This window comes from Apodemus sylvaticus, chromosome 2 (assembly GCF_947179515.1).
Source record: "Apodemus sylvaticus chromosome 2, mApoSyl1.1, whole genome shotgun sequence".
NCBI lineage: Eukaryota > Metazoa > Chordata > Mammalia > Rodentia > Muridae > Apodemus > Apodemus sylvaticus.
Genome location: NC_067473.1, coordinates 91,948,171 through 92,092,349, shown reverse-complemented (window position 1 = coordinate 92,092,349; position 144,179 = coordinate 91,948,171). Strand labels below are relative to the sequence as shown.

The window sequence follows — 144,179 nt, the reverse complement described above, 5'->3', positions numbered from 1 at the left end:
AATAATGTTTGTGGTTTCCATTCACGGAATGAATAGTAGGTACTGGAATCTTTAAATACCCCATTTGAAGAAATGTTTTTCTTATAACATGTTTTGTTTTCAGTTGAAAAATAAAAAGAGAGAAATAATTCCTGATGTTAAGCTGCGAGTTCCACCTACTGTCTGTGACCCTCATTTCCTTGATCTTCAGATCTTAATTTCAAAGTATTGTGGAGGTCATGCACTGTGGAATAGACAGGAACCTTAGAAGTGTGCAGATGGCTTATGGATAGGTTTATGGATATTTTGAAGTAAATCTATTTACTAAGCAGAAGTTAGAAGAGGGCTTCAGTGTTTTATCCCAAAGGACTCAAAAAAATTATATTGTAAATGTAAAAATTTCCCTCCAGCACTTTGAAACTCATAAAATAATATTAAAACTTATGTTGGAAGTTATTTTATATGCCAAGGAGAAAAGTCTATTAATAGAAGTTTAACTTAAACCGCATTGTTCTTAGTGGCATATGATCTAACCACTTCACTGTATAGTAGGCCTGTTTAAACACTTGTTGTTTCCATCGCTTTCTCTCCAAATGAAATTGGCATAGACTATGCCTGGCTATCCCTCTAGGCCAACTAATATACCAGTTGGTATTGCAAATATCATATGACGCATGTCTATGTAGCTTAGTATCATGCTATAAAAATCAATATTCTGTTCTTTTTAAGCTGAGTGTTCTTTTTAAAAGATTTATTTATTTTTATTTTATGTAGTGTTTTTTGAAAGATTTGTCTATTTTTATTTTATGTATGGGTGTTCGCCAGCATGTACATATATGTGGTTCATATGCATGCTGTACCCACAGAGGCCAGCAGAGGGTAACCCACCTGAAAATGTGGTAACATGTGTGTGTGCTCTCGTTTGGGGGCTGGGGCACCCACAGCTATTCCTGTAGAATAGCTGTGGGTACCCTTAAGTGCTGGGCCATATCTCTGGGACCCTGATGATCTATTTTAATGACTTGTATAACTGAGGGGTAGTGCCTCCAAATGAAACTCTTACACTGTTTTACTATGCCTTGGTTTTGCTCCGATATAATTTTATTCATAGATTTTAAGCTTTGTCAAATATGAAGCTAGAGTATCAAAGACCTAGTGTTCGATGCCCAGCACATTTAAAAAGTTACACATGGGAATAATATGGTAAATTGGTCTTGGGAAAAGTGAGATTGTATATTTTATTATTATATAAAAATATTTGATATTTTTGAAAAATTCAATGCAAAACTTTTTTCCTCTATTTTATAAATATGCTAGGGTTCCAGAGAATCAGGAGTAGCCAAAGACCTAAAATACATTCTTTCTTTAACTTTTAAATTATCCATATCAATCTTAAGAACAATGTAAAATACAAACAGTCTAAAATCATAGAACATAGAGAAATAAAAAAGCAACTTATTTTTCTGTTTTTAAATATGGTGACCAGCTCAGAAATTTAAAGCATTCTTTATTCATTTACACAATAGCTGCTGTCAGAGTAGTCATGTTTGGTTGTTTACTGAACATAACAAGTAATTGGGTGCCAGGAAAACCATACACAGCCCAACATTCTCTCTTTTACTGCCCATGTGGGTTCCAGGAGGAAAGCATGAGCACCTACTGGAATCCTTGCTGCAAGGAGAAGCAGACCAGGGAGCATCCACCTGATACTAGAGGAATCAGAACACACGGGCCTTAGTCTTCTTTTTTTTTTTTTTAATTTTTTTTATTCGATATAATTTATTTACATTTCAAATGATTTCCCCTTTTCTAGCCCCCCACCCCTCGAAAGTTCTGTAAGCCCCCTTCTCTTCCCCTGTCCTCCCACCCACCCCTTCCCACTTCCCTGTTCTGGTTTTGCCGAATACTGCTTCACTGAGTCTTTCCAGAACCAGGGGCCACTCTTCCTTTCTTCTTGTACCTCATTTGATGTATGGGTTATGTTTTGGGTATTCCAGTTTTCTAGGTTAATATCTACTTATTAGTGAGTGCATACCATGATTCACCTTTTGAGTCTGGGTTACCTCACTTAGTATGATGTTCTCCAGCTCCATCCATTTGCCTAAGAATTTCATGAATTCATTGTTTCTAATGGCTGAATAGTACTCCATTGTGTAGATATACAGTCAGAATGGCTAAGATTAAAAATTCAGGAGACAGCAGGTGTTGGAGAGGGTGAGGAGAAAGAGGAACACTCCTCCACTGCTGGTGGAGTTGCAAATTGGTACAACCACTCTGGAAAGAAGTCTGGCAGTTCCTCAGAAAACTGGGCACCTCACTTCCAGAAGATCCTGCTATACCACTCCTGGGCATATACCCAGAGGATTCCCCACCATGTAATAAGGATACATGCTCTACTATGTTCATAGCAGCCCTATTTATAATTGCCAGATGCTGGAAAGAACCCAGGTATCCCTCAACAGAAGAGTGGATGCAAAAAATGTGGGCCTTAGTCTTTTAAACTCCATTAGCCATTAGTAGATCTTCCGGGTTGCCCAGGAGGGCCTGTTCAGAGATTGAGGGTTCCTCCAACCTGTCTGGAACATAGATTGTAGCTGCATATGGTAGATTATGCCTGTAATTTCAAGATAGGAGGATACTTGTAAGTTCAAGGTCCCCACAGCATATAGAGTGATACCTTATCTCAAACAACAAACATCCCACAAACCAAAACAAACTCAAAATAAGACATGAGTGGCTGTTATCCTTAGGTGGCTCAATGCTTGCTGTCTCTGATGACTGCCTGAAGAACCATTAGATATTTCACTGTTGTGCCTCTGGAGTTATTACTCTGCAATGTCAGACTCATTGCACTGGACTCCTGATGCATCCTAGGAGGCTGGGAGTTTCGCATTTCACCCTGGCTTTGTGACTTCAGCCGAAAGAACTTTATAAGCTCTTTGGACAATTTGAGAAGTTTATTTTCCTCCTCTTCCAAGATTATTGCTGTTCTTGTAGGGTGCTTGTGCAAACTGAGAACAACAGAAACAATGCACAAGAGTCCATCATGTATTCTGTCAACATGTACAACCGGATGTAGCTTGAATCCTAGGGTGTGTCAGGGAAATAGGCATTGAGCTGACCTCAAGAACAAACCACTCAGATCTGTCACCGACCACGCCAAAGTTTGAGAAGCATCTGTATGCTGCATTCCAAGCCATGCCTCTGTGAATTCTAACTCTTTAGGAAACTCTTCATGAAAATTATAGCTTGGTTTGTATTGCTGCAGAAAGACTGCCTTGATTTTGACACCATGAAGGGAGTCACCCTGGAGGTCTGATGTTCCCAGAGCACAGCTTTGTGGAATCCCTACTCTGTCTCTGCTGCAGGGCAAGTTTGCCAGCCTCTCAAGACCCAAGGCCCCTGTCTTGAGGGAAGTGGAAATATGTGGTACAATTCTACTGAGTTCTCAGAAACGACTTTAGTGGTGTATTGAAAGAAACTAAGCTCTAGAAATGAAGGCCAAAGAAGCTTGTGCCAAAACTGTGGGTAAGTAGACAGTTCAAGGGGCTCATGTTGTGCTGATGAATAATTGAGCTTGAAGAACAGCAGTGCCCCAAGTTTAATTACCCTGCACTAATGAGGAACAACAGCAAAACAACAAACAAACAAAACAAACAAAAAACAAAAGAAAACAAACAAAAACCAGAAAAGGGTCCCATCTTCTCAAAACTCCATGGGGAAGTTCTGGTGCTTGGGGTCAGATTTGGAGCTAAGCTTTGGGTGTCCACGAAATCAAAAAAAAACACAAACAGGAAGGGCTGGGCTTTCTTCCAATGTATTTATGTATTTATGTATTTATGTATTTATGTATTTATTTACTTCACCTTCTTACATGAGTGTACATATTTATATACACAGAGAGAGAAAATACATGTAACATGCTGAAAGTTTGAAATTATTTGTTTTTAAATCAACGTGTGTGTGTGTGTGTGTGTGTGTGTGTCTGAAGGTGAATTTACTTAACTTTAAGAAGAAACTCAGAATAAAAATTTCCCTTTGGTGCTTTATTTGGCTGAGGAGTACATTGTTGTCTAAGATAATTCTGAGACACAGTCTTCAACTAACAATGAAATATAGGTCATATTTTCTTGGCAATAGCTGTGGACACTGTGGCCCAAAATCTTAGGGAGTTTCCAGTGAAATGTTGAATTTATTGTATTGAATGATGGCACCTTTATTTTAAATGGAACAACGCAACAACATATTTAAACATAGACATGCATTCTGAATACTAAAAATATATGAGTGGTTTATAATTTATCCCCTGTATTGGTACAAGTTGATATAAATGCCAAAGTTTTCATTTAAAAGCAAGACTGGTCTTTGAAAGTGTAGGGCAAATTTAAGAGAGGCAGGAACACAGGGAATAAGAAGCCCAAGCAGTAGGTCTAGCCTGGGACTGTGAATTATCCCAGCAGCCTACAGCTCCCCACACAGCCCGTAACCACCTCCGCCAACACTCCCACTGCCTTTCTGTGTAGGAGTTTATCTTTTCTAGCTGTCACCACTGGTTGGGTAAAAAGTACTTTCATGGTTACTGAAAGCTGAAGAGAAATACTTGACTGATCATGACCCATGACTCATAGTTTAAAGACTTTGGTAGTAAGCATTCGTAAGATTTATTCTGGGTGAACTTTTCCCATTGTACAGATTGCTTTCAGTTCTTTTCGTCCACTTCCCCGTGGTACTTTCCAGACAAAGTACTTTCGCTTAACCTTGGGATTCAATACATCCAGGAGAAACAGAATTTCAATGATTATTTTATTAAATTCCCCTTAAAGGCTTGTTCCTCAATAGTCACAAAACTGGTGGCTGTACAAAAATACTTAAAAGCGTTTGAAAATGTTTCAATGTGACAAGACACCCTGTGCCCCTTGAACGTCATCCACACTTATTCTAGGTATGGTTCCCTCTGTGTGAGCCAGTGACACGGAGCAGAATCACCGAGTCATGAATCCAGAACCTTCTATAAACATACATGCTTGAAAACCTTCATTCAGATGCCCCCAATCCTTTCATCAGCTATATGATCAAAACTTGTACTTCAAAACAGACTTAGTAAAACACCAATTTCTACAATTTCCTTGAAACTGGAGGAATAGTCAAAGGAAAAATAGGGGCAGAAATATCAACAAAATTTGTAAGATGAGAGAATTTCAAAGCCACAGAAAAATAATTTCATATAACATTTTACAACAATTCATAATCTATCATTATGGTCATATTACTTCAATGATTTGGTACTAGAAACTTTTATATTTAAAATTCAGTGTTGGTTTAGCATTTTATTATTTAGTTCCTAGTTTACAGTTACAAACAGGTTTACTGGTATTTCTAATTATAGAACCACCATGTGTAAATGCACTTTCAAACGTGGTACATAAGAATCTGTTAGGATATAAGAGTGAGTGCACATTCACATTTATGTGCATGTAGAAAAGACTGTATATGCAAAGTACTCACGTGTATATCAGGGCTTCTGGAAAGATTTTGCATAGAGTGAAGACAAGAGGAGAATAAGCCAAGGTTGGCACGAAAAGTGAAATGGCAGTACCGGACTTGTACTTTCAAATCCTCTCCATGTGTGCTGAGCTGGCAGGCCCGGGCTTCGCAGGCAGGGAGGGATGAAATGTGTGTAAGGAAGGCTACCTGAGGATGCTTGCCGTCCCGTTTATTTGGCATCCTCCATGGGTGTTCCTGCTCAGCATCAGCATCTCTGAATCTCTAGGGAACCAATTCAGCTTCTGAGATGCCCAGCAGCATCACTAACCTAGAACGCCTGTCCTCTGAGGTTAGCCTTACAGGATCCTCTGCTGAAGATGCTTTTACGGAAAAACACATTTGAAAATCACAGTGACTTTACTCACCTTGAAATTTCATATTGAAAGCAATGTATAGGCCAGTGTGTGTGTGTGTGTGTGTGTTACATAAGATACCCTATCTCCTAGGATGGAAATGATATTTTACTAGACTTTTCCCATTAACACTGTACCTCCTCTGTACTCTGTGTGTGTGTGTGTGTCTGTGTGTGTGTGTGTGTGTCTCTGTGTGTGTGTGTGTGTGTGTACATATGTGTATGCATGAGAGAGGCAGGGGAGGGGGAATATTGAAGCTTTAGAAGAGCAGAGGAAGACCAGTCACATCCTTTTAAGGTTAATAAATATGCAATAATAAAGTCACAAAAGAGACTGTTGAATGGCACTTTGATTTTCTCAGAACTTGCTAATCATCGGTATGTGAAGGAGACCCCATGGGAAGCAAAGCCCCTCTTAACTTCAGGTCACTACTTTTTCTCAAATCTAATAGTACACAGCAAGTAAGTAACAAGAAGGAAAGGTTGTTCTCTGGCTTCAGCTTTTAAAAGTTTATATTTACCTATTCATATTTCCAAAATATTCACCCTGACTTATAAATCCTCCAAAAAAAATCTCTCCCCAAATCCTTCTCAAATATTATGTCATTTTAAGCTTTTATGCACATATAATTTTTCTGGAGAATTTAGCTTCCAGTAGTATTTTTTCCCTCACCTAATTTAGTTTTAATAATTGAAACACACATATTAAAACAAGTAGGAGAGGAAAACTATCTTTAAAATGACCTGTAGACAGTAGTAACTGACACGGTCTCTTTGAGAGCGTAGGGATGGCTCTGTATTCCGATAAGAATATCTACATCGTTGTTGTTCACATCCTCAACTAATTCCTACTGAAGGAAGCCGTCTGTGTGCAGAGCATCGTTCTTGCTGGGACCACACGTAGCAGGCCTCCATGGCAGGACATGAGGTGAACTGGAAGGGGCCAAGCATCAGGAAACACAGCATGTCACTGGTCAATGGTGAGGTGCAGAAGCATGGAACTGAGTGATGTCTGCTGTGAAGGGGAGGCAGGGAAACAATGAGCACCTAGGCTTCTGGGGAACACAGTGTTCCACACAGAGGGAACAATGCCAGTCAAAACCTCGGGGAAGGACTGTGTTGAGAAGAGGCAGTTAGAGGATCATTACTTAAAAGTTCCCTTCTAGATTGGAGCCTTCCATCTCCCAGGGAAGCTCCTTAATACAGAAGGCAAACAATTCAGAACAGCATCATGAAGACCCTGAAACTGACCTGACTCACTAGATCTCTCTCTCCAAGACTAGAGGAAGATGGCTAAGGGTCACTCTTAGTCAAGCCAAGCTGCAAAGAAGACAGACCAGACCAGCTTCTTGGGAGAAGGAGAACCCCACTGAATCACTTGGAAAGGACACCACCAATCTATTGAGCTGTCTGTAGGCCGTGCTGTGTGAACCATGCTCCCAACCTTTAGTGAGCTGTCCCCATGCCACCCTATGCTGGCATAGGCTATGATGATGCAGCTGTCGTTGAGTCACTTCTGCTTCTGTGAGTAACATTCCCCACCTCCACCCCTGAGCCCTATTCCTGTAAAGTAATTACCATACAATCCTTCGGTTCACCAAGTTGGACTTCGGTTGGATTTGTACTTGGTTCTGTCATGGGCTCTATGTGGAGTGAGCATGTATTTCACGTCTCCAGGAAAGCGAGTGCATTACACAGGACCTAGGAGCCTTCATGTATCTTTGTTACCTTGACAGATCTTGGGCCAGGAAGGATCTGAATGTGATAGCATTGCAGTATAATTTTGTTTCAGAAGAATCCTTCTACATTAAGGATTTAAAGGAACAGAGATACAAAGATGGGCCCAGGCTACTTCAGACTCATGGATTTGATGGCCCGATGGCACAGGAGAGTATTATCTGAAGTCAGAGCACTGTGACAGGAGGACTGGAGGATGAGCAGCAAGGCTTTCCTCATGCCAATGGGAGAGTGTGTCGTCCCTCACTGATGCGTCCCTCACTGATGAGGAACCCTTGCTGGGAGGCATGGAAGGGTTAAAGAGGAAGATCATATAGCAAAGCGTGTATGAGACACACAGAGCACCAGGTGGGAGGTCGAGTACACGTTGGCTGGAAGCTGGTGATCTGAAAGTCCTGAGGTCAGGGTGGAGATGGTGGAGATCACCGTGCAGGAAGACAACACTATGAAGTGAGCTCTGGCTTGCTTCAGAGTTAAAAGGAAAATAAAAGTCAGGAAGCAATCACTAAACAAATAAAACTCTAGAATGGAGCATGTACTTAGCTATGGGGAAAAAAAAAAACCAAAACTGGTGTCACAGAAACTATACAAAAAGGAGGAGGATCTGTGTAAATACTCCACATGTGTAAATACTCCAGATGTGTAAGGGACATGAAAATTGCCCTCTAGTTTCAAAGATGGGAACCTCATCTGGGATCGCAATAAAAGTGGTGTTGTTGGAGAGCTAAGGTGAAGGACACAGTGGAGAGAGCTAGGAGAGAAAAATAATTTAGGCATCAATATCAGGATTAATATTATTCTGGTAACTTGCTGGTCATGAAACCTCTGACTGAAGGCCTCATGCACTCACTCAAAGCCCCAAGACTAGTAGAAGCCAGTGTGTCAGCTCACGGAAGCACAGGTGAGTCATGACCGTATTGGAAGACAGAAGAAAGCACAACAGAAGGGTTACATGAAGATGAACAACAGGAACACGAATTACGAGAGATGGCCCCATACTCTTGCATGAGGTGTCTTCTTGTCATTAGACTTTCTTTCAGTCTCCCATAGGAGACATTCGGATGAAGTTAAGGAAAAATGTATTCTTTGTCATTAAATCTTAATATTGTTATCCACAGGCCAATCTTCAAATAGTATGTTTTTATTTCTCCAGACAAAACCAGGTATGGCTATTTATGTTCAGAGCTATGGTTTCAGAGGAGAGTGGTTCCCACAGCCAGTTATGATGATACTACCACCCTTCAATGGGCAGGAGTGCTTGAGAGGCTGAAGAGATGGCTCAGTAGTTAAGTGTTTGTGCCTCTACTCCCAGCACCCAGCTCACAGCTACAGCTCCAACTTTAAAGAACACAGAGAGGCCTTCGAAGCCTTTTCAGGTACACACGGCATACGTATACATAAAATTAGAAATAAAACCTAAAGACCAAAATAGTCTCTGAGACAGGCCCACTCTGAAACAGGAGCCATAAGGGAATTCACACTAGAAGAGTTTTCTACAGCTTCTTGAGGAACAAAGAAAGCATGAGATGGAAAATGGGGTTTCATAATTAAATTTTAGGATGACTTTAAAAATAATTAATTGGGATAGAAGACAAATATGTATGGTTTAGTATTTTTAAAAAAAAATGCAGCGCCACACTTAGTTAAGAAAAATGGCAAGGAACAGAACAAGAGGGAGACTTCACCACAAGAGAAAGGGGAAATATGTTACACAGATTGACTGTTATCGTTTACTTTTAAATCCAGTTTTATAGAGAAAAGTTGAGAGTCTATAGTGGAATGAAGTGGTCTCCACAGAACTTGAAGCTACAGGTTGTGTTCTCTGCCTGGCAATGGTGTTTTTAAGCACATTTAGTTTTATGCTTGCTATGTCCAGTGAGTTCTGATTGGAAAGGCACATGCTGTTTGTCCACTGTAGGGCACAGCTAAGAACCCAGCAGGAGACACCAGACCTGAGGAGACACAGCTTCTCTCAGAGAACGTCTGGCTTTTTAAACCAGTGAGGATTAGTTTATTTTGTTTCTTACATTATCAACACTATTTAAGTTAGTCTTTGGCTGTTTCCCTTGTATTAACAAGATTTTGATCTAATTTCATGTTTATATATGCTATAAATGAAATTAAACCAAGGGTGTGAATTATGTTTGGAGGAAGGGAATGTGATGCTTTAGAATAGGTATTAATCAATTTACTGACTTGATATTAATATTGTGTATGTTCAGACAGTAGTACTGATTGTGTTGTGAGACTTCCTAATGTTCCAGAATATCAGAATGGATGTATAGCAACGCTCAGAGGCCAGAGCATTCTACAGGTGCAATGGATTACGTACATATTACTTTACCGGCAAGATGGACCATGTGTAAAACAGTGAGAAATTAGCGGGCAGCGTTGACTTTATAAAACTTTACCTTCTTCTCTTGAAAACTGATTTTTAAGAATACATTTAGCATCTGGCCCAAATCCTCTCTTCTTTATATCAATAGTCTAATGGGATTGGCAAGTCAAATACTTTATAGAAATAATAAATTTGGATCCGGTGTTAATGTGTTAGCATTAGTGAGAAATCAGTCGTCTGTGAGAGTTACCTGAGAACTAGGACAGTAACGGCTTTCCATAAGCATACAGGTCTGGTTTTGAAAGTCAACGTGAAGATGAAGTGGCCTTCTTCCAGGTTAGTGAACTGACCTTCACGTCTAGAAACCTGTGCATACACAGAATCTATCCTGTTTCCCAACTGCAATTTGGTGCCACCTAGTGGCTGCCATCTCCAACACCTTAACAGCGTCTTCTGGTTATGTGGACTCCCATCTTGCTGTATCTTACTCAGAGAAAGGGGTATTTATGCTGAAAACCTTCTCTTCATTTATCATCTGGTTCATCAATGTTTCTTTTTATTTTCAAGACAAGAGGGTTTTGGTTTGGTTTGGTTTGTCTGTACTGTCAGGAAGATCATAAGAACTGTTTCCCAATTGCTTTATGTCAGAACTCAGATTATCTCAGAAGTATGCTTCCTGGCTATTTCTAGGTATCTAGCTTTAATACGGTGTCTAGAGAATGGATTCACAGACAGAACCACGAGTCTCCAGAAGTTTGTTGTGTTGGGGAGCATGGGTGCCTATTTCTACATTTCCTTTCTGTGCCTCCCTTTGTATGAAGTAATTACCTTAATTCTGCATCGCCCACCTGGAGAGATAGAATACCATACTGTCTTGATTTAGGATAACTTTTTATTATTGTTTTGTTTTCTTTTTAATGTCCTCAATTCTTTCTGGTGGAAGATAATTTTGACTGGTTCATTTATTTTTTGAAGTACTCTGAGATTTTCCAGGCAGAAAATTATAGAGAAAATAAAAATTGCCACAGTATCATTACCTCTCAAATCAAATTGAATTGTTTTTTAAAGGAACATGGAATTTGTTTTAAAAACTCAAGTAGTACTTACATGAAAATCATAAACATAAACTCATCTTCTTCCCTGAAATTATTACTAGTATATATCATTAGTTTTCTTTAGTCTGTCAGTCTTATGACTTGCTAAAATAGAAACATTTTGCAGCTTGCTTTTGGGTTATTATTTATTATTTATATAATAATATAATATATTAATATATATTAATTATATTATTATATATTAATTATATATTAATAATATATTTTAATATATAATAGCATATAATATAATAATATATAAATATAATAATATATTTTAGAACTTATTCCATATCAATACCTACAAGCATTCATTTGCCTCATTAAAAGTATTAGAGAATCACTCAACTTGCCCAGCACAGTTTAAACTCAAGGAAGGGTCTTGTGATGGAACACTATGCTAAATCAGCTTAGCCTGCTGTTGCAAAAAGAGAATTCTGGGACTTAGCAGAACGAACATTCTCATAGTCTGGAGGCTGGATGTTCAAGGGGGAGATGCAGGGAGCCATTCTTGCTTCCTGGGAGGTTGACTTCTCGCCGTGTGAAGAGAGAGGGGGTCTCTCCTTGCCAGGACTCTAAGAGGTCATGAAGGTTTATCACGATTTATTAACAGTCCCAATTCCAACATGGTTTTGGTTGGAGAGTCACTGTATGAATTCACAGGAGAGGCAAAACTCTTCCATCCAGCAAAGTTGATTTTTGGAAGTGAGCCCAAGGATTCAGAAAAAAGTGCTTTGGAAACATGGTGACTAATCTCCAAAATGGTCCCATAGACCTTGCTTCCTGGCATCCGTACTCCTAGCAACTCCCAGCTCTCTTCCTTTGAAATAATAACTGGATCATCATAGATATAATGAGCGAAGGCAACAACTGAGTGTAAGTCGTGCTTCAATCTGAGACGCAATGGCCTGAGAAGACGGTAGGTTAACACTCGCTTTGGGAAACCTCCTTCCATTGGGATGGGGAACCAAGGCTTCATCTTTCTTCTACTCTAAAGCAATCAGCCAAATTCTCAGATGTGTGATATCTGTGTCTCTCTTTTTTTCTACCTATTGAATTCTTCCCTAGTCTCTGGATGTCTGAACTCAGGTACTTCTTGGGATACTGAGCCCACTGTCTACTGGTATCAACTATATATTTCTCTAGAGCCCTCCATGCTGAAGATTTAAGTCAGAAGAAGCCATTAACAATGTGAATGTGCTATGCTATAGCACATATAGTATCATATGCACATTAATACCTTTTACAATATAGAATATAAAATTGCCCTTGCAACATCAAATATGAAAGTGCTTTATCCATCCTCCTGCTCCATCAAAACTGGGTAATAAAAGACCATTCCATCCAAGTTTAGTAATGCAAGCCTATAGTCCCCACATTAAGGTAAAGACTGAAGGGTCAGGAGTTCAAGGTCATACTTGACTATGTAAGGTATTAAAGGATATTCTGGGGCAATAGATCAATAGACAAACAGTAGACCATGCAGAGCAAAAAATGAGTGTTTCAGTTTCAACACTCATAAGCAATTTTTGCTAGGTGGTAACAACTTGATGTTGTATTTCCAAGTCTCAAAACTAACAAATGAATTTATTGTCTTTAAAAATGGAAGAGGGCTGGACAGATGGCTTAGCAGTTAAGAGCACTGACTTCTAGAGGTCCTGAGTTCCCAGCAACTACATGGTGGCTCACAACCATCTATAATGGTATCCGATGCCCTCTTCTAGTGTGTCTGAAGACAGCTACAGTGTAGTTATATAAATAAAAATTGAAGAGTCCTCAAGAAGTTATACTCCAGAGAATCAAATAACCCTATTAAAATTGGGGTACAGAGCTAAACATAGAATTCTCAACTGAGGAGTATCAAATGGCCAAGAAACACCTAGAGAAATGTTCGACATCCTTAGTCATCAAGGAAATGCAAATCAAAACAACCCTGAGATTCCACCTCACACCAGTCAGAATGGCTAAGATAAAGACCTCAGGTAACAGCAGATGCTGGCAAGGATGTGAAGAGGAACATTCCTCCATTGCCGGTGGGATTGCAAGATGATACAACCACTCTGGAAATCAGTCTGGCCATTCCTCAGAAAATTGGACATAGTATTACCTGAGGACCAAGCTATACCACTCCTGGGTATATACCAAAAAGATGCTCCAACATATAAGAAGGACACATGTTCCACTATGTTTAGAGCAGCCATATTTATAATAGCCAGAAGCTGGCAAAAACCCAGATATCCTTCAACAGAGGAATGGATACAGAAAATGTGGTACATTTACACAATGGAGTACTACTCAGCTATTAAAAACAATGAATTCATGAAATTCTTAGGTAAGTGGATAGAACTAGAAAATATCATCCTGAGTGAGATAACCCAGTCACAAAAGACCACACATGGTATGCACTCACTGATAAGTGAATATTAACCCACAAGCTCAGAATACCAAAGATACAATTCACATTCCACATGAAGCTCAAGTACAAGGAAGACCAAAGTGTGGATGCTTCAGTCCTTCTTAGAAAGGGGAACAAAATACTCATGGGAGGAAATATGGAGACAAAATGTGGAGCAGAGATGGAAAGAAAGGCCATTCAGAGACTGTCCCACCTGAGGATTCATCCTATATGCAGTCACTATTGCTAAGAAGTGCTTGCTGACAGGAGAGGAGCCTGAAATAGCTGTCTCCTGAGAGGCTCTGACAGAACCTGAAAACTACTGAGGTGGATGCTCGTAGCCAACCATTGAACTGAGCTCAGGGTCCCCAATGGAGGGGTTAGAGAAAGGACCTAAGGTGCTGAAGGAGTTTGCCACCCCATAGGAAGAACAACAATATCAACCAACCAGACCCCCCAGAGCTCCCAGGGATTAAACCACCAAACAAAGAGAACACATGGAGGGATCCATGACTCCAGCTACATATGTAGCAGAAGATGGTCTTGTCGGGCATCAATGAGAGGAGAGGTCCTTGGTCCTGTGAAGGATCGATGGCAGGGTGGAGAGGCAGGAGTGGGTAGCTGGGTGGAGGAGCATTCTTATAGAAACAGGGGGAGGGGATGGAATATGGGGTTTGTGGAGGAGAAAGGAAAAGGGGATAACATTTGAAATGTAAATAAAAATATTCAATAAAAGAAAAAAAATTTTGAAGAGCCTGTGGTAGCTACTCTGTCCTAGTAACACACACACACACACACACACACACACACACACACACACACACACACACATGCAAACCAAGATAACTAATGAAAGTCCCATCAGGGAGGAAGAAATGCCCACACAAGCATTAACTGGTTATTGCTTTGGTCAATGGATGCTCCTTGGGGTAGGACTGCATGTTGAATCTATGTTGTGCATAAGAACTGACCAACATGTAAGGGATGAGAAGAGGAAGTATCCTATTGTATCCAACTTAGTCCCAGAATGATTTCTCCATGGTCTATAACTTGTGTATCTTCAGCAATAGGGTTTAACTGAGACATGTGAGACTCTTTTCTATTATCTGGATGTCTGGACTCAGGCACCTCTTAGAATACTAAGATGGTAAGTTCTGGAGGATAACATACTACTGGAGAATCTTTTTAAAATAAACACACACACACACACACAAAGACACACAGAGAGAGAGAGACAGACAGACAGAGACAGAGACACACAGAGAGAGACACACACAGAGAGAGACAGAGACACAGGGTATTCTCTGTCTATTTCTTAGCCTGGGGTATTCCTATTAGATACCTCAGGCTAAGAAATAAAAAGCCCAATGCCAAAAATGTATCACTTCTTTTGGAATTGCTCAATTGACCACTGAGCCATTGTCCCCCAAACATTATGGACTGTTGCAGTTGCCAAAGCTCTTAGTTATCTTTTCCCCTGAGATTGGATCAAGAAATCTGTTGTAGAAAGGAAAGCAGTGAGTCAACTTCTAAAATGGAAGCAGGTTCTCAGGCTTCAGGGTACTGGGTGGGCAGAGAGAGAACTCATTTCGGTAGACTACAGGAAGTCACTAACGCTGTTTATGAGTCAGAACGAGCAAAGCCAGTTGTGGCTGAGCCCTGTGACAGCTGCACTGTATGCAGATGCTGTAGGATGTGTGCATGTGCATACGTGTATGCACTTTTATTCATCTGCACTCTGCTCTGCTCTGATGGGGATTCTCCACCCCTGCATAATTTCTGCCTTTTGAGTCCCATAGTAATCATTCATAGCCACCTAAGGTTTTGAGAGCTTTCTAGGTCAAAGAAAAATTTTAAATATTACAATACATTTTCCCTTTTTAGTTTCTTTAATGGGTCCCAATGTAAGAATCTGTAGTTCACAAAAAGTTTGATTGGAAGGAAGGAAGGAAAGAAGGAAGGAAGGAAGGAAGGAAGGAAGGAAGGAAGGAAGGAAGGAAGGAAGGAAGGAAGAAAGGAAAGAAGGAAGGAAGGAAAGAAGGAAGGAAGGAAGGAAGACTATTCTCACAACATACTTATGAACTAGGTGTTGTATTTAACTTATAAACAGATATGGTACGTTGGGTTGAAAAGTATGAACACAGTAGTGGTCTTATTTCTGTTGCTACTCCCTTTTGGAATGGCAGAGTTATGCGTCTCCACATAACCTCTGACCTTCCTGCCACACCGCTCCTCATGCCCACAGGTCTAACACTGTGGCATTATCCAAGCCATCCACTCTTTGTATCATGTTTTAACCCATGGGAGTAGGAGTGGAAACCCAGTTTCAGCGTTCTGAATCTTTCAGGGGCTGGACAGATGTACTGGCTATCTTCCCAGGACTGCCCCATTCACAGGCGCACTACTGTTCCAGTTTTCAGGGACCCATTCATGTGTCTCGGAGTTTAGAAACACCCACTAGAAGCCCTGGGAGGTCTTGATCATCTGCATTCAATGGGGACAGAATGTGAGGTCTTTCCATGTGCCTGAAGGCCTTTCTTCAATCAGTTCAGAATGTTTTGGGGATTTTTATCCCCTGAATTATTCCATAGTGAGGAAAGGACTTGAAATCTCTATTCTCTTCTTTTTGACTCTGGGAGAATAAAGAATCAGCAGGGCACCATCTCACACCTTATTGTAATTATAAATTCTTCCATTTTATCCTATAAAAAGTGCTTTTATAGCAGAAATTGAAAGATAGTTCTGGAAGTTTTAAAATAAGGTTCTTGTTTGTTTGTTGTTTGTTTGTTGTTGCTGTTTTTAAAGAATACAAAATACAGTAGTTAATAAAGCAAATAGTAATGAAATGAAAACTGACAGAAGACAACTGAACATAAAAACCGATTAAAGGGCTTTGATGTTCCCCAACATGGCCCTGAACTCCTTGGCTTGAATGATCCTGCTGAGATGACCTCATGCTAGAACTACAGGCTTGTGCCTGCATGAACACGAAAGATGATAAACTAAGAGACTATTAATAATATTGTGGAAATTCTGTATTTGAAATAAAACTGTCTGTGTAGTTAACACTCTTTGAAATCAAAAGCAAAGATTCAGTGTTCAAACTATATAGACTTGTCTCAAAATATAAAAGAATTTGAAATCTTTTTCTATTGGATATCTTATTTATTTACATTTTAAATGTTATCCCCTTTCCCAGTTTCACCTCTGAAACCCCCTATCCCATCCTCCCTCTCCCTGCTTCTATGAGGGTGCTCCTCCACCCACCCACCCACACATTCCCACCTTACTGGACTAGCATACCCCTACACTGGAGCATAGAGCCTTCACAGGACCAAGGGCCTCCCCTTCCACTGATGCCTGACCAGGCCATCCTCTGCTACATATGCAGCTGGAGTCATGGGTCCCTCCATGTACACTCTTTGGTTGGTAGTTTAGTCCCTGGGAGCTCTGGGGGTGGGGTCTGGTTGGTTGATATTGATGTTCTTCCTATGGGGTTGCAAACCCCTTTAGCTCCTTCAGTCCTTTCTCTAACTCGTCCATTGGGGTTCCCATGTTCAGTCCAATGATTGGCTGCTTGCAGACTTCTGGCTCTTTCAGACTCAGACTAGTTTCCTCATATGACCTGGAAATACCTACTGAGGAATGTTGCCTAGGAATTGTGCTGCCCACAGCGGAAGGCTGAGTCACGAAACTTGTTCATCAAGACAATCTTTTGTAGATATGCCCACAGACCAATCTGATAAAGACAATTACTCAATTTCAACTCTTTTTCACTACTCTTGAATCATCTCTGGAGAGAGGCTGAAAAAATTGTAAGAACCAGTGGTACTAACTGTCTGGTGCAAGACAGTGTTTGCCAGGCATTATGATGCCACTGCTGCCAGTGATGGGAAAGGAGTGGAGAGGAGGAAGTGAAAATAGATTTAATGAGAAATGCATGCATGAAATTCTCAAAAGATATTTTAAGTGATTATTTTTAGGTGATTTTAGATTGTGTTCAGTTGAGAGTTAATGCTAACTAGGTCTTGTGTAAAAGGATTACTTCCTGTGGTGGTTTGAATATGCTTGCCCCATATGAAGAGGTATGGCCTTGTTGGTGGAATATGTAGAACTCTCAGCTCCTCCAGCACCATGTCTGCCTGCACACTGCCTTGCTTCCTGCCAAATTGATAATGGATTAACCCTCCACTGAGGCTGTAAGCCAGCCTCAGTTAAATCTTTACCTATCTACGAGTTACCTTGGTCATGACTGTCTCTTCAATAAAACCCTAACAAGACAATTGTTTTTTATTGTTGGTGTGTAGTTAATAAAATCATGCTACCACCTTGCCCAGGAGCTGCTGTGCTCTGGCCCCTCCCAGCTCCCTTTTGTAACTGACTTTGCTCAGGCTTGATTCTAGGATCTGCTCCTGGCAGCCCCAAACAGGCCTCTCTCTCTACCCACCTTTGCTCCAGGAGGGGTAGAGTTACCAGCCCACTCCTGAGACCCTTGAATCTGCAGATAAAAGACACACACTCAGCTTGTCACTTTACAGCTTGCCTTTCCTGGCACAATTGGTGGGTGCAGATACCTCCCACCTGGAAATGCATGTCCTTATCAATTTATTATCTCTGTCTCTCCCTCCACCCTAAACTTAGTGGCTTGTCTCCACTAGCCCCTGCCAATACCCCAAGCCCTTAAAAGATTGCAGTATCCTCTTTCCTCCAAAGCATGGCAGAAAAAGCCCCCCCCCCCCTTTTCCCCTGCATCTCCTTTTCCTCTTGGGAAATGGAAGTCCCTGCTGTAGCTTCTGTCCAGCAATTGCTCCTCGCCCTCCCCCCCCCCACCTTCTTTATTAACAAGTCAAGAACCAAGCTGGGGAGCAAGAGCTTAGCTACAGAACCTCCCCTTACACTTTATATTGGCAGTTAAATGAATATTGAATTCTAAAAGTGAAGAAACTTCTTAGTAAAAGAAATCTAATTAAAATGTTATTATAGCTAACTTCTTTATGTGAATGTTTAACATTATTTTTCATTTGAGTTCTCATATTTATATATGTGCACATATGTGTGAGATTGTGCATGTATATAGAAGGCAGAATTTCACATTGGTGTCTTCCTCATTTGACTTTCTATATTATTATTTGTGCATGTATGAGTTTGTGTATATACATGTATGTGTGTATATTTATGTGAATATGTGCATTATATGTACAGAGATGTGTACTTACATGTATATGCTAGTATAAAGAGGCCACATATCAATACTGGGAGTCTTCCTCAGTCATTTTCAATTTTAAAAAATATGTATATGGGGGTTTTGCCTGCATGTATGCTTGTGTACCATATGTATTTGGTACACAATACTTTCATTGTGTGCTTTCAAATGCCAGAAGATGGCATCAGATCCCCTGGACCTGGAATTACAGATAGTTGTGAGCAGCTACATGGATGCTAGGAACTGAGCACTATTCCCTTAGCAGAGCAGGAAACACTCTCACCGATTGAGTCTTCTCATCTCTCCATCTCCCCTTCTTCGCCTTACTTTTTAGAATATTTATTTATTTATTTATTTATTTATTTATTTATTTATTTATTTATTTAACGTATATGAGTACACAGTCGCTGTCTTCAGAAACACCAGAAAAGAGCATCAGATCTCATTAGAATGGTTGTGCGCCACCATGTGGTTTCTGGGAATTAAACTCAGAACCTCTGGAAAAGCAGTCAGTGCTCTTAACTGCTGAGCCATCTCGCCAGCTCCCCTTCATCTTATTTTATTTTTTGTATTTTTTTTATTTTTATATTCTTTGTTTACATTCCAAATAATTTTCCCTTTCCTGGTTCCCCCCTCCCCATAAGTCCCATAAGCCCTCTTCCCTCCATCCATTCCCCAATCAACCCCCTCCTACTTCTCTGTCCTGATACTCCCCTACAATGTTGGAATAAAGCCTTTCCAGGACCAGGGCCCTCTCCTTCCTTGTTCTTGGGAATCATTTGATATGTGAATTGTGTCTTGGGTATTCAGAGCTTCTTGGCTAATATCCACTTATCAGTGACTGCATTCCATGTGTATTCTTTTATGATTGGGTTACCTCACTTAGGATGATATTTTCCAGTTCTACCCATTTGCCTAAGAATTTCATGAATTCATTGTTTTTAATTGCTGAGTAGTATTCCATTGTGTAAATATACCACATTTTCTGTATCCATTGCTCCATTGAGGGACATCTGGATACTTTCCAGCTTCTGGCTATTACAAAAAAGGCTGCTATGAACATAGTGAAGCACGTGTCCTTATTGCATGCCAGGGAATCCTCTGGGGATATGCCCAGGAGTGGTATAGAAGAGTCCTCTGGAAGTGTCATGTCCAGTTTTCTGCAGAGCCACCAGACTGATTTCCAGAGTGGTTGTACCAACTTGCATTCCCACCAGCAATGGAGGAGTGTTCCTCTTTCTCCACATCCTCGCCAACACCTTCTGTCTCCTGAGTTTTTAATATTAGCAATTCTGACTAGCCAACACCTGCTGTCTCCTGAGTTTTTAATATTAGCAATTCTGACTAGTGTAAGGTGAAATCTCAGGGTTGTTTTGATTTGCAGTTCCCTAATCACTAATGATGCTGAACATTTCTCTTTTTTTTGTTTTTTTATTTATTTTCTATATTCTTTGTTTACATTCTAAAAGCTTTCCCCCTTCCCAGTCCCCCCCCCCCCATATGTCCCATAAGTCCTCTTCTCTTCATCCATTCTCCTATCTTTCCCCCTCCCTTTTCTCTGTCCTGGAACTCCTCTACAATGCTAGATCAAGCCTTTCCAGGATTAGGGCCCTCTTCTTCCTTCTTCATGGGAATCATTTGATATGCTAATTGTATCTTCAGTATTCAGAGCTTCAGGGCTAATTAATATCCACTTATCAATGATTGCATTCCATGTGTATTCTTTTGTGATTGTGTTACCTCACTTAGGATGATATTTTCCAGTTCCATCCATTTGCCTAAAATGTTCATGAATTCATTGTTTTTAATTGCTGAATAGTACTCCATTGTGTATATATACCACATTTTCTGTATCCATTCCTCCATTGAGGGATATCTGGGTTCTTTCTAGCTTCTGGCTATTATAAATAAGGCTGCTATGAACATAGTGGAGCATGTGTCCTTATTGCATGCTGTAGAATCCTCTGGGTATATGCCCAGGAGAGGTATAGCAGGGTCCTCCGGAAGTGTCATGTCCAGTTTTCTTAGGAACTGCCAGACTGATTTCCAGAGTGGTTTGTACCATATTACAATCCCACCAGCAGTGAAGGAGTATCCTTCTTTCTCCACATCCTCGCCAACACCTGCTGTCTCCTGAGTTTTTAACATTAGCCATTCTGACTGGTGTGAGGTGAAATCTCAGGGTTGTTTTGATTCGCATTTCCCTAATGGCTAATGATGTTGAGCATTTCTTAAGGTGCTTCTCGGCCATCTGAATTTCTTCAGGTGAAAATTCTTTGTTTAGGTCTGTACCCCATTTTTTAATAGGGTTATTTGGTTCCCTGGGGTCTAACTAGAGTTCTTTGTATATATTGGATATTAGCCCTCTATCAGATGTAGGGTTGGTGAAGATCTTTTCCCAATTTGTTGGTTGCCATTTTGTCCTTTTGACAGTGTCCTTTGCCTTACAGAAACTTTGTAATTTTATGAGATCCCATTTGTCAATTCTTGATCTTAGAGCATAAACTATTGGTGTTCTGTTCAGGAACATTTCCCCTGTGCCTATGTCCTCAAGGGTTTTCCCCAGTTTCTTTCTATTAGTTTCAGATACCAAAACCACACAAATATCCAACAAAGAAAGAGAACTTCAGGCCAATTTCCCTTATGAATATTGATGCAAAAATACTCAATAAAATTCTTGCCAACCGAATCCAAGAACACATCAAAACAATCATCCACCACAATCAAGTGGGCTTCATCCCAGGGATGCAGGGATGGTTCAATATATGTAAATCCATCAATGCAATCCACTACATAAACAAACTCAAAGAAAAAAAAACATATGATCATTTCATTAGATGCTGAAAAAACATTTGACAAAATTCAGCATCCTTTCATGCTAAAAGTCTTGGAAACAACAGGAATTCAAGACCCATACCTAAACATAATTAAAGCAATATACAGCAAACCAGTAGCCAACATCAAACTAAATGGAGAGAAACTTAAAGCAATCCCACTAAAATCAGGGACTAGACAAGGTTTCCCCTCTCTCTCCAAATCTTTTCCATATAGTACTTGAATTTTTGCTAGAGCAATTAGACAACATAAGGAAGTCAAAGGTACAAATTGGAAAGGAAGAAGTCAAATTATCACTATTTGCAGATGACATGTTAGTATACTTAAGTGACCCAAAAAACTCCACCAGAGAAGTCTTACAGCTGATAAACAACTTCAGCAAAGTGGCAGGTTATAAAATCAACTCAAGCAAATCAGTTGCCTTCCTATACTCAAAGGATAAGCAGACTGAGAAAGAAGTTAGGGAAATGACACCCTTCACAATAGCCACAAACAATATAAAGTATCTTGGTGTGACTCTAACCAAACAAGTGAAAGATCTTTACGACAAGAACTTCAGGTCTCTGAAGAAGGAAATTGAAGAAGACCTCAGAAAATGGAAAAACCTAACATGCTTATGGATTGGCAGGATTAATATAGTTAAAATGGCTATCTTTCCAAAAGCAATATACAGATTCAATGCAATCCCCATCAAAATCCCAACTCAGTTCTTCACAGAGTTAGAAAAAGCAATTCTCAAATTTGTCTGGAATAACAAAAAACCCAGGATAGCTAAAACTATTCTCAACAGTAAAAGAACTCTGGGGCAATTAGTATCCCAGACCTCAGGCAATACTACAGAGCAATAGTGTTAAAAACTGCATGGTATTGGCACAGGGACAGGCAAGTGGGCCCATGGAATAGAACTGAAGATCCAGAAATGAATCCACACACCTATGGTCACTTGATCTTCGACAAAGGAGTGGAAAACATCCAGTGGAAAAAAGATAGCCTTTTCAACAAATGGTGCTGGTTCAACTGGAGGTCAGCATGCAGAAGAATGCAAATTGATTCATTCTTTTCTCCTTGTACTAAAATGCTGAACATTTCTTAAGGTGCTTCTCAGCCATTCAAAGTTCTTCAGGTGAAAATTTTTTGTTTAGCTCTGTACCCCATTTTTAATAGGGTTATTTGGCTCTCGGGAGCCTAACTTCTTGAGTTCTTTGTATATATTGGATATTAGCCCTCTGTTGGTGGTGGGGGTTGGTGAAGATCTTTTCCCAATATGTTGGTTGCTGTTTTGCCCTTTTGACAGTGTCCTTTGCCTTATAGAAACTTTGTAATTTTATGAGGTCCCATTTGTCAATTCTTGATCTTAGAGCATAAGCTATTGGTGTTCTGTTCAGGAATTTTTCTCCTGTGCCCATGTGCTCAAGGCTCTTCCCCAGTTTCTTTTCTATTAGTTTCACTGTGTCTGGTTTTATGTGGAGGTCCTTGATCCATGTGTAGTTGAGCTTAGTACAAGGAGATAAGAACGGTTCAATTCGCATTCTTCTGCATCCTGACCTCCAGTTGAACCAGCACCATTTGTTGAAAAGGCTATCTTTTTTCCACTGGATGGTTTCAGCTCCTTTGTCAAAGATCAGGTGACCATAGGTGTGTGGGTTCATTTCTGGGTCTTCAATCCTATTCCATTGATATGCCTGCCTGTCACTGTACCAATACCATGCAGGTTTTTTTTAAACACTATTGCTCTGTAGTACTGCTTGAAGTCCGGGATACTGATTCCCCCTGAAGTTCTTTTGCTGTTGAGAATAGTTTTAGCTATCCTGGTTTTTTGTTATTTGACGAATAACAAAATTTTGACGAATTTTGTTTGACGAATTGTTTCAAAACGAATTTGAGAATTGCTCTTTCTAACTCTATGAAGAACTGAGTTGGGATTTTGACGGGGATTGCAAGCAATATACAGATTCAATGCAATCCCCATCAATACACAGATTCAAAACTATATACATATTTTTTAATGCAGCTTCTCATTGAACCTGGAGCTCATCAGCTGGTCTAAACTGGCTGGCCAGTAGGCTCCAGAGATCTGCTTGTTTCTGTTCATCTTTCATCAGTTGGGTTAGAGATGTGTGCAGTCATGCCAATATATTTTATTTTTTATTTCATCATTACTGTGAATCTAAACTTAAATAATTCATGCTTCTGAGACTAGCCCTTCAATTGCTGAGCCATCTGCTCAGCCATGTTTGACATTTTCATACTGTAGTTTATATCTGTGTCAAGAGCCATTAAGAGCAGAAGTGACAGCTTATCTTACAAACATGAAGACCAAAACTCAATCTTCAGAAGTTAGGTAAAATAAGCCAGGCCTAGTTATTTAGGCTTTGATCTCAGTGCCAAGGAGGGAAGCAGAGACAGGCACTCCTTGAGGTCACTGGCTAGCCAGCCTCACCTATGCTGTAGCTTCTGAAGCCAGTGTAAGAATCTGTCAAAAAGAAGTTTCTTCATTGCCTGCACCAACCCACTCCATACCCAGAATTCCCACATTACCCACCAATGCCTATCTTCCCTGGTGGGTACCGAGGTCCACATCCTCCTTGTTTTTCTTACAGTCGGTCAGAACTAGCCCAGATCCAATATCCCTTGCCCAAGCTTAGCCTGACTACCTCTGTCTGTGCTGCAGCCAAATTCTACACTTTCACCAACATCTATTCTGCCTGAGAATACCACAGGTTCCTCTGGGCTGCCTCCACAATCCTCCTAAGCACCTCAACTTCCTATGTATTTCTTCCTATATAATTTTATGTATTTCTTCAGGGTCTAACCTAATGAGTAGACCTGACCTCCTCATCCACACTTTTTCCTCACCTCACCAGATTTAGCCTGGTTTCCACAACTAATGAATCAGGCTTCTCTGACCTTCACTGCCTTCACTAAAAAGGAGCTCTAGGCTTGAGAAAGTAGCCTATCTCCCAAACCACAGAATCTTTCTTGTCACATCCAAAATTTCTACTATCACGCTCCACACTTGGAACAGTAAGAACCTTCTGCACACCAGAGAGTCCCCTCTGTCAATTCACTCTGAATTCACTCCACCCAAGACATTTCCAACCTCTAGATCTCCTATGCAATTCCTTCTTTCCCAACTGTTCAATTCATAACAAACTTAGAACTAATGAAGGAAGTCCACATGACCAAACCTCCTTGTAGAAATATCAACAATATGAATATCAAGCCAGAATCTTCTCTTTAAAAACTACCAGTCCTTCTGGAAAGACTCAGTACAGCAGTGTAGGGGAATACCAGAACATGGAAGTGGGAAAGGGTGGATGGGGGAACAGGGGGAGGGAAGAGGGCTTATGGGACTTTCTGGAAGGGGGAATCCAGAAAAGGGGTAATCATTTGAAATGTAACTAAAGAATATATTGAATAAAAAAATAAATAAAAACTACCAGTCCTGCCAGGAGGTGATAGAGCACACCTGTAATCCCAGCACTCTGGGAGGTAGAGGCAGGCTGATTTCTGAGTTCGAGGCCAGCCTGGTCTACAGAGTGATATCCAGGACAGCTAGGGCTATACAGAGAAACAGTGGCCCCCCAAAAAAATCATCTGAAAAACAAAAAAACAACAAACAAACAAGCATACAAAAAAACGTACTAGTCCTGGAGATATGCTTGTCAATGAGAACTATCTAGATAAACTCCAGGACACAGAAACTAAACAGACATCACAAACTTCATTGGAGAATTCAATGAGGTTAAAGAAGATACAAGAAACAGCTCGGTGAAATCAATGAGGTAGAGCTTAAAAAGAATAAAATATCTGAGTGGTGCCCAAGAAAACACCAGCATCAGGGCCAATGGCAATAACAAAGATAACTGAAGACATGAGAGTGAATTCAGTCGGGAAAAAGAATCAGAGCAGAAATCAATGAAATAAAAACAAAGAAAACAAGACAAAGAGTCAGTAAATATAAGAGCTAGTTCTTTAAGAAGACAAAATTGAAAGATCATTGCTCAACTAAGGAAAGGAAAAGAGGACTCAAATCAATAGTGACAAATGAAAATGGAAGTATTACAACAAGCATGAAAGAAATTCAGAATGTTATAGGGATATATGTATTTTAAATATCTTTAATTTTTTAATATTTAAAAAGCCTATACTCCATTAAGCTGGAAAACCTTAAAGAACTAAATGAATTTCAAGGTTCAATGGAAGCACCAAAATTAAACCAAGAAGAACTTAAACAGACCCATAACAGATGAGAAGAGTGAAATACAAATTTCTTTCAACTAAAAAATTTCAGGACTATGTAGATTCATGGCAGAATTCCACCAGACCTTCAAAAAAGATCTACAGATAGTCCTTCTCAAACTATTCAAAAAATAGAGAAGGGGGGATGACACACTCCCATACTCCTATGAAGCCAGTATCAATCTAATATCAAAAACATGTAAAGACATAAAAAAACAAATAAGTAAATAAACAAACGGACCACAAACCAATATCTCCAATGCACATATACTCAGAAATACTAAATAAAATACTTGCAAATAGAATAAAGACATGTTGAAAAAAGTATACACCATGATCAGGGTGGATTTATCTCTGAAATGCAGATATAGTTCAATGTATGGAAGTCAGTATGTATGACAAGCCACTTAAAGACAAAAAAATCACAAGATTATCTCAATAGATGTGGAAAAGCCATTGACAAAAATCCAACATATCTTCATGAGTAATAACACAAGAGAAGCAAGTTAATAGGGTACAAATAAAGAAAAAATTAAATTATCCCTATGCATATGATATAGTATTATACATTAGCTGTCTCCAAAACTCTACCAGAAAACTTCTAGAAATTATAAAAAAAAAATTAGCAATTTGGTAAAATACAAAAGCAACTTGCATAAGTCAATAGTTTTTATATACCAACAACAAACATATAGAGGAGATCATAGACATACTCCAATTGACATTAGCCTCAAAAAGAAAAGAAAATATCTAACCAAAACTGAAGAATCTCTACAATGAAAACGTTAAGCCCCTGAAGAAAGCAATAAAGAAAGATTCTAGAAAATAGAGACATCCCATGCTCATAGATTGTTGGAATTAACACTGTAAAAATGACCATTCTGCCAAAACCTATTTACAGGTTTGATGTAACTACAATTAAAATTCTCACTTAATTCTTCACAGAAAAAGAAAAAAATCACCCTTATATTCATACGTAAGCACAGAAGACTCCAGATTGCCCAAAGACATTTGAGCAAAAGAAAGAATGCTTGGAGGAATTAACCATTTCAGATCTTCAGATATATTACAGAGCAATAGGAATAAAAAACAATGTGGTGCAAGCACAAAAACAAATATGAAGACCAGTGGAACAAAATTAAAGATTCAAACAGGATCACATATAACTTAAGCCACTTGGTAGTTGGAAAAGATGACAAAATGATGGAAAAAAAGAAAGCATCTTCAACAAATAGTCCCAGGAAAATTGAATATCCATGTACAGAACTAAATTAGAGACTTATCTATCACCTTGCACAGAAACTAACTCCAAATGGATCAAAGATCTAATGTGAAACCTGAAACACTGAGACTTCTAGAAAAAGGCATAGGTATCAGAAAGAACTTCCTGATTAGGACTCTACTTGCCCAAATATTATGATCAACAATTGACAAATTGGACTTCATAAACCTAAAACACATTTGTCAACCAAGAAACAATTCATAGGTTGAAGCAGGAGCAAAAGGTATGGAAAACATTCACCAGCTGAAAATCTGACCAAAAATTAATATCCAAAATACACAAAAAATAACTTGAACAACAAGTCAAAAACAAATGATACATACGAAAATGAGCCTAGGAATTGTACAAAGAATTCTGGATAGAAGAAAAATATATGGCTAAGAAATTAAAAAATCAATTAAAAATCCTTCCCCCAGAATGTTCATTGTCTCTAGTGATTAGCAAAGTGCAAATCAGAATAACTGAGATTTTTAGCTTCCCCTTGTCAGAATGTTACAGATCAATAGATCAACTGACAACAGAACTGCAGAAGGAACAGGAAAAGGAAGCACTCATTCACTGTTGGTAGAATCACAAACTAGTACAGCCATTATGAAATCCAGTGTACAGTACTCTCAAATGGCTAAAAATAAATGTACAACATGACCCAGCTATTCCATGCCAAAAGGCATCAATATTTTACTCTACTGACATTTGTCATGTTTGTTGCTACTGCAGTCGCAAGAGCTAGAAAGTGAAAACAACTTAGAAGTCCTTCACCTGAGAACTGGATAATGAAGAGATGGCGCATGCACACTGCGGAATGCTATTCAGATGTAAAATAAATAAAATCATCAACTTTGTGGGTAAACAGATGGAGCATACTGAGTGAGAGAACCCAGACCCAGAGAGACAAACACTGCATGCTCTGTCTTCAGAGGCTCCTAGCTCCAAATCTCTGGGAATAAATACATATAGTCTGTGATAACTAGGAAAAGAAACAGGACCATTTCCAGAATGGGGTAGGGGCAGAGGGATAAGAAAGGAGAAGAATATGATTAGGGAAAAGGAAGAAAAGGAGGGCTTTTTAGGGAAGGGGAGGAAGGTAAATACGGAAGAAAGTGGGGAGAGGGTAAAGGAGACTGGGAGGATATAGTGACCTGATACAGAAAATGGAAAGGGTAGATCTCCTCAAGGGAGGGAGGGACATACAGCAGAAGGGGGAGGGGGACACAGGGAAAACAACAATATTGATGTCTGAAAATGCACATGGAATCATACTATGATTTACTATAGTGCATGTAATTCAGCATATAAATACACATATATAATTTTAATGAACTTTTCTCATCTGGGGTGATGGTGCTCCTTCCAAAAGCCAAAGACCACACCCAAAAAAATGAGCATAAAAAAATAGATGCAGGATCTGAATATCACACAGGATCTTTAGTTTACTGATTAGGCAATAGAAGGCTTTTCTTCCTCCCTCTCCATCTGCTCCTTCTCTTCCTTTTCCCTTCAATCTCATTAGATACGATTCTTTCCTTCCTTTCCGGGAGAAATGGACAATGCACACTGAGCAGCTTGGAATCAGTTAGTGTGAACAATGTTGCCCAGTCCAGGCTATAGAATGCTTGCTAGTCATTAGGTTCTTGGTCCTGTAGTGGCTTAGTGTTTGAAAATAGTGAGTTAATTTACAAGAGTCAAAGAAAGGAAATAGTAGAAGGAATAAGTCAAAGAAAGAGATGTGTGAGGGAGTAGCATTTTGGATTTGTTGCTGATATGGGAATAATGATTTTTCTTATCTCTAGAAATTAGGTACCAGGGAGGCAGGCAGATTTTCTAGAGCTTCAGGTCCTCAAAATGGGTTACTACATAGGAAGTTCATAAAGGACAGGAGCCTTGTAGCAAGCCTGGACTCAGAGTCTTACCAGATATGTCGTCTTTTATAAGTGACTTTTACCACACAAATTTCAACCTCTTTATATACACACTAACAATAATGCACACCCTATTCCCGACAGCAGTTTATTGTGCCAGCAAAAGAAATTCATGTTTATGAACAAATTGTGTAAAACTTAAAAATAATTTGAAATACAGAATGTGCAACATAGAGTTTTGCTTTAAAAATATCTCTTTCCAATTTGATTGATTTATTCTCAATAAACAGTGAAGACCCCCACAAGCAGCTCTGATTGTATCTCTACACAACACAACCTGCACTAAATCGATAACAAGCTATTTCCCCCGAAGGCTGTTTGATTTTAATTCTGTATGTCACTGACAACTCATGGCTCATGGCTCATGGCTCAGTGTTCTTTGGAAAACACAGTTGAAAGTTTAGACATCAGATGAAATTATTTCAGGACAACAGTAACATCATTCATGTCATGATTTAATGATGTCTTAAAACTTCAGAAATAAACCCCGTGGTCACAACTTTCTCTGTGTGTCTGTCTCTGTTTCTGACTGTCTCTGTCTCTGTCTGTCTCTGTCTCTGTCTCTGTCTCTCTCTGTCTCTCTCTCTCTCTCTCTGACTTCACAAGACAAAGCCTACAAGACAAATAAGTAGGCCAATGGATAAAGGAGATCACTCATACTTCTGCCTATGCTGCCTACACTCTGTTTCCCTTGGACCTGAAGTCTCTTTCACCCAAGAGAAAATAAAAGTGTTCTAACCTAAACAGAAGAAAACTAAAGAAAAGGTGGGTCTTCATTTCACTGTTTGACTAAGAAAAACAAGACAAAACACCGTGTCAGTATACAAATCTAGCTTATTGTAGCTCTTGTAGGTGAAGTACTTCAAAGGAATAAACATTATGGTCCATTGTCAGTGTAGGATGCCTCGTTTCTGTCTCCTGAGAACAAGTGTGTCTCTGTTAGGGCTGGAGTCAGTAATCATGGGTGCAGGCTCATGGACTCTAAGAGCAGCAGTCATTTTGACTATGGGGATGTTGACTAGCTCAGGCTCGGCAGGACCTAAAATCTTCATCAGATAAATGTTCATGGCGTCCTTCACAATAGAGTAAACATAACCACAGCAGTGCAGTTCTCTCACAGGAATGAAGCTCTGTTTTTAATTTCGCCTTCAACAGATTGTCATAACAAATTTATGAATAAGTCCACCTAGAGATACTGCTATTGAAAATGAGATAACCTAATCTAAAGTCTTCAGAAGCAAGCATTATTGCAAGTGTCACTGGGTCACAATGACTCAACTGGAGAGTTTTGTTGTAACGACATCACGGAGCTGTCCATATTTAGTAGAAACCATACTTTGAACTTTGAGTCTTGACCTTTTGAACACTTTTCACAAAGATATTTAAAGCTGATTATAAAATAGGTTTTGTGCCAGATGGTTTTGTTTAACATTAGAGTAATGCAAAGTTCTGAGAGCGTGGAAGCTAGTCGGGGCTGAGCTGTCAGCTGTGCTAAATGCATTATTTGGACTTATAATGTTTTCAGCTTACAAGAGAATGCAACTTCATTGTTAGTTTAGAAACATATGTAAGATTAGCAATTAAGTTCTCTGATGAAAGCATTAAAATGCTCTTTGTTCCATAGGGAAATCTAAATTTAGTAAGAGTTGGAGATATTATATTTTTTTAGTAAAAATCAATAAAACTATTATGTCACTTGAAGTTCCTTTTCACCTTCATAATTTCTCGTCTTTGAGACTTCAAACCTAATTCCTTTTCTAATAAGGACATTATAAAATAGTAACATCGACCATAGATTTCCTTGGGAACTTTTCTAACTCAATAATAAAAGTTGGTTGTTATTTACCGATGCTGAAATAATATCTAATCTCTGTTTGTCCACTGCTTCAGTAAGTTACATAACATAAAGCTGTAGCTCCTCATGACATTCAACCATAAGCATCCCAGCTTCTAAGGATAGAACTGAAGGGCAATTGGCTAGTTGACTCCTTGGGTCCTGGCTTGATAGCCAGCTTCAGTTGCTACAAAGAGAGTGACCAAAAGCAACTTGGTGAGGAAAGGGTTATCTAGCTTATAGGTTACAGTCCATCACTGAGGGAAGACAAGGAAGGAACTTGAAGCAGAGACCACAGAGGAATACTTCTTACTGGCTTGCTCCCAAGAGCTTGCTCAGCCTTACTTTTTTATACTCAGGACCACCTACCTGTACAGGGGTGGCACCACTCACAATGGACTGTGCCCTTCTGCATCAAGAAAATGCATTAATCAAAAAAAAAAAATGCCCATAGGCTTTGCCTAGAGGCAATCTGATGGAAGCACTTCTCAATTGACATTTCTTCTTTCCAGATGACCCTACCTTTTGTCAAACAGACAAATACATAACCACTATAAATGGCTAAGCTCAAAGTCAAAATGTAGGTCTCTGAAAAGGTACATGGCAAAGACAATATAGTTAAGAATGAAACTGGGGCAATTTTGAACACCCCATAAATAATATGATAAAAGTATAAACACTTACAGGGTAATGAAAGACTATGCCATGAAAAATTACACCAAAAGGTGCTACATGTATATATTAAGCAAAAATGTAATAAAATTATGCTGATTTTCTTTATAACATTAACGATCTTTTAAAATATGCAGAATTTATAATTTCTCATGTAAACGAACAATTATACCTGCATTTGCTGTTGTATTCTTTTTCCTCAAGCAGTAATCGAATAATACTGGGAATTGCAACACAGCAAAGCAAAGAGCTCATCCGCCTGTGTTATACAGCAGTCTTGAGGGTGAAGAGAACATCACCCTAAAGCATGTAATTCATGAAACCTGCCTCACTGAAGATGCTGAACAAAACTCACCACATCACTGAGATTTCTTCCTGCCTTATTCCCCTTCTGCATCAGGTTAGAGATACAAGTCTCAGGATCAGATATCTGAGAACATGATGGGTCAGATGAGAGCATAAGGTCAGGTGCTCAGAGGTGAAGCAATGTATCCGTGTCAATTAAAAACTGCTCGCATTTCCAGCTGACTTGAAAAGCTCTACTCTGCTCTGGCTTTCTAGGTTGCTTGTAGCATTTGAAACTCTTGACCACATCTGACATCCTTTAACTGAGCACTAAGTAATTTACATGTTTAATTTTAAGCACTCCGGGAGACTAATTATCATAAGCTGTTCCATATGCATATTAAGTGCTAGCAACTGATTTCCCTTGCAGTGTGTAACCTAGCCCATGGGCTTTTATTTCCTTCTGTGTTTTGCAATGAAGGAAGGGCTGCAATGTCAGTGGGTGCCTAGTTTCTATGCATTTATTGAGAGGAACTCAACAGATAACTATTAGTTACTATAGTCACTAAATTGCCTAGTCTGTTTCTGAAAATCTGATTGGCTTTACAGGGAATAATCATGTCTACTTCCAGTGCCCACCATTCCTGAAGAGCTCACCCTCCAGCAGCACTGTACATGGTCAGAGACTGGCAGCTGTTCAGAAGGAACCAGGTGTTGTGATCTCTGTTTGTCCCATAAGTAGTGATCATGAAACAAACAGGGCAATTATTTTTCACTTCTCTTCCAAGACAGTTAGCATAATTAAATGAAAGGCAGGGTGAGAAAGTGAGATGTTGAGTCAGTCAGATGGGTTCTGGAGGGAGGGTGTCTTGTTTGTTTGTTATTTGTTTTGTTTTGTTTTTCAACTTTGTACAAACTAAAGCACCTGAGAAAATGCCTCCATTAGATCAGTCAGTAAGCAACCCTGTGGGTGCATTTTGCTTCTTAGTTGTATAAGAAAGTGAGTTGATCAGGTATTGGGTGGGGGGGAACAGTACTGAAGCCCTGAGGGCCAGCAGAAAGAATGGAAACAGGCAACTTCGGGAGGTAGGTGGTACAAGAGTCCAGGAAGTGAGAGACTTTCAGGACTGAAAGGGAGGGACCTTAGATGAAATGCCCTACAGTGGAATTAGCTAACTTGTAGAGCCCATCTCCAGTAGAAAGACAGAGCATCAAGTGGAGGGATGGGGTTGACATCCCACAGTCAAAAAACTGACCCAGAATTGTTCCTGTCTGAAAGAACTGCAGGGACAAAAATGGAGAAAAGATTGAGGGAAACCCAACTGGAACCCATCTCAAGGGGAGGATCCAAGGCGGGACACTGTGACTGATGCTATGGTGTGCTCACAAAAGGGGGCCTGTCATGACTGCCTTCCAAAAGACCCAACAAGGAGCTGACAGAGTCAGATGCAGATATTTACACTCAACTAATGGTCAGAAGATCCTAACCCCTGTGGTTGAATTAGGAAAAGGCTGAAAGAAGATACGGAGGAGGACAATCCTATAGGAAGACCAGCAGTCTCAACTAATCTGGATCCCTGAGATCTCTCAGACAATGAGCCACCAACCAGGCAGCACACATCAGCTGATATGAGGCCCCCAACACATGTATAGCAGAGGACTGCTGGATCTGAACTTAGTCAGAGAAGATGCACCTAACCCTCAAGACACTTGAGGCCCCAGGGAATGGGGAGGTCTGGTGGGGTACGGATGGGGACTTGGGACATCCTCTTGGTGATGGGGTGGAGGGTGGTGGGGAGGAGGTATGGGATATGGAATAGTCAGAGGGTAGACCTGGAGGAGGATAAAGTCTGGCCTGCAAAAAAAGATAAAAGAATAAATAAATAAAAAGAAAGGAAGGAAGGAAGGAAGGAAGGAAGGAAGGAAGGAAGGAAGGAAGGAAGAAAGAAAGAAAGAAAGAAAGAAAGAAAGAAAGAAAGAAAGAAAGAAAGAAAGAAAGAAAGAAAGAAAGAAAGAAAGAAAGAAAGAAAGAAAGAATAAGACAGCGAGTTGAGCAAGCCATAAGGAGTAAGCAAGCAAGCAGCATTTCTCCATGGATTCTGCTTCAGGTCCTGCCTCCAGGTTCCTTTCTTGAATTTCTGTCCTGCCTTTTCAATGATGGACTGTGGTGTGGAATTGTAAGCTGAAATAAATCATAAACCTTTTCCTCCCCAAGTAGCTTTTAGTCTGATGTTTTATCTCAGCAATAGAAACCCTAATTAAGATATGGGGGAAAGATGTTGGCCCTACAGACTAACACAATGCATGTGATGCCACTGGATACACATGAATGGGAAAATAAGAGCCACCATCACCATAATCCAGGACATGAGGGAGGATTGGCACTGAGAGAGTTACTGGGGTATTTCTGCACTTTAGTAGCTCTCAGCAACAGCTTTGCTCATTTGATCCTCTCCTAATGTAGTTTCTCTAGTGCTTTGCTAAAGCATAAATGTGGCCATATTGTTTCCTTCAATGGTCTCCATTCTCACATCTCAGTCTTAGTATACCTCTCCATTCCATTACTAACACAAAAATAAAAATAAATAAACGTTTAGAATCCAGTCAATCAAATACAGAAAAACAGCTGTGTGGAACTACATCCTCTGGCCTACCCCTATCTTTGCCTACACAGCCTACACTCAATTTCTGTGCCTCTCTCCTAGTCTTCCCTCCTGTCTGAATTCTGATTTCATAATCTGCAGAAAGCCTTCATAAAAACCAGCACTTGTCAAGTGGTTTAGAAACCTTTTCTTACTGTAGTCTTTATCGTCCATGTGGAATTGTGTGTCTCTTCCTGTGTCCTCTTCCAGGCAGTCACTCAGATACCTATGACAGTGCTCAGCAAAGAAGGGGAGTCAACCACGTATTACTAAAGTGGGGACCATCAGATAAAAATGGTTTAACTAAAGGTTAATATCATCATATTGGGCCATGTGAATACTGCCGTAAGAGTGATTGCTATTTGCCAATCTTCATGCTTAGCCACCTGTTCTTTAGATGTTTCAGTATATGGACAAAATGTCTCTGATATTTAAAGGTGAAGGAACTGTCCAAAGACACAGTGAGTCATAGCAAGATACTAATGATTGCCGGAAATGGCATCTCTTGGTCCTGTCAAGCCTGCCACCAAGTATAATCAGCTGTGTCATCTCCAGATGATATCTCCAGACTATGGCTCTTAGTCATCAGCCTGAAGCTGAGACTGGGACTGCTTAGTACTGAAACAGATCATATGAAGGGAATGACTTTTTGGCTGATCTCAAATACAAACCTTCGAAGCTGTGCGTGTGTGCATATAAATGAGTGTTTGTAAAAAAAAAAAAAAAAAAAGAGCTATGTACTTTTTCACACAGGGGAAAATGGACAAAACCCTATGTCTTCCGTGATAGTAACAGCAAAATGAAATTCACCACGTTGGATTGGGAGTTGGGTGATAGATACACTGTTATTTTCTACTGCTATCTAGTAAACCACACCATTCTTGAAAACAAAAAATGGGTGTTTTATTCACCTGTTTGCCCAAGGAGACTTCTATTTGATTCACTGCCAGGATGACTTCAAGGCTGGGGCTGAGTCATCCGACATCCACTATGCAATTGCCCGAATGGATGACTATTCAACTAGCAAAGCTTTTACATATCCTCTGCTAGTGGTAACTTGACTTCCAAGTAGACTAGTGGCTATATTTTGGGGGAAAGGATGAAAAAAATTAAAAGGGGTGCCATTTTCAAAATTCGTTCTTCCATGACCAGCCATGTCTGACTAGGTCAGAGGCCTCCTCCATAGGAGAGAATACATGCCTGGTGCACACTGGTCAAAGGTTTATAGATACGAGGTCTTGAGCTGTAGGGAGGAGTTTAGGAATTCTCATCCTTGCTGTTTCAAAAATCAGCAGAACATCTTGGGAACTTCCAGGGATTCATGGGCAAAACACATCATTCCTAAAGTGAGTCTTTAAATATCACTTCTGCTCATTGTCATTGGTGATTTCCTGGGTATGAACTAATGATAGAGGATAAACATTAAGAATTTTCCTTATTATTGAAGCAATTTACTTTTTACTTCTATATCAAATGTGGACAATGTTCATGTATTATATATATATATTAAAGCTATAATTATTAGCATACATTTATTATATTAAGTATACCCACAAATTGTCTAACTGGTCATCTATTGGAGAACACTTCCATTGGGTCCAGGTCTAAACTATTTTTTTATTTATTCTCTATATTCTTTGTTTACATTCCAAATGATTTCCCCTTTCCCGGTTTCCCCCTCCCCATAAGTCCCATAAGCCCTCTTCCCTCTGCTCATTCCCCAATCAAACCCCTCCCACTTCTCTGTCCTGGTAATCCCCTACATTGCTGCACCAAGTCTTTCCAGGCCAGGTCTAAACTATTGCTAGTGAAGTATCCTTCAATATTTGCATGCTATGTTTCATTTGAGCACAAGTTTTCAATTTTTCTTATATAAGCATCCAAGAATGGGGTTGCTCAGTCATAAGATCATTGCAGGTTTAGATTTTTTGTTATATTTTATTTATTTGCTGTGTGCATGTGCCTGTGTGTATGATGTACATGTAGGTGGAGTAGGGACATATATGTGTCACAGTACATCTATGGAGGACAGAGAACAGTTTAGAGGCAGTCGATTCTCTGTCCCTACCATGTAGGCCACGTGGAACAAACTTGAGTTGTCAGGTAAGTGCATCCCCACACTGAGTCATCTCACAGATGCAGCCTGTTTAGTTTTTGCCTTGATTTAATGTATACAGCTAAATATATGTGATAAAATTCACCACTTTGGCCATTTTATGTATGTGATTAAACTGCATCAAGCACACTCATATTATGGAGTGCTCATCGTCACTGTCCATCTCCAGAGTTTAATCATTCTGCAGCACCTCCACCCTTGCAACTCTGATTCTTATTTCAGACCCTGCCTTGTCATATTCTAGGGACCGTGTGTTAGAGGAGTCAATGATATAAACCCAGTCATGTAGCTAAGTGGTACAGCATTTTCTCGCATTTGATTCCCAGCATGAAAGAGAAATAGGAATGGAGAATGGGTAGGAGGGAAGAAGGAAAGGAGGCAGGAGGGAGGAAGAAAGGAAGAGAAGGAGGGAGGAGGGAAGAGAAAGAAGGAGAGAAGGGGGAAAGAAGCATGCTATAGTGTTTCTTCTTTGGATCCTTTTATTCAGTATATTCTAAGGTTCATTCACTCACAGCATGGACAGGAGTTCATTCTTCCCTAATTTTGAGCAACACACCACTGTAAGTGTGTGTGAGAGTTGTTCATTTGCCCATTGTGGGACAGCTAGGCTGCTCTCCCCTTTTGGTTGTGGATATAACATGAGTGTGGTGCACAGCATCTGTCAGAGCCACTCCTTTCACGTCTTTGTGGCATGTGCTCAGGAGTGGAATTAGTTCATCATAAGATTACCACATGGTAGTTTGACAGTTTGGTTTTTTTGGAGGAAACACCAGAAATACAAAACTTCCAAATTCTCCATGTCTGATCCAATATTTGCTATTTTCTGAATGATTATTTTAAATGGCCACACCAGTGAATACATATCAAACATGGTTTTGATAGACACAGTCAGGTTGCTTCCCCAAGAGGCTGTGCAGCCCTGTGCATCCCAGAGCACTGGACCCATGGTGTCTTTCTCAGCATCTTCTTTGGCATCCAGCATTGCCCTGTTACCATGTTTTATTTAACCATTGAGATGCATGTGTAGAAAAGCTGCTCACTTTGCTTTTAAATTGTAAGGTCCTGACGACTCAGGACATTAAACATCTTTTCCATCTGTGAGCCCCCATCCTCTTTAATGAAATCTTCCTCTATCTTGTCAATTTTCCTGTTTTCCGTTTAAAGATGTGCTTGCTTCTGGGGGGGGGGGGTAAGTTCAAAGAACTCCTGCATTGTGTATGTGTATTTTTTTTAGTGTTATATCATTGTAAATTTAAATTAGCCCCATAATTCCTTTTAAGTTAAATTCTTCATACATTTCAGGGTTCAGTTTGAGGCTCTGTGTTTTGCAAGTGGCTTGCCAGCTGTTTCTCTGCTCCTGCTGAAGTGCTTCTCCTGGACTTGAATTATCATCTCACCTTTGTCAAAATTGCCTGAGCAGCTGTGTGTCCATCTTTATGTAAAAATGCAAGTGGGTCTCGTGTTTAGTTGAAAGCCTGACCCTCTCCAAGCACAGGGTGTTTCTCTAGTAGACTGGGTTTGGATTTAATCTACTAACCAGCTTCTCCCAGGCTTCCAGAAGATGGCCTTTGGATTTGGCTTAAAAAGCCTCTCCATCTTATGAGTTTTCTTAAGTAATTCTCTTTCTGTGTGTATGCATCTGTTTCTCTCATTAGCACAAAATATAAAATTGAATGTTAACCTGCTATTTCATAACTGTGTATTTACTTGATTGTAGGTGTGTGTGTGTGTGTGTGTTGTGTACATACTTGAGAATATTTTATAGATGGAAACATTCATTTATTTTTCTCTTTCTACACTGTTTTTACTATAATCTCACTGCACGGCTAACACAATGCTGTGTTGAGAGTGAGGGGAACTGCTTGTAACCTTAGAAAACTTTCCTTTTGCCAGGCAGTGGTGGCACATGCCTTTAATCCTAGTACTTGGGGGCAGAGGCAGGTGGATTTATGAGTTTGAGGCCAGCCTGGTCTACAGAGTGAGTTCCAGGACAGCCAGGGCTACACAGAGAAACCCTGTCTCAGAAAAGAAAAAAAGAAAGAAAAAAAGAGAAAAAAAGAAAACTTTCCTTTTTGAGATTTTAGTAATAATGATTTATCATTTCTCTACTTTTTTCCAATGTATTTCACATACTTGTTTTGGTTTTCTTTTGGTGGTGCTGAGGGTCTGACACAGACTCTTTGTACATCCTAGGCAAGAGTTAAGACACTGAGAACAGAATAAAGCTCAACTCCTGCTAAAGCTCCACAAAAGGTGATGACTCAGAGGGAAAGTCAAATAACCTTAAGGTCTCCCTGCCAGACCTACCATGGCCTGTCTCTGTCCCTGAGAAAAATATATCCTAATGAGTAGACACTTTGATCAAAGGATATGGCTCTGAACCATTGGTAGAAGAGACTATGAAGCACAAACTTGGTAGGGCATCATTGCCCATCTGGGAAGCACAGAACAGTGCTGGTGACCAAGCAAAGGACCAGCTGAAGGCTTTCATGGTTAGGCGTTTCTCCAGTTGGGATAGTGTGGTTAGCCATAGCACCAAATTATGTAAATAAAGCCATTGTTCATATTGGTATGTAGTGTGAGGTGAATCTATAGCAGCGGTTTTTCTTCCTAGTAGTTATACTAACTCCTAAAATTATTCTTCTCTCGCAGACATAGTGTCACACTCCATTAAAAAGACAGAAGACAATGTCAGGGCCCTGAGTTTCATGGTAGTGTTTCTCTCTGTGATAGGAACAGCACCATCTATCAGAGTTGTTTTCAGTGGCTTGTGGACCACCCACTCCTAGACCCATTTGCTGTTTTGATTCAAGCATCATTGCTATCAGTTCCAGATTATTATTTCAAATAATGTTTCCATTGAATCATGCCTTTCTACCAGCTGAAAAAATTACCTTGTCTGTTCGTTCTAATAATAGCTTAGAGTTTCTCAAATAAATTTGTAACCTGAAAGAAAACATTTATCCTGTTAGGTGAACGACACAGTCAATCTCATTTGTTTCGCTGCTGCAGGCCCGTAGGATTGCTCAGCAGCTAAGGCAATTGCTGTGGAGCCTGAAGTCCTGAGAGTGGTCCCTGGTGCTCATATGGTGAAAGGAGAGAAGTCCCCTGATTATCTACATGTGTGCCCTCTCTCTATCACAAAAATCAGTGAGAAAAGAAAACTGTTTTCGACACACATGAATTTGTCTTACCCATTAGAGTGTGAATCCACACTCATTACTCTTTTATGCTTTGAAAAGCTTGGAATTTTCTCTCCTGCAATCATGATTTAAAGCCATAATGACATATAGAAAAATCAAGGTAAACCAATCACCAAATCTTCTCTTATAATCCAGATATAGGTTTTGTGGTGGTTAGAACATGTGTGTCTCATAGGGAGTGGTAGTGTTAGGAGGTATGACCTTGTTGGAGGACATGTCACTTTGAGACCCTCCTCCTAGCTTACTGTGATAGAATCTGTGCCAGGCTTCCTTTGGATGAAGATGTAGAACTCCCAGTTCCTCCAGTGCCATGCCTGCCTGAACACCGCCATGCTTACTGTCATGATGATAATAGACTAAACCTCAGAACCTGTAAGCTAGCCCTAATTAAATGCTGTCCTTTGTGAGTTGCTTTGGTCATGGCATCTCTTCCCAGCAATGGAAACCCTAACTAAGACAGGCATAATTTGCAAGCACCGCACAAACAGATTTTAATAAACATTGTGATATAATCCCTTGCATCAATAATGATGCATGATGTCGTTAAAGAAGAAACAAATCCAGAAAGGTTAATTCACCTAAAAAGCAAGCAAACAAACAAATACACTTTCCCGTATCTGAAAATCACCTCAGAGAAGAGAATATATCAGAATTCACTGTGAACTTATGCTGATTCTGAGTCCCCGCCAACTTGACTTACTTAGATATTACGTTGTAGAGATCAAACTTGACTGTTATTCTTAGTAATGCTTTCATGCATTTGTCACCCTTTGAGCATGGTGGCTCTTGTGAACACTCTGTGACATTTTATTAAAGATGCACAAGCTAAATGTTCTTAGCCATTAAAATGAATGGGAAATGATCAGTTTCTGTCGTGCTGATGGAGACAGAATGTGGGTTTTACCTCCCAGAAGCCCCACAATGTTTCACAATAAAGAGACAGGGAAAAAAACCCTCATGGAGAAAGAAAAGAAAAAACACCATTTTGAAATATGCAAAACAGCATGCTTTCTAAGAAGTTTGGGTCCCCGTGAGAAAATCCATCACTAGATGTGCATTGCACATAGGGAGTAGGTCACAGGTCAGCTGTTGTTCCTTTACTCTGCTCTAACTAATGGTCATTCTCTAAAGAGGGAAGCACATCTCAGCCCACAGCACAAGCATGCTGAGAGGTTGACATGCAACCATAAGGTCACAGGAATCATATCCATCTCAGTATCTCACACATACAGCTCAAAGGCTGATGGCTCTGAATCTTTTTTGCAAAAGGTGTCTAGGGACACCAAAGGCAGCCAGGACACTATGTGTTTCAATCCAGTGCATCTAAAATTGCAGAAGCACCAAGCAGAGCACACACTGGCTAATTTGCAAGCTGCTCAGCCAAGACCATCAGCTCACTTGTTACTGCTTCATACATCAAGTTCATCTTGAGCTAATGGGTAAAGGCATTCTGAAAAACAAGGACGAACAGTCTGTAGAAGGAAAATACTTATCAGAAGCAGACTGGAAGATGACACAGGTACCAGTCCCATGCCTGGTTCCAGGGAAAAACTGATATCACTCAGAAAGAGAGTAAGAATAGAAGAGAGTTGAAGACCATGAGAAGATCCAAAAGGGAATCAGCTATTTTGGCAGCACACCTATTAAAAGTTCCCAAACTAACACTATACACTAAACATCAGAAATGCATGCAATTATACATTTATGAGAAAAATGCTGAAATTGATAATAAACCCAGCACTATATAGACTTCCCATAATCTATGTGCTGTCAGACTCCTAGCAAACAATTGTTTCACTTCTGTCACCTGTACTGTTAGAGGGTGACATGAAAAACAACAAGAAAATAAATAAACTCAAAGTGCATCACTTGTAAGCCTGTCTCCTTAAACAAGCCCTTAGCATTCCTTCGCCTGAGGAAATGCAAGGAGTCAGGAACATATGAAGGGAATGAGGGTGCTCGGGCAGGAGAAGGGAGAGCGAGAAGACAATCAGTCATGGTTTTGTAAGCTGGAAGAACACAAGTTTGTATTTCGTAGATTTTGCCATTGGAAAGGAGGAACCTCCAGAAAAAAAAATTAAACCAGGATAGTAAGTGAATAGCAGAAGGAAGAAATATCCTAAACGTTTCAGAGCACGGAAACTTGAAACTTAATACCCCATAAACCACCTTCTAAGGATGCTTAGTACTTCAAGAGCATCCCTGTATCTCTCATGCTTTTTGCCTTCTGGTTTGTGGTCACCTGCTGTTATTTTCTTCCTTACTCAGGACTCCCATTCTTCATCATCTCCAACACTCCCCATTCCAAGGCGACGATTCTCTGAAGCCGCAGATTAATTTCTTTAACGTGTCCATTTTGTCTGAACATTTTTCTCTTTCTCATGACTCAGACTTCAATTTCGGGGCAGGCATTTATTTTTGTTCAGTTCCCCGTGTTTTAGCCAAAAGAGATTTCATGTTTCACCTCTTAAATCTCCATTCAACAAAGGGTCTATTTTCTCTTTGAAAATTATGCTCCCAGAACAAAATAATTAATGTATTTTAATCTATATTTAAATTAAACATGTAAATAAAGAAAAATTAAGCAAAATTTAGAGGAGCGTTTCTAGGAGTGGAGAGTCCACAAAATCTATTAATTTTCCACCACTTTGATCAAATGACATTAATATGCTGAGTTTATGATGGTCTTCCCAAATTAAACATCCCTAATAATTCAATAAATAAATGAACTAAAGGTTAAATAGATAGTTGTAGAGGGAAGAAATACAGATACCTAGTCAGTGAACATCTGAAGAAGCATTTTGCACTCTTAGGCATCAGACACTTTCATAGGATTGTGACAATTTTAAATATTAGGATAGCCACAATTTTAAATATCCACTATTTTCTAGTGTCTAAATAGTTTAGCTCTGTACTACTTGAGAATTTTTTAATGTTCAATAATATAGAGGTTTTATCAGCTGACTTACATGATTTCTGTTATCATATTTGGAATAGAAGAAGTCATATAGGTATGGCCAGCAAACAAAGGTAACCAAAGTCAGTGATTTGGATTTATTTTAATGTCTGGTGTTTAAGAAACCACTGCTTTACAGCAGGATAGTTAGGCACAACAGGCACACAGTTTACACTATGATCTAAACAATCCATTTCCAAACACATAAACTAGCCTTCTTCTCTTTTATTTGTTAATTTTCCTGTCATCTTGGCATTTCCCCTCCCCTAATACCACACATTATTTCATCTTCATCTTTTCTGTGCATGCTTCGTTGACACACCTACAGTCTGTACTGAGAAGTTAATAGCCTGAAATTTTTTGGTTCCCAGGTCCTAAAGCTTAAACCACAAAGCAGCCTGAGTGTTCTTGACATTTTTGTTATCGGCTAAGAAGAATCAAGCCTAGAAACTGGAGGCAGAAGAAACATTTAGACTACAAGGCTATGACTAGGCTTTGAAAGTGTTTGATGCTGGAAGGAAAAGGCCCACGTGTTCTGATGGTGACCTCTAGGCCTGTGACATGTGGGAGTTAGAAGACCAAAGGGTTTGAGGGAAGAAAACTGGGTAGATAAATCTATTGAGTGCCCTTACCCATCTCCCATCTCTTGTGTCAGCCATGGAACAGCAAATTTTCACAGGTAGAGTTCAGTCATACACTCATCAACGTATTATATAAAGAAAGATCTTTTATACCATTAGTTTATCTCAAATATTTATATTTTAACCCTATATATAACCCTAAATATATATTATATTGACCCTGTCAATACATGAAGTCCCTCAAACTATTATTTTTAGTAGAGAAAACAGATATGTATATGAGGGAAAAGTTGGACAGACTCAAGAATAAACTCAGAGCAGGGAGAGGGAAGGCTAGAGATACGAGCAAGACAATGCTTCAGAATGCAAGACTGCTCTAGACTGAAAATGCTTTTCTACGTGTGTCTCGTTTAGTGTCATGATGATTTCATGAAGTAGAGCAGGTATCAATGTCAGTTCGCACAGAAGCAGAGATTGTTTTTAAAGAGGTGAGAGACCTGCCAGTCACCACAGAAATGGTCCCTCGGGTTCCAAGAAGCTCCAATCAATACACTGCTGAGCTGCACTCATGGTTGGCTGCTTTTCCATTTTCTTGGACTTACTGACTTTGGTTCATGCTTTCTTTTCAAAAGAATGAGGCATAACTTCAGCAGTTACATGTGATGCTCAACTACTAAATTAATATTCTAGGAAGAAAATGAATTCTTATTGTTTTCATTAAATTTAGCAATACATAGAAAACTTATCATATTGACCACACAGAAGAAAATTACTTAGCTAGGACCACTGACTTTTATACAAGATATTGAAAACTCAAAGCAGGAGAGATGGCTGCTCTTACAGAGGACCTATATTTGATTCCCAGGATCCATCCAACAGCTCACAACCATCTGAAACTCTAGTTCCGAGGAACTAGGTGTCTTCTTCTTGCCTTTGTGGGAACCCAGGCGTGCATTAGTAGACAGACACACACACAGGTAAATCACCCGTATACATACAATAAAAACTCATTTAAATTTTTAAAACTCGACCTATTAATCATAAGAGTGATCCAATAATTTTTCAAAATTTCTGCTCATATGTATTTGCAATGGAAAAATACTTTGCCATTAGTAAGTATGGTTGTTTTAATTATTACAGCTTCTTGAGACAGGGTCTCTTGTAGTACAGGTTGTTCTCAAAATCATGCAGCTGAGGATGACTTTAAATTCTTGAATCCCCTGCCCCTACCTTCCAAGTGCTTGTCAACATTTTTAATATGAAAGCGCTCTGACTTTTTCTCAAAATGATTTTCTTTAGATTACAGTACAACAGGTACTCATTCTGAAGACACTATTACAATCAATGTTCATGTCTACAGCAGAGTTCTCAGAAACTAAGAACTAAAGAGGATAAGATGCCACTTTTGATTTCTTCTTCTTCTTCTTTTCTGGATGTTCACACCACTTGATATCGATGTTGCTGCCCCCAAATGCTTCTCCTTTGATCTCTACAGGATTCTCTCCCACAGCTAACTTTGCTCTCCTGTACATCGCCATAGCTCCTGAACTTCCATGCTTCTGTGATGGAGAGGGGGTTTCTTTTACTATGCAATAGCAAACAGCAGAGACAAAGTTCTTTTTGAAGTTTTCATTCATAAGTGCATAAACAATGGGATTACAGATGGAGTTGAAAAATCCAATTATTTGCACTATAGCAAAAATCATCTTGATTGTGACTTCATCATATTCCTTTTCAAAATTACCTGAAATAAAGTAATACTTTAGCATGCTTACTGACTTCATTAAGAAATAACTGTAAAGTTGTATCATGTGTCTTTATAAAGATTTGTAGTTGTGCAAGTGGCTAATGGTATGAAACATTCTCATAACTAAAAAGAATCTGGTATCTGGATAAAAGTTCCTTTGTAATATGTACTCATTCATCTATACATTGCCTAGTCCCTGGTATATGATTTAGAACTCAAAAATTTTCAACTTAATGATACCAATTGTAGTGGTTTGAGAAGGTATCACTACCATAGACCCATGTATTTGAATTCTTGTCCCATAGAGAGTGACACTATTAGGAGGTATGGCCTTGTTGGAGTATGTGTGACCTCGTTGGAGGAAGTGTGTCATTGAGCATGTGGGTTTTGAGGCCTGGTATATGCTCAAGTTACTCCTAGAATGTTACACAGTCTCCTTCTGCTGCCTGCAGATTAAAAAGTAGAACTCTGGGCTCCTCCAGGATCATATGTGACTGCAAGCTACCATGCTTCCCACCATGATGATATCTAAAACTGTAAATTAACCCCAATTAAATGTATGCTTTTGTAAGAGTTGCCCTGATAACGGTGTCTCTTCCCAGCAATAAAACCGTAACTAAGACACCAAGCTTCACATACCCTGAAAGCTCAGCTACCCTTCAAATTCTCTCCTGTGCTCCAGTAACACAATCATGTTGAGTCCCCGAGAACACGTGAAGAGTAACTGCTTCTAGGCATCTAACTTGAATCCAAGATACATTAAATTCACTAAGCACAAGGCAAGGTTCTAAACAGAGAAGACTGTCAAGGTGTCTCCCTGTGCTAAACAGCTTAGGGAAAGGAGGGAGAAGATCTGAGAAACTTGCAGAGCTTTTCTTTCTCTTCTGTAATTATTAATAACTTAGTCCTAGTCATGCCCAGCCACCTATCACATGATGACCTGATCCAAAAGCAATGGTCAGTATTTGACATTTGATTATCCAAGTGGACAGCAACCAGAAAGAAATCAATGACTTCTCATATGTTCTAGTGGGAAAAAAAAGAACTACGCATGAGACAGAGACAGACAGACAGACAGACAGATAGACAGACAGACAGAGACTTACTGTATTCAATCATCATGTGAACAGTGTGGAAAGGTGCCCAGCACACAGCAAAGAGAACCACCACTGTCACCATCATGATCACAGCTCGCTTCTTCTTCCTAGACCCGCAAACAAACATTGGTTAACGTTGTGTTAGCAGACACGTCAGTGTGATAGCAAATGCATTACTGCTTGAGCCTAACTCACTTAACCACATGTTTTCACCCACTGGTGGAGCTCCTGAGGCTATGGGAAGATTATCAGTGTTCCTCCATCTTTACAGTGTTCATACCTTACACATCTCTGTGATGTGTTCATCATGGGTCTGGAACACTACTAAAGCATAGACACACAGTATATCAATTTCCCAATAAGCCTGTGGCCACAGGTAAAAACTGGGAGAGACGTTTAATTTACAGCAGGATGGCTAATAAATGATGCCCTCTCGGTTTAAATTTAGGAGTGTCTCTTCAGAGACATGGATTTCATACGCTCAGCATGTGTATATAGCAGTTCATACCTCTGATAGCTAAACATCAGTACTTATAAAATGTGATGAGCCTCAAGTATAGAACTAAAACTTTATAATACAATAAACCATAGATTCTATTTTCTTCATCCCTCAAAAACTAGATTTACATCTGTACAGATCTACGTATTTGCTTGGTGTTTTTCTGTCATTTCAGCTTGGTCACTTTCTCCCCTGTGAGGTTCTAGTGTATATTCAGAGCCAAGTTTCCTTTATACGAACCGGGCACTAGAGGGCACTGTACACTTGAAGAATTAATGAACTATCAACTTACTAATCTAGGTAAAGTACTACTTGTTTTTTTGACAGTCATTAGACATAGATTATGTCATGGGAACTACGAATACAGCAATGAAGTGTTCTTTAAATGTATGCTAATAAATAAAATGAGATAGCAGTGCTTTTGAGTTAAAATACAAAGCATCAGTCATAACCATTTAGAATAAGTAGCATTCTAGGGTTTCAAAGACTTTTCAGGCCATCTCAGTATTTTAACATTATCCTCAAGTAGGAGGGACTAGGGACAGATGTAATCATGTGGCCTTGTAAATGTGAGTTCTCTCAGGGTCCTCTGAAGCAAGGCTTTCTGCATATTGCTGATATTGCTGGCAGTGAGGGAGAAGGGCAGGGGGTCTTGACAGCACCCCCCAGAATCATGGGTTCAAGTGAGCCCTTGCTCTCAAATTGAAATATAAATGATGCTAAGGCTGAATTACCCAGGCAACTTCCCTTCCAGGACAACTAATAAAACATATTTTAAACATTGGTGAATATGTCAATAAACAGACCTGGCTATTTTGAACATTTCCTTCCCGTGAATAGTTCGGAGTACTGAGCCATCCCCGACTCTTTTCTTGATCCAAAGCTCATAACCGATTTTCCCGTAGAGGACAGACAGCAGCAACAGAGGCAGCAGGAAGAGGGTAACAAGGATTAAGGTGGTGTAGATTTTCTGGTGCACCGGGTTGCTCCACTCTTCCAAGCAGCAGATGTGCTCTTTTTCATAGAGGAAGTCATACTTAATCTTTACGATAAGAACAATTCAGTTACAAACCCCAGGAATCAGCATTCAAAGGGCAGATGCAGCCCAAAGTCAATCCGCTGAGACATCTTTAAGACCTCCCAGACACTAGCTGCTGCTGAATTTTCAAATTTGAATCAACTTCTATAGTTATCTTGCTGTAAATTATAGATTTTCCCTGTGCCACTAAGGTTTTTGTACTTTGTGATCTTAAATGGAATGCAGGGCTGTGTCTACTACATTCATTTTTTTTTAACCTTTCTCAACTTTTATTTCCACTGGTCACCAATTTTCAGTTTGCTCAGAGGGTATGCAAGAAAAATATTGTGCATTATATACTAGACAGTTGACTATTAATTCAACTGATACATTTGCTTTCTTATTTTCTGATGAAATGTCCTTGGCACGTATCAATCTGCTTTAGAGTGGGAGGAACCTAGCTGTATTTATTTTTTTTGTATGACATTTCATGTCAGTACCACCATATTGTCCTTACAATGGAACCTTTTAAATACTGAAGGTGAATGAGATGCTGATTTAGCCTATTACAAACATTTTAATTGCATTTGTTTAATAAATTGCTTTCCTGAGTCTTCCAGTGGACTCATCTTCCAAGTTCTAAATTTACTATTTGCTACAATGATAGACAGCACCAAATGCTAATGGATCCTTCTGGAGGCAAAGTAAGCATTTAAAATATATGCCAAGTCCTATCTCTAGGATAGGAATAAAAAGGAGAGAACACATTGAATCTCAGCCACTGTGGAGTTCTAAATGATAGATTTCTGCCTATCATCCCAGCAAACTTAATCACGAGTCTTTAGCATCAAGTCAAAAGTTAAGATGATTTGAGTTGATTTTGTTCATGAGTGCAACTAGAAATGATAATACTTAATGGCCAATAAGCTTAATGAAAACCGATGTGAAAATAAAATCATTTCTGATTCAATGTGGGTAGAGCCCACAAGGACCAGTGACCACAGCAGCCATGCACAGGCACCACCTAGGGTTAGTGATGTAGTAGCCATGCACGAACACATCCTAAATGCTGAGTCTCTACATGAGTTCATAACATGCCAGTGACAAGCAAAGGCTCCCCAAACACATCTTAAGATAGATTCATGGCATCCAGTTTGATATTCTCTTTTTAATTTTTTATGGCCATAGGGATCAAACACATGCAAGACACATACACACCCAGTGAGTTGCTGCTGCCCATGACCCTGATTTTGCTATTTCTAAGTGGAGGATTCTGTAATCCTCCACTGTTTACAACTGTGGCTAAGCTTAAGATCTATCCATATTCCCACTTTCTCCACCACACACTCCAACTCAGACAGCCATATCCCTTGTCCAAGCTAAAAAGCCTTGCTGCTGAGGACAATTTGAATGACGCATGTCCTAATCCAGCATCATACATCCATTGAGCAAGCTTTCTGCTTTTCCCTATCCTGAGTAAACTTCTCTCCAAAGCAGACCAGAATTAGGGAGTCATGACATTTTGGTGAGATCTGGAGTGTTGTGAATTCATATTTTTATTCACTGAGGAGAAAACTGAGGACAAGTTTAGTTGAATTCTCTCATTTACCTCCCTGAAGATTGTGAGTCAACTCACTGCTGACAGAGCCCATGGAAACCAGAGTAAGAGAGCATCATCAAGAGTGGCTGGCTTCGATGCTGCCTGTCATCGGGAGCAGGCTTTGGCTCCCACACTCAATTCCATTCTCGCTAATGGAGTTTCAGAATGAGCATGGTTCTGGCATGCACATTAATATATCTATTTCAAAACAGAAATCTGACTTTTTTCCTGACAAGAAGCAAATCAGATCTGACTAGTGTTTAGCAATGAGCGTGGCTTTGCCTATTAGATCAGGCAGACACATTTTCTACAAATTAAATGATTTATATGTGTAGAATATATGACAAAACGTGTATTAAAATGATAAGTCTGCTTGATTTATGTGGGCAGGAAATGAGGTCCAGGATTGGAAACTAGATTTTTTTTTTCATTTGTAAAACATGCTGCTGGTGTGGGGGTGGGGCAGCTACCAGCAGAAGGAACCAGCCACAGTGACTGCTGAGATAAGTAATGGGCTAGAGAATGGAGGCACATTCAGAATCTCAAAGATGTTATCAGGAATTCCAGATGGAAAGAATCAGCCCTGGGCCACACCCATGCCAGCACCAAATCATTAGCTGAGTCCTCTCTCCTTTCTGTATTGCTGAGAGAGGCGTCTAAATGTGGGGCGTTGACAGACCCAGGAACCCATAAGCATTTCAAGCAAGGTCAAAGACAAGATTTTACATTACTCCAATTTTAGTATCTTAACTTGATCCTTATTATGGCTTTCTGTGACCTTAGCACTGGCCTGGGCATCTTGTAGCAGAGCAGATATTGTTCTTGTGACTGACAGAAGTCACAAGAATTTAATCATCTATATGACTAGAGGAGTTTCAGGGCCTGCTGGAAGTTTCATAGATATTTCATTATTAAGTTCTCCGGTGACATTTTCAAAGGTGGCAACAGAGTAAAACCATTTTCTGTTCTGACAGACACCAGCTCACTCAATATATCAGTAACACACACACACACACACACACACACACACAGAGAGAGAGAGAGAGAGAGAGAGAGAGAGAGAGAGAGAGAGAGAGAGAGAGAGAGAGAAGCATATTTTATACATTCTTGTGGTTTTGGTGTTAGGGGGTACACTTGCTGAACAAACACTCCACTGGGAGATCACCCTCACCCTTGGGCTGCTTTCTTCAATGTTTTACCTCCAATCTCATCTGGAATCCCCATTAAAGGATGTGTGTGCTCTGGAAAGATTCACATTTGTCTGTCTCCATTTAGCAAGGTACAAGGGAACATATTATGTGATAAATTACATTTTAAGACAAATAACTTTTTTAAAAACCTTCTGCAAGATTTCAATTTTGTCTCGGTGCTCTGTGTTAAAATATAATGAAGACATTGGCATATATTTCAAATTAGCTTGAATTGCACCTCTATTAAAAAGCATTATCTTACAGAGGTGAGTTTACCTTTTTAATTAAAAAATTTACGAAGTGCTACTTCAGTGTCAGTAAACACCTTTTCATCTCCAAGGTTTATTTTTCTATAAATGGACTTTGAACTGCAAGATTCTGGCAATGTGCAATGCTATTTCCCTGCATATCCTTAGAACAACATATTACTGATAAATTCAAATTAATTCAAGTTTCTGCTTCTTCATTCTTTTATGAATTGTATGTGATTTTACTACTCAGTGCTCAGTCTCAAGTACATTTTGGGTTCATTTGGAATGGTGGGCAGGGTAGGAACCTACAGGTTATTGCAGGATCACTTGATGAAACTTTTTCTGTTGCAGGGTGTGGTATCCTTTCTGAAATAAACTGATTAGAAACATTGATTTCTAGTGTTTTGATTCGGTTCCAATGGTCCTTGTATGAGCTACTTTTCTCTCTGTGACAAATAAGTGCCCAACAGGAACCATTTTGGGGAAGAACAATTTGGGTTCAGGACTTCAAGGTGGAGAAGTTAAGGCTGTCAGGGGGCAATTCAAGGATGTGAGAGCAGGAACTCACGGTGGCTGATCACACTCATCAAAGACAGGAAACAAAGAAGTAGTTTTGGAACAGGGTGGCCATATAATCTATAAGGCTGGCCTACACTTCCTTCACCTCAGAAAGGTGCCACAACCACCCCATTTGGCACCACCAGTGTCTATTTGCCCACAGGTCACACTTAAGCCTTAATGTGCCTATCATCATGCCAGTACTACACAATGATAACCCAGACTTTTTCAGTAAGCCTTGAAATAGAAGCCACATTGTTTTTTGTGCTTGTCAAAACTGCTTTTATGCCTTTGTGTGTCACACTGTGCTGTTTTATTTGTGCACTGTTCTGCTGATTCTGAAGTAGACTCTCCATTGCTCACTGTAGCAGCTCTGGGTACCAATTCACTTCATCAGTCCTTTGAGAGTGTTTGCTTGTGTCTCTAATGACTGGATGGATAGTTTGGTGATGTCTATCTCCCTGCAGCATGAAGCCTTACATGTTGCTGCTCAGGAGGAGTCTTGGGCATATAAACCTTCTCTCTGAGATGAGGGATGGGGGTTGTCCTTCATTGCTGGGCTGTTTCTTCAGTGCTCTGCATAAAACTGCTTCACAGTCTCACTCAGTAAAAATCAGACTGGCGGTTGACATTACTCTTAAGTCTGCTTAGTTTGTGTGTGTGTGTCTGTGTGTGTCTGTGTGTCTGTGTCTGTGTGTGTGTGCGTGCACGCGCGTGCCTGTGTGCTTATATTTTTTGTTTGTTTGTTTCTAGAGACAGGGTCTTACAGTATAGTTAGGATTGTCCCAAAACTCATTATGCAGCCCAGATGACCTTAAATTCAAAGTAATCCTCCTGTTACGTCATCCTCAGTGCTGAGATTATAATTATGAGCCACCTAGGCTCGGTCTGAGAAAAACACTCTTGTTTATGGTCTGTATAACTAGTTTCTTATAATGAGTCAGGATTGCTATCTGGTAAGCTACCCTCTAATTGTTTACTTCTAAATTATAATTGTTTTGCTGGTTCTGAGAGTATTGTTCTCTTTAAAGTCTCCCATGGGCCACCTCCACTAAAACCATTTTCCCTGACTGAACATCACAGCAATCTGTTTTTTTATTTATTTGTTTGTTTGTTTGTTTGTTTGTTTTGGGTTTTGTTTTTGGTTTTTTTGGGGGGTCTGAATCTTATGTGGTCAAGAAGAAACTTTGACTTGAATTTTGGATTTAAAATAAATAAATCCATAAATAAATTATATTCCAGGCTGTGTGATGGATGTCCTGCTATCTTTGAAGACAAATGTCTGTGTTACACTACCAGCCATGCAAACGTACACTCCAGCAGAGAGACTGAGCTGCCCAGATCCACCACCCTTACCTGTTCCTTTACTACAAACTCCTATTCATGTGAAGAGAATATCACAAAAGAATATGCGAATAGAAGAAAGAAGGAGAAACTCAAGAATTGGTCATGTTTCTAATTTACATTTCAGTTTGTCAATGGCTAGGACTATAGGAAAATCAAATAGCAAATCAATAGCAAAGAGACAATCTTACCATTTTAAGTGACTTAAAAAGAAATTCAAGGCAGTAATTGAACTGTCATATCTAGCAAGACTAGGATATTCTAGAAAGAACACATTAAGCTAAGAAAATGGAAAAGGTCATTTGGAACTTACTTCTTTTTTTTTTTTTTTTTTTTTGCAAATTTAACACTAAATGTTAGCAAGGCAGTATCCACGAGACTTGTATTACCGAGAAGAAAAGTTTAAAACTTTTTTTTTAATTTTAGTGAAGTGGATGAGGTCATATAAATTTGCTACAACATTCTTGAAGGAAGAAAAATGAAATGGAGGAGGGATGAGGAAATATTTCAAGGCTGAGTCTACCTCGAGTCGCTGCACATGCCACATGGGCGATCCTATGACGATGGCCACCAGCCACACTACACCTGCAAAAAACATGTCAGTTATAAAATGTCCCATAGCATGATGATCTCTACTCATCAAGATCCCTGGTCTCCAGGGTCCCCATCTTCTCTGTCATGGAGTACAGCAATTACCTCTGGTCTTTCTAAAAGTATCTGTTGGCGGTGTGGAGGTGTGTGCATGTATGTGCTCTTCCGTGTGCATGAGGATCCTATAGCTGAACATCAGGTCTCCTGATGCAGCACCTTCCACATTACTGCATACAGAACTACAAGCACATTGTATGCTTGTCTTTTTATTTCAGTGTTGGGTATCCCAACTCAGGTCCTCATGCTGGCACAGCCAACACCCTCACCCACTGAGCAATCTCTCCAGCTCCTACTTTTTTAAAATGTTAAAAATTCATTTATGTGACTGCATTGTTTAGAAGGTGAGAATCCAAATTCTATTGCACATCCTGACCAGGTCTTCATTCTCTCCTTTCATCACTGCATGTCTTCCCACCTGCACCCTACTGGGGGGAAGTATATATATGTTTCACTTCCCTTCCTGCATCCCAGAATGCCGTGCCCTGATCCACATCATAGTTGTATCTTGGATGGGCCACTCTGTCATCACTGTCCATCTATGGACTTGTTTCCAAGATAACTCAGAAGTCACCTTCCCTAGGTGACTTGAAGGTTGCTGTCATTTCCTAATGAACTACTTCATTAGTGATTCTGGGCCTAACCACATCAAGACACTATTCATGTTTTCTCAATCTCCCTTAAAGTCATGAAGGGCAAAGACAATCCATTTACATTTTTGTTTCTCCAAATCAGAATCTAAGGAAAATCTTCAGCCCTTAGTAAGAGTTGATCCATGTTTGTTGGACCATTGAATAACTTCCTAAATTTTTAAATTTATTTATGTGTATGGGTATTTTGTCTGCATGTATGAATGTACAGTGTACATGCCTGATGTCCAGGGAGTCTAAGAAAGAGCATTAGATTTCCTGGGACTGGCAGTTAGTTCTGAATCACCATGTGGATGCTGGAAATCAAACCCCAGTCCTCTAAAAGAATACCCAGTGCTCTAAACCACGAAGTGTCTCTCCAGTACTGAAATGAAAATCTTTTATACTTTTACAGACCATCTTTTTTCATTTATTCTTCAAGTCTAACTAACATACATGTATCATTTTAAAAGATTTATTTTATTATTTTTTATCTATGTGTATTGTGTGTGTATGTGAATGAACGAACAACACTTATGTGCAGATACCTCTGGAGACTGGAAGAAAGTATCAGATCCCTTGGTGCTAGAGTTACAAGCAGTTGTTAACCATATGACCTAGAACTGGAAACAGAAATCAGGTCCTCTTGAAAGGCAGTATGTTCTTTTAACTGATGAGCAACCTTTTTAGCATCCAAAACACGTATCTTACATTAATCATAAAGTTAACATTGAAGAAAATGGGTTTCATTATGGCCCTTACATTATTTAGGCTTCATTGTCATTGTATATCAGGTCCACTCCCCAACTGCTCTCCCCAATATTCTATTCCTACTGCAGCAGTTTCCTTCCTACACCCAATATTAGCATACCAATCCCCAACAGCAAGATTCCTCCTACTTTTATAAAGGATGTTGACTTGGAGTTCTTTAGGTATATAGAATATAGTTGAATTGTATAGCTGGGGCACATGGTATTCTACTTCCTTGAAAAAGCTCCAGACTGATTTCCCAAGAGACTGCAGTTTCACACCCCACAGCAGTGATGCAGTGATATGTTCTTCATATTTTATCTCATATGTAGAAACTGAAAACTAGAAAATTGTGTGTGTGTGTGTGTGTGTGTGTGTGTGTGCGTGCGTGAAAGACAGATTTAGAAACACACACAAACAGAAAGATAGGAGAGGAGAGGCTGGAAATGTGGCTATAAAAGGACAAGCAAATATCTTAACATAATCATCCAATTTTACATTCATTTTCATGCAACTATCATAACTTAATTTTTCATGATCCTCCTATAAATGTACCACACATTATCCCTGCATGTGTTGATGGGTATCTGGGCTATTCTCACTGCCTACTTATTGTGAATGAAAGCAATAATTACGGATGCATGTTTGTGGGGTGTTGCCTTGGAGCCCTTTGGGTGTATAGAATATAGCTGAGTGTCATAGCTAGTGCACATGAATGCTCTCCGTGCATGCCAGCTGAGCTTTCCTGAGAAAGCTCCGGACTGATTTTCCTTGTGGATGCAGTTTCACATCTCACAGCAGTGACACGTTCTTTTAGTCACATCCTCACCACTGTTTATTGCAGTTTTTCTTTATGATGACCACTCTGAGTGTGACACAATGGAATCTCAGCGAATTTAAATTTTCATTTTCTCCATGGCTAAGGATGAATACCTTTTCAAGCATTTATTAGCTATTTGTGTTGCTTCTTCTGGGAACTGTTTATTGAGTTCTTTAGCCCATTAACATTTGGATAACTTTTCTAGTGTTTAAATATTGAAGTTGTTTATATGTTCTAGATATTAGTCCCATCTTCTGAGTACTTTGTACAGACTTTTTCCATCCTGTAGGCTTCCATACAGACTCTGGCAATTGCTATTTATGTAGCCATATTTGTCAGCTCTTGAGATTATTTTGTACTATGTTACAAGCATATGTTTCCTATGTTTTCCTTCAGCAGTTTCTAAGTTCCTGGATCCACTCTTCTTATTTAATCCATTGTTCATTTGATTTTGATCCGTGCAAAAATATATATGTAGTCTCACTGTTGAGCATACAGAAAGTACTTTTCCAAACACCATCTGTTAAGGAGGCTGCCTTTCCTCTCACACACATGGCTGGAGTCATGGAGATGGCTCAGCATGTGAAAGTGCTTGCTGTTGAGCCTGGTGACTTGAGTTTTAGCCATCCCATGACACAGTGTTGAAGCTAGTGTGTGAATGGAGCATTTCCCTCTTTTTCTCTCACAAAATCTGTTTTTATGGAAAGAGAACTATTGTATTTTGTTATCATCTTACTCAGAAACTTCAAAATAAATTTCTCTTGGGCACTATTATATGGCACCATTAAGTTACTTAGAAAATAGGTATTAATAAAACAAACACAAATAAAAAAACAACATACTTTACAAGTTCCTTGTCCTTTGTGAGTCTGTTGAGATTATTTTGCTACTATTTTTTTACTACTAGAAATTATTTTATTTATGTGCCATTGCAAAGAAAATAGATTAACTACTAAAGGCCATTTCAGTCTACGAATCTTAACAGAATAAGAGGAGGGTGAATTTTAATTTGTCCTTTCTTTACTGGTTTTGTATCATTTAGAAAACAGGATATTATATACACACACACACACACAAATTATTCAAGGAAATGTGAATCAAACTATGATTGGGGCTTACTAGAAAGACATACAGAAATTGACAGTACCCATAGAATATTACAATGACTCAATGATCCAAGTCAGGCTGCATAGAATTATCTTATACCCAACCATTTTTCCAATATATCAAATTATGGAAGGATTGAGTCTAATTGAATGCCGCTCATTGCCTTTACTTGGCCCCTGACCTTCCAGACACAAAAACCTTCAGGTGAGGAGAACATTACTGATATACTTAGCTACATTATCAGGATGAGAAATCCTGGATGCTTCCCTCAGCATAAGCTTACTGGCAGAAGCAGTTTCTGGCAGAAGAACAGAGTCCACGAGTGACAGGAATGGTCCGTGGTGTTAAAGCAACAGAGATGTCAGGAAGAGTGCACAGCAGCCCCCTCGCGGAGATGAGTTATCTGGATTCCAGGCATTGCTGCTTTCTCTGAATTATTTTGGTTGGAACAGCTTTAACTGCCTGTTATCATATGGCATTGCGATTCACCCTATTTCTCTTCCTTTTTATTATCTTTCCTTCTCCTTACTTTGAACTCTTTCCATATCTGTACATTGGTGTGGCAAATTGTAAAGTTGTTAATTATTAGATGCCCAGAGATATCTGAGTTATTTTTAAAGAAGATATGACATAAATTTCAGTAACTAATGATTTTTTTTTTCTACCAACTTGTCTGTTCACTTCCAACTGCTTAAAAATAAAAATAAATTTGGTTTGCCAAGACTTCAGGAGTGCTTTCTAGAACTCTACATTCTGCTACCGGTACATTCCTATAATTAAAATAATTCTGTTTATTCCTGCCACATGAATATTTGTAAAGTTTCTCTCATTCACTGTCATGTTAGCTGCTCATCATACCTCTGGGTCTTTAGCAATCACAGATGCAACTAATGATGCAGATCAAGTTTTCACCATCAATGAGCAGTGAACTCTCTTATTCTGCTGTGATAGGCGTTAGGGCACTTCCTTAAAGCTGTTGCTTGTCAGTATACACTCCTTGGGGACAGTTACAGTAAACTGAACATCTAGAATCTTAAAAAATGAAACTATAAAGTGGAAAGCATTTGTCTTTGTCAGACATCTTTGGGACTCTACTTGCCATCCAAGAACCTGTGACCTGGCATTTCTCAGGAAAGCATTGCAATTTTCTGATTGCAAAAAAAAAAATAAATAAATAAATAAAAAGCACATCTCTTTCTCTCTTATCTAGCAAAATCCACTTTCCCTTGTAAGCTTAAAGCCTACTTCAGAGTAGCAGCCTCTTGGTCTAATGAATGTTACTGTGACAATGCCCCTGATATCATTGGTTAGGTGAAAGAATTGCTTACAAGCTTACATTTTAAACTGAAGAATACTCAAAATTACACATTTTCAGGATTGAGACAGAAAGAAAAGAACCAGTGGGGTATATTTAAAAGAAAAGATTCGATCCCTCAAATCACATCCTAATACACTCCTAAAAGTGCTTAGATACGGTTTGTTCTGTAATGGCATTAGCCTAGAGTTGGTATACACGGTGGTCTTACTGAGTGTTACACGTTGAATTTGAAAAGTACATTTTCTATTTGTTTCAGTGTGTTTGGCTTTATGTGGAGGTCCTTGGTCCACTTGGAGTTGAGCTTAGTACAAGGAGATAAAAATGGATAATTCACATTCTTCTGCATGCTGACCTCCAATTGAACCAGCACCATTTGTTGAAAAGGCTATCTTTTTCCCACTGGATGTTTTCAGCTATTTTGTCAAAGATCAAGTGACCATAGGTGTGTGGGTTCATTTCTGGGTCTTCAATCCTATTCCATTGATATACCTGCCTGTCACTGTACCAATACCACGCAGTTTTTAATGCTATTGCTCTGTAGTATTGCTTGAAGTCTGGGATACTGATAAGTTCTTTTACGGTTGAGAATAGTTTTAGTTATCCTGGGTTTTTTGTTATTCAAGATGAATTTGAGAATTGTTCTTTCTAACTCTATGAAGAACTGAGTTGGGATTTTGATGGGGATTGCATTGAATCTGTAGATTGCTTTTGGCAAGATGGCCATTTAAACTATATTAATCCTGCCAATCCACGAGCATGGAATATTTTTTCATTTTCTGAGGTCTTGTTCAATTTCCTTCTTCAGAGACTTGAAGTTCTTGTCATACAGATCTTTCACTTGTTTGCTTAGAGTCACACCATGATACTTTATATTGTTTGTGGCTATTGTGAAAGGTGTCATTTCTCTAATTTCTTTCTCAACCTGATTATCCTTTGAGTATAGGAAGGCTACTGATTTGCTTGAGTTGATTTTATAACCTGCCACTTTGCTGAAGTTGTCTATCAGCTGTAGGAGTTCTCTGGTGGAGTTTTTTTGGGTCACTTAAGTATATTATCATATTATCTGCAAATAGTGATAGTTTGACTTCTTCCTTTCCAATATGTATCTCTTTGTTATTCAGCCATTAGAAAAAATGAATTCATGAAATTCTTAGACAAATGGATGGATCTGGAGAACATCATCCTAAGTGAGGTAACCCAGTCTCAAAAGAACACTCGTGGTATGCACTCACTGATATGCGGATATTAGCCTAGAAGCTTGGAATACCCAAGACACAATCCACATATCAAATGATGTCCAAGAAGAAGGAAGGAGTGGCCCCTGGCTCTGGAAAGGCTCAGTGTAGCAGTGTAGGGGAATACCAGAACAGGGAAGTGGGAAGGGCTGGATGGGGGAACAGAGGGAGGGAAGTGGGCTTATGGTTCTTTCTGGGAGGGGGGATCAAGGAAAGGGGAAATCATTTGAAATGTAAATAAAGAATATATTGAATTTAAAAAAAGAAACACACATTAAAGATTCCTATATTAAGGGCTTGGTTTTCGGTTGATGGACTTCAGAAGTGAGGGCTCTAACTTCAAAGACAGATAAAATTCAATGGTGGGTCTAGATGTATTGGGAGGTGCTTCTGGATATAAGGCATGGGTCACAAGGCATTGTTGCCCCTAGACAATTGCTTTCTGTCCTTCTGTCTCTTGTCTGGCATGAGGTACGTATCCGACTCTGGCAATGCTCCCCATCACATGCTGTGCCTCACCACACAAGGGCCCAGAAACAACAGAGCCAGGAGACCATAGACTGAAATGACCAGCAAGATGAATCTGTTCTTATTTAAGTTCTTCAACTCAGGTGCTTTGTGACAGTGATACAAAGTGACAAACATACCTAGCATTGTGAAAGCCCTTTGATTGGTGTACTGCCGCTTCATTTTAAAAGGATGGACAAGTCCTTGGTGCCTTTCCACAGCAATGCAGGTCATAGTAAGGATTTCTGTCACAATGGCAGTGCACTGGACGAATGGGACCATTTTGCAAATGAAAGCACCTGTAGCAAAGAAAGAAAAATGTCATATATGAAAAACAATGATATTCAGTCTGTTTCCTTTTAATTGCCACAATAAATTAATTCTGAACCTCTACATGAGGCTTTATAATTATAACAATATTACAGACACGACATAATTGCAAAGTGTATTTGGACTTATATCTTCTTTCTTTGACTGATATTAATGTGTATTTGGACTTATATCTTCTTTCTTTGACTGATGTTAATGTTCTAAATGTCAAGCAATTATGCATCTCTAAACAATGAGAGAGCAAATCTGAACCTAGCTACTGATAATAGGCAGAAACAAGTTAGTATGAGTAGGTAGAGGTGATGGAACGTATCTACAATCCTAGCACTCAGGAGATAAATGCAGAAGGATCCAGAAAGTTTTAGTTGAGTTTTGGGTTGCATAAACCAGTTGGTGTTGTCTTCCACAGGAGGGCTCCCTCACCTGCTCCCAGCTTTACTCACTTGCCCGTAGTTCTCTCTGAAGGCGTGAGGCCTTGCTGACGTCTCCCTATGTGCATGGCATGTTCATGGTGTGCTATTCAGCTCACGTTTGAGTGATTATGTTGGTGAGATTTTTATAGATGTAGCTTTTCAAATTACTAGGGAACATGATGTCATGGCAAACTCCCTCTTACAAGCCTTTCATCCCCTCTTCCACAATGGTCCTTGAGCCTAAGGTGTAGGAGTGTTTTCTAGAGGTGCCTACTGGGATTGGGTTCCAAAGCTTCATATACTGATTGGTTATAGGGTTTGTTGTTCTTGTTTTTGTTTTTTGTTTTTGTTTTATGGTAGTCTCCCTGTGTTGCAAGAAGAAATTTCCTTGATAAAGGCTGAAGACCTGTGAATATAAGGACAGATTTTTATAGATTGTTGTTAGGGATTGTGGTGGTTTAGTAAATTATTGGTTGTAGATTCTCTTCGAATAATCATGGTTTCACTAGCACTGGTTAGTTATGTAGGTTTTCAGTACCAGGCATGGTATCTATCTTGTTGAACTTTTCTTAAGCGCAATTAGAGAACCATTGATTACTAGCAAAGTATGTGGTACCACTATTGCACCTGTAGTTACCGTGGCATACTGATCATTGATACGGTGCATAGTTGTTATAGCTCTGTAGATGTGTAGATCTGTTGACTGATTCACTATTTTGGAAGCTTGTACAACTCACTTGGTAGCAATGACTTCACTTGCTCCCTGAAATGGAGTAACCTGGGGAAACAGTAGAAATATTTTGTTATGGCCCTTAACAGCATGCTTGTGTGGTATGGCAGGCTTAATTTTAGCTTTTGGGAGATTCTCCACAATGATTTTTCAGAGTGGCTGCACCAGTTTGCACTCCTAGCATCCCATCAGTAAGTGTGTTTCTTGTGTTTTACTCTTGTTCTTAACAAGTCTTTTCGAAGTAAAGTTTGAAAAATGAGCAAAATAAGCTATTTGAAAATAGCTATTGTAACGACATACTCGATATTGCCCTCCTTTTAAATGAGAATGAGGTCCTGGCTTTACTGCCTTTTGGCATGCACTTCCAGTGCTAATGAATAAATATATTTTTGTCCTCCTTTTTGTTTCTTTATACACATAATGATGTATTAATATGAAGCCTTTATTGATTTTTTTACTATCAGAATTCGGAAATGAGGATATGCAGAAGAATACATATTTCTTTTCTGTTTAGTTTGGGGATTGGGGGAGCGGATGTCATCTGTTTGTTTTCTCTGTCTTCTTAGTCCTGGTGATCCTTTTAAATCTAGTGGCCATTTTCCTGTAGTTTTTCATGGCATTCCTGTTGATCAGATCCCTCTACATTTAAAGAATAAATCCCCTTAAGTAGAAATGTTGCCTTTGTCTTATGATTTCTCTTTTTTGTATGTACTCTCAGCACCTGTATCCTTAAGCACTAGTTAGCACCTTCTCTTGCTCTTAAAAGTCTTTCCAATGAAGATCACTTCTGAGTTGCAAAGTCATTGTATTCTTTTTTTAAATTTTTTATTAGATATACTCTTTATATACATTTCAAATGTTGTCCCCTTTCCTGGTCTCCCTGCCAGAAAGTCTCATAACCTATCTCCCCTCCCCCTGTTCCCTAATCAACCGTCTCCCGCTTCCCTGTCCTGGTATTCCCCTACTGAGGCATCAAACCTTTCCCAGACTAGGGGCCTCTCCTCTTTTTGATGTCCATCAAGGCTACCCTCTGCTGCCTATGTATCTGGAGACATGGGTAACTCCATGTGCACTCTCTGGTTGATGGTTTTGTCCCTGGGAGCTCTGGGAGTACTGGGTGGCTCATATTGTTGTTCCTCCTATGGTGCTACAAACCCCTTCAGCTCCTTGGATCCTTTCTCTAGCTCCCCAATTGGGGACCCTGTGCTTAGTTCAATGGCTGGCTGAGAGTGGCACCCTCTGTATTTGCCATGCACTAGCGGGGCCTCCCTGGTGATGGCTATATCCTGTTCTGGCCAGCAAGCACTTGTGGGCATACAGGATAGTGTTTGGGTTTTGTAGCTGTATATGGGATGGATCCCTAAGTGGGGCAGTCTCTGGATGGTATTTTCCTCAGACTCTACTCCACAACAAAGTCACTATATTCTTAAAGCAAATAGCAGCAGTTCACCTTAGTAACCAGTCTCTGAAAGTGTGGCAGTGTTCTGATCTTTTAAAATGACCCATTCCACACAGATTCTATTGGGTGTAACTAAAACACAGGAAAGCTATCATTACATATGCAATATTCTTAAAATTTTCCTTATAAACTGACAGCATAACCACTCCATGTCATGGTTAAATGGAAGATTTTTCTTGTCTATATGTGAGAGAGAGAGAGAGAGAGAGAGAGAGAGAGAGAGAGAGTAAACTGAACAGGGCCATCAGACTGAACCTGGCCAAAGCAATCTGTGGAAGAGGAGAGAAGGAAGAGCAGGGGGCAAAAAATGGAGAAAGCATGAAAGAAGCAGGAGGAGAGAGATAGAGAGACAAAAAGACAGACAGACACAGACACCGACACAGACAGACACAGAGACAGAAAGAGACAGAGAATATCAAGACTATCATGGTTATAAGGACACTAGATAGCTGGGGGAGGAAGCCTGTGAGTGGGAGAGAGTTTCGGGTAGAGGAGGGGGTGAGAAGGTAAGGACCGGAGCCTGGACTTTAAACTGTGTCAGGGATCTGTGGAAGCCTGGAAGCAGCATGGGCTTCGAAGGCCCCACAGACAGCCATAGGTCCCTTCTGCCAGTCATAAGGGAAATGACTTCTTTTAGTGGATGGTAACTAGCTTCACAGGTCCCTGAGGAATGCTGTCTCTTATCTAACCCCCAGGAATCCTCCTGTAGTCCAGGCTGAGCACATTTCTGAATACTTGGACTGCCATTTAGAACTGGGGGAACTGGAGTTTCCTTTCGACCTGACATTCTCTCTGATTACAATATTCTTAAAGTTTTTAAGAAGATAAAATAGTTGTGTTCAGCTATTCTATATTAGAAATGTGTTTCTAACAAAGCAGAGTAGCCAGCAATTAATAAACATGTGAAGAGATTCAGGCAAAATCTGCAGAAGAAATAGGGAACAGGCAGCCTGTAATTCATGGAAAATAGAGAAAACTGAAAACCTGACAAAGGGGAAGCAGGAACCTTAAGATATCTTCATTCACATAAGTGTTAAAGGCAGTAATGGATGATCGGGTGTGGCAGGGGTGGGCAAAGTCAGTCAAACAATGAACTTCAAGAACTGGCACATTCCTTATCTTCTTTATAATGGGTTAGGGACCTCTAGATGGATGTCCAGGTGTAGCTGCCATTTCAGGCTACAAAACTAAAGGGCTGCACTTCATTTCAGTCTCAAGTTCATGCTTATAGAATTCTTTGCATAGGGGTACAAGAAAAATGAAGCAATTGTAGGCCACCAAGTTCAGGGTCAAGTTTATCACTCTTTCGGTGTAGCCTGCAAGTCATGTCCATTTGTTTGATGCATTTCAGGTTATCACTGTGCCTAACTTTTGCAGACCGATATTCTAAATGAAGTTAAAGATCTTATTTCACGGTGTGATGCCAAACGATCCTTTAGCATCTGTTCTGGCTCCTTTAAAGCCAGTATTTTTTATTAAGTAACAATTGCAGAGAACATCACACACTGAGTCAAATGAGGTCGCGCATCCTCCTCTTGTATCATTAACCCTAAGCACAGACCTCCCTTTGAGAATGCCAGGCATGTTTTCCAAAGTAATTACTGTTCTTCCAACTTCATCCAGGAAGACAGTTTGAGAATGTCTTTATATATATATATAAAATGTTTATCCGGAAGACAGTTTGAGAATGTTCATATATCATATATATATATAAAATCAAGTTTGAAGGTAACTTTTTCTTTTTTGTTTATTGTATGAATGGGTATATGTATGAAAATTATAGAACAATTGAGGAAGTCCCTTCTCTCCTTTCACTTTGTGGGCCTACAAGGATCCAACTCAGGTCATCAAGCTTGGCAATGAAAGACCTTCTGTGCTGAGCCATCTTGTTAGCTGTTTTTCTTTTTATATACGCATCAAGAGTGGGTGACACATTCCTCTCAGAGGACAACAAACAATCCCATGGGAAGAGTAGCAAGTAAAGAAACATCTATTAAAATATCTAATTAGGCTGAGACAGCAGCAGTGGCTGGTCCAGCTGAAGGGGCCATCAGCAGTGGAATCAAGGTGACAGGGTCCAGGCAGGCCCTGTGCCCATGAACACTGACCTTCGCTGGCCAGCCGGGCTGCAAGCAGTAGTGGATTTACAGTGCCTTTCACCGCACAGAAGCCACATCAGAACTCTGCCTCCCGCCAGTCCCGAGAGACTCGCCTCCATCTTGGTTCTCGGACTCCAGAGAGATCAGACAGACTGAGGTATGCAAACATAACCCAAGGCCAACTGTTCGGGGAGGGGGGGGCATCGGGGTGCCAACCCAGCCAGGAGGTTTTTTGCCCAGGCCAGCTCGAGTGCCGCCATTTTGCCTACAGGACAACAGAGAGCTCTAGCAGGCAAAGCCAGCTAACAGGCATAGCCCGAGGCTAGCAAAGCAGGGGTCTAGGCCCCAACAGGCCCTGGACTGACCCCAAGAACTGGGCTGCTCGGTGGGCCATCTGTGTGTCAACCTGGCCAGGAGATTGTTAGCCCAGCAGACTCTCCCAGCACTTTCAGGGAGGACGCGCACACATGCCCGACATTCTGGCCACCTGACAGACCCAATTAACAGTCATAGCCCGAGGAGAACTTTGCTCGGACCTTGGCCTCCCAGGGCCTGAGCAGCTAGGCTAGCCTTGTGTGCACCAACCCGATTGGGAGATCGGCTGCCCAGCAGAGTGATCAGCATGCAGAAAAGGTCCTCACAGCATACACCCTTCAACACTCCCTGAAGGAGCAAACGGGCACCATCTGGTTCACAGACACAATCTGGGGCAAAGCACACTAGGGCTGCAAGGGCACCCAAGAGGAGGACAACACATCAGCAATCTGCTACAGGGGAAACCCAGCCATCCAGTGTTGCAGAAATAGCCCCAGAGCCCCTCAGGAGACTCAAACACCAGCCAGAGACAAGACCAACTAACTCCAGAGAACAAGATGGCAAAGGGCAAACACAGAAATGCTACTAACAGAAATCTAGTCAATATGGCAGCATCTGAACCAAACTCTCCAACATCATCAAGCCCTGGTTATGCCAACACACCAGAGAAACAAGATTTGGATTTAAAATCACTGGTCATGATGCTGCTAGAAGAACACAAAAATGACATAAATGAATCTCTTAAAGAAATACAGGGGAACATGAATAAGCTAGAAACCCGTATAATGGAAACACAAAATTCACTTAAAGAAATGCAGGAGAATAAGACTCAAGAGACAGAAGCCAATAAAGAAGAAACGGAAAAAAAAAAAAAAAAACTTAAAGAAATGCAGGAGAACTTGAGTCAACAGGCAGAAGTCATGAAAGAGGAAACACAAAAACCTCTTAAAGAATTACAGGAAAATACAAACAAACAGATGATTGAACTGAGCAAAACCATCCTGGATCTAAAATCAGAAGTAGAAACAACTAAGAAATCACAAAGGGAGACAATTTTGGAGATAGAAAACCTTGAGAAGAAATCAGGGGCCATAGATGCAAATATCAACAACAGAATACAAGAGATGGAAGAATCTCAGATGCCGAAGATACCATAGAAACCATTGACTCAACAGTCAAAGAAAATGCAAAATGCAAAGAGCTTGTATCCCAGAACATCCAGGAAATCCAGGATACAATGAGAAGACCAAATCTAAGGATTATAGGTATAGATGAGAGTGAAGATTTACAACTGAAAGGGCCAGCAAATATCTTCAACAAAATTATGGAAGAAAACTTTCCCAACATAAAGAGAGAAATGCCTATGAATATACAAGAAGCCTACAGAACTCCAAACAGACTGGACCTGAGCAGAAATACCTCTCACCACATAATAATTAAAATCCCAAATGCACTAAACAAAGAAAGAATATTAAAGGCACTAAGAGAAAAAGGGCAAGTAACATATAAAGGAAGCCCTATCCGAATCACACCAGACTTCTCACCAGAGACCATGAAAGCTAGAAGATCCTGGGCAGATCTCATGCAGACTCTAAGAGAACACAAATGTCAGCCAAGACTACTATACCCAGCAAAACTCTCAATCACAATAGATGGAGAAACCAAGACATTCCATGACAAAACCAAATTTACACAATATCTTTCCACAAACCCAGCTCTGCAAAGAATAATAGGAGGAAAGTTCCAATACAAGGAGGGAAAATACACCCTGGAAAAAGCAAGATAGTAACCTTCCTTCATCAAACCCAAAAGAAGATAACCACACAAATATAAAAATAACATCAAAAATGACAGGAAATATTAATCACTATTCCTTAATATCTCTTAACATCAATGGACTCAATTCCCCAATAAAAAGACATAGACTAACAGACTGGATAAGGAAACAGGACCCTACATTTTGCTGCATACAGGAAACACACCTAAATGTGAAAGACAAAAACTACCTTAGAGTAAAAGGCTGGAAGACAATTTTAAAAGACAATGGTCTCAGGGAAACAAGGCTGAGTAGCCATTCTAATATCAGATAAAATTGACTTTCAACCTAAAGTCATCAAAAGAGACACTGAGGGACACTTCTTGCTGGTCAAAGGAACACTGAGGGACACTTCTTGCTAGTCAAAGGAAAAATCCACCAAGAAGAACTTTCAATTCTGAACATCTATGCACCAAATGCAAGGGCACCCTCATTCGTAAAAGAAACTCAAAGCACACATTTCACCTAACACAATAATTGTGGGGGACTTCAACACTCCACGCTCCTCAATGGACCTTTCAGGAAAACAGAAACTAAACAGGGACACAGTAAAACTAATTGAAGCTTTGGACCAATTGGATTTGACTGATATTTATAGAACATTTCACCCTAAAGCAAAAGAATATACCTTTTTCTCAGCACCTCATGGTACCTTCTCCAAAATCGACCATATAATTGGTCACAAGACAGACCTCAAAAAACACAAGAGGATCAAACTAATCCCATGCCTCCTATCAGATCACTATGGAGTAAGAGTGGTTTTCAATAGCAACAAAAACAACAGAAAGCTGACATACACATGGAGGCTGAACAATACTCAATGACACCTTGGCCAAAGAAGAAATAAAGAAAGAAATCAGAGACTTTTTAGAATTTAATGAAAATGAAGGCACAACATACCCAAATCTTTGGGACACAATGAAAGCAGTGCTAAGAGGAAAACTCATAGCCCTGAGTGCCTCCAAAAAGAAAATGGAGAGAGCATACACTAGCAGCTTAACAACACACCTGAAAGCCCTGGAACAAAAAGAAGCCAATTTCCCCAGGAGGAGTAGAAGACAGGAAATCATCAAACACAGGGCTGAAATCAATCAAGTGGAAACAAAGAGAATCATACAAAGAATCAACGAATCCAGGAGCTGGTTCTTTGAGAAAATCAACAAGATAGATAAACCCTTAGCCAGACTGACCAAGGGGCACAGAGAAAGTATCCAAATTAACAAAATTAAAAATGAAAAGGGGGATATAACAACAGAAACTGAAGAAATCCAAAAAATCATCAGATCCTCCTACAAAAAACTATACTCAACACAACTGGAGAATCTGGAGGAAATGGACAATTTCCTTGACAGATACCAAATACCAAAATTAAATCAGGACCAAATAGATCATCTAAACAGTCCCATAACCCCTAAAGAAATAGAAGAGTTCATAGAAAGTCTTCCAAGCAAGAAAAGCACAGGACCAGATGGTTTTAGTGCAGAATTCTATCAGACCTTCAAAGAAGACCTAACACCAATACTCTTCAAACTATTCCACAAAATAGAAACAGGAGGAACACTACCCCATTCCTTCTACGAAGCCACAATTACGCTGATACCAAAACCACACAAAGATCCAACAAAGAAAGAGAACTTCGGACCAATTTCCCTTATGAACATCGATGCAAAAATACTCAATAAAATTCTTGCCAACCCAATCCAAGAACACATCCAAACTATCATCCACCATGATCAAGTAGGCTTTATCTCAGGGCTGCGGGGTTGGTTCAATATATGGAAATCTATCAATGCAATCCACTACATAAACAAACTCAAAGAAAAAAAAAACCACATGGTCATTTCATTGGATGCTGAAAAGGCATTTGACAAAATTCAGCATCCTTTCATGCTTAAAGTCTTGGAAAGAACAGGAATTCAAGGCCCATACCTAAACATAGTAAAAGCAATATACAGCAAACCGGTAGCCAGCATCAAACTAAATGGAGAGAAACTTGAAGCAATCCCACTAAAATCAGGGACTAGACAGGGCTGCCCCCTTTCTCCTTATCTTTTCAATATTGTACTTGAGGTACTAGCTCAGGCAATTAGACAACATAAGGAGCTCAAAGGGATACAAATTGGAAAGGAAGAAGTCAAACTATCATTATTTACAGATGATATGATAGTCTACCTAAGTGACCCAAAAAAACTCCACTAGAGAACTCCTACAGCTGATAACTTCAGCAAAGTGGCAGCTTATAAAATCAACTCAAGCAAATCAGTAGCCTTCCTATACTCAAAGGATAAGTAGGCTGAGAAAAAATTAGGGAAATGACCCCCTTTACAATAGCCACAAACAGTATAAAGTACCTTGGGGTGACTCTTAACAAACATGTGAAAGATCTGTATGACAAGAACTTCAAGACTCTGAAGAAGGAAATGGAAGAAGACCTCAAGAAATGGAAAAACCTCCCATGCTCATGGATCGGCAGGATTAATATAGTTAAAATGGCCATTTTGCCAAAAGCAATATACAGATTCAACGCAATACCCATCAAAATCCCAACTCAATTCTTCACAGAGTTAGAAAGAGCAATTATCAAATTCATCTGGAATAACAAAAAACACAGGATAGCTAAAACTATTCTCAACAATAAAAGAAATTCTGGGGGTATCAGTATCCCTGACCTCAAGCAATACTACAGAGCAATAGTGTTAAAAACTGCATGGTATTGGTACAGTGACAGGCAGGAGGATCAATGGAACAGGATTGAAGATCCAGAAATGAACACACACACCTATGGCCACTTGATCCTCCACAAAGGGGATGAAAACATCCCTTGGAAAAAAGATAGCCTTTTCAACAAATGGTTCTGGTTCAACTGGAGGTTGGCATGCAGAAGAATGTGAATTGATCCATCCTTGTCTCCTTGTACTAAGCTCAAATCCAAATGGATCAAGGACCTCCACATAAAGCCAGACACTCTGAAGCTAATAGAAAAGAAACTGGGGAAGACCCTTGAGGACATCGGTACAGGGGGAAAGTTTCTGAACAGATCACCAATAGCGTATGCTCTAAGATCAAGAATTGACAAATGGTACCTCATAAAATTACAAGTGTCTGTAAGGCAAAGGACACCATCAAAAGGACAAATCGGCAACCAACAAATTGGGAAAAGATCTTCACCAACCCTACATCAGATAGAGGGATAATATCCAATATATATAAAGAACTCAAGAAGTTAGACTCCAGAAAACCAAATAACCCTATTAAAAAATGGAGTACAGAGTTATACAAAGAATTTTCACCTGAAGATTGTCAGATGTCGGAGAAGCATCTTAAAAAATGCTCAACTTCATTAGTCATTAGGGAAATGCAAATCAAACAACCCTGAGATTTCACTTTACACCAGTCAGAACGGCTAAGATTAAAAATTCAGGAGACAACAGATGTTGGCGAAGATGTGGAGAAAGAGGAACACTCCTCCACTGCTGGTGGGGTTGCAAATTGGTACAAACACTCTGGAAATCAGTCTGGCGGTTCCTCCGAAAACTGGGCACTTCACTTCCAGAAGATCCTGCTATACCACTCCTGGGCATATACCCAGAGGATTCCCCAGCATATAATAAGGATACATGTTCCACTATGTTCATAGCAGCCCTATTTATAATTGCCAGAAGCTGGAAAGAACCCAGGTATTTCTCAACAGAAGAATGGATGCAAAAAATGTGGTATATCTACACAATGGAGTACTATTCAGCCATTAGACACAATGAATTCATGAAATTCTTTAGGCAAATGGATGGAGCTGGAGAACATCATACTAAGTGAGGTAACCCAGACTCAAGAGATGAATCATGGTATGCACTCACTAATAAGTGGATATTAACCTAGAAAACTGGAATACCCAAAACATAATCCACACATCAAATGAGGTACAAGAAGAATGGAGGAGTGGCCCCTTGTTCTGGAAAGAGTCAGTGAAGCAGTGTAGGGCAAAACCAGAACAGGGAAGTGGGAAGGGTTGGGTGGGAAAACAGGGGGAGGGAAGTGGGCTGATGGGACTTTCGGGGAGTGGGGGTCTAGAAAAGGGAAAATCATTTGAAATGTAAATAAAAATTATATCGAATAAAAAAATATATAATTAAAGTAAAATTACAACTTAATGTTTACTTCTATTTAAAACAAACAAACAAAAAACCCCAAACTTCTTTCTAGTCATCTGCCTGGTTCTCCTTTACTCCAAAATCTTACTTTCTATGTCCAATAGTCCCTGGTTGTCCACATGAGACAGCAGCATAGGAAATGTGGAGGAAGATAAGTTTCCAGAGATTAAGATATAAATGACAGCACCAATGAAAACTCTGGAAGCCCTCCTTTACCTAGACTTCATGAAATCAAAGAAGTATGCGTAGAAAAGCTCATATTATATGAACATTACATGACTAGCAGTCATGTATTTATGACCCAGACCAGATCACTACAAAATCTTGACTCACCACTGCAGGGTCCCCACTTTGCCCTCTCGGATCCTGCCCTCCAGACACAGACGCACCTGTAAAATTCAAACATCTAAGAGGAGAATAAACCCTTTGGGAATGGCTTGAGCAGTCAAGTCTAGACAGATGGACCAACCCTAAGGACCTCACAGATTCCAAACCTGCAGGCTTTCAACTAGTGGACCTGTAGCTTACAGGACTTCTGTATTTGTCCTTGGGATGTTCCTTCAATCACATTGTAAGAAATGTCTTTGGCGTATCTGTGCCAAAAGACTAATTTGCCACAATAAACCTATCTATAACAGTTGCCTCTAATTTTTATTATTCTAATAGCTAAAAATGCTATTAAAATAACTGAATTGACTTTCTATTTCCCACTAATGATAAGATATTAGACCATTCAAATAATAGACTAAAATGAGCACTCATTAAACATTAGGACAATAATGTAAAAATCAGAAATAATTGTTTCATTATGCCCATAATGTTAAAGTAACCCATTGTGAAGTAACGGGGTGTGGGGAATTACTTTTTATATAAACTGAGAAATGAACAGAAATGCTCAGAGTAAGCATTAGAAAGAATTTGTTGAGTCAACAAAATGTATTATAATGTGACCTTCAAAAATGCCTTTAAAATATAGGACATATGTGCTTGCTTCAGCAGCACATATACTAAAATACAGGACATATAGAGATTTTATACAGATCATTATGTCCTGTACCAAATATACAGCTCCCTGCCTTGCAGAGAGTGATTGACTGTGAGAACAGCAGTAGCATTTAGCTCTAGCCCTCTAGAATAGTCATGTCCTGCCCACCTCTTCTGTCAGAGCTAGCATCTAGCGGCTAACAGAGAAGAAACCTTTAACTTAGCAGACTACTAGCTTCCGCCAATCCAAAAGTTAAAATGTGATCTTGGACTTATAGCAAAAGCCCCCGCCTTCTTGCTTGTGTCCACCACTCTAATGTGGACAGCAATATTCTTTACATTTGCCTTTATTCATGGCTTTCTTTGTCCTATAAAACTACATGAAACTGCTTTCACATTGGAACACGGAATTTGGGATAACCTAAATCTGTGTGTCTGATCCATGTCACTCAAGATGGGTCCAGAATAAACTATCTCCCTTAAGATGGGAGCTTTAGTTTTGTGTCAACAGAATTAATGTCAAAAGTCAAAGAATGGCTAAATAAATTAAAGTGTGAACGAGTCAGGTTTGCTCCTGTGCTCAGGCTACTGATTCTTCACCAGTGTAAATGCAATGGAATTTTCTTCTGGAGATTCAACTTTGAGTGAATTGAACATTTACTACAACTGACAGAAACTCCTCTATGACAGAAATATGAAGTGTTAGGTCCCAAACTCCAAGAAGTCAGTACCACTGACTGTCTAGAGATGACAGTCTGGGCTCTGCTTTGGCTGACAGAGTTTCTGGTGGAGAGATAAAAACCTGCACTCAACATTCTTTCAAAACCTGTGAAAAGGGGGCTGTCTGTGAAAGCAGAGCTGTTCCCCTTATCTCTTCTCTCACATAAGTGGGCATCTGCTTCCATAAATGCTCCACACTAACCTTCCAGCTCCGTAGGTACTATTGATGACTGCCTGTAACACACATCAAAGCCACACGTCAAAGCCACAGCACTGGCCTCTGAGTTCGCTCAGCCCCTAGACTAAGCTGGGTCCCAGCCTATTCTGGCTTCCAGCTTCCTCCCCGCTGCTCTCGTTCAAACTGTCAAGGCTTTTCCTCAGTTTGCTCCTCTCTCTATCCCCAAGAGGTATCCAAGGCAGCCTCATACTCCACAAATGCCTCTGGCTATCTTGTCTCTACTACTCAAGAGACAGCCATGCTGCAGTTCCATAATTAAATACATCTTGACTTTCCATGGTCACATGGAGTGGGTCGCTGTTCCTTCACTTTCAGTAAGGGACATTTCATCAAACCCAGCGAACTCCGTACCACGCAAATGACTTCTTCAGGTTTATACAGGAAAAATAACCACATTCTTTTTTTCACAATTTATTTTTTTATTCACATTACATTCCAATCTCAGCCCTCCTTCCCCTCCTCCCGGTTCCGAGCTTGCAAAGCCCTCCCCACATTACCCTCTTCCCTTCTCCTCCCAGAAGGGGGAGCCCAACCCCCTTAGGTATGACCCTGCCTCAGACATTTAGTCCCAGCAGGTCTAAGCACATAGCAAGACCTGCAACCAAGCAGTATAGATAGGGGAAGGAGATGCAATAGCAGGCAACAGAACAAACAGAGACAGTTTTTAGGGTATCCACATGGAGGCCAATCTGTACAGCAGCTACAAATGTGTATGTCTGTGGGGTTTGGGGGGCTATGTCAAGGCAACAAGGTCACAAATTCCTGGCCAGCCAGTACTGCTGAATAAGAATGTCTCCAAAGCCAAACAAACATGCAAGCAAGCAAACAAGAAGAGGAAATAAACACTGCTCCAGGGAGTAAATAGGACATAACTATTGTGCATACAAACAGTGTGTCTCACAGAGCACATCTTTACAACTTTATGATCATGCTAATATACTGTGGGGATGGGCTTTTCTAAGCACACCAGGAGCTCAGCCTGCCTGAGAAAAATCATACTCTCTCAAGAAACATTAGCAGACCAAACAGTACAGCACACTGTAAGAAAATTCCTAGTCTCTATTTTTCCTTCAATTCCTGTGTACTTTTCTCCTATTGAAGTAAATCAGTCGGAGTTCTAGCCACAGTTGGTGTACAGATTTCATTTTCTCCTGAGAGCTCAGAAGAGCTGATACCTGACTAAAACAAAGAAAAACAAAACAAAACAGTCCAAGTGACTTTTATAGATTTACTTATTTATTATTATTTTATGTGTACAATAATTTTGCCTACAGGGATGTCTATATGTTATGAGTGTGCCTGGTGTGCTTGGTGGTCAGAAGATGGTATCGGGTCTCTTGGAAATGGAGTTACAGATGGTTGTGAGCTACCATGGATGCTATGAACACAGCCTAATCCTTTGCAAGAGCAGCAAGCAAACATTCCTAACTACTAAGCCATCTCCCACATCCCCAGAATAACTTTTTTTAAGTCATCAAAATAATTTATAATAGTTTAAATGCCTCTTAAATATACATGCTATCTTCTAAGCCTAAAAGTAATATGCATTCAGCCAGTTTTTAAAATCTATTTGGAACATTACACATGATAAAAGTAGAAAAACATCTCTTATAAAGTCCTTAATGAAAGGAGATTGTGACAAGTTCCTGATTAGACAGAAAGCATTCCATCTCTAAGGGAGAATATGCAGCATAAATGTGGCTTCATAGAATGAATTGGGTCGTGCTCCTTCTGTTTCTATTTTGTGGGATAGTTTGAATAGTATTGGTATTAGGTCTTCTTTAAAAGTCTGATAGAATTCTGCACTGAAGCCATCTGGTTCTGGGCTTTTTTTGGTTGGGAGACTTTTAATGGCTGCTTCTACTTCTTTAGGGTTTATGGAACTGTTTAGATGGTTTATCTGATCCTGATTTAACTTTGGTACCTGGTATCTGTCTAGAACATTGTCCATTTCATCCAGATTTTCCAGTTCTGTTGAATATAGGCTTTGGATCTGATAGTAGTAGGATCTGATGGTTTTTAAAATTGCCTCAGTTTATGTTATATCTCTGTTTTCATTTCTGATTTTGTTAATTTGGATACTGTCTCTGTGCCGTCTGGTTAGTCTGGCCTTATAAGGGTTTAATCTATCTTGTTGATTTTCTCAAATAAACAACTCCTGGTTTTGTTGATTCTTTGTATAGTTCTTTTTATTTCTACTTGGTTGATTTCAGCCGTGAGAGTGATTATTTCCTGCCTTCTATTCCTCTTGGGTGTATTTGCTTCTTCTTGTCCTAGAGATGTCAGGTAGGCTATTAAGGTGATAGTGTGGGATCTCTCCAGTTTCTTTTTGGAGGTACTCAGAGCTATAAATTTTCCTCTTAGCATTGTTTTCATGGTGTCCCATAAGTTTGGGTATGTCACACCTTCATTTTCATTGAATTCTAAAGTCTTTAATTTCTTCATTTCTTCCTTGACCAAGTTACCACTGAGTAGGGCATTGTTCAGCTTCTATGCATATGTGAGCTTTCTGTTGTTTTTGTTGTTATTGAAGACCAGTCTTAGTTTGTGGTGAACTGATGGGATGTATGAGATTATTTCTATCTTCTTGTATCTTTTGAGGTCTGTTTTGTGACTGATTATATGGTCAGTTTTGGAGAAAGTAACATGAGGTGCTGAGAAGGTATATTCCTTTGTTTTGGGATGAAATGGTCTATAGATATCTGTTAAATCCATTTGGTCCATAACTTCTGTTATTTTCAATGTGTCTCTGTTTACTTTGTGTTTCCATGATCTGTCCATTGATGAGAATGGGGTGTTGACGTTGTCCACTATTACTGTGTTAGGTGCAATGTGTGCTTTGAGCTTTAGTAAAGTTTCTGTTATGAATGTGGGTGCCCTTGCATTTGGAACATAGATATTTAGAATTAATAGTTCTTGGTAGATTTTTCTTTGATGAGTATGAAGTGTCCTTACTCATCTTTTTTTTTTTTTTTTTTGGATAACTTTTGGTTGAAAGTCAATTTTATTTGATATTAAAATGGCTATTCCAGCTTGTTTCTTGGGATCATTTCCTGGGAAAATTGTTTTCCAACCCTTTACTCTGAGGTAGGGTCTGTCTTTGACACTGAGATGTGTTTCCTGTATGCAACAAAATACTGTGCCTGTTTACATATTCAGTTTGTGATTCTATCTCTTTTTATTGGGGAATTTAGTCTGTTGATGCTAAGAGATATTAAGGAATAGGGATTGTTGCTTCTGTTATTTTTGATGTTATTTTTATGTTTGTGTTGCTATCTTCTTTTGTGTTTGTTGAAAGAAGATTACTTTCTTGCTTTTTTCTACAGTGTAGTTTCTCTCCTTGTACTGGCATTTTCTATGTATTATCCTTTGTAGGGCTAGATTTGTGAAAAGATATTGTGTAAACTTGGTTTTGTCATGGAATATCTTGGTTTCTCCATCTATGTTAATTGAGATTTTTGCTAGGTATGGATGTGTGTTCTCTTAGGGTCTGCATGAGATCTGCCCAGGATCTTCTGGCTTTCATAGTCTCTGGCAAGAAGTCTGGTGTAATTCTGATAGGCTTGCCTTTATATGTTACTTGCCCTTTTTCCCTTACTGCTTTTATTATTCTTTGCTTAGTGTTTTTGGTGTTTTAATTATTATGATAAGGGAGGAATTTCTTTTCTGGTGCAGTCTGTTTGGAGTTCTGTAGGCTTCTTTTATGGGTATCTCTTTCTTTAGGATAGGGAAGTTTTCTTCTATACTTTTATTGAAGATATTTACTGGCCATTTAATTTAGGAGTCTTTGCTTTCCTCTATACCTATTATGTTTAGGTTTGGTCTTCTCATTGTATACTGGATTTTCTGGATATTTCAGGTTAGGAGCTTTTTGCCTTTTACATTTTCTTTGTTGTGTCAACGTTTTCTATGGTATCTTCTGTACCTGAGATTCTTTCTTCTATCTCTTGTATTCTGTTGGTGGTGCTTGCATCTGTAACTCCTGATCTCTTTCCTAGGTTTTCTATTTCTAGTGTTGTCTCCCTTTGTGATTTCTTTATTGTTTCTAGCTCCATTTTTAGATCTTGGATGGTTTTGTTTAATTCCTTCACCTGTTTGGTTGTGTTTTCCTGTAATTCTTTTAGGGATTTTTGTTTCCTCTTTAAGGGCTTTTACCTGTTCTCCTGTATTTCTTTAAGGTAATTATTTATATCCTTCTTAAAGTCCTCTATCATCATCATGAGATGTGATTTTAAATCAGAGTCTTGCTTTTCTGGTATGTTGGGGGGGGGGGGAGAGTATCCAGGGCTTGCTGTGGAGGGAGAACTGGATTCTGATAATGCTAAGTAGCCTTGGTTTCTGTTGCTTATGTTCTTGTCCTTGCCTCTTGCCATCTGGTTATCTCTGGTGTTAGCTGGTCTTTCTGCCTCTGACTGTGACTTATCCCTCCTGGAAGCCTGTGTGTCTGAAATCATGGGAGACCAGTTCTCTCCTAGAGGAATTTGGGTATGGAGGCTGTGGCACATGGTCAGCTACAAGGTTCAAATGGAAACAGGAAGTTATCCTGTCCCTGGCTTTTCTTTGGTTCCACTGTCTTGATGGCTCTGAGTGGGTCTCTCTGAGCAGAAGTGTTGCTCTCACTTGTACTCATAGATGTATCTGCACTCCTATGAGACCAGCTCTATCCTGGTGGTATTTGAGTATGGAGGACTGTGGAACAGGATCAGCTCTGGGTACAGACAAATTTTTCCTTCTTGCTGTACTTCTGGAGTTTTCATTGTATTCTAGGTATAGTAAAAGCCATTGGATTGATTTGACTATGTAGGTTCAGAAGTTTACTCCATTATCATCAAGACGAGAGCATGGCAGCATTTAGGCAGGCATGGTGCAGGAGTAGCTGAGAGTTCTGTGTCTTTATCTGAAGGCTGCTAGTAGAATACTGACTCTCCAAATAACTTTTTAAAAAGGTATCCAGGAAGGAGGCAATGGCTCAGTGGGTAACACTCTTGCTGTGCAAGCCTGAGAGCACTGAGCTTGAAGCCCCACAACTCACATTACTTCCAGGCACAACAGTGCACAGTCTATAGCCCAGTCTTCTAGAAAGATGGGAGACAAAAATCAGCATAATCTCTGGTACAAGATACCCTGTCTCAAACAAAATGGGAGAGAAAGACCAACACCTGAGGCTTTCTTCTGACATCACACACACCCTATGGAATATGTATGTGCAAATAAACAAAGGAGGTGAGGGATGGAGGAGAGAGAGAGACAGAGAGAGAGAGAGAGAGAGAGAGAGAGAGAGAGAGAGAGAGAGAGAGAGAGAGAGAGAGAGAGAGACCATCCAGAGTTCCACCAACATTTCTCAATTTCTTATACCATGTTTTGCTCGTCCCTTCCTCACAGACTTGTATATAATCCATGAGTCCTTTACTAAAAACAAATTAGTTTCCTTTGAGGAACATATTCTGGGCTTGGAGCCAAGTTGAAACAACACTGAATAGTATCACCGTTAGTGATTTGATATCATTCCAGCGCTAACAATGAGCATATGATAAAAACAAGGCACTCATATTTAATTGGTGTAGTGATAGTGGCTGAAAATTTAGGGAAGAGATAGTAGAAGATTCTGTTGAGTCAATTCAGAACATTCCTGGTTGTAGGTTGATTGGCCTATGTTGTCAAACGTAGCCTCACTGAAAATCTCTTCTGTTCCCCTCCAACAGCCCAAGTTCTCAGACAACCTTCGCATTTCCCTGTTGACCTCTTCCTTTCATAAATGTCCTTGTTAGTTTCATTGAGCCCCTGTGTACTGGCTAGTTTTGTGTGTCAACTTGACACAGGCTGGAGTTATCACAGAGAAAGGAACTTCAGTTGGGGAAATGCCTCCATGAGATCTAGTTGTGGGGCATTTTCTCAATTAGTGATCAAATGGGGAGGGTCCCTTGTGGGTGGTACTACCTTTGGGCTGGTGCTGTTGGGTTCCATAAGAGAGCAGGCTGAGCAAGCTAGGGAAAGCAAGCCAGTAAGAAACATCCCTCCATCGCCTCTGCATCAGCTCCTGCTTCCTGACCTGCTTGAGTTCCAGTCCTGACTTCCTTTAGTGATGAACTGCAACGTGGAAGTGTAAGCTCAATAAACCCTTTCCTCCCCAACTTGCTTCTTGGTCATGATGTTTGTGCGGGGATAGAAACCCTGACTAAGACACCCTGGATAGTCCATACCTCATCGTCAGATCTATAACCTAGTTGTATTAGCAGTGTCTCCTCAGCTGTACAAAGGAGTATGCTCACTAGCATATGTGTTGGGAAACAATCCTTAAAGCATCTTATTTTTCACTAACACTATGACCTTAACACAGCATCATCATACAGTCGCCATACTATGAAAATGTCAATTTTCTCCAAAAAATATATAGATCGAATATGATAATAAAAATCTATTGTCATTTATTTATTTATTCACTTTATATCCCAATTGATACCTCCATTCCTCTCCTCCATGCTCCATCGTCTCATCTCCCTTCCTCCATATCCCCTTCCCATGCTCTTTAGAGAAGGAGAGTCCACCACCTGGGTACCAATCCTTCCTAGAACATCAAGTCTCATCAGGACTGCAATGGTTTGTATATGCTCATCCCAGGGACTGGCACTATTAGAAAATATGGCCTTATTTGAAGAAGTATGTCACTGTGGGAATGAGATTGAATATCTTCCTCCTAGATGTGTGAGGCTGCTCAGTCTGTTCCTGGCTTCCTTTGGATAAAAATGTAGAACCCTCAGCTCCTCCTGCACCATGCCTGCCTGTATACTGCCATGCTTCTGCCTTGATGGCAATGGACTGGACCTCTGAACCTGTAAGCCAGTCCCAATTAAATGTTGTCATTTATAAGACTTGCCTTCATTATAATGTCTGTTCATGGCAGTAAAGCCAGCCAGTTGAAGCAGCATCATTTATTGAAAATTGTTCTTTTTCCACTGGATGGTTTTAGCTCCTTTGTCAAAGATCAAGTGACCATAGATGTGTGGGTTCATTTCTGGGTCTTCAGTCTATTCCATTGATCTTCCTGCCTGTCTCTGTACTAACACCATGAAGTTTTTATCACTATTGCTCTGTAGTATAGCTCGAGGTCAGGGATGTTGATTCCCCCAGAATTTCTTTTACTGTGGAGAATAGTTTTCATTATCCTGGGTTTTGTATTATTCCAAATGAATTTGCAAATTGCTCTTTATAACTCTATGAAGAATTGAGTTGGAATTTTGTGGGGATTGCATTGAATCTATACATTGCTTTCAGTAAGATGGCCATGTTTACTATATTAAACCTGCCAATCCATGAGCATGGGAGATCTTTCCATCTTCTGAGGTCTTCTTTGATTTCTTCAAATACTTGAAGTTCTTGTCATACAGATCTTTCACTTACTTAATTAGAGTCACACAAAGGTATTTTATATTATTGGTGACTATTATGAAGGTTATCGCTTCCCTAATTTCTTTCTCAGCCTGTTTATCCTTTGAGTATAGGAAGTCTACTGATTTCTTTGAGTGAATTTTATATCCAGTTACTTTGCTGAAGTTTCTTGTCAAATTTAGGAGTTCTCTGGTGGAATTTTGGGGTCACTTACATATACTATCATATCATCTGCAAGTAGTGATATTTTGACTTCTTCCTTTCAAATTTGTATCCCTTTAACCTTCTTTCGTTGTCTAATTTCTCTGACTAGGACTTCGAGTACTATATTAAATAGGTAGGGAGAGAGTCACAGCCTTGTCTAAGTCCCTGATCATCAATAATGACAAAAACAATGGAAAGCCCGCATACACGTAGAAACTGAACAACATTCTAACTTGGTCAAGAGGAAATAACATAAGAATAATAAGCTGGCTAAGGGAAGACATTGTAACTCTCAGTCCTAATTGGGATAGCCCCATCAGTTCCCTACCCTTACAGCTCAGAGAACTCTGTGAAAGATGAGCTGGAAACACTGAAAGCACCATTGGGGATAGAGAACACCAAGTAAAGGAGACCTTCTAAACACATCAGGAACACTGCACATATAAAAACAATGGCAGCATGCACAAGGTATACATGGATCTGCACCAGGTGAGGTCCCAACACTGAGAAGAATGGTAGACACAAACCCACATCACTAAATGAGAAGCTATCTCTAATTGATAACTACTCACAAATTAAAAATTAGTTTTCTCCTACAGAGTAACACTGGGTTTTGTAGAGTTTCATTATGCAAACTTGGCCTCATGCCCAGCAGTACATTGCCAACCCAAAATAAACTCAATGGTATTTTTGGAAGTTCTTTGTCTTACAAGATTTATTTAGGCTTTTCCCTTCTCTTTTCTTTTCTCTTTTCTTTTCCTTTTCTTTCTCTTCTTTTCCTTTCTTGCTTGCTTGCTTGCTTTCTTGCCCTACCGTATGTTTACTTATGCATTATGATTTACAACTTGTGTTTTTAGGGTATTTCTGTGTGTGCCAATATATGTGTCTCTGTGTCTATGTGTTTGTTGTGCTTTTTATTTGGCTCTTTGTTCTTTTGCTTGTTTGTTTGTTTGTTTTGTCTCATTCAAGTTTGTTTGATTTTATTTTATCTATTATTATTGCTGCCATTTTAGATGTCTGTTTTCTAATGAGAGCAAGAATTGATTTGGAGTTGGCAGTGGTTTATCAGCTGCCTGTAGGCAGGTGCAAATTGAAACTCTCCAAGTGCTGGTCTTAGGAAGGTGAGTGGCAGCACATGGTGCCCTCTAGGTTACAGGTGATGTCCAGGCATGGGATATAAGGACCCTAAGTCGCAAAGTTAGCTTTGAGCTACCACATTGTGCTAGATCGCAGCTGGTAATAATTCTTGGTGGTGCAGCTTGTTCCCATGTCTGGATGTTGCTATTCCTAGGCTCTTGGTAACAGCGAATACACAGCTCACAACCAGCTGTCTGAGACACTTGACCTGAAGACTTGACAGTTCTCTGGAACTCCTCTTATGACCAGGGCCCATGGGTTCTCTTCCACATACTGTGTAGCTTTTTATTTCTCTTTAGACTTAGCCCTATACCCTCCTCCATCTCTGTCTCTCCTGCCATCCTTTCTATCCTGGCTACTCCTTTTTTTAAAGGATTTTTTCCTTTTTTTAATTCGATATTTTTTTAAATTTACATTTCAAATGAGACCCAGCTCCCCATTTTCCACTGTCTGCTGACATTTTCTGTCTACACAGCGGAAAAGTAGGCATGAAAAGACCACTGGCAAGAAGCCTTTCAGTGGGCAGCACACAGGAATGTCTGCAAGCCACTCCACATAGCTAATCTTATGAAGTAAGTAGTTTGCAGAAACAATAAATATTTCTTCACTGAGAATATAGATTGTCTATGTAAAAACAGCATTCATTGTAATCATAAAACATGTTAAACTGCACATTTCATATTGGATTTTCACTTTGAAAAGGATTTTGTTCCAAAAAATTCTAAAAAAAGTATTTCAGTTAAAAGTGGTTTAGCATATATTAATTACACACAATAATGAGTCTCATTGTGACATTTTCATTCATGGATATAGTCTCTTTAATCGTGTTCACCATGATAGTTCTATGTGCTGCTCTCATCCACTTTCCACTCCCATCCTCTTCCCACCTACCGACATCCATCTTTCTGTTTTCACAGGTTTTGTTATTTTTTCAGTGTTTCCTTGGGGTTATGTATAAGAACATGAGTTTTTGTCTGCAATATCACAGACACTTTCAAAGTAGCTAAGCCGATGAAGAAAATGTCTCTTCCTCCACCAGCAACCAGTAGCTGCCTGATCATGGAGGGATGGGTTCTTATGAGTCCACCATTCTCCATGGCAGGATTTTGATGGACCCAATCTTTTTTTTTTAATTTTTTTTATTCGATATATTTTTTATTTACATTTCAAAAGATTTTCCCCTTTCCTGGCTCCCAACTCCCCAAAAGTCCCATAAGGCCTCTTCCCTCCCCCTGTTACCCATCCACCCCTTCCCACTTCCCTGTTCTGGTATTGCCTGATATTGCTGCACTGAGCCTTTCCAGAACCAGGGTACACTCCTCCATTCTTCTTGGACATCATTTGATATGTGGATTATTACTTGAGTAATCCAAGTTTCTAGGATAATAACCACTTATCAGTGAGTGCATACCATGATTGATCTTTTGAGACTGGGTTACCTCACTTAGTATGACGTTCTCAAGCTACATCCATTTGTCTAAGAATTTCATGAATTCATTGTTTCTAATGGCTGAATAGTACTCCATTGGGTATATATACCACATTTTTTGTATCCATTCCTTCGTTGAGGGATATGTGGGTCCTTTCCAGCTTCTGGCTATTATAAATAGGGCTGCTATGAACATAGTGGAGCATGTATCCTTACTACATGCTGGGGAATCCTCTGGGTATATGCCCAGGAGAGGTATAGCAGGGTCCTCTGGAAGTAACATGCCCAGTTTTCTGAGGAACCGCCAGACTGATTTCCAGAGTGGTTGTACCAATTTGCAACCCCACCAACAGTGGAGGAGTGTTCCTCTTTCTCCACATCCTCACCAGCACCTGTTTTCTCCTGTGTTTTTTATCTTGGCCATTCTGACTGGTGTGAGGTGAAATCTCAGGATTGTTTTGATTTGCATTTCCCTAATGACTAATGATGATGAACATTTTTTAAGATGCTTCTCCACCATCCAAAGTTCTTCAGGTGAAAATTCTTTGTTTAGCTCTGTACCCCATTTTTAATAGGGTTATTTAGTTTTCTGGTGTCTAACTTCTTGAGTTCTTTGTATACACTGGATATTAGCCCTCTGTCGGATGTAGGGTTGGTGAAGATCTTTTCCCAATTTGTTGGTTGCTGATTTGTCCTTTTGACAGTGTCCTTTGCCTTACAGAAAATTTGTAATTTTTGAGGTCCCATTTGTCAATTCTTGATCTTAGAGCATAAGCTATTGCCTAGACAGATACCAAATACCAAAATTAAATCAGGATCAAATAGATCATCTAAACAGTCCCATAACCCCTAAAGAAATAGAAGGGGTCATAGAAAGTCTTCCAACCAAAAAAAAGCACAGTACCAGATGGTTTTAGTGCAGAATTTTATCAGACCTTCAAAGAAGACATAACACCAATACTCTTCAAACTATTCCACAAAATTGAAACAGAAGGAACACTACCCAGTTCAGTTCTATGAAGCCACAATTGTGTTGATATCAAAACTAGCCAAAGATCCAACAAAGAAAGAGAACTTTAGACAAATTTCCCTTATGAACATCCTTGCAAAAATACTCAATAAAATTCTTGCCAACCGAATCCAAGAACACATCAAAATGATCATTCATCATGATCAAGTAGGCTTCATCCCAGGGATGCGGGGATGGTTCTATATATGGAAATCCATCAATGCAATCCACTACATAAACAAAATCAAAGAAAAAAGCCACATGGTCATCTCATTGGATTTTCTCAAAGAACCAGCTCCTGGTTTTGTTGATTCTTTGTATGGTTCTCTTTGTTTCCACTTGGTTGATTTCAGCCCTCAGTTTGTTGATTTCCTGTCTTCTACTCCTCCCGGGTGAATTAGATTCTTTTTGTTCCAGAGCTTTCACGCGTGCCATTAAGCTGCTAGTGTATGCTCTCTCACGTTTCTTTTTGGAGGCACTCAGGGCTATGAGTTTTCCTCTTAGCACTGCTTTCATTGTGTCCCATAGATTTGGGTATGTTGTGCCTTCATTTTCATTGGATGCTGAAAAAGCATTTGACAAAATTCAGCATCATTTCATGCTTAAAGTCTTGGAAAGAACAGGAATTCAAGGCTCATACCTAAACATAGTAAAAGCAATATACAGCAAACCTGTAGCCAACATCAAACTAAATGGAGAGAAACTTGAAGCAATCCCACTAAAATCAGGGACTAGACAAGGCTGCCCCCTCTCTCTATATCTTTTCAATGTAGTACTTGAGGTACTAGCTAGGGCAATTAGACAACATAAAGAGGTCAAAGGGATACAAGCTGGAAATGAAGAAGTCAAACTATCACTATTTACAGATGATATGATAGTATACTTAAGTGACCAAAAATCTCCACCAGAGAACTACTACAGCTGATAAACAACTTCAGCAAAGTGGCAGGTTGTAAAATCAACTCAAGCAAGTAGCCTTCCTATACTCAAAGGATAAGCAGGCTGAGAAAGAAATTAGAGAAATGACACCCTTCACAATAGCCACAAACAATATAAAGTACCTTGGTGTGACTCTGACCAAACAAGTGAAAGATTTGTACGACAAGAACTTCAAGTCTCTGAAGAAGGAAATTGCAGAAGACCTCAGAAAATGAAAAAATCTGCCATGCTTGTGGATTGGCAGGATTAATATAGTCAAAATGGTCATCTTGCCAAAAGCAATATGCAGAATCAATGCAATCCCCATCAAAATCCCAACTCAGTTCTTCATAAAGTTAGAAAGAGCAATTCTCAAATTCATCTGAAATAACAAAAAAAGCTAAAACTATACTCAACAACAAAATAAATTCTGGGGAAATCAGTATCTTGGACCTCAAGCAATACTACAGAGCAATGGTGTTTAAAACTCCATGGTATTGATACAGTGACAGGCAGGTGGATCAATGGAATAGTATTGAAGATCCAGAAATGAACCCACACATCTATGGCCACTTAATCTTCGACAAAGGAGCTGAAAACATCCAGTGGAAAAAAGATAGCCTTTTCGACAAATGGTGCTGGTTTAACTGGAGGTCAGCATGCAGAAGAATGCGATTTGATCCATCTTTATCTCCTTGTACTAAGCTCAACTCCAAGTGGATCAAGGACCTCCACATAAAACCAGGCACACTGGAACTAATAGAAAAGAAACTGGGAAAGACCCTTGAGGACATGGGCACAGGGGAAAAGTTCCTGAACAGAACACCAATAGCTTATGCACTGAGATCAAGAATTGACAAATGGGTCCTCCTAAAATTACAAAGTTTCTGATGGGCCCAATCTTAAATAGGCCTTGTTCAAATAATCCTAACCCTGTGACTCTAAGAATCTAAGAACTCAAAGAAATCATTGTGCCCCAGAGACAGCACTCATAGGCACTCTGTCCCTTTATCCAGCTCTTACATTCATACTGCCTTCTCTTCCATGATGACCTCTGAAACTTGCAGAGAGTGACAAGGATGCCTCACTCATGGCTGAATATTCAAAAATTACTTATTTTTGGCACTTTGATGAGTTATAGATCTTTCTGGTTATCACTACCACCACAATAAGAAGCTCCAACCAAAGCTGGCAGAGGCCTGACTCTATGAACATATAGGTATATCACGCCCATTTTACATATTGGCAGCAATGGCTTCCACACTGGGGCCTATGACCTCTTAACTATGGGATTTTGACCAGGATTATAGTACCAGACATGAAATCTCTGCTTTGGAGTAGCCTCAAACCCAATTAGAAACTGGTTAGCAATGTGTGTGTGTGGGACCATAGCTAAGTAATCCTGCTGCTGATGAATATCCTACATAGCAGTTTCTGTCTATGTGGGGGCTAGCCAGAAAGAATAAAAATTCAAGCTTAGTCCCAGTTTGACCTTCCCAAGTCCTACAAATAGGGTTTGTGGCATCTTCAGCAATGGAGTCTTGCTACCCAGTGCTGGCAGGTAACCAACAGCAGGGTCAATTGTTTATAATGTTTTTAGGGCCATATAAGCCTCATTTAATAAATTTATCAATAGCATCCTTGCTTTGTATTTTTGTTTGCTTCATTATGTGCTCCTTTAAACACTATGGGCATGCTATATACCTAATAATTAAAATCTAACACTGTATTTCTTTTCTTTTGTCCATTCCATCATTGGGTAATTGTTTGGAATTATGCTTTTATCTTCAGCAGATTATCAATACACAATCATCAGTATGTTTATATATAGTCCAAGGGATCCGACATCTAAATTCAAATGTTAAGATAAGGACAGTTGTTTGTACAAAAATAAAGTGCCTGACAGCAGTATAAGAGAAAACCTGTAACATTATTAGAGATCTGGGTATGTATACTTTATAGCTCTAAAAGATGTGCATACTCAAGTGTATGTCCAACTTATGCTTTGGTGGCTTTTACTAGCACTCTAGTTTCCAGTAATCACATGTTAGAATATATGATATTTGCAAATATATGTAAAACACATGTAAATATATATATTTACATATATATATTTACTATATATATATATAGTCACCTGAATAGAAATCGGAGGTGTTGGATTGGTTCTAATGTTAGAATTAGAGGGTGTTTAGCCAGGAGTAGTAGAGAGAAGTGTGTGCTATCCTCTAATCCACATTCAATTTTATATTTTGTGCTAATGAGAGAAACAGATGTATACACACAGAAAGAGAATTACTTAAGGAAACTCATAAGATGGAGAGGGTTTTTGAGCCAAATCCAAAGGCCATCTTCTGGAAGCCTGGGAGAAGCTGGTTAGTAGATTAAATCCAAGCCCAGTCTACTAGAGAAACACTCTGTGCTTGGAGAGGGTCAGACTTTCAACTAAACACGAGACCCACTTGCATTTTTACATAAAGATGGACACACAGCTGCTCAGGCAATTTTGACAAAGGTGAGATGATAATTCAAGTCCAGGAGGAGCACTTCAGCAGGAGCAGAGAAACAGCTGGCAAGCCACTTGCAAAACACAGAGCCACAAACTGAGCCCTGGAATGTGTGAAGAATTTAGCTTAAATGGAATTATGGGACTAATTTAAATGTACAATGATATAACACTAAAAATAAAAACACACAATATGCAGGAGTTCTTTGAACTCCTATGTATGAGGATTAGAACTGCCTGGTCAAAGCTAGTCAAAGCATATTAAAATTAATTGCTGTGAGTGTGTGTGTGTGTGTGTGTGTGTGTGTGTGTGTGTGCGTGCGTGTGTTTCATGTGTGAGTGTGACCTGTCAGTAGTACCAACTACCACTATACAGTATTTAAATTAAGAAAAAGTGAGAATGAGTTGCACATAAATATTAAACTCATATGGCCTTCTATTCCTCCTTTTCTAGCTGAGAACCTCCAGTTTTCTTGTTATCTCTCTCATATACACACACATACACAGAAATCCATCCAAATGTAAAAGACATTAAGTTGACTGTGCAACCTTTGTGATCTATGATTTTAATGTTTACAGTCCTGTCTAAGGCACCTCTAGAAACACCACCTTAATACCAGTTATTGAAAGGGGGGAAGAGATGGAATGGTGTCCTTCAGAGACTCTTTGAGCAATGTAATCCACAAAGCTCACAACTGACTCTTCAGTAAAGTAACTGTCCTTCAGGAAGCCCTCACTCCTGAGAGTTTCCAGTTCTTTCCCCCAAAGAGCCTCTCTTTCTATTAACTCTCCTGCACTTAAATATACCTCAAACTTCATTCCTAAAAGACTCCAAATTGGCTTCATATTAACTTGTCATCAGATTCCTTTTTGTGGTCAAGTGCAGATACAGAAGCAAAATGAAAGAAGTGTTCTAAAGTTTAACCAGCACACTCTGGATGAGGTCTGACGTTGTTTTTAACAGTGTTCTAGGTGAAAAGTGGCACCAAAGTTTCTGACCCATGAAACTGACTTTATGCAATAAGGAAAAATGCACAGTATTCTGGAGACTTTTTACTCACTACTAAGAAACATCTCCTAAGCCTAAGTGTTTTTGTAACCCAAGTAAGTTGGGCAACAGTTAATGGTTCACCCTTGACCCAGGGCAGGCATGGGTGGCACCGGAATGGAAAGGACCTGCCAGGGTTTCCTGAACAGCCAGGCGTACTGCCAAGTGCTCCCTGGCAGACCACGCACACTTGTTGCTTAGCAGCTTCTCAGCTAAAGGCCAGACAGCACACAAATGGATCACTAAGCTCCAAAACTCAGTTGCATTTTGGTTATTTAGCTTTCTAAAATTATCCCTATGCTCTATGACTCTTTAAAAGGTACTTTATTTTAATATTATAAAACCATAATTGGGAGATTTTAAACATCTTTTAAATCCATTGCCATCCCTACTAGACAGATCTCAACGAACTTAAAAATTCTTTTAACCTTCAGAAAATCATCCTGGATCCATGGCTCACAGATCTAATGAACTACAGATTCTTTACCAATATATCTAATATGTCATTTCAGTAAAACCTTGGTACAAAAATTAACTAGGAGATATTCTTTGATCTTTTTTATTTTGCTCTTATTATTTACTCTTCAATAAATTTAGTAGAGGTCAGCTCACTTACAGTCCATTTTAAAAGATTGCCAAGAAATGCAGTTCAAATGGACTTACAAAGTTGCCTTTCACCTGCTCAAACTTAGAGTAGATAGCCATCATTAACTGATTTATACACACCATACATTCCCATACATATGTTAATGCACTAATGTACCTATAGTGTTACCCTTAAATGTTTGTATGTTTTCAGAGGAAAAGGACTGAGTAGGTGGAGGAGGCACCAGCACCGACAGAGCATGCTCTCTGAGAAGGAAATCCTTGATCTGGAGGCCCGTGCCCAAACCATGTGACCTCCACAGACTTCCCTTTCCGCTATTCTTTTGGTTGTTTTTGTGATTCTTCATTCTAACTCTGCTACTGCCCAGCCTCTCCCTAATCCTCCCTATATCCACCACTGGAGATTCTTTGCTAGGGAGACCTACAATGGACACAACAAAAATCATAGGAACCTAGGACTGTCCAGCTGAAAAATGACAGACCAGGTTTGAAATTCTTCTGCACCCTAATTCCATCTCCACTATCCTCAGCCCTTTCTTCTGCTTTCCTCAATGCAGCACAGGTGAATGCCTCTAGGAAGCCTTCATATGTGGGGGTTACAGACATTGGGGATGCCAAATTGAATCCACCAGTTATGGTGGCAGCATGCTCACCAACCTCAAAGCTCATTATCAGCTTTCTATCAATGATCCCAGAGATGAACAAGGAGTATGGAAGTCATGGGAAAGCTCTACCCAGGTGGCAAGCTAAATACTCCACAGTCAACCTTCATTTGCCTCACTAGCTTGTCCCTGCCTCCAAATTGTCTTTACCCACATAAACATTCTTCAACGGGAAAATCAAACTCAGAAGGAGATCCAAGCCACTCTCTTCAAGCTGCAATATGTCCATACACAGCTCACCTCTTTCCCTAAGCCATCCATCCAACTTCTCTCAATGTATTTTCTGTACTTCTCTTCCCTGGCCACTACTGGAAGTTTTTCCCATTAATATCTCACTCCATGAACCCAATGGACCATTACCCCCATGAAAGTCATAAAACATTCCTCCATTCAATCTACCCCTCCCCTTTTGCCTTTTTGGACACTCTTCAAGATCCCATCCTAAATGTTCCCTGTCACGAAGCCAATATGTACTAATGCCCAGGCCTACTTCTCTGGTGCAACAACACTACCAGTTCCTGCATGAAATCCCATTTTCAAGGTTTCTGCATTCCTGTAATGATTGTTCCACAGGTTTATCTCTATGAACCTCACAAGTTCTCTCTATACCTGGGAGGAGAGATCTTCATCCTTTAACTCATCAGACTGGGTCTCATCATCTTACTTGGCCCCACAGGAGCCACTGGAGCAGCCTTCATCCAAACACACCATCTGGCCATTGACTTCCAGGACGGGCTTGGCCAGGCCATGACTTCCACTACAAACAGTTTCAAATCTCTTCAACAATGATCACCTCCCTAAAGGGTGTTGTTCTCCAAAACTGAAGAAATGACTGATGAACAGGGATGGACTTACATTGTGTTGAGGGAGGACTGCTGATTCTATGTCAATCAATCTGGACTGGTCAAACAAGACAAAAAAATGCTCAAACATCTCAGAAGAGATCTTAGGGCATGCTATGAGCCCACCACCCCTACACCATGGCACTCAAACCTTCTAGTAACTTGGCTTCTCCCCCTCCTTGACCCCATATAGGCCACTGGAGTCAAACTTCTCCTGGAACCTTGCCTCATCCAAATTCTAAAATGGCAGATAAGTAACATTGCAAATATCATAGCCAATTGGGTTCTGGTTCAACACCAACCTGTTGATGGCATAGCGGCTGATGACTATGATGGTATCTTCCCTTTTTAAAACAAAAGGTGAGGGGAGATGTAGGACAACTAAGACTGGGAGACGCACCTGGGGCAGGAGTGAGGTCAAGATGTATCCAAACCCCAAAAATCTAATCTTGAGTCTGACAGAAGTAAAGATTGTTCCCTTCCTGTTCTAGGCCTGCATCCTCTGGTGCACATATCCCTGCCACTTCCACTCCCACCACCACTGAGGTAGTTATGTAGCCTGGTGGCCAAATTAGAAGTTTAGCTTCCTCTTTCCCTATAAGGATGTGTCCAGCAAGCACCTGAAATCTCTCTTCAGGTAAACGAAGCATTCCTAGCACCTCATCCCCAACCAATAATGTACATTTAGCCCCCCCAAACCCCTACTCACTGCCAATGTGTATTGCCCCAGAATAAAGAAAGTTGCTTCACTAAAAATCATGTTGGAAAAGGGGATCTATGTGTTCTAATGGAGATAAGATGGCTTCATCAAGAGGGCACCTTCTCTTTCCTTAGTGTCTTTTCTCGTTTGACTCCTGCCCCAAACACACGTTTCCTTTTCAGATTATCTCATGAGGATAAAGCAAATCCAATTCTCCTCAGAGAGAAAGTGGAAAGAGACATATAGTACTGTGTTGTATAAACTCTCCCTCCTGGGCTCCAGCAATCTTCCTGCCTCAACCTGAAGAGCAGCTCAGCACATGCTGCACTTCCAGCAGTAAATCCAATTTAGATAAGTAGGAATACTTGACATAAAGTACTGTTATGTCAGTGCTAAGACTACAGCTGCCATTGTAAGGGAATAATAAAGAGTTTATTCTGGAAGCATTTTGAGTAATCATAGACCAGGAACACAGATTTGGGTTACTCCACATTCCCTGTTCTAACACGGAAGCAGTTTTCATGAAGTTTTTTTTTTTTTTAAATATTTTACAGAACAAAGAAAGTCAAACATCAAGGCAATCAGAGAGGAGGATACAGCAAGAGGGGGAAGCTTTTCTATCTCAACAAGATGCTGTCTGAATTGGCAGACGTCATCTGCTCGGTTAATAGATTCTAAAAGGTTTTACTCTATTAGTGTAAGACTTTAGCTCAGACACAGGTGGACAAGGAATGTCAGGGTACACCCGTGAGGCATTTGTAGTTACTTGGATCATTAGCGGTAGGAAGACCCACCTTATACATGGGCCACACCTGAATGCCTGCAGAAAAAATACTTGGGAAAAGGAAGCTTTTACTTTGTGCCTGTTTTCACTCATTCTCAGTGCCAAATCATATGTCCGACTGCTGAGATATTCCTTTACTTGTATGAAATGAGCCAAATTCTTAGAATTCTAATATTACTAAGGACCCTGTTGTGAAGTAAAGAACTATTGGACTCTTGGATTTCCCATTAGGAGACAGCCACTACTAGACTGTTTGGGCCATAGCCTATAAGCCACACTAACAAATATCACACACACACACACACACACACACACACACACGTTCTTATTCTATCAGTCTGTTCCTCTAGAGAACCCTGCCTAATACAGCTATTAAAGAGGATTTCTTTGCATTGACTTATACAACAGAGCAAAGCATTCCAGCAATGGCCATCTCAGTGATTCTAAGGCAGATAATCAAGTTTCTAGCCCAGAAAATGGGACACCACAGTAGTTTTGATCTGACACTGAAAACTTGGAGGCTTTGTAGAGAGTCACTGGTAAGGCATATGCATTGAAGAGCCTGACACTGGGAGGGAGCAGCAGGGACAGCCAGAGCCACTCAGAACATAGAAACATGCTGGCTAAGATTGCCTTCTCACTTAGCCCTTACTATCCAGGCCGGGGGTCCACTTTAGAAGTCCCCTGCTATTCAGGGGGTCTGGTTTCTGCCCCACATAGCAGTCCTTGGTAAGAACCCACACTGACACACACAGATTTGATGTGAAGCTCTCTTAGTCCAACCAAGGTGAAAACTCCATTCAGTCATCACAGAATTGTCTTTCTTGATAACAAAGAAGAAAAAAAATAGTGAGGCTACAATAGGAGCTGAACTCATAAAGATATAGAGAAAATTGATGGGTCAGAATGGTACCAAAGGGATTTGAGAAAATAGCAATATGGAGACAAATATGCTCTGTGTTGATAATACTGGTGGACTGAGAAGACACATGAGACTTGAGCCTTACAAAGTGAAACTGCAGGGCAGCACTGAGCGTGGCAGGAAAGACTTGAATATATTCAAGTATGAGAGGGAGATTTTAGGATTTTGATGGGCAATAAATTGAAACACCTGTACATTTCCTCTCAATAGATAATTAAACCGTAAAATTCATTTACATAGTGTTGCTCACTGGACCACATTTAGCTGATTGTTCCATTGTGCTTTAGCAAACTCTTGAGGGCAAGGATTTACTCACCTTTCCATGAATAAAGAGAAAGCAGAAGCTAGGAAGCAGAAGCAGTGATCCCTAATCATTAGGCTAACTGCATGGATTAAGAAGTGCCCAGAAGATTATCAAGGCACACTCTGGTGATCTTTGAGAGCCTTTCTAGAGAGGATTATTTCGAAAGTTACATGGGCCCTGGTGCGGGCAGTATTATCCCATAAGCTTGTAGCCAGGATGTGAAAATAGAACTGCCACAGTAGAGCTCTCCCTGTCTCTTTTTCATTGTGGCTACTCTAAAGCCAGCTGAGCTGCAGTGAGCTGCTCTGACCTACCAAGTTCTCCCTTCAGGGTAGGACAAGGGCACACAAACCATGAAGTAAAATGAAGTCTTTTCATGTAAACTGTTTCCTTTGGGTATTTGATCACAGCAAGTTATCAAAGTCTAACACTATGGTCCGAGTTATTCTGGTTTCTCCCTCTCTTCCTCCTGCCATTCTTAACTCAAGGAAACTTTGATGGTGATTTCCCTCAGCTGGTGATTTAATTAACCAGGTGGGCAGAGTGAGTGGTGTGTGATGTCCAGATAGCAGAAAGGGATATTTGAATGAGTGAAGCTGGGGCTGGAAAGGTCAGGGGTAAAGAAAAGGTTAAAGAGAGGGGAATGAAAATGCCTTGTGCTACAGCAGCGAGGAGAAATCAAATGCCTAGGAACTTCTAAGAATGACCTGATAAACTTGTCTACACAGGGGGATTGGAATAAAATGAGAAGCAAAGCTACCTTTAAGGGGCTGAGGGACCTTGAGGTCCTCACTACAAACTAGGCAAACCCCAGTCAGAACATCAACTCTGTGTTGATAATACTGGTGGGCTGAGCAGACACATGAGCCTTGAGCCTTACAAAGTGAAACTGCAGGGCAGCACTGAGCGTGGCAGGAAAGACTTGAATATATTCAAGTATGAGAGGGAGATTTTAGGATTTTGATGAGCAATAAATGGAAACACCTGTACATTTCCTCTCAATAGATAACTAAACAGTAAAATTCATTTACATAGTGTTGCTCACTGGACCACATTTTGCTGATTGTTCCATTGTGCTTTAGCAAACTCTTGAGGGCAAGGATTTACTCACCTTTCCATGAATAAAGAGGAAAGCAGAAGCTAGGAAATTTCAACAAGACAGAATAAATCAAAATAGTAGAAATTGGTGATAAGGAGCAATAGACTTTAATATGCTGTCCTTTGCTTGCTGCAGAGAAGGACAAAACTGCATTTGTGACTGAGCCTGGAGATGGCGAATTCCTTTGGCTTAGTTGCACAGAACTGTTGCCCTGAGTTCTATTTCAGTTTCCATGACAGCTATCTACATCTTGCCTTCAAAAGACATTAGCCTCCTTTGTTACAGCCACAAAATAAGCCATTCCATAACATCAGTTACCTGAAGTAAACAGAATTGATGTTCCTTGCAACTAAATAAAGTCTATAGAAAATACAGAAAAAATAGGTGCACTTCCATAAGCCATCACAGAAATGAATACTGACTCCTCCAAAGGCTTCAAACATGACTACAATGGAAAAATGATATTCATAAATTCATTCATACAAGTGTCTAGAATCTGTGCTAAGAACTTAGCTATGTTAGATTAGACAGACCTGTTTCTGACCTTATGATATTTATATGCTAGGGGGTGGAATGGAAATTAGATAAGCAAATGACCACAAGGTCATAAAATTACCCAGATGTGTTATTTTCTCAATGCTAACAATATACATTTAATTTGAATTTTGAATGAGTGTACTAAATCCACTATCCACTCTAGCATATTGCCAAAATATTGATTATTCTGTTATATAAATTTAACTGGGGTTTTATTTTATTTCATTATGTACTGATTTAATATCTTAAACAGAAGCCATCACTAATTGCTAGGCTTTGTTACTTGACTATTAAGAAAGTCTCAGACTCTGCTCATGATTCTTCCTCATAATATGTGGTGAAGTCACTGCTTGAATCAGGCTCACTTTGATACTCAGATTATCTTTATTTCAATAAAATACTTGCTATTAAAAATACATTCTTTATTGTTTCTAGATGTTGCAGTAAAGAAACATTTTAAAGACCAAGCACGAAGTATCATCTACTGAGTTGTGCAGTCACCTGCATCCGTAGTTAACACAGAGCATGTGTACAGTACAACACGTATAAATGCTGGGGTCCTTGCCTGAGCAGGGCTAAGGAAAGTTAGTTAACAGAAAGATTTTTCATAAAGGTTTTAAGAATATGGAAATTTTTCATTTCAAAGAACTTGACTGCAAGGGCAGGGCTGTTATGATGTGGCTCAGTCACTGAGGTGATAGAATTTTCTAGTACAAGCACTGTAGTTAACCTCACACTGGAGCACATTCTTCAGGTTTTATCCTGGCATCGTTGCTTCCCTCCACAATGAGCACAGATCATTTACTGTAAGACAGGGGAATAGAGTTGGCTACCTTTCTCATGAAGAAGCAGGTTGCTCACAGCTCTGAGTATGTGGCAGAGAATGACCTGTTCTGTCACAAGATGGCACCATACAACTTCTTTGTTGTTGTTTGCTTAGTTGGTTTCATTTAGTTTGTCTTTTTTCCTTTTGAGACTGAGATTCTCTGTGTATACCTGTCTCTTCTAGAGATCACTCTGTAGATCAGGCTGGTCTCAAATTCAGAGATCCATGTGTTTCTGCCTCCCAAGTACTGGAATCAAAGGAGTCATGCCCAGTTTAACACTGTGCGTCTTCAAATCCTGGGTGAAAACACATGTGCTAGCCTGCTTGAAGTAGCCCCATTAAAAAGAAATTGTGTGAGGGTTGGGGGTTGGAGAGATGGTTCTGTGGTTAAGAGCACCGACTGCTCTTCCAGTGGTCCTGAGTTCAGTTTCAAGCAACCAAACGGTGGCTCACAACCATCTATAATGGTATTGGATGCCCTCTTCTGGTGTGTCTGAAGACAGCGACAGTGTGCTTACTCACATACATTAAAATTAATTAATTAAAGAACTGTGGGCTCTCCTGATGAAGGAAACTACCTGGGGCAGAAATGGCTTGTTCCTTGCTTGGGGCATCCAGTATAATGAGTGTCAAACAGGTCATTTGAATGTAGTCTCATGAGTGATTCCAGACAAATCAGTGTAAGAAGCCCTCATTTTAGCCAAAATGAATGTGCTGCCTCTCAGAATGTGAGCAATGGTTCCTTAAATCACCATACTTCTGAGAGGCTTTTTACACAGAACATATCATTGATAACTTACTGCATTTGAGCACCCCCTTCTTCACCTGTGTAATGAAGACAATGCACTCAGTACATGTTAAGTGCTCTGCACAGATCTGGGTATATTCTTTTCACCATTATTATTACGTCATCTCTGAAGCACATAGTCAGGCACTTCATGAGTGTCCAGATGGAGAAAATCCATACATTGTGGGGAGAAGCAGTCAACACCATGGAACCAGTGTCACTGTTTCACAGTAGCCCAGGACCTGGTGGCCAGACAGCAAACCTTACTCTCCTTTCCAGGCCATGAATCAGACAGCAAGGGCATTCACAGGAAAAGGACCTTGAGAATTTATAATGAAATAAGAATTAAAGTGTGGACAGCTCATTCCTGTGGCACAGAGCTTAGGCTTCAGTCCTGAGGCCCTTCCGGATCCAGTTCAGCCTGAGCTGCAACACCACATCTCCAGGTCCTGAAAGAGGCAAGTGGGGCTTCCGGGCGGCCAGCGGGGAGAAGTCGGTGTGCTCCGGTGAATCCAGCAGGCCCCAGCAGGAGCCTTCAGGTGCCTGCTTTGGGATCTGAACAGCCTGGGCCACAGCACTTGGTCTCCAGGAAGTGCGGGAGACCTGGTGTGCACCCAGAGGCAGTCTGGGAGCTCACAGCACAGCTCCTTCCTGTGGCACAGAGCTTAGGCTTCAGTCCTGAGGCCTCTGGCGGTAGCCCTCAGACCTCTCCGCTTCCGGATCCAGATCAGCCTGAGCTGCAACACCACATCTCCAGGTCCTGAAAGAGGCAAGTGGGGCTTCCGGGCAGCCAGCTGGGAGAAGTCAGTGTGCTCCAGTGAATCCAGCTGGCCCCAGCAGGAGCCTTCAGGTGCCTGCTTTGGGATCTGAACAGCCTGGGCAACAGCACCCTGTCTACAAGCAGTGCAGGAGGTAAGCTGTGCACCAAAGGCCACCTGGGAAGGGGCAGCTTGCACTGGTGAGTCCAGCATTGACAAGACCAACTAACACCAGTGAGAACTAGATGGCAAAAGGCAAACGCAGGACCGTCACTAACAGAAATCAAGGCAATATGGCAACATCTGAACCCAATTCTTCTTTACCAGCATGTCCTGGATACCCCATCACACCAGTAAAACAAGATTTGGATTTAAAATCACTGGTCATGATGCTGGTACAGGAACACATGAAGGACATACTTAAAGAAATTCAGGAGAAAATGGATCAAAAGTTAGAAGCCCTTGCAAGGGAAACACAAAAATCATTGAAAGAAATCCAGGAGAATACAAAAGCCAATAACAAGGAAACACAAAAAACACTTAAAGAAATACAAAAGAACTTTGGTCAACAGGCTGAGGTCATGAAAGCGGAAACACAAAAATCTCTTGAAGATTTACAGGAAAGCACAAACAAGCAAGTGAAGGAGCTAAGCAAAACCATCCAGGATTTAAAATCAGAAGTAAAAACAACTAAGAAAACTCAAAGGGAGACATCTCTGGAGATAGAAAACCTTGGGAAGAAATAAGGGGCCATAGATGCAAATATCAACAACAGAATACAAGAGATAGAAGAAAGAATCTCAGATGCTGAAGATACCATAGAAACCATGGATTCAACAGTTAAAGAAAATGCAAAAAGCAAAAAGCTTTTAACCCAAAATATCCAGGAAATCCAGGACACAATGAGAAGACCAAACCTAAGGATTATAGGCATAGATGAGAGTGAAGATTTACAACTTAAAGGGCCAGCAAATATCTTCAATAAAATTATGGAAGAAAACTTCCCTAACCTAAAGAGAGAGATGCCCATGAATATACAAGAAGCCTACAGAACTCCAAACAGACTAGACCAGAACAGAAATACTTCCCGTCACATAATAATCAAAACACCAAATGTACTAAACAAAGAAGGAATATTAAAGGCAGTAAGAGAAAAAGGCCAAGTAACATATGAAGGAAGACCTATCAGAATCACAGCAGACTTTTCATCTGAGACTATGAAGGCTAGAAGATCCTGGACTGATCTCATGCAGACTCTAAGAGAACACAAATGCCAGCCAAAACTACTAAATCCAGTAAAACTCTCAATCACCATAGATGGAGAAACTAAGATATTCCATGACAAAACCAAGTTTACCCAATATCTATCCACAAACCCAGCCCTAAAAAGGATAATAGGAGGAAAACACCAATACAAGGAGGGAAACTTCACCCTGGAAAAAGCAAGATAGTAACCTTTCATCAAACCCAAAAGAAGTTAAGCAATCAAATTTAAAAAATAACATCAAAAATGACAGGAAGTAACAATCACTATTCCTTAATATCTCTTAACATCAATGGACTCAATGCCCCAATAAAAAGACATAGACTAACTGACTGGATACGTAAACAGGACCCTACATTTTGCTGCTCACAGGAAACACACCTAAGTGTCAAAGACAAACACTACCTTAGAGTAAAAGGCTGGAAGACAATTTTACAAGCAAATGGTCTCAGGAAACAAGCTGGAGTAGCCATTTTAATATCAGATAAAATTGACTTTCAACCCAAAGTCATCAAAAGAGACTCTGAGGGACACTTCTTGCTGGTCAAAGGAAAAATACAACAAAAAGAACTCTCAATCCTGAACATCTATGCTCCAAATGCAAGGGCACCCTCATTCATAAAAGAAACTTTATTAAAGCTCAAAGCACACATTGCACCTAACACAATAATTGTGGGTGACTTCACCACTGCACTTTCCTCAATGGACCGATCAGGAAAACAGAAACTAAACGGGGACATAATGAACTAATTGAAGCTTTGGACCAATTAGATTTAACAGATATATATATAGAACATTCTATCCTAAAGCAAAAGAATATACCTTTTTCTCAGCACCTCATGGTACCTTCTCCAAAATCGACCATATAATTGGTCACAAGACAGACCTCAACAAATATAAGAAGATCGAACTAATCCCATGCCTCCTATCAGATCACTATGGAGTAAAAGTGGTCTTCAATAGCAACAAAAACAACAGAAAACCCACATACACGTGGAAATTGAACAATATTCTACTGAATGATACCTTGGTCAAGGAAGAAATAAAGAAAGAAATTAAAGACTTTTTAGAACACAATAAAAATGAAGACACAACATACCCAAATCTCTGGGACACAATGAAAGCAGTGCTAAGAGGAAAACTCATAGCCCTGAGTGCCTCCAAAAAGAAAACAGAGAGAGCATACATTACCAGCTTAATGACACACCTGAAAGCCCTGGAACAAAAAGTAGCTATTTCACCCAGGAAGAGTAGAAGGCAGGAAATCATCAAACTCAGGGCCGAAATCAATCAAGTAGAAACAAAAAGAACCATACAAAGAATCAACAAAACCAGGAGCTGGTTCTTCGAGAAAATCAACAAGATAGATAAACCCTTAGCCAGACTGACCAAAGGGCACAGAGAAAGTATCCAAATTAACAAACTTAGAAATGAAAGGGGAGATATAACAACGGAAACTGAGGAAATCCAAAAAATCATCAGATCCTACTACAAGAGCCTGTACTCAACACAACTGGAGAATCTGGAGGAAATGGACAATTTCCTTGACAGATACCAAATACCAAAATTAAATCAGGACCAACTAGATCATCTAAACAGTTCTATAATGCCTAAAGAAATAGAAGGAGTCATAGAAAGTCTTCCAACTAAAAAAACCACAGGACCAGATGGTTTCAGTGCAGAATTCTATCAGACCTTCAAAGAAGAGTTAACACCAATACTCTTCAAATTATTCCACAAAATAGAAACAGAAGGAACACTACCCAATTCCTTCTATGAAGCCACAATTACGCTGGTACCAAAAACACACAAAGATCCAACAAAGAAAGAGAACTTCAGACCAATTTCCCTTATGAACATCGATGCAAAAATACTCAATAAAATTCTTGCCAACTGAATCCAAGAACACATCAAAACGATCATCCACCATGATCAGGTAGGCTTCATCCCGGGAATGCAGGGTTGGTTCAATATACAGAAATCCATCAATGCAATCCACTACATAAACAAACTCAAAGAAAAAAACCACATGGTCATTTCATTGGATGCTGAAAAAGCATTTAACAAAATTCAGCATCCTTTCATGCTCAAAGTCTTGGATAGAACAGGAATTCAAGGCCCATACCTAAACATAGTAAAAGCAATATACAGCAAACCGGTAGCCAGCATCAAACTAAATGGAGAGAAACTTGAAGCAATCCCTCTAAAATCAGGGACTAGACAGGGCTGCCCCCTTTCTCCTTATCTTTTCAATATTGTACTTGAGGTACTAGCTCGGGCAATTCGACAACATAAGCAGGTCAAAGGGATACAAATTGGAAAGGAAGAAGTCAAACTATCATTATTTGCAGATGACATGATAGTCTACCTAAGTGACCCAAAAAACTCCACTGGAGAACTCCTACAGCTGATAAACAACTTCAGCAAAGTGGCAGCTTATAAAATCAACTCAAGCAAATCAGTGGCCTTCCTATATTCAAAGGATAAGCAGGCTGAGAAAGAAATTAGGGAAATGACCCCCTTCACAATAGCCACAAACAGTATAAAGTATCTTCGGGTGACTCTTACCAAACATGTGAAAGATCTGTATGACAAGAACTTCAAGACTCTGAAGAAGGAAATGGAAGAAGACCTCAAAAAATGGGAAAACCTCCCATGCTCATGGATCGGTAGAATCAATATAGTTAAAATGGCCATTTTGCCTAAAGCACTATACAGATTCAATGCAATACCCATCAAAATCCCAAGTCAATTCTTCACAGAGTTAGAAAGAGCAATTATCAAATTTATCTGGAATAACAAAAAACCCAGGATAGCTAAAACTATTCTCAGCAACAAAAGAAAGTCTGGGGGAATCAGTATCCCTGACCTCAAGCAATACTACAGAGCAATAGTGTTAAAAACTGCATGGTATTGGTACAGTGACAGGCAGGAGGATCAATGGAACAGGATTGAAGATCCAGAAATGAACCCACACACCTATGGCCACTTGAGAGGCTGAAAACATCCAATGGAAAAAAGATAGCCTTTTCAACAAATGGTGCTGGTTGAAATGGAGGTCAGCATGCAGAAGAATGCGAATTGATCCACCCTTGTCTCCTTGTACTAAGCTCAAATCCAAATGGATCAAGGACCTCCACATAAAGCCAGACACGAAAAAGCCTATGCCGGACAGGGGCAGCGGCGGCGGCGGTGGCAGCAGTAGCTGGTCCAGCTGAAGGGCCATCAGCGGTGGAACCAAGGCGACACAGGGTCCAGTTAGGCCCTGCGCCCACGACCACTGACCTTCGCTGACCAGCCGGGCGGCAAGCAGCTGCGGTTCTGCGGAGCCTTTCGCTGCACGAAAGCCACTTCAGAACTCGGCTTCCCGCCAGTCAGGAGAGACTCACCTCCATCTTGATTCCGGGCTCCAGAGATCGGACAGACTGAGGTACACAAACATAATCCTAGGCCCAACACTGCAGGGGTCTGAGCCTGACGGGCGTTGGCCTGCACCCAGGCCCTGGGCTGTTCGAGTGGCCATCGGGGCGCCAACCCAGCCAGGAGTTTTTTTTACCCTGGCCGGCGCACGCGCCTCCATTTTGCCTACAGGACCCAGAGTGCTCTGGAGGGCAGAGACGGCTAACAAGCGTAGCCTGAGGCTAACAAAACGGGGGTCTAGGCCCCAAAAGGCACAGGACTGACCCCAAGAACTGGGCGGCTTGGTGGGCCATTTGTGTGTCAACCCGCCCAGGAGGTTATTAGCACAACAGACTCTCCCGGTGCTTTCAGGGAGCGCGGACGCACACGCCCGCCATCCGGGTCACCTGGCAGACCCAATTAACAGTCATAGCCCTAGGGGAACTTTGCTCGGACCTTGGCCTCCCAGGCTTTTGCCTGGACTCAGGGCCTGGGCGACAAGGCTAACCTAGTGTGCGCCAGCACGGTTGGGGAAATCGGCTGCCCAGTGGAGTGAGCGGAACACAGGGGAGGTCACAGCAGCATACACCTTCGGAGCTCCCTGGGGGTGCACACGGGTTCCATCTGGTCCACAGACACAATCTGGGGCAAGGCCTCAGGCAGAAGCCCTCAGGTCAACTCTCTCCGCTTCAGATCAGCCTGGGCGGCAGCACCACATCTCCAGGTCCCTCAAGAGGCTAGTGGGGGCTTCCGGGCGGCCAGCTGGGAGAAGTCGGTGTGCTCCAATAAATCCTGCGGGCCCCAGCGGGAGCCTTCAGGTGCCTGCTTCGGGATCTGAACAGCCTGGACAGCAGCACCCTGTCTACAGGCAGTGCAGGGTGTAAGCTGTGCACCAGAGGCCAACGGGGAAGGGGCAGCTTGCACTGGTGAGTCCAGCATTGACAAGACCAAGTAACACCAGTGAGAGCTAGATGGCAAAAGGCAAACGCAGGAACGTCACTAACAGAAATCAAGGCAATATGGCAACATCTGAACCCAATTCTCCTTTACCAGCATGTCCTGCATACCCCATCACACCAGTAAAACAAGATTTGGATTTAAAATCACTGGTCATGATGCTGGTACAGGAACACATGAAGGACATACTTAAAGAAATTCAGGAGAAAATGGATCAAAAGTTAGAAGCCCTTGCAAGGGAAACACAAAAATCATTGAAAGAAATCCAGGAGAATACAAAAGCCAACAAGGAGGAAATGCAAAAAACACTTAAAGAAATACAGGAGAACTTTGGTCAACAGGCTGAGGTCATGAAAGACGAAACACAAAAATCTCTTAAGGAAATACAGGAGAACTTTGGTCAACAGGCTGAGGTCATGAAAGAAAAAACACATAAATCTCTTAAAGAATTACAGGAAAGCACAAACAAGCAAGTGAAGGAGCTAAGCAAAACCATCCAGGATCTAAAATCAGAAGTAGAAACAACTAAGAAAACTCAAAAGGAGACAACTTTGGAGATAGAAAGCCTTGGGAAGAAATCAGGGGACAGAGATGCAAATATCAACAACAGAATACAAGAAATAGAAGAAAGAATCTCAGATGCTGAAGATTCCATAGAAACCATGGACTCAACAGTTAAAGAAAATGCAAAATGCAAAAAGCTTGTAACCCAAAATATCCAGGAAATCCAGGACACAATGAGAAGACCAAACCTAAGGATTATAGGCATAGATGAGAGTGAAGATTTACAACTTAAAGGGCCAGCAAATATCTTCAATAAAATTATGGAAGAAAACTTCCCTAACCTAAAGAGAGAGATGCCCATGAATATACAAGAAGCCTACAGAACTCCAAACAGACTGGACCAGAACAGAAATACTTCCCGTCACATAATAATCAAAACACCAAATGTTCTAAACAAAGAAAGAATATTAAAGGCAGTAAGAGAAAAAGGCCAAGTAACATATAAAGGAAGACCTATCAGAATCACAGCAGACTTTTCACCTGAGACTATGAAGGCTAGAAGGTCCTGGGCAGATCTCATGCAGACTCTAAGAGAACACAAATGCCAACCAAAACTACTATATCCAGCAAAACTCTCAATCACCATAGATGGAGAAACTAAGATATTTCACGACAAAACCAAGTTTACCCAATATCTATCCACAAACCCAGCCCTAAAAAGGATAATAGGAGGACAACACCAATACAAGGAGGGAAACTTCACCCTGAAAAAAGCAAGATAGTAACCTTTCATCAAACCCAAAAGAAGTTAAGCAATCAAATTTAAAAAATAATGTCAAAAATGATAGGAAGTAACAATCACTATTCCTTAATATCTCTTAACATCAATGGACTCAATGCCCCAATAAAAAGACACAGACTAACTGACTGGATACGTAAACAGGGCCCTACATTTTGCTGCTTACAGGAAACACACCTCAGGGTCAAAGACAAACACTACCTTAGAGTAAAAGGCTGGAAGACAATTTTACAAGCAAATGGTCTCAGGAAACAAGCTGGAGTAGCCATTTTAATATCAGATAAAATTGACTTTCAACCCAAAGTCATCAAAAGAGACTCTGAGGGACACTTCTTGCTGGTCAAAGGAAAAATACAACAAGAAGAACTCTCAATCCTGAACATCTATGCTCCAAATGCAAGGGCACCCTCTTTCATAAAAGAAACTTTATTAAAACTCAAAGCACACATTGCACCTAACACAATAATTGTGGGTGACTTCACCACTGCACTTTCCTCAATGGACCGATCAGGAAAAAAGAAACTAAACAAGGACACAATGAAACTAATTGAAGCTTTGGACCAATTAGATTTAACTGATATATATAGAACATTCTATCCTAAAACAAAAGAATATACCTTTTTTTCAGCACCTCATGGTACCTTCTCCAAAATCGACCATATAATTGGTCACAAGACAGACCTCAACAAATATAAGAAGATAGAACTAATCCCATGCCTCCTATCTGATCACTATGGAATAAAAGTGGTCTTCAATAGCAACAGAAACAACAGAAAACCCACATACACGTGGAAATTGAACAATACTCTACTCAATGATACCTTGGTCAAGGAAGAAATAAAGAAAGAAATTAAAGACTTTTTAGAACACAATGAAAATGAAAACACAACATACCCAAATCTATGGGACACAATGAAAGCAGTGCTAAGAGGAAAACTCATAGCCCTGAGTGCCTCCAAAAAGAAAATGGAGAGAGCATACATTACCAACTTAATGACACACCTGAAAACCCTAGAACAAAAAGAAGCTATTTCACCCAGGAGGAGTAGAAGGCAGGAAATCATCAAACTCAGGGCCGAAATCAATCAAGTAGAAACAAAGAGAACCATACAAAAAATCAACAAAACCAGGAGCTGGTTCTTTGAGAAAATCAACAAGATAGATAAACCCTTAGCCAGACTGACCAAAGGGCACAGAGAAAGTATCCAAATTAACAAACTTAGAAATGAAAAGGGAGACATAACAACGGAAACTGAGGAAATCCAAAAAATCATCAGATCCTACTACAAGAGCCTGTACTCAACACAACTGGAGAATCTGGAGGAAATGGACAATTTCATTGACAGATACCAAATACCAAAATTGTATCAGGACCAACTAGACCATCTGAACAGTCCCATAAAGCCTAAAGAAATAGAAGGAGTCATAGAAAGTCTTCCAACCAAAAAAAGCACAGGACCAGATGGTTTCAGTGCAGAATTCTACCAGACCTTCAAAGAAGAGTTAACACCAATACTCTTCAAACTATTCCACAAAATAGAAACAGAAGGAACACTACCCAATTCCTTCTACGAAGCCACAATTACGCTGATACCAAAGCCACACAAAGATCCAACAAAGAAAGAGAACTTCAGACCAATTTCCCTTATGAACATCGATGCAAAAATACTCAACAAAATTCTTGCCAACCGAATCCAAGAACACATCAAAACGATCACCCACCATGATCAAGTAGGCTTTATCCTGGGAATGCAGGGTTGGTTCAATATACGGAAATCTATCAATACAATCCACTACATAAACAAACTCAAAGAACAAAACCACATGGTCATTTCATTGGATGCTGAAAAAGCATTTGACAAAATTCAGCATCCTTTCATGCTTAAAGTCTTGGAGAGAACAGGAATTCAAGGCCCATACCTAAACATAGTAAAAGCAATATACAGCAAACCGGTAGCCAGCATCAAACTAAATGGAGAGAAACTTGAAGCAATCCCACTGAAATCAGGGACCAGACAAGGCTGCCCCCTTTCTCCTTATCTTTTCAATATTGTACTTGAGGTACTAGCTTGGGCAATTCGACAACATAAGCAGGTCAAAGGGATACAAATTGGAAAGGAGGAAGTCAAACTATCATTATTTGCAGACGACATGATAGTCTACCTAAGTGACCCAAAAAACTCCACTAGAGAGCTCCTACAGCTGATAAACAACTTCAGCAAAGTGGCAGGTTATAAAATCAACTCAAGCAAATCAGTGGCCTTCCTATACTCAAAGGATAAGCAGGCTGAGAAAGAAATTAGGGAAATGACCCCCTTCACAATAGCCACAAACAGTATAAAGTATCTTGGGGTGACTCTTACCAAACATGCGAAAGATCTGTATGACAAGAACTTCAAGACTCTGAAGAAGGAAATGGAAGAAGACCTCAAAAAATGGGAAAACCTCCCATGCTCATGGATCGGTAGAATCAATATAGTTAAAATGGCCATTTTGCCTAAAGCAATACACAGATTCAATGCAATACCCATCAAAATCCCAACTCAATTCTTCACAGAGTTAGAAAGAGCAATTATCAAATTCATCTGGAACAACAAAAAACCCAGGATAGCTAAAACTATTCTCAGCAACAAAAGAAAATCTGGGGGAATCAGTATCCCTGACCTCAAGCAATACTACAGAGCAATAGTGTTAAAAACTGCATGGTATTGGTACAGTGACAGGCAGGAGGATCAATGGAACAGGATTGAAGATCCAGAAATGAACCCACACACCTATGGCCACTTGATCCTCGACAAAGAGGCTGAAAACATCCAATGGAAAAAAGATAGCCTTTTCAACAAATGGTGCTGGTTCAACTGGAGGTCAGCATGCAGAAGAATGCGAATTGATCCATCCTTGTCTCCTTGTACTAAGCTCAAATCCAAATGGATCAAGGACCTCCACATAAAGCCAGACACTCTGAAGCTAATAGAAAAGAAACTGGGGAAGACCCTTGAGGACATCGGTACAGGGAGAAAGTTTCTGAACAGAACACCAATAGCGTATGCTCTAAGAGCAAGAATTGACAAATGGGACCTCATAAGGTTACAGAGTTTCTGTAAGGCAAAGGACACCATCAAGAGGACAAATCAGCAACCAACAAATTGGGAAAAGATCTTCACCAATCCTACATCAGATAGAGGGCTAATATCCAATATATATAAAGAACTCAAGAAGTTAGACTGCAGAAAACCAAACAACCCTATTAAAAAATAGGGTACAGAGTTAAACAAAGAATTCTCACCTGAAGAACTTCGAATGGCAGAGAAGCATCTTAAAAAAGGCTCAACTTCATTAGTCATTAGGGAAATGCAAATCAAAACAACCCTAAGATTTCATCTTACACCAGTCAGAATGGCTAAGATTAAAAATTCAGGAGACAGCAGGTGTTGGAGAGGGTGCGGAGAAAGAGGAACACTCCTCCACTGCTGGTGGGGTTGCAAATTGGTACAACCACTCTGGAAAGCAGTCTGGCGGTTCCTCCACCTCACTTCCAGAAGATCCTGCTATACCACTCCTGGGCATATACCCAGAGGATTCCCCACCATGTAATAAGGATACATGCTCTACTATGTTCATAGCAGCCCTATTTATAATTGCCAGATGCTGGAAAGAACCCAGGTATCCCTCAACAGAAGAGTGGATGCAAAAAATGTGGTATATCTACACAATGGAGTACTATTCAGCCATTAGAAACAATGAATTCATGAAATTCTTAGGCAAATGGTTGGAGCTAGAGAACATCATACTAAGTGAGGTAACCCAGACTCAAAAGGTGAATCATGGTATGCACTCACTAATAAGTGGTTATTAACCTAGAAAACTGGAATACCCAAAACATAATCCACACATCAAATGAGATACAAGAAGAAAGCAGGAGTGGTCCCTGGTTCTGGAAAGACTCAGTGAAACAGTATTTGGCAAAACCAGAACGGGGAACTGGGAAGGGGTGGGAGGGAGGACAGGGGAAGAGAAGGGGGCTTACGGGACTTTCGTGGAGTGGGGGGGGTGGCTAGAAAAGGGGAAATCATTTGAAATGTAAATAAATTATAGCGAATAAAAAATGTAAAAAAATAAATAAATATGAAAACACACAAAAAAATAAAAATAAAAATAAATAAAGCCAGACACTCTGAAGCTAATAGAAAAGAAACTGGGGAAGACCCTTGAAGACATCGGTACAGGGAGAAAGTTTCTGAACAGAACACCAATAGCGTATGCTCTAAGAGCAAGAATTGACAAATGGAACCTCATAAAATTACAGAGTTTCTGTAAGGCAAAGGACACCATCAAGAGGACAAATCAGCAACCAACAAATTGGGAAAAGATCTTCACCAATCCAACATCAGATAGAGGGCTAATATCCAATATATATAAAGAACTCAAGAAGTTAGACTGCAGAAAACCAAACAACCCTATTAAAAAATGGGGTACAGAGTTAAACAAAGAATTCTCACCTGAAGAACTTCAGATGGCAGAGAAGCATCTTAAAAAATGCTGAACTTCATTAGTCACTAGGGAAATGCAAATCAAAACAACCCTGAGATTTCACCTTACACCAGTCAGAATGGCTAAGATTAAAAATTCAGGAGACAGCAGGTGTTGGAGAGGGTGCGGAGAAAGAGGAACACTCCTCCACTGCTGGTGGGGTTGCAAATTGGTACAACCACTCTGGAAAGCAGTCTGGAGGTTCCTCCGAAAACTGGGCACCTCACTTCCAGAAGATCCTGCTATACCACTCCTGGGCATATACCCAGAGGATTCCCCACCATGTAATAAGGATACATGCTCTACTATGTTCATAGCAGCCCTATTTATAATTGCCAGATGCTGGAAAGAACCCAGGTATCCCTCAACAGAAGAGTAGATGCAAAAAATGTGGTATATCTACACAATGGAGTACTATTCAGCCATTAGAAACAATGAATTCATGAAATTCTTAGGCAAATGGTTGGAGCTAGAGAACATCATACTAAGTGAGGTAACCCAGACTCAAAAGGTGAATCATGGTATGCACTCACTAATAAGTGGTTATTAACCTAGAAAACTGGAATACCCAAAACATAATCCACACATCAAATGAGATACAAGAAGAAAGCAGGAGTGGTCCCTGGTTCTGGAAAGACTCAGTGAAACAGTATTTGGCAAAACCAGAAAGGGGAACTGGGAAGGGGTGGGAGGGAGGACAGGGGAAGAGAAGGGGGCTTACGGGACTTTCGTGGAGTGGGGGGGGGCTAGAAAAGGGGAAATCATTTGAAATGTAAATAAATTATAGCGAATAAAAAATGTAAAAAAAATAAATAAATATGAAAACACACAAAAAAATAAAAATAAAAATAAATAAAGCCAGACACTCTGAAGCTAATAGAAAAGAAACTGGGGAAGACCCTTGAAGACATCGGTACAGGGAGAAAGTTTCTGAACAGAACACCAATAGCGTATGCTCTAAGAGCAAGAATTGACAAATGGGACCTCATAAAATTACAGAGTTTCTGTAAGGCAAAGGACACCATCAAGAGGACAAATCAGCAACCAACAAATTGGGAAAAGATCTTCACCAATCCTACATCAGATAGAGGGCTAATATCCAATATATATAAAGAACTCAAGAAGTTAGACTGCAGAAAACCAAACAACCCTATTAAAAAATGGGGTACAGAGTTAAACAAAGAATTCTCACCTGAAGAACTTCAGATGGCAGAGAAGCATCTTAAAAAATGCTGAACTTCATTAGTCACTAGGGAAATGCAAATCAAAACAACCCTGAGATTTCACCTTACACCAGTCAGAATGGCTAAGATTAAAAATTCAGGAGACAGCAGGTGTTGGAGAGGGTGTGGAGAAAGAGGAACACTCCTCCACTGCTGGTGGGGTTGCAAATTGGTACAACTACTCTGGAAATCAGTCTGGCGGTTCCTCCGAAAACTGGGCACCTCACTTCCAGAAGATCCTGCTATACCACTCCTGGGCATATACCCAGAGAATTCCCCACCAGGTAATAAGGATACATGCTCTACTATGTTCATAGCAGCCCTATTTTTAATTGCCAGATGCTGGAAAGAACCCAGGTATCCCTCAGCAGAAGAGTGGATGCAAAAAATGTGGTATATCTACACAATGGAGTACTATTCAGCCATTAGAAACAATGAATTCAAGAAATTCTTAGGCAAATGGATGGAGCTAGAGAACTTCATACTAAGTGAGGTAACCCAGACTCAAACGGTGAATCATGGTATGCACTCACTAATAAGTGGATATTAACCTAGAAACCTGGAATACCCAAAACATAATCCACACATCAAATGAGGTACAAGAAGAACAGAGGAGTGGCCCCTTGTTCTGGAAAGACTCAGTGAAACAGTATTCAGCAAAACCAGAACGGGGAAGTGGGAAGCGGTGGGTGGGAGGACAGGGGGAGAGAAGGGGGCTTATGGGACTTTCGGGGAGGGGGGCCTAGGAAAGGGGAAATCATTTGAAATGTAAATAAAAAATATATCGAATAAAAAAAAGAAAAAAGGAATTAAAATGTGTTGTGAGGGTGAAGGAGGCAGTGCTCTCAAGTGACTTTCCTCAATTAAAAGGGTGTGGGACAAGTCAGCAAGGTCACTTTTAATTTCTTGTCACTTTATTTTATTTGAGGTTTGTTTTTATATTGTATGTGCTTGGGTGTTTTGCCTGCATGTTTGTCTGAGCAATATATTGTGCAATGCTCAGAAAAGTCAAAAGAGGCTGTTGAATCCCCTAGAACTGGAGTTACTGGAGTTGGTGACTATATGGGTACTCCAATTGATCCTAGTTCTTCTGGAAGTCAGAGCTCTTAAATACCAATCCATTTCTTATGACACCTAGGTTTATTTTTTGAGATGGTTTCAGCCATCCTGGACTAGAACTCATTATGCTGTGGAGAATGACCTTGGGCTTCTGCTCCTCCTAGGATTATGAGTATATACCAGTAAACCTGGTTTCTGTGGTGCCGTAGTCAAACCCAGAGTTCTCTTGACCATGCTGGAGAAACATTCTACCGACAAGTTTCATTCTCCCCCCCAGGTTTTAAAATCATTTTTTATTTGATAAAAATCTACTCTACACACGAATATACCAAATACATACAAAGTAACAGTTTGACTTTGTAACAATTTTAGTCTCCTGCTAATGAGGTCTTCATAAATGCTCAGCCCGTTTACAGTATGAGATCCTTGACTCGCATATCAGTCCTTCCAAGTGCATACATTTTTCCACGGGTACAGGTAAAGATATAATTTAAAAAAAATTAGTTACCTCAATTTCAAACATGATTTTTGGCCAAGTTATATTGTTAAAAGAAATAAATTGCCACAAGGAATTTTTTAAAATATTGCTCTCTTTTTGTTCATATACCAAAAATTTTTCCTCCCTCCCTCCCTACTTAGACAATGTCTCACCCAATAACTCAAGATGTCCTCAGTGTTGCATCAATCTTTCTGCTTCAACCTCCCAAGTACTTGAATTGAAAACATGAACCATCATATTTGGCTTTGAAAGAGCATTATAGGCCATCTTTGCTCCTGCGACTGAACAGACAGGTGCAGACAGGTGCAGACAGATACACAGGGAACACTGGAGTGTAAGATGGCTCCGGACATGGCCTTCCAGGGTACCACCTGCACCCAGGAGCTGGGCAGTGCTGTCACAACCCTCTGTGCACCTTAGTCTACTAGGGGACATCTGCTCTGCAGGGAGTCTCATGGTTAAAGGTGAAGCCACCATCTTCACTCCTGCGACTGGGCGGGCTGTTAAGCCAGGAACTAAAAGAACATCTGAGTGTAAGATCACTTGGGACTTGGTCTGCCAGGGCCCCGCCTGCACCCAGGAGCTGGGCAGCCCCACAGCACTCTGTGCCAGGGGAAAGCCGGTCATCCAGGGGTGCTGAGATAGGCTTGCAGGCACACCGGAGGGACAAGCACCAGCTAGTGACAGCAGGAACAACTAACAGCAGAGATAACCAGATGGCAAACTAAGAGAAATCAAGGCAATATGGCACCATCTGAACCCAATTCTCCCATAACAGCAAGTCCTGGATACCTCAACACACCAGAAAAGCAAGATTTGTATTTAAAATCATGGCTCATGATGCTGATTGAAGGCTTTAAGAAGGATATAAATAATTCCCTTAAAGAAATACAGGAGAACACATGTAGACAGAGAGAAGCCCTTACAGAACTACAGGAAAACACAACAAAACAGGTGAAGGAATTGAACAAAACCATCCAGGATCTAAAAATGGAGATAGAAACAATAAAGAAATCACAAAGGGAAACAACTCTGGACATAGAAAACCTAAGAAAGAAGTCAGGAGTCGTGGATCCAAGCATCAACAACAGAATACAAGATATAGAAGAGAAAATCTAAGATGCAGAAGATACCATAGAAAGCAATGACACAACAGTAAAAGAAAATGCAAAACGCAAAAAGCTCCTGACCCAAAACATCTAGGAAATCCAGGACAAAATGAGAAGACCAAACCTAAGGATTATTGCTATAGAAGGGAGTAAAGATTTCCAAATTAAAGGGACAGTAAATGAAACTTCCCTAATCTAAAGAAAGAGATGCCTCTGAACATACAAAAAAAAAAAAAAAAAAAAAAAAACCTACAGAACTCCAAAAAGATTTGACCAGAAAAGAAATTCCTCCTTTCACATAATAATTAAAACGCCAAATGTACTAAACAAAGAATATTAAAAACAGTAAGGGAAAAGGTCAAGTAACATATAAAGGCAGGCCTATCAGAATTACACCAGCCTTCTCACCAGAGACTCTGAAAGCCAGAAGAGCTTGGGCAAATGTCATGCAGACCCTAAGGGAACAAAATGCCAACTCAGACTGCTATATCCAGCAAATCTCTCAATTACCAAAGATGGAGAAACCAAGGTATTCCATGACAAAAACAAATTTATACAGTATATTTCCACAAATCCAGTCCTTCAAAGGATAATGAATGGAAAACACAAACAAAAGGAGAGAAACTACACACTAGAGAAAGCAAGAAATTAATCTTTTTTTCAATAAACCTATAAGAAGAAACATATAAAATACATCAAAAATAGCAGGAGGCAACAATCACTATTCCTTAATATCTCTTAACATCAACAGACTCAATTCCCCAATAAAAAGACATACACTCACCGACTGGACACATAAAGAGGATACAATATTTTGCTGAATACAGGAAACGCATCTCAGTGTCAAAGACAAACACTACCTCAGAGTAAAAGGCTGGAAAACAGTTTTCCAAGCAAGTGGTACCAGGAAACAAGCTGGAGTAGCCATTCTAATATCCAATAAAATAGACTTTCAACCAAAAGTCATCAAAAAAGACACTGAAAGACACTTTATACACATCAAAGGAACAATCTACCGAGAACTCTCAATTCTGAACATCTATGCTCCAAATACAAAGGCACCCTCATTCGTAAGAGAAATGTTACTAAAGCTTCAAGCACACATCACACCTCACACAATAATTGTGGGTGACTTCAACACCCCACTCTCCTCAATGGCCAGGTCAGGGAAACACAAACTAAACTGAGACACAGTGAAACTCACAGAAGTTTTGGACCAAATGGACTTATTAGCTATCTAAATCAAAAGAATATACCTTCTTCTCAGCACCTCAAGGTATCTTCTCCAAAATTGACCATATAATTGGTCACAAGACAGACCTCAACAGACATAAGAACATCGAACTAATCCCATGACTCCTATCAGATCACTATGGAGAAAGGGTGGTCTTCAATAGCAACAAAAACAACAGTGAGCCCACATACACATGGAAGCTGAACAATGCTCTACTCAATGATTCCTTGGCCAAGGAAGAAATAAGGAAAGAAATCAAAGACATTTTAGAATTTAATGAAAATCAAGGTATAAAATATCCAAATTTATGTGACAAAATGAAAGCAGTGCTAAGAGGAAAATTCATAGCGCTGAGTGCCTCCAAAAAGAAGCTGGAGAGAGCGTACACTAGCAGCTTAACAGTACACCTGAAAATTTTAGAACAGAAAGAAGCTAATACACTCAATAAGAGTAGAAAGCAGGAAATCATCAAACTCAGGGATGAAATCAACCAAGTAGAAACAAAAAGAACTATTCAAAGAATCAACAAAACCAGGAGTTAGTTCTTTGAGAAAATCAACAAGATAGATAAACCTTTAGCCAGACTAATCAGAGGGCACAGATACAGTATAATTACAAAATCAGAAATGAAAAGGGAGATAAAACAACAAAAACTGAAGAAATTCAAAAAATCATCATATCATACTACAAAAGCCTATACTCAACACAACTGTAAAATCTGGAGGAAATGGACAATTTCCTAGACAGATACAAAATACCAAAGTTAAATCAGAATCAGATAGGCCATCTAAAGAGTCCCATAATCCCTAAAGAAATAGAAGTGGTCATTGGCATTCTCCTAACCAAAAAAAAAAAAAAAAAAAAAAGCACAGGACCTGATGGTTTTAGTGCAGAATTCTATCAGACCTTCAAAGAATACCTCACACCAATACTCTTCAAACTATTCCACAAAATAGAAACAAAAGGAACACTACCCAACTCCTTCTATGAAGCCACAATTACGCTGATATCAAAACCACACAAAGATCCAACAAAGAAAGAGAACATCAGACCAAATTCCCTTATGAATATTGATGCAAAAATGCTCATTAAAATTCTTGCCAACCAAATCCAAGAACACATCAAAATGATTGTTCATCATGATCAAGTAGGCTTCATCCCAGTGATGCAGGGATGGTTCAATATACTGAAATCCATCAATGAATCCATTACATTTGGTAACCCATTACATTGGGTACAGGGGAAAATTTCCTGAACAGAACACCAATAGCTTATGCTCTAAGATCAAGAATTGACAATTGGGACCTCATAAAATTACAAAGTTTCTGTAAGGCAAAGGACACAGTCAAAAGGACAAAATGGCAACCAACAAATTGGGAAAAGAGCTTCACCAACCCTACATCCAACAGAGGGCTAATATCCAATGTATACAAAGAACTCAAGAAGTTAAACCCCAGAAAACCAAATAACCCTATGAAAAATGGGATACAGAGCTAAACAAAGAATTTTTACCTGAATAACTTCAGATGACTGAGAAGCATCTTCAAAAATGTTCAACATCATTAGTCATTAGGGAAATGCAAATCAAAACAACCCTGAGATTTCACCTTACACCAGTCAGAATGTCTAAAATTAAAAACACAGGAGACAGCAAGTATTGGAAAGGATGTGGAGAAAGAGGAACACTCCTCCACTGCTGGTGGGGTTGCAAATTGGTACAACCACTCTGGAAATCAGTCTGGTGGTTCCTCAGAAAACTGGGCACGTCACTTCCAGAGGATTCTGCTATACCACTCCTGAGCATATACCCAGAGGATTCCCCAGCATGTAATAAGGATACATGCTCCACTATGTTCATAGCAGCCCTATTTATAATAGCCAGAAGCTGGAAAAACCCAGGTATGCCTCAACAGAGGAATGGATACAAAAAATGTGGTATATTTACACAATGGAGTACTATTCAGCCATTAGAAACAATGAATTCATGAAATTCTTAGACAAATGTATGGAGCTGGAGAACATCATACTAAGTGAGGTAACCCAGTCTCAAAAGATCAATCATGGTATGCACTCACTAATAAGTGGATATTAGCCCAGAAGCTCAGAATGCCTGAGACACAATTTACATATCAAATGATGCCCAGGAAGAAGGAAGGAGAGGTCCCTGGTCCTGGAAAGGCTCAATGCAGCAGTGTAGGGGAATGCCAGGACAGGGGAGTGGGAGGGGTTAATTGGGGAACAGGGGGAGGGGAGAGGGATTATGGGACTTGCGGGGGAGGGCAGGGATCCAGGAAAGGGGAAATCATTTGAAATGTAAATAAGGAATATATCTAATAAAAAAGAGAAAGAACTTTATAGGTGAAAAATACAGATAACCCTTTAAGGTTTATTTTTACTTTTATTTTTAATCGTGTGTGTGTGTGTGTGTGTGTGTGTGTGTGTGTGTGTGTGTTTAAGTACTTGCAAGCCAGAAGAGGGTGTTGAATGTTCTGGAGCTAGAGATACAGGTGCTTGTGGGCTGCCTACCATGGTTGCTTGGAACACATTTCTTGTCCTCTGTAAGAACAAGTGGGCCTAACCTCTGAGCAATCTCTCTAGCTCTGACGTGTAAATACTACCTACACTCAAGCTGAAAATTCTAAGAACTGGATATGTATTAGTATTTTTTGCTAATATTCAGCGAGTTATACAACTTACATCTTTGCCAGGTAATTCTTTTACAGCTTCATCTAACACTGTGGGGACAGCTTTGGGCATAATTACACAAATCTTCCTTGCATTGTCCCCTAATAGGGGCTGATTTAAGGCCATGCACGTATTGTAGAATCTAATTAATATAGCAATAAGTGGGGAAACAGAATTGACAGCCAAGGCTATGTGATTCCACAAGACACATTCTTTTTCTTGCCTCGAACTACCTTTGTCTTTCTCCCCGGAGAGGCACAGACTATCTTTTTAGATTTCTATTGTATGAATGACTTACAGTCTAGTTGGTATGAGTATACATTTCTTAAAAACTCAGTCACCCAGTCAGTGGTGGCACATGCCTCTAATCCCAGCACTTGGGAGGCAGAGGCAGGCTGATTTCTGAGTCGAGGTCAGCCTGGTCTACAGAGTGAATTCCAGGACAATCAGGGCTATACAGAAAAACCCTGTCTTGAAAAAAACCAAACTAAACCAAACCAACCAAACAAACAAAAACCTCAATCATAGAAAGAATGAATAAAGTCTGCTTTAGTTTTTTAAAAATCACATCAAACAGTAAGCCTTTACCTGTATATTTCAGTGCAAGTCATAAAGAACCTGCCATGCTCAGATGTGAACAGAAGTGAGCACAGCTTCTAGTGAATCTTTCTCAGTATCACAGGTCAGAGAGAGTACTGAACTCCATCCATTAACCTGCCTCAACAAAAAGAGGCAGTCAGGAAAACTGAGCCGGGGAGTTGTCTACCACAGAGGACATAAACATAAAAGGAATAGTAGAGAGCCGTATCCATCCCAGAGTAGGATAGTTTGGCAGGGGTTCATCTTGATCTCAAAAAGCCTTCTTTGGGACTTGGGCTATGAAGAAGAACATCAAAGAAATCAAAGGTAGAGGATGTATGTTCAAGGATCTTAGAGACCAATCAAATGAATTCAGCCTCAAAGATGCATGTGACTTTAACTACAATTGACCCAAGTAGCTAGGCCTTCCCAAATCAAAACCTGTGGCTGCTACTGCTGTCCTTCAATCTCACAGGGAAACCTAGTGTCTCTTGACTTACAGTGTCATTACCCTGCAAAATGTGATGGTGGCAGCCAAAGACTCACCACATAGCGTGATTCCTCACTTCACTCAAATGTAACTCCTGCTGATGTCCCTCATTTTTTCCCTTTTTTAATACTTCTTTGCAAAGAGGACTGTGTTTCAATAGTGGTAATCATTCCTGCTAATGGATTTTAAAATAAAAACCCACAGTTGTCCTGATAGTACAACAATGTCATCATATGTAAATTTTCCAAGTGCCATAGAAAAAGGGGACTGCTAACAAGCATAAGTGATGTTTTATGATCCCTCACCAAGTAATAAAGCTGGAAAAGTATCAGGCTATCAGTCTGAATAGGTCTTCCTAACTAATAACACCTGGTTAGTTTCTAGAAATTAACTGGATACAATGCACTCTGTGCATGACGCATGCTCTTTCTTCTCCTCTCTTCTCCCTCCCTCCATTGTAGTGAAATTCCATTATATATATCACATGACATCACCTACAAAGGTCTGGTTGTTAATAGGAGATACAGGTGCTGTTCTGATGAAGGCTGAGGACCATCCTCCTGCAACATCCACCTACAACACTACCTGTAGGTAAAATACACTGGAAATCTTTAATGTGAGTTGTGTTAATTACTGTGAAGTTAGGTTCTCTAGAAAGGAGGGTATTTATTCTACTCTGTGTTTTGAATTCCAACCAGTCTCTGTGAGCAAACATGTGTGTGTGCATGTGCATGTGCTTGTCTGTGTATGTGCATGTATGTGTGCTGAAGTATAGAGAGCATGTGGTGTATATGATGTATATGTAGTAGTTGATATGTATGCATGTGTGTACAGGGATATGCTTGCCTGTGTGTGTATGTATATGGGCCAGAGATTGAGTTGAAAATTGTAAAGTCATCTTGAAAGACTCCAAAAAGGTTAAGGGCTTCAATAAAGATATAACAGATATAAATTAAATGCATGTAATTTAATTGCCATGAATCTTTGCTGGAGTCCTTTTATACACTGCCTACTGCATTTTGTAAGTAGTTTTAAATTCTATTCCTTGATAAAATTAAAATCAAAATTTAGCTGGTACATGTGGACAGGACTATGCTATTTGAAGCACCGAGTCTATTATTTTGTTATTTTAACACTGTTGGTGCTATAGCATTTACTCTGTCTCTGTGGTTCTCAGCCTTAACTGAAAATCATAATGCTTCCTGATCTCAGGATCTTTGAAAGCCTAGTAGCAGTATCCACACTCATGCCAATTCATTCAGTGTCTTGTAGGGGTGGGAACTAGGTATTTATACCTTGTAAAACTCAAGGGGTTCTATGAGCTGTCAAAAGTAAGAACCATTCCTTGTTCAAGAATTCTCAGGTCAGGCATGGGAAATTCACCTCTCCTTTCCCTAAGAGCACCTTTCCAAAGGAAACCATCTATCTTAAGTACTCTTGAGCTTGCCACCATCATTTTGGATATTTTTGGAATGTTTTCTTTTTTGAAATTGATTTTGGACAGTTTTCCAGTCATTATTAGAAAAATTAATGTCACTTTCCAGACAAGATGGTGGGAGGAGTCACTGAGCTCTGTGTGTTCAAAAGGCTTCCCCTGGTCTGCACTGTACCCATGGTAGCAAGAAAAGGTACAGATGACTGCAGGCTTCCTGCAAACATTCCTGCCTAGAATTTAAAATGTAGCTAGAACTAGAATTTATATCCCACTTTTTTCTGGGAGGTCTTCAAAGCAGCCCAGCTGTGCCTTAGCTTTTATTATCTCTCTCCTAGACCTACCCTTGTCCCCAGTCTCAGCCCATCAGGCTCTGAACGTCCCCTGCTGAGTCCTGCTCCTTACTCTCCAGTGCTGTGCACTTGAGAACCGTAAGCACCACAAACTCATCCCACTTCCCCCATCTCTTCCTTGAACACTTCCCTCCCCTTCTTAATATTCCACAAGAACACTGCTCTCTCACACCAACAGCACACCTGCAAAACGCTGAATACCTGTGTGATTCAGACTGTGTGATTGTAGTTGAGCACAAGATATGATGAGGGCATTCTGCATGCTGATGATGTCTTATTGTAGCAGCCCCTGCTGCAAATCAGGTACAAGACTACTCCTTCAAGGAATGATTAGCACAGAGCTTAGAGTCTGGCAGAACTGACGGTAACCTCTACACAGAAATGATTCACAAAAGAAGAGATTGCATCCTGCTTCTGTGCTCATGCATTAAGACAGGAGTGTTAAGTGTAAGAAGGATATAGAAATGCGAAGGGAATAATAGGTATAAGGAGTTAATGAAAGCTAGAGGAAAATACCCTGAAGAATTGGTAAGAGCAAAATCAGTTATTCTGAATTTATCTAGAAAAAAAAACACTTTTGGTCAGTGAAAATAGAAGGATCTTTAACACATCATGAATCAATATACAAACAGAAGAAAAGAAGAGGTGATGCGAAGAGTCTTGTGAGGAGGTTAGGTAAATGTCATAGTCCCAGGACAGTCATCTGACCAAACAGACAGACTCAAAGGAAATCGGACAGAACATCCTAGAACCCATTTCCATACACCCCCATGCTAAACTAGTGTAAAGCATATGAGAATATGCTGCTGAAAGGACTCCAAGGCAGAAAAGCTCCTCTCCTGCTAACTCAGAGAATTGGGGTGGGGTGGGGGTAATGAGTGAGCCAAGGACATCAGCATGGGACTTGGTTTGATAGAGAATTGCACCCCAGCTCACCTCCTGCTGAACAGTAAATGTAACTGCTGCAAATGAGGTGCATCTCCTGAAGAATGAAATTCAGGCAAATTATCCCGAGTTTACAGTTTTAGTGACTCAGCTGTCATTGATAATACCAGAAAGAAACACAACATCTTTGTGCCATGGTTCGATAGAAGAGGCTGACTGGTGTTTTCCTTTGTTTGGCTCTTTGTTTTGCAGGCCTAATTTATAGCTGCTGATTTCTATGGTGTAAATACTCCCAGTAGGGATAATTTTAGGCCCACAACAGGACATCCCGACACAATCCCTGCCTGTAGCTGCTGTATAGTGTGGAGCTGCCTACCACAGCCTCCAAAAGTCAGAGCAAACTGGCTCTGAGCTGGATAGAATTACTATCCAGACTTTGGGCTCACACAGGCAGTTTCTAAGAGCCCTTCAGAAGAGTCTCTACACAGGCATGTCTGAGAACAGCTGCATACAATGCCATTTACAGTCACACAGACATCACCTGAGGATCTTGGGCAAAGACTCATTCTGTAGGTATTGTGATCATTAGTTTTGTGTCAACTTGATGTAAGTTAAAGTTGTCTGGGCAGAAGAAACCTTGTTTGAGACAAATGCTTCCATCAGACTTCCTGCTGGCAAGTCCGCAGGGTATTCTCTTGATTAAAGACTATTTGACAACTCAACCCATTGGGGGTTGTGCCACCCCTGGAAAGATGTTCTTAGGTGGTATAAGTAATTAGAGAGGGCAAGCCTGCTAGGAACAGTGCTCCTCTCTGCCCACTGCTTCAGTTCCTTCCTCTAAGCTTTGGCCTTGAGTTCTTGTCCTAACTTCCCTTTATGATGGACTGAGACCAGATATGTAAAGACAAATAAACTCTTTCCACTCCAAGTTGCTTCTGGTAACGAACTTTTTATCCCAGCAATGGAAAGCAAACCAGGAAAGAAATGAATGAGAAAGGCAGTCGTCCACAGACTACCACTATCAAAAATGTTTGGAAGAGAAATATTTAGAAAATTCATGAATGTAGAGTTAATGGGCTATGTATGACCATGGCTATACAGGTGCTTTATTTTAGTCAATTGCATTTTACACTTTGAATCTGAGTTAGATGCCAGTATCATTAAAAAAAAAAAATCGGTGTTCAAGGTTTCTCTTAGGAAACAAAAGGGGAAAAAATTGGAAATAGTGACTGCACTAGAAAATGTGAGAACAGCTCTGGAGAAGGCTACATTGCCCACCCAGGAGGCAGTCTCCCTCCTGCCACTGTCTGGCCCACTTTATCCCTGGAGGCATCTGAGAAGTATTTATATTTTATACTTTTATGTAATATTTTCCTCCCCAGTTACAGTAGCCTTCTTTTCTTATTTCCTATCATTTCCCACTTATCAGCTGCGTCTTTCTGAAACACCTTACACAGTGTTCTTAAAATATCAGACCTTTTTCTCCCCTGTCTGTAGATGGACTCATTCTCCTCTATGGAAAACCATCCGAATCATTCTTCAAGACCTAGTTCAAATAACATAGCCTCAGAAAGTTTTCCCAACTCCCCTATGGTCCAAATTGAATGAGCAAACTGAATCTTCTTCTAAATATTAAGTCCTGTCTTGGCTCACTTGGGCTACATTCTACTTTCTGAAGACCACAAGGGACTATATAAGCTTAGTTGTTTTTATGATCTCAAGGAAAAATCCTTTGCCATATAGCAGATTCTTAATCACTTTATCAAATTTATAAATTAAGAATTAGTTTTTGAGCTCTCATTAATTTTGGTTAACCTGTGTTAATTTATCAAAGAAATTCTGCAATACTAGCCTAACCTATAATATACAAGTTACTGCTCTTTCATGTCCTTGTCCCTTGACCATTTCTCCTCCTCCTAAAGTTTTGCTGTTGGTCACTCAATATATGGAATATTATTTATTCCATAAGTCTTGTCCTAGATAAGTAAGAAGAGGCCATCTATAATACTTCTTAATACCTTGTACTTCCATGATATGACAACAGTTTTGGTTTGTTTCTGGGTTTTGAGACAGCATTTCACCATGCTGCCCAGGCTGGCCAGAAACATAAAATCCTCCTGCCTCTCTGCCCCTCAGTATTGGGATTAGAAGAATGTTCTGTATCTCCTTCTGTGGGTATTTAATTCCTGCTTCTAAGAAGGGCCAGAGCATCCATACTTTGTCCTTCCTTCTTCTTGAGCTTCATTTGATACATGAATTGTGTCTTGGATATTCAGAGCTTCTGGGCTAATATCCACTAATCAGTGAGTGCATTCCATGTGTGTTCTTTTGTGATTGAGTTACCTCATTTAGGATGATATTTTCCAGTTCCACCCATTTGCCTAAGAATCTCATGAATTCATTGTTTTTAATAGCTGAGTAGTATTCCATTGTGTAAATATACCACATTTTCTGTATCCATTCCTCCATTGAGGGAAGGAGATACAGAGACAAAGTGTGGAGCAGAGTCTAAGGGAAAGATCATTCAGAGACTGCCTCACCTAGGGATCCATCCCATATACGGCTACAAAACCCAGACACTTATCGTGGATGGCCACAAGTGCTTGCTGACCAGAACTGGATATAGCTGTCACCTGGGTGGCCCTGCTAGTGCATGACAAATACAGAGGGGGAATCTCTCAGCCAACCATTGGTGATCCAGCACAGGGTCACCAATGGAGGAGCTAGAGAAAGGACCCAAGGAGCTGAAGGGGTTTGTAGCGCCTTAGGAGGAACAATATGAGTCACCCAGTACTCCCAGAGCTCCCAGGGACAAAACCATCAACCAAAGAGTACACATGGAGTTACCCATGGCTTCAGACACATAGGCAGCAGAGGATGGCCTTGTTGGACATCAAAGGGAGGAGAGGCCCTTAGTCTGGGGAAGGCTCATTGCCACAGTGTAGGGGAATACCAGGACAGGGAAGCCGGAGAAGGTTGATTGGGGAACAAGGGGAGGGGAATGAGGAAAGAGGACAACATTTGAAATGTAAATAAAGAATATATCTAATAAAAATTAAAAATAAAAGAAAAAAGAATGTTCAACTTAACTAGGGATAATCATCTTTTACAAACTACTTTTTCTGACAGAGTTTATTCTTACACCATCTCTATAAAATATAAGAATAACACATGGCCCTCAAGTTAATAGTTGGAAGCTAGAGTGACGTATCTTTCTCAGAGTAGGAGGGAGGCAGAAACCTTGAGAGCATCCTCAGACTTTCCTCTTAGGGAAGACCTGTAACCCTCCTGAGCATCACTCCTCAGCCTGGCTCCGAACAGAAGATCTGCCTCTCTCTTCTCGAAAAGTTCTCCAAATTTTAACATGTTATCTACAAATCAGGGCCTGGACATGTTCAACTAGCCAGTGTTAGAGCAAAGTAGTGAACCTGGTCTTTCCATAGCCAGCAGAGATCCTCAGTGCTTGTGGTCAGTGTCACAACGACGATGTAACCACTCAGTAGAACAAATGTGTTTCTAAATACGTGTGTGAGCAGGACAAGTAGTAACTCTGACTTCTCAGAATGTTATATTTGACAATCCAAAACCCTCAGTTAAAGTGATGAAAGTACCTCTCTCAGGTAACTCTAGAATGCCCAAATGCAAGTATTTTACCAGAGAACATAAATCGTTCCTAACCCATAATCTATTTATAATGACCTATATACCTTGGGTCATTTTCAAGCCAAAACTATGTACTCAATATTTGATGATTTTTAGAAAATATATCATAGATGAAATGACAGCAATTTGCTATCCTTATCCCCAACAATTAATGTAACTCAAGTTCATGAAAAACGGCAATATTGAAAGTATTCACTGGCCATCCCCTAGTGCTGGTAGGTAAGGTGTGACAAAAGAGCCTCCAATAGTTTAAATAAACTAGCCTAGGCGTAGAAACGGCCGGGCAAGAAGGCACAATGATCCATTTCTCGTGCATTTACAACAACTTTCTAAGAATTTCAATGTACCCACAGGATACAGCACACTAGAAAGCAGGGGTAGAATTGTTACTTCCTGCCTAAGGTGCCCTGGGAGCTGTGGGGAGAACGTTATCACTGGAACCCAGCGTCCACCTTTCTTCTGTTCCACCCACTGCCTTTCTCGTTGCCTCCAGATTCTGATTTCTTTGCCAGTCCTACCCTTGTTCTAATGAAGAGCAATTTCACCTGTTCTTTAGAAATGAAGAGGAGGAGTGTTTGCTTAAAATTACTAAGCCAAGACATTTTTTGGTCCAGTGCATATGTGTTGTGAAAGGTTTTAAGTCTGTGTGTCATGAGTTACATGCAGAAACCTGTCTGGAAGCAGCATAAACAACTGGGAAGGAAGCCTGCAAGCTGGGGGAAAGGAGAGAAAAGATGACCTTCGAAATGATTTATTATTTGAAAGATTATCCTAAAATTGCAATGGTTTGTTTTAAACAGCGTGTGGGGGAACCGTGTAATTAGGTGTAATTACGATGAGGGGCTGAAATGACTGAAGAATCAAGCTGCCCTGATCCATACTTAAATCTTACCACAATCAATATATCTATGGGACAAGGAGGGATGTTGGCCCCAAGCAGAAAATAAAACAAAGAAACAAACGCCTCCTCAGGTAAGCCCTGCAGAGAAGTTCCAAGAATTCAGAGGGTCTCTTGATGGAGAAACAAAAGGTGTCCGAAAAGGAGAATGCCTAGCCTAGCGGGACCTCCTTACCCCCCAGCCAGGTGTCCGAGACGTTCTGGAGCATGGTGACCGGGATGCAGAAGAAGACAATGAGCAGGTCGCTGAGTGCCAGGGAGCAGATGAAGATGTTGGTGACAGTGCGCATGGCCTTGCTGCGGGTCACCACATAGACTACTAGGGCGTTGCCGAAAAGCGCCAGGGCGAAGATGAGCAGGCCGGCTAGCAGGAGGGCGAGCCTGGCGCGCGCGGGCAGCTGCGGGGTGAGCACCAGCGGCCTCAGCCCATAGCGCTTGATGAACTCCGCGCGGGTCAGGTTGTGCAGCCGAAGCAGCGCGGAGAGCTGCTCCGCAGTCATGTTCCAAGACATGTCGGACTCGGGAGGTGCCTCGACTGCGCGTGGGGCAGTCCGAGGTTCGGGAGGTATAGAAGAGAAGCCAGAAGCCGCGCTGCCCGTGCAAGAGGCTTGCGAGAGGCGCGCGAGAGGCTAGCAGTGACCAGAGCAAACTCAGAGCCACCAAACTGTTTGCAGTTCTAAGAAAGTTCCCAGCCAGGGGCTGCGGTCCTCAGAAATCCCGCAGCGCCACGAGAGGCTCAGTGTCCAGTTTTCTGGACCTTATTGGAGCTGAACCCCGCCCCTCCGCGCACTCCCCAGCCCCTGGAGGGCCGCTGCCTGTAGCAAAGCACCCAACATGGAGTGCCCTGCCTTGCTGAAGCCACCCACACTCATGCTGCCCCAGCCCAGGCTGATGATGCTACAACAAAAACTGTTGTTGTGGTTTGGAAAGCCTCTTGGTTCTCCTCTTGTAAAACCATGTATGGGTCACAACTACCCATTGCAAAATGGTGGTTTAAGTCTTTTCAGCGTGGAAATAATAATTACAGAAGAGAAGTTACAGTCATAAAAAGAGGGTCTCATGTATACTGTTTTTCTCTGCTGTGTCTTAACTGTTTATGACAAAGTACAAACCTAAAAATTGACATAGATACTGTGTGTGTGTGTGTGTGTGTGTGTGTGTGTGTGTGTGTGTGTAAAACAAAAGGAGAAGCAGGAATGAAGTGGGGATCACAAAGAGAGAAAGACAGACAGACAGACAGACACTGTAATAAACATGACAAATTCCTAAAACTGGTACCTAAATCAAAATACAAAACTCCATCACCACCGAGATAACACTCTGGGACTTCATGGCCACACTCCTCCCTCCATAATCTCTAACCTCTAGCCATCTCTGCACATCTGTCAAGAGTGTAATATCAACAGAATCCGATAATACATATTTTGTGTGTATGTGATCTCCTCCCCCTTGACACAATATGCTGTAAACCTATCCAAGTTGTGAGATGTTTTGTGAATCTATCCAAGTTGTGAGGTACATTGTAAATCTGTCTAAGTTGTGGGGTGTATTGCTGACATATACTGGTTTATTTAACTGTTCACTCCTTGTAAAGCAGTTGGGGTGTTTCCCGCTTTGGGCTTCAAAACTGCTATGAAGAAACATGGACTGGGTTCTGTATGGCTATAGTTTGCACTTTATGGAAAGCATCAAGAAGTTTAGTCTGTGATATTGTTCTGGATAGTTTTGTTGTGTTTTGTTTTGTTTTGTTTTGTTTAATCAGCTTAGCACAAGATAGAGTTTCTTATCAGCTTAGCACAAGAGAAGAGGAAACCACTGATGAGAAAATGCATACATCGGTTGGCCTATAGGCAAGTCTTGGGAGTGTTTTCTTGATTAAAGACTGATGTGGGAGAATCCAGATCTCTGTGGACAGTGCCAACACAGGCAGGTGATTCTGGATGATATAGGAAACTCACAATGCAAATGAAATTCTAATAAACCTTAACAACACCTTTGATCCCAGAACAGAGGCAGAGGCAGAGGCAGAGGCAAGCAGATCTCTTGAGTTTGAGATCATCCTGGGCTACAAAGTGAGTTCCAAGACTGCCAGGGCGACACAGAGAAACTCTGCCTCAAAAAAATCAAAATATATACATACATGCATACATACATACATATATACAAATTAGCTTGTTTTTCTGTGTCTACAAAACCTAAATTAGTGTGCATGTTTAGCAACTGGGGAAATTCTCCTAGTACTTGAGTTTGATACTGTGGAGAAGACTTAACTGCAGCTCCCAGAGTGTTTACCCACAAGGGGGCATCCTGAAGCACAGATGCCAAGATAATTCTTCAGTTTCCTTAGTTTCTCAGGTATAACGCTTTGCCTATCTGGTCTTATAGTGATATAAAAGTCAAGTCTTGCTACATTCCCAGAGGTATCTAAGACTCCATTCAGATTTGGGAGTGTGGAGACAAATGTATCTCTGTTGTTTCATAAAAATCAAATTTCATTGTCTATAAAACTTTTAACATTTTATTAAAATGAACCTTGTTCATTGATTCATACATTGTCTACACTGCTGTTATACAATAGTTTAATATCAGTTGCTCATTTGTAAAAGAGCCCCAAAGCAGAAAATATTTCCTATTTGATACTTTACAGGACACATTTTATCTACCTCTGACCCCGTCAGTATGGCAGAGTGGTTATATATCCATATTAGTATCCTTAGCTCAGTGAGTAAGCAGAGAAGGTATGTTCTAAGAATCTAAAGCAATCGTAACTATAAATGGTTCTTAGAGAAAGCAGAGTATAACATAAATTGGTCTACGAGGAAGATGGAGCAAACTTCCCAAAGATGAATTAGTTCCCTGTTCTGAACCCTGATCAGCACGTAAAGAATTGGTGATGCAACTGTAGCTTGCTCTCTGTTGGATATTATCAGGCTGAAGGACATGGGAATGGGTCCCTAATTCATAATCAAGGACTAAAACAGTGGGTTCTTAATTATTGGTTACAGGAGTGGGACCTTACTCCTTTCTGGTTCTGGGAAGAGGCGTGACATCTTGGACTGCCTGAAGTATCATAGGTACTTTATTCCATAATAAAATGCAGCAGTCTGTCAAGGAATGAGAGTGGACCTAGCCAAAAAGACTATCACAATAATCTACATGGGAGGCTGGCTTAATACTAGCTTCAAAGTTTCTAGAGCTTTTTGTAAGGGACTTTGTCCTATTCCATCTAATCAACAGGATTATTTGGAACAAATCTTATAGGAGGAAGTAATAGCACACACAGTCTTTTATCAGAAAGCTCTGTATTTGTAAAGCTCTGACAGGGCCCCTCCAGAGACAAGAATGGCATGGTCTCTTTGGAATATACTTCTTGTCATCCATAGTAGTGTCGAGGTTTGGTGACTGTTTATAGGATGAATCCCCAGGTAGGGCAGTCTCTGAGTGGCCTTTACTTCAGTCTCTGCTCCACATATTGTCTCCCTTATTGCTCCTGTGAATATTTTGTTCCCTTTCTCAGAGGAACCAAAGCACCCTCACTTAAGCCCTCCTTCTTCTTGAGCTTCCTGTGCTGGGTACATTATAACTTGTTTATTTGTAGCTTTTGGGCTTACATCTGCTTATTAATGAGTGCATACCATGTGTGTTCTTTTGGGCTACCTCACTCAGGATAACACTTTCTAGTTCCATTCATTTGCCTAACTATTTCCAGGTAAGTGTGGGGTGGAGCTTAGACAGAATACCAACAGTATTAATGTTTGTTCTTCCCTGATTAAGAAGCCATGCTTTACTCTCTGTAACTGGTTCTAACCAGTCTTTATTGCTGCCTTTTTATGCTTAGCATGAGAATTATTTAATTTTATGGGCACAATACTATAGGCTAAACACTAAAAAAGGCAATTGTTACATTGTGAATTGCTAACTTCTTTGAGTACTTTTGGACTTTCACAGTGTGTAACTTTTCTTTAAGGAGGATCCTGAAGTCAGTTCAAATAGCACATCAGTTATGCTGGAGATAACTCCTGCCTCACTCTCAAATATGGATGCTTTGTCTGCACATGTTTCTGTGTACCACACATGGCCATGATGCCTGTGGAAGCTAAGAGACACTATCAGATCCTCTGAAACTGGTGTTACAGATGGTCGTGAGTTGTTATGTGGTTTTGGCCATCCAAGCCAGGTTCTCTGAAAGAGTAGCCGGTACTCCTAACTTCTGTTTCGGTTTTTTAAAGTATCTTTTCTTTTAGATTTATTTATTTATTATATGTAAGTACACTATAGCTGTCTTCAGGTACTCCAGAAGATGGCATTACGAGTGGTTGTGAGCTACCATGTGGTTGCTGGGATTTGAACTCAGGACCTCCGGAAGAGCAGTCAGTGCTCTTAACCGCTGAGCCATCTCTCCAGCTCTGTTTTGGGTTCTTTTTTGTTTTTGTTTTTGTTTTGTTTTGTTTTGTTTTTTACAGTTTTTTACAATAATAAACTTTTGTTTACAGTTGATCCACCCTTAGATGATCCTGTGAAATTTTAAGTCTATATATTTTGGTCCCCTGAATGTCAACTGAATAAAGACTTGAACCATTCTGAAATCATCATTTTGGCCCAATAACCATATCTGAAAGATTTTATGATCTCAACCCTTGAAAGAAGATTTCTAGGTTTCTGGTTATATATTAGGAGCTTGATGAACACTGGAAAGAGGTCTCTCCTTCATAATTAACGGATTGCAAATCAAAGGATAGAAATGGTATGACTCTAAATGCTGGTCAAAGGAATGAGAAGAGAAATGACTTCCTAAACTGTCTAAACAGTCATTGAGAGGTAACTACTAAAAAAGGTTACAGGAGTCCTGAATCTATGTTCTAGCACAGAGCTTTCTGATAAAAGACTGTGTGTGCTATTACTTCCTCCTATAAGATTTGTTCCAAATAATCCTGTTGATTAGGTGGAATAGGACAAAGTCCCTTACAAAAAGCTCTAGAAACTTTGAAGCTAGTATTAAGACAGCCTCCCATGTAGATTATTGTGATGGTCTTTTTGGCTAGGTCCACTCTCATTCCTTGACAGACTGCTGCATTGTATTATGGAATGAAGTACCTATACTCTGCGTATTTCAGGTGAACCCTTTCAGCACTGTGAGTTTATCGGAAGCCCAGAGCAAGATTTCAGTGACAAAGAGAGACTGACAGAAGCCCAAGAAGGTATTGCTGTCAGTTTTGAGTAGAAGGTGAGATTGATCATACCACACATTTCCAGGTAGGAATTTCCAGCTTTAAGAAGCCAAACTAGTGACAAAAAAGAATAAGTGATCCCTTGGCTCCAGCTTCCACAATGGAAGCTGACCAACTTCAGGGGGCACAGGCATTTAAATTACTGACAAGATATAGAGAATAGCACAATGAAAAAAAATGATGACATTATACACACTGGTACATTGAAAGTCTATAGAATCATCATTAGTACTTTTGCTAGAGAGTAAATATTTGTTCCATTCTAAGAGAGTTACACTCACAAATACACACAAGCAAATCTAGAAATACCTAAAAATAAAGACTTCAGGATCGTCCAAAATAATTTGTATGTGTGAATGAACGTGCCTAAAGAAAAAGGGGAAAGAAAACTGTAAGTGTATATAGTGAGGATTTTAGTTCATCAACAAGATAACTGAAAGTGGTTTGTGCTTAAAGATAATTGTATCTAAATACTGGATGAAGTCTCAGAACTGATAAGTCGGTTCTGCAAGTTGGATGATACAAAAGCAATTCAAAAATCAACTGTATATGCTGTATGCTGACAGTGAACAATCTGAACAGAAAAGCAGTTTCTTGCACAATGACACCAGGAAGAATAAAATACTTAAGAATATATTTTACCAAGGACATAATGATGTGTACAGCTAACTAAGAACTTTTATTTAAAGATGTTAAAGAGACAAGTAAGAGGACATTTCATATTCATGGATTAGATTTACTGTTCTCAAGTGGTCAAAGCAGGACTTGTGGGAAAGATGGTAGGGCAGAAGCCCCCACAGTCCATGATGCCATGCATTATAATGAATGTTCGGCATGATGCAGAATAGTCTCTATTTCTGTTAGAAATAGCTGAACAGGTAACATGTGCACAAAGAGGAGATAGGACAAGGAGCAAACCAGTACCCATGTGCATTACAGAGCTCAGGTTGAGGTCAGCAGGAAGTGCCTGGGAGACACTGCCCCTCTGCCTTGGACACAGCCTTACAGGAAGAGTGGTTTAAGGAGCAATGGATCTGGTTCTAGACATATAAGACACTGTCTTCAGGGAAACACAGGGTCAACACCAGTGTAGAGGTGAGGCTCAAAGTATGATCCATGAGCCTAGAGGGGAGATTCCCCAGGAAGCCCCACCTTGGCTTGAGCTGGTGACAAAAACAATGCAGAAGCTGAGAAGTAGGTTCATGATATTACATTGCATCCAAATGGGCCTGATCTAAAACTATAAATGAAGATCATGGATGTGAACACAGAGAGAGAGATCATCAGGGCCCTGGGAAAATGACTGTTTCTTACAAAGATATGACTTTCAATAACTTTCATATTTTTCATTCACTGTTGATCACAACAATATCCCAAATTTACTTTTTAATTTAGTTTTCTTTTTGCAATATTCTAAATAATCTGGAGGGAGTGACAACCCTACTGCAATATAATCTAAAATGAGAATTGCAAGTACCTCAATGATATGAGACAGTTAGATATAAAAACATTTACCCAGTGAGAACAGCCCAGATGTGCAAGCCCCAGGGGGAGACAGAAGGAACAAAGAAACAAACAGAAACCACACCAAATACCAGTCCCATAGACACTGATTCTGATGAGAGTGACTTAGATGAGATCCAAGAAGATGAATTCAGAAGAGTAACTATAAGACTATTTAATTGAAGTAAAAATGGAAACAATTAAACAGCAAGGAAGGAAGTAAATAAAAAATAAAGAGGAAACAATGAGGAGGGAAAATGAGCTTTTACCATTCTTATCTTATAGATAGATGAAAGGGTTTCATCTTACAGATAAGACACAGTTCCACTGGAATTTACTTCAGCTTATAGAGGGAAGAGCAGGTAAGTCATCCTTTAAGATGGCAGCCCACACTGTCTTGACTTCTAAGAAAGTATTTTAAAAACACAGAAGGACAAAAGAGGGGAAAAGAGGAAGAAGATGACATAAGATTGGTCCAAAAGCCAAGAAGGCAATTCCACCTGTAAATGTAGATTATGGGAAGCTATAACAACTGAGTAATATGTTTAGGGGGTGACAGGTATTTCCTGGGGTGACACAATACACAGTCTACTCTCCCTCAGAAAGAGAACCCATGACAGACCACAGTATCTATTTTTGCTAATGTCCAATTTTGTGAATCAATGATTATTTTATTATGGTTACTAATAGGAGCATGGGTGCCTTGTTACTTACTAGAAGCAGGCATCACCAGAAAATGCACCCAACACCAGTGACTGCAACCTGCAGACTGAAAACTGCAACCACGGAGGTATCTATACAGCATGCCGGGAGCTCAACAGTACCAACATCTCTTCTTCCTGAAATCCAGCTGGTCAGAGTCTCCACCCCAAGCAACCATTTACTTTTTATACTGTTGGTAGGGCCCTTCAAGAAATTTCCGTTTTTATTCTCCTGTACATGTGACCTTTTGCATACCTCCTAAGAGTAGCACAGCATCTCCTTCCCTCCCAGATGAAGTTTGGAGAGGACATTACAAACTGGAGGAACACAGCATACAACAGCTCCCAACTTCTGATGAAGAATCAGGGCCAAGAGGGAAACATAAAGAAACAGCACAGGTTTCACTATATGAAAACCAGGAGACAAATCAGCATGCCAGAAGAGACCAGCTTTTCTAGCTCTGACCTCTAGAAGGAAGTTACCTTGTTAGTTTTTGTATAAGAAACTGTGAAGTACATAACGGGAGTGAAGATGCTACAGTGGCCATTTCTAAGAGTAAACATGCTGTGTTATAAGCTGATCACCTAATTCAAATCATACTTTTGAAAAATTATTTCTGTAGAGAACCAGAATAACATGAAGTAGCTTCAGTGATTATTTACCCATCCCAGTCAACAAACAAATACCCAAGTAGCAACTTAAAGGGAGAAGTGTTTTTTTGGAAAGATACAGGTCATCATTGCAGTGGGAGCCTAATATGGATAGTTAGGAAGCCGAGAGTAGACAGGAAATGGGGTCAAGCTATAAAACCTCCAGGCCTACCTCTAAGGACTCACTGTCTCCAGTAAGGCTCTGCCTCCTAAAGGTTGCATAACCTTCTAACGCATTGTCACCAGCTGAAAACTAAGTGTTCAAATACATGAGTCTGCGTGGGACTTTTCAAAATCAAATTACACCAGGTGTTCTGCTTTCAGATGATTTGACATAATTAGAGAAAATTTAGAACACATGAAACCCTTCACGTCTCAAACTACAAGCCCTGAGTAAAAATTGTGTTTGCCAGGTTTTGACGCAAGAATTGTGTTCTGTCTGGGATAAATGACATAAGCTCTCCTGATGACCAAAATGAGATCCTTGGATTCTGAACAAGATTTGTCCATTGGTGAGTAGATTTGCTGCAGAATTAAGAGGTTAAACGGGGTTGGCCTGCTGTGTAAGGAAACTCTTTCGATTCTACATTGAGATGAAAATAGTTTGTGAAACTATAAAGCATAAGGTAAATGTATACAATTGAAGAGTTAGTTCTAAACATCTCTGGCAATAAGAAGTCCGGGAAAACCAGGTGTATGCAAATTCCTATATTTTCAATTCCCCTAAAAAAATAAAATGGGTATTTTAAAAACATGAGTTTGAGATCAACTCTAATAGATTGGTCTGAAGGACCAAGTGACATTTTACCCAGAATTCCTCTCCCTCTCCCTCTCCCTCTCTCCCTCTCTCCCTCCCCCTCCCCCTCTCCCTCTCCCTCTCCCTCTCCCTCTCCCTCTCCCTCTCCCCCTCCCCCTCTCCCTCTCCCTCTCCCTCTCTCCCTCTCCCCCTCTCCCTCTCTCCCTCTCTCTCTCCCTCTCCCTCTCCCTCTCCCTCTCCCTCTCCCTCTCCCTCTCCCTCTCCCTCTCCCTCTCCCTCTCCCTCTCCCTCTCCCTCTCCCTCTCCCTCTTCAGTAGTCAAATTTACTGTCAAATTCTGAAAGGGCAACCAGGAGCACTGGCAGTGGCCTCTAATATTTGGAGATCAGTGGGATCTTATTGGTAAGTAAGTCCAAAAGAAGTCCTGCATTCCTGAGACTGAAACTTTTACTTGCTAGCCTCTGGTGTTTAGTAGGGATAGTATTTCTTCACTATTGGATAATTCCATTTTTAATATTTTTGTATGTATATACATATATTTTAGGAAGCGTCTTCAGTGTAGGTTTCCATGCAGAATTTTTGAAAAGTCTCTATGCAGAGGGCACAAGATCCTTGTTCTCACAGATAAGCTCTAGAGAAAAAAGAAATGTTAAACACACAAGAGTAATTTCTTCAACAGAAGAGATTTATATCCTGCTTTCTACCCAGAAAGCTCCGAGGACCTGTGACCAGGTTAGTAGCCTGGTGACCTATGCTATCTGTACAGCCAAACAACACCTGAATTCCCCAGACTTTAATATTAATCTCAGATTTTTGCATCCTAGACCTTTATCTTGAGTATTGCTTTTCAGTCAATAGAACACATCTTTATGGGAGATATCACATGTACTTTACAAATGAAAAAGAGTCCAGATGCCCTCTGTGCTATTTATGGGACCAGGCTACACCTAACTCCCACAGACATTTATGTTTATCTTGGTCATTCTCCCTAGAATCTTAAGAATTGTTTCTCAATCAATAGAATCCATCTTTCTGGGAGAAGTCATATGTAATTTATAAAGAGTTTCAATGTAAAAATGCTCAAGCATCGTTATACAAATGGGTTTTTGTTATCATCAGGAAACTTTTCTTCAGAATATGCTTAAGTATGTCTAAAATAAACTCTCCAGTTTCACATTTTGAAGTTTGAACCAACACTGGATATTGAGATGTGTTGAATCAGAGAGGGGGCGGGAAGGGATGGGGTAGGAGAGGGAGAGAGAGGAAGGAGGAGGAAGAAGAGGAGGCGGCGGCGGCAGGTACCAAAAGAGGAAGAGAGAGCTCTATTCTCTTCTTCCCAGGCACCTCCTCCACCACCACAATTTGTGCCTCACTGTTAATTCCTTATATCCGTGCATTCTATCTCTGCTCCTATTAAAGCCGTTCTCCAAGAACCTGTAGTAATTTCTTGTCCTCTATGAAAGACTCCCTAAATATGGCACATAAAATGTTATGTTAGGAATAACAAGATACAGTGGATAATTCTGGGTGGCAGAGCCTTTTCTTTTATATCCCTGTGAAATCTGGAAGCCTGTCTGTTCCTAAGGCCAAGATTACCCAGCTGAAAGTTTCACTAGAATCTTTTGATCAATGTCCAATCTCTCCTGCTGCATTTGGATTTAATTTAGAATGAACCAGATGTGACCTTAGTTCTCATCCACAGCCTGAAGAATAAATAGTTTAGAAAGTGACCTTAACAAAGCCACCGCGGTGGGCAGTGCCACCTGGTAAAGTGAAGAATGAGTCTGTTTCATATCGAAGGCTCAGGGGTGATCCTGGAGAGGATGCGGAGTGCAGCGTGCATGGGAAGTAATGATCTGTAGTATTGGTGCTTAAGGGTTATTGTATTCCAGAAGATTTGCTCTTTAATTTTTTATTTCACATGAGCTTGAACATACCATAGGCAGCACGTAGAGGTCAGAGTCATGAGTTGATGTTCCAGTGGGTTCCAGGTTCTGGATACTAAACCCAAGGTTGTCATGTTTATTTGTTTGTTTGTTTGTTTGTTTGTTTTTCTGCAAGTCCTTTTACCCACTGAGCTATTTTAGCTGCACAGATTTTAAATAAGGTGTTTATATGATTTACTAAGTAAGATCTGGACCCTTGAATAAAGAATTTTGCTATATCTATTGCCTCCATACAAGCAGAGGAAATAGCTAAAAGTGTGTGACATAGCTCAGTAAAAACAAAATTGTATATGAATATAATTTGGTACAGATCTTAGCGTAAGTGCAGAGAAGTCTACCAAACCTCAATCTGAAGTGACCCACAGGATGGATGTGGATAGTGAACACCAACATGCGGAAATACCCCAGAATCTTAAAGTAGACTAACTTAGAGCAAGAAATCACAGCAGGAAACAATAAAGTAAAACTATCCAGAGGGCTCAGATGGTCACAGCAGCCTGGCAATAGACCTGGGACCATGAAACAATGCCACTCATGGCAATGAGCGCAGGGCCTAAGATAATGGCTATCCTGGTAATTGTCCTATATGGAGACCTGAAACAATGGCTATACTGGTAATAGTACTATATAGGGCCATGAAACGATGGGTATCATAGGCCTCAGGCAGCAGGAGGAAAGTTCAGACTGGGAGCTAGAGTTAGGAATGACAGAATCCAATGGGACTTAATATAGGAAAGGACCATTGCCTTAAGTTAGGGGTATGTCACATTCTTGGCTATGATGGTAAGTATAAAGAAAATGGAAACATAGACCCAGTTCTTAAAACTGAAATATAAAGTACAGCAATGAAACAAGTTAGCAAACCACTTGGAAGTAGACTAAAAGGACCATCAGAATGGCATAGTTATGTGCAGCTTTACACTGAGTAACTGTTCTGTGCCTTGCAGAAGACATCAGCTGCCTCCAGGCATCACAGCTAGGCTCTGCTGGCAGCAGCTCAGTGGCACCCCTCAAAGGGGCCTCACATCAGGGAGCCAGCAGATCACTCATAAGACACTGTGGCTAGGAGGTTACACTGATATGTGATATGTGAAAGCAAGTTCCATTTAGATGAGATAGCATTTTATTTCCCAGACCGGCAACAGGTAGTGCTGTCTTCCCAGTCACTGCAGTGGGTCAAGGCTCCTCATCAGATTTGTAATCTAGGGAATTAACGACCCTTTCTCTATAGTTTGCTGCCTTGCTAACCAGTGGCATCTAGGAGGCATATTGCATGCAATGCTGTGAACTTACAATGGCTTATGGAACATAGCATCTTCCTAGAGTAAAGAGGTATATAGATTCCAAGCAGAAATGGTGGTAGGAGAGCCCTTTCCTGCTTCATTCCACACATCAGGGTTTTTCTTTAAACCCAGTTCTCAGTGTCTCGAGGCTCAGTGGTCAAGGAAACAGACCAGAGGGTAGTGGAGAATGTTGGAAAGGAAATTTTCAATTAGTGTATGAGAGAGCATACTAGTAGTGCCAAAGAGATTCCCTAGGAAGCAATTTATAATTACAACCCTGAGGTTGTAGGTGAGGAGTAAAGAGGTTTATTGACAGGGTGTAACACTTTCTAAATAGTATTTGGCCAAGCAGTTTCTAATCAGAGCTCCTTGTTACAGATGGCTTCCTGTATCTGCCACTCATTTCTGTGTATGAAGCACCAAGGAACAAACCTCTGATGTAAGTGTTCCTGGAGTGCCTGCTGTCACCACAGCCACAACTACACATGTGGAGATATAAGAACAGAGGGACAATAATCAGGCTTCACAGCCAAACTGATGGAGAAAAAAAATCATGACTCTCACTTAAAATGCGTGCCACTTCCACCAAGCTAATTTCCGTGCCTTGTTTTGGCAGCTCTAACATAGAGATCTGAATATTATCAAAGGAACATGAATAATACTGGTAAAAAGCAGATCATCTTGAAATAATTTATGATAACAGAAGACTGTTGCATGGTACATAGTGGGAACATGGTAAGTATTCCTTATTATTATAACTCTTATTAAATTACATTGTTATTTAACAATCTGTTTGTGTCAAGTACTTCTCAACTTCAGCTACATGTTAGGACATGTAACATCTGGGAACTGTTAATGCATATGGAATCCGGATCCCACCCTCTGAGATACTAATGTACACTATTTGGATGAGTGTGGACATCAGTTTCCCCCTGATGACACATGGGTGATCAAGTTTGAGAATCACTTATACAAACAATGGCTCCCTTGATGTTAATAATAAAGAGCATTGTTGATTAAACAGGCAATTGTATAGTGAAGTCATAGACCAGTTTAATCTTTTCACTAATGACACCTAAGCAAACTTCAGATATACCACCAATTGGGAGGAATCAGTTTTGTGGCTTCGATTTAAGTTGGATAGAATTGAATCCATAATGATTATTTGATAGATTCTCGTCCTATGGGAATAGCCACAAAACTGTGTAAACTAACGGATGATGCCAATGCACTGGAGCAAAGGATCAGTTTGTCAACCAAACCACAAAGGGCAAGTCTGCCCTATGCAGAATGTGTGTGCCCTCGTGCAAAGATTATAACCATAAGCTGTTCTTATTCCTCTGGGTTGGCTTATCATGAGGGCATTACATAACTGCTGATCTCCCTAGGATAGCATAGCCTACACACTATTGTCTTAACCAGAAATTCTTCCCCACTGCCATTCTGGAGGCACTGCTACAAAAATACTTATTAATGCTCTATTTTCCAGAAAATGCTGGATGTCATGAAATAAGAAGTCTATTGTTTAAAAAAAAAAAACCTAGGTTTGCAAATCACTTAATACTTTTCATGTTGCTGGAGAGTGCTTTTTCCTTTTTAAATTAAGTTTTAGGTTAGCACACAGAGTAGTGAGTTTCAGCATGGCATCGTCATACATATTAAAACTTCTTTGGAATGCCATCGCACTCCAATCAGAATGGCTATCATTAATAAAACAAATGACAACAATGGCTGGTGAGGCTGAGAGCCTAAAGGAATCCATGTCCCCTGTGAGAATAGCTGTGGACAGTTTCAGCCTCTGAGGAAATCATATGGGAGTTCTTCACCGAAAGAAGAGAGGAAGGAAGGAAGGAAGGAAGGAAGGAAGGAAGGAAGGAAGGAAGGAAGGAAGGAAGGGAGGGAGGGAGGGAGGGAGGGAGGGAGGGAGGGAGGGAGGGAGGGAGGGAGGAAGGAAGGAAGGAAGGAAGGAAGGAAGGAAGGAAGGAAGGAAGGAAGGAAGGAAGGAAGGGGCAAGGGAGGGAGGCAGGGATGAAGGAAGGGACAGAGGGAAGGAGGAAGGGAGGGAGGGAAGCAAGAAGGACATTAGTATTGACCTATGCTACTCTTCAGTATACCCACAAGACAATATAGAACACACTTACACATTCATATAGGCCAGGAAATAGAACCAGCCTAGACTGTCATCAATAGATAAATGGACTATGAGTAGGTAAAGGAAATAAAATCACGACATTTGTAGAAAAATGGATAGAACTAGAGATTGCAATGTGAAGTGGAAGAGTTGAATTCAGAAGGATAAATAACACTTTTCCTCCCTTATGTGTGAAACGTAGAGTTAAAATTAGTGATAGGTATATATGTATCTACAACTGCATGGGGTGTACCAGGGTGAATGTGTGTGTGTGTGTGTGTGTGTGTTGTAATTAGAAAGGAGATTGGGAAAGTAAAAATGATATTAAGAGAGGTGGAAAATAAAATGCAATAGAATGCATATGACCAGGAACTTTTTAAATATCCCTCACAGCTTCTCCAATTCAATATTTCTTCTGATTTTGTCATGTATAAAACCAGAGCCACAGAGAGTCTTTTTGATAATCACACTCCCAACTGTGCATTCTGAGGGGAAGAAAATAAAATAGCAGTCTCCTTTCAGAGAGCTCCCACTAGGAATACTTCCTCCTGGATGGATACCACGTAAAGAAAAGCCAATCAGGACATTTTCCACTGACAGAGATGCCATTAAAGGCAAAGAAGTTATCATTTGCTTAGTACTTTCTTATAATTGGAAATAGAGTATAAATCAACTCTGTTAGACTTTTAAACTAACAGATAGTGAGTTGGAAGCAAAGGATACCCAGTGTTTCTATCTATTCAGTGCAGCAGCTAGTTAGTTACATTACTCATTTGGCTTCTGTATTCAGAGATTTTTATAATCCAAGGATTAGAATATAGGTTGGCCATGAAATTTCAGAGATGTTTACATCCCTAGTTTTTCTGGGTTTGGTAATGCCGGAGCAGAGATGGTTCTTTTAATTTGAGCCTTGGCCAGCCAATGTTCAGTATCAGAAAAATAAATGTTGGCTAGGGCTACAGGGTACCAGTGTTTCAGGGGTTTATGCTGTACCTATGATGAGACTTGCAGTCATCGGCATCTACAGCTTGGAATCTAGTGTCCATGGATACCCCCACCCCAGTCACACCCTGTCAAAATTGTCTGCTAGTTACCAGCCTTGATTCTGGTGGGCTCTGATGTCTGAGCTGTCTAAGGAGGGCATGGATGAAAGCCTCAGATACAGCTGGCTGGTGAATAGCACAGCAGTGCACAGGAGTCCAGTGCTCTGGGTCACAGGAGCCACTGAAGCATTCTGATTGGTGGCTTTATGTCTTCCTCCCTTTCAGTGTGACAGTATGATGTAGCCATCCAAGCTAACCCAGGAGCCTGGATTTCTAAGGGTCTCTGCAGAAGAGTGCTCAGGAGCCCCCAACCAGCCGCCATAAGAGGCTTCTTCCTTTTTCTTTGCTATTTTCTTTAAATCTAGACTCCCAGGGTACATTTGTGTTAAAATAGCTATTGAGAAATCAGTGTTGATATTAATAATTTAAAAACCTGCAAATTTTACTTTTTTCCATTTAAAAAAATTTAGTAACCCCTTATCAGGGTTTGTGTTGTTGTTGTTATTGTTGTTGTTGTTGCTGCTGTTGTTGTGTTTATTTTCCATTTGGTTTGGTTTGAGTATTTTTATTGTTTTATTTTGTTTTGTTTGAGTTAGAAGTGTGAATGTATGCATTAGTGGCTCTGAAGATGCCAGTTCCAGGCAGTCTACTGCCTTCTATTGAGTTTCTGCCAAATGGACAAATCTTGTGTAACCAGGCTGTGCGGCGTTTACACTCTTTACTCTGCTTCATATCATTAACGTCCATTGCCTCAACACAGATGCTTTTTCAGCATAACCCATTTGTTTCTTCTTTTCTCTAATAAGAGTTGCTAAGCTCCGCTACCTCTGGATATCTTCAGGGACATGCAGCTCATTACTATTTTGCATTATGTTCATCACCCTGACCTCTAAGTCCAAAGGAAATCATCACCATTGTATTAGCAAGCACTGACTCCACCTTAGAGATGGTCTCTATGTGAATGAACCAAAATAGTACCATAGAAAACATCTGCATGAAATATGCTTTTACCAATTTTGTATAGCTTTTTACAAAGTAGTTAATATAAAGTACAAATATTTAAAATTATACTGAAATGGCATGGAATTACTTCTTGGTTTTATGTATAAACATGTTGAGATGTATATCCATCAACTTACATTATGAAGTAACATCTTGATTACCCAAGGATACTTTGGAGTATGGTGATAAAACACATTCCTCCGGGCTGCTGAGATAGCTCAGTGGCCCTCAGATGTAAAGAGCATTTGCTTCTCTTGAAGGGGATTTAGTTGCCAACAGTCACGTGGCAGCTTACAGCCACCTTACAGATCCAGAAGACATGCTCTTCTGCCTATGCAGGGTCCAGGCATGCATGTGATATACACCATACATGAAGGTAAAGCATCCATACACAAAAAAATTTGTGTATTTCACATTCATCATTTATTAGAATTTCAAATTTTTATATATGCTCAACCATGGTCCCTTGTGTACTATTTTATAGTGTTTGAGTCATTTTAACTCATATTTATTTTTACTGATATATATTTATATATTTATGAAATAAAATGTGATAATTTGGTTCATATATGTATTAGATATACTCAATTGTTAATTAGCACATCAACTTTTATCATTTCTTCATGGAGAATATATTTAAATTACTGGTTTTGCTTTTATAAGTACTCTGTAAGGAGGCATTCAGATATTCTCCACACCCTAATGCATAGTCTTTTTATAGTACAGTAAAGTCTAATCTTTACTGTAAAGTCTAATTGGCAGGCTGCTTCATCTCACAAACCTACTTTCTCCTCAGCACAATGGGGATTGTGATAGTATCTACTTCACACAAATTCAGCTTTTTCAAGTACCCTTTCTATAATACCTGGAATAGCTTTATATTAAATTCAAGTTTTTCCCTTTAATGAGTGTATCTTCTCTTCTGTTCTCTTATAAAGAAATTCATCATTGAATTTAGGTCCCATTTAGATAATCCAGGTTAATATCATCTAGAAAATTTGAACTTGATTAAATCTTCATTGCCCAAATAAGATCATATTCATGGTTTCCACGTGATAAAATAAGGAAGAACATACATCTTTTAAGGGTCATCATTCAACCCACAACACAACCATTGGTATCTACTTCCAATATTCATGATCCCCTCATTGTCCACCATCATTTGAGCTCCTAGTCCAGTCCAAGTCACCATGTTCTGTTGTCTAAACATTTGCAGACATTTAGTGTATGTGGTGTGGGTGTTGTTTATGTTTCTTTATGGTGAGTTCTTTGCAGCAACTGAGGTTGTCCTTCAAAATGTAGATAGGATTGTCACTCTTCCCACTCCTAGACCCTGCTAAATGCTCTCCTTCAAACTTAAAGCACAAAGTCCTCAGCAAAACCCTCTGCTATGGCTTGTTATCTCAGAATCCTCACTCCTCAGCATAGGGGAGATATAGCTGAGTCGGGGTCTTTCAGTCACTAGGGCAGGGTCCACATGAAAGGATCAATGCTTTCTCCCTGGAGTGGCACAGTCATTCTGTTGTGTCTAGCCTCTCTTCTTCCTCTTGTACTCATTTGACCTTCTGTTTTCTACCAGGAGTTAAAGCAATACTAGGTACCAGTGAATAGCTGGGCAGATTCTGATGCCATAGTCTTAAAGGTCTAGAATTCAGAAAAATCAATCCTGTCTATGATGGTTTCTATATGCTTAGCCCAGGAAATGGCACTATTAGAAGGTGTGGCCCTGTGGAAATAGGTGTGACCTTGTTGGAGTTGGATTGTCACTGTAGATGTAGGCATTAAGACCCTCATCCTAGCTGCCTGGAATCCAGGATTCTGCTAACACCCTTCAGATGAAGATATAGAACTCTCAGTTCCTCCTACACCATGCTTGCCTGGATGCTACCATGTTCCTGCCTTGAGGATAATGGACTGAACCTTTGAACCTGAAAGCCTGCCCCAATTAAATGTTGTCATTTATCAGACTTGCCTTGGTCATGGTGTCTGTCTGTTCACAGCAATAAAACCCTAATTAAAACACCATCACTCAAAAATTATCCAGTTTCAGATAATCTGTTGTAGCCACAGAAATCAGACTGCCACCCTCCAGGTAAGTCTAATGTCACATGACTTGCTACTCATTGTCTTTGATAAGTCACTTGGGTATTGATATCATCTGTGTCTTCTTAATATCTGTTTTGTTTGTAACCCATACCAGACTTTCAAATATCTTAGGACTTCAAAAATATTTTTTGATGAATGACTAAAAAAATGCTTTACCAAGCATTACTCTGAAGCTAATAGAAAAGAAACTGGGGAAGACCCTTGAGGACATGGGCACAGGGGGAAAGTTCCTGAACAGATCACCAATAGTGTATGCTCTAAGATCAAGAATTGACAAATGGGACCGCATAAAATTACAAAGTTTCTGTAAACAAAGAACACCATCAAAAGGACAAATCGGCAACCAACAAATTGGGAAAAGATCTTCACCAACCCTACATCAGATAGAGGGCTAATATCCAATATATACAAAGAACTCAAGAAGTTAGACCCCAGAAAAGCAAATAGCCCTATTAAAAAATGTGGTACAGAGTTAAACAAAGAATTCTCACCTGAAGAACTTCGGATAGCGGAGAAACATCTTAAAAAAATGCTCAACTTCACTAGTCATCAGGGAAATGCAAATCAAAACAACCCTGAGATTTCACCTTACACCAGTCAGAATGGCTAAGATTAAAAACTCAGGAGACAGCAGATGTTGGCGAAGATGTGGAGAAAGAGGAACATTCCTCCACTGCTGGTGGGGTTGCAAACTGGTACAACCACTCTGGAAATCAGTCTGGCGGTTCCTCAGAAAACTGGGCACCTCACTTCCGAAAGATCCTGCTATACCACTCCTGGGCATATACCCAGAGGATTCCCCGCCATGTAATAAGGATATATGCTCCACTATGTTCATAGCAGCCCTATTTATAATAGCCAGAAGCTGGAAAGAACCCAGGTATCCTTCAACAGAAGAATGGATGCAAAAAAATGTGGTATATATACACAATGGAGTACTATTCAGCCATTAGAAACAATGAATTCATGAAATTCTTAGGCAAATGGATGGAGCTGGAGAACATCATACTAAGTGAGGCAACCC

The 144,179-nt window shown here is 40.2% G+C and overlaps 1 protein-coding gene across 1 annotated transcript; it reads right to left on the bottom strand.

The window, feature by feature from the left end:
• Window positions 1-44,591: 44,591 nt before the first annotated feature.
• On the bottom strand, window positions 44,592-125,317 carry LOC127677497 (pyroglutamylated RF-amide peptide receptor-like). The gene is made up of 6 exons (XM_052172567.1): window positions 124,981-125,317; window positions 59,668-59,826; window positions 53,037-53,098; window positions 47,359-47,594; window positions 46,063-46,160; window positions 44,592-44,953 (listed from the first exon to the last, which is right to left on the bottom strand). Exons 1-6 carry the CDS (start codon window positions 125,315-125,317, stop codon window positions 44,592-44,594), a joined length of 1,254 nt encoding a protein of 417 aa, XP_052028527.1.
• Between the last annotated feature and the right edge of the window lie 18,862 nt (window positions 125,318-144,179).

Bases quoted from the DNA above. Each gene is read 5' to 3' on its own strand.
- LOC127677497 (XM_052172567.1), bottom strand. From the start codon at position 125,317: ATGTCTTGGAACATGACTGCGGAGCAGCTCTCCGCGCTGCTTCGGCTG. The intron at 46,161-47,358 runs GTCTGTTTATTG...TTGCGGGTCTAG, and splicing joins GAAATGTTCAAAATAGCCAG to GAAGAAGAAGCGAGCTGTGA. The intron at 44,954-46,062 runs GTAAGTCTCTGT...ACTTTATTTCAG, and splicing joins TCACATGATGATTGAATACA to GTAATTTTGAAAAGGAATAT.